Source organism: Ambystoma mexicanum, chromosome 10 (assembly GCF_040938575.1).
Source record: "Ambystoma mexicanum isolate Mex_15411 chromosome 10, UKY_AmexF1_1, whole genome shotgun sequence".
Lineage (NCBI taxonomy): Eukaryota > Metazoa > Chordata > Amphibia > Caudata > Ambystomatidae > Ambystoma > Ambystoma mexicanum.
In genome coordinates, this window is record NC_090932.1 from 93427538 (window position 1) to 93571716 (window position 144179).

At 46.2% G+C, this 144179-nt stretch overlaps 1 long non-coding RNA gene across 1 annotated transcript; it reads left to right on the top strand.

Annotated features, from left to right (window-relative positions):
* Positions 1 to 3948: 3948 nt before the first annotated feature.
* On the top strand, positions 3949 to 86070 carry LOC138491187 (uncharacterized). Its single transcript, XR_011275978.1, has 3 exons — positions 3949 to 4132; positions 16183 to 16403; positions 82388 to 86070. It is a non-coding gene; the product is annotated as an uncharacterized lncRNA (long non-coding RNA).
* The last annotated feature ends 58109 nt before the right edge of the window (positions 86071 to 144179 follow it).

The window sequence follows — 144179 nt, forward strand, 5'->3', positions numbered from 1 at the left end:
ATCCTGAACAGCATGCCAGGGAGGAAAGATAGACACATTACAACAAAGCATTCATTGTGGCACAATGAAATCAAGGCCCACTTTATGTGCTATAGTCAAACATTTCTACACTGTACACAAGTTTAAAGGCACAAGGATTTTGTCACGTGACTGAGGACACAGAGATGGAATGTCTTGTGATGATCGTAACAGAGACAATGGCAGAAAAAAACATGCTATAACTGCAACTTGCGAAAAGCCAAATACATAGTCCGAAATGGATGCTTATTCTACTTTAAATGCTTTTTGGAAATTGTCTGCATTGTAAATTTGAGGTGTTTAAGAACAGACTAAATCAGTGACTCACACCCCTGAAGTGTGCCTGAAACTAACCTCTAATGAGTCTAGCAATTATTGTGTAGAATTACAGACACATTATTTGTTATCCCTATCCTTTCTTATTTAGCGCCACTGCTCAATGTGTTACACTTGTGGAAGAGGCCTGAACAAGAAAGCCAGGCACTCCAGAAACAAAGAGCCACACGGTGCTGGCCACAGCCTAGGATCTTCCATTACAAAAAATAACTTTTTCTTTTTACATTAAATTTTTTAGGGGAATCAAGGGAGACCACAGGGGTAGCAGGCGACCCCTGGCAACCCCCAAATGATGTCCCATCCCCTGGTTTTGTCCAAAGCTCCTTTTAAATGACCTGGAGCCCTAATCACATTCTCATTCCAAATTGTACACTCTATATTCCACACATGCATTCTAAATAAGCAGAATGCTACACATCTCCCTTTTCTCCATAAAGCAACACAATTATATAGGGCACAAGATCCGGGTGACCAGATGGGTCCCTATATAACAGGTAACACAAAACATCTTAGAAGTAAACATGTTCTAATTAACTTATAGTAACAATTGAAGTAACTGTAACAATATTCATAACACCAGAGGATGAATGTAACACAAACTGGAAGATATATCACAGTATTATTACACCAAACATGAAATCTGAAAATAAGACATGAACATGTAAGCATGAAATTTGGATGTAGAGTAAAGCTACACCATTTTACAGAAAGATTATTCAACATAATCGTTTAAATAGTATGGTCCCTCATAGTTCCTAATTAAAAGTTCCCTTGTAATGGGAAGTTCCCTTTTATGAATCTTACATGTTTTTTTGCTCATAACTCGATCATTCACTACTCCTCTCTTCTGCAATTCTCGAGACTTCTTTAGGAATCTCCATACTCTATTAACGTTACACACTCATGCATCTGACACTTTCACAGCACTATGTAATCTCTTAATGACCCTCATAGGTTCCGATCACTTCAAACCTCCTTCTACCCTATCATTGGGAAACGTTATATGCACCCAATCTCCTTTTTTAACTATTCATTGTTTGGTCGCCTTATGTTAAAATTTGATTTGTTGCTCATTTGTCTGTTTCTTATTCTCTCTTTGATGGTATCAATATCAGTAGTTTTCTGACATGTTCTACCCAACCACCCTGGGCAAACTCTTGTGTTGGGTTTCCTTTCCCTTAACATTTCGAATGGAAATATATCAGTATCCTCTGCAGTCTGTTTCCAATCACCTCCTACTGAAATATCAACTCTTATACTGTCCTTGATTACTCTATTAAATCTTTCAACTATTCCATTGGTTTGTGGGTGATAAATGGCACTGACCTTATGTTCAATCTCATTCATCTTCAGATATTCCTTCATTTCATCTGCCACAAATTGTAAGCCATTATCAGTTGTGATGAAGGTGGGATATCCCTCACTCTTAAAAACTCTATCAAGAAATGTGATTACATCCTTGGTAAACACAAGTTGAACCCATGACAATTCCACCCAATGAGAAAGCATTTGAACCAAAACTATACCATATCTACTTATCCTTTGAAACCTCACTGGTCCTATTATGTCCAAACCTACTCTTCCCCAATTGGACAGATTGAATAGAAATAAGTGTCATGGGCTCTACTCTGGTGATGCAACCTTTGGCAGCACCCTCCATGTGGCACATTCCCTGATAATTCTTTCTATCTACAAGTCTATTCCTGGTCACCAATAATCTTGACTAACCAATTGTTTTGTTTTGGTCATTCCCTGGGGACCTTTATGTGCAACTTCGGGAATCTTTCTCCGTACACCTGTTGGAGGAAGTATTTTATCACCCCTTAAAATCATGTCATCTTTCACCAAATGTTCATCAAAGACATTCTTAATTGGATCAAATATAATCCCATTCCTAATTTCAGAGCTTTTCATACCACACTCCAATCTTTCTTTGACATCAATGAGAACAGAGTATACCAACATGGCTTCACACCATTTATTCTGTGTCACTACTGCTTGATCTATACTGAGGATTTGTTCATCTTTGTCCTCATCATTGATTTCATCCTCCACTACATTGGTTAGTCTGGATAAACAGTCCGCTGCCTTATTCTTAACCCCTGGTAGATATTCAATTTCCCAGTTGTAATCTTGTAAACTGACTACCCACTTGCGGATTCCGGATGACACTTTATCTAGTCCCTTTTTTGTGAGAATCTCTCTCAAAGGTTTATGATCGGATCTAATGGTAAGCTTTACACCCCAAAGAAAGGGTGACATTTCTCTATTGCCCATTTGATAGCTAGTTGTTCTTTCTCTATCGTGGAGTAATCCTTCTCTGCGGTTCTCAAAACTTTAGAGGCAAATGCAATCGTGTATTCCTCTCTCTCACCCTTCTGTGATAAAACCGCACCCAACAGATGGTTGCTGGCATCAGTGGTAATTATTGTGCTTCTTCTAGGGTCAAAATTTGTTAATCTGGGAGACTTTGTCAGAGCTAATTTAATCTCTTGGAATTCCCCTTCACACTGCTCACTCCAAAGGATTCTCACACCTTTCTTGACCAGGTTTCTCATGTGAATGGATTTACTTGCTAAACTTGGCACAAATTTGGAATAGTATTCCGCCATGCCTAGAAAAGATACTATTTTCTCTTTGTCAGAGGGACTGGGAAAACTCACAATATTGTCAACTAAATCAGCTTTTGGTTCAATATCCCGTTCAGATATAGTGTGTCCCAAATATTGGATGGAGGTTTTACTGAATTTACATTTGTCTTTGCTCAATGTTAAGCCTGATTCCATAAAGACGTTCAATCTCTTATCATGTTCTTCGTGATATTTCCCATATACTAACACATCATCTTGGAAGCACAGAGCACCATTCATGTCATGAAAAAGCTGATACATAATACATTTGAAAACCGCAGCAGCTCATGTTAGACCAAATGGCATGCGTTTGCATTGGAACAAACCTTCTGGCGTAATAAACGCTGTTATATTCCTCGAAGACGGGTGAAGTACAGTCTGGTGAGAAGCAGATTTTAAATCGAAAATGCTCATAACTTTAGCTTCATTAATGGTACCTAACATTTCGGTAATATTGGGTAAGGGGTGTCTGTCCTGTATTACACATCAATTTACAGACCATAAGTCAATACAACGCATGGGTTTCCCATTGGGCTTATGTAACACAACTAAAGGAGAGACCCATTCAGCTTCTACTATTCTTTCAATAACATCATGCTTTTCCATGGCTAACAATTCTTCTTTTACTGCATCCCTGATGGCTAATGGCCCACTATTAGGTTGTTGTACAACTGGAATAGAATCTGGTTTTATTCTAATTTTGTGCATAAAGTCTTTGAGACTGCTGAATTCATCTCGAAATACCGCATGGTGTGATAATGCATTAGTACCATCTATAGCATATACAGTTTATTCAATATTGGGATCTAGTGTTATCTTAACCCTTTTTTGATGTGACCAACTTAGTAGTGGATTGCTCCCTTTCTTAGAAACATTTACTTTGCCTTTAGCTGACCTGTCCTTGAATTTCAAAACAGCCCAGAACCATCCGTCTAAATCAATTCTCTTTCCTCCATAGGTAACTGGTTGGATGTCGATTGCATTAAGAGAAACAGACCCTTGCAATTTTTCCTCGAAAATATGTTTGGGCAACAAAGTGTATTTTGCCCCTGAGTCTATCATCGAGTTTCATTCCTACAAGCTCGATGGTGGACATGGGTTTCTCAGTGTCAGCATCATCATCCTGAACAGTGGCAACTTCATCAGAGGTAAAGTCAATGAGACAAGTTCAGTCTTCCATGTCCTCACATAGTTCATCTAAACAGGCTATGTATTCACTTTTGGTACTGCAACATGAGGTGAAATGCCCACGTCTGTTGCATCTTTTGCACAGAGCTTTGATTGCCGGGCATTTGTCACTGCTTGCAAAGTGAGAAGGACTGTCACAACGAAAACATCTTTTCTTATCGGATTCATCCCTTGTATCTCTGTTTTTATGTACTTCTTCCCATTTTACTCCCTAAAATTCTGTATCTTGTTGTCATATTTCTTTGTCTGTACAGTAGCTATCTCCATAACTTGTTCTTCTTCTGGTGTCTTCTCATCTTGTTTCATCCTTTTCTCCAATTCCTTGACACATTTAAGTGTATGTTCTACTTCCTTTGCTACCCTTATAACTTTGTCAATGGTGGATTGCTTTTGGCCCATAGTGCTTCTCTTACTTTTTCATTGCAACACTCAAGCATAAATTGATCTCGTAGCCTCTCATTTAACGTACAGCCAAATTCGCATGAAGCTGCTAGTCCTCTCAATGCAGTGACATACTGTTCCACAGAGTCATCCTTTGCCTGTTTTCTTTTTCCAAAGTGAAATCTTTCCAAGATGATGCTTATGCACGGTTCGTAGTGTTTATCTAGCATCTTGATGCATTTCTCATACTCTGATAGGCCACCAGATTCCTCTTCAGATAGTGGAGGTAGATTTTCAAATTGTTCTTGGCCGTAATTCACAAGACAGTGCATAAGAAGACATTTCTTCCTCTCTCCAGAAATGTGTACACCATGCATAGCCAATACATAATGATCAAACCTCTTCTTCCACCTCTTCCAGGCTATGCTTTATGATATGATATGAGAGGTTATTTATAACGCGCTTAATACCCAGAGGTTTCTAAGCGCAGACCCGGGGATCGAACCTGTGGTGCTCCGTGTCGTCTTGCTTCCAAGGCGAGCATGTTGCTGCTGAGCTGTCCTCCCTGCTTGGTTCCCCTTGTACTTCCAAAAAGTAATTCAACGGTGGTACACCTCATATGGCCATTTGTGATTGCAGGGATAATTTTATTCTAGTGTTTGTTCAAAAACCAATAGAAATGGTTGCAGGTGGTATATTCAGTACAATAATTTGTATTTGGAGATGAGAGTTTATTAGAGGCTTCAGTGTGTCTTTGTTGACATTTCTTCTTGCTTAAGTCACAGTATTTCTTTAATGTACACTTGTAATGTTTTGCACTGTCTTGATGTAAATCTGCAGTGCACTGTACAGTTATGGGTGATAAGCATAGAGTACTCTGATTGTTGCATAAGGTTTTCTGCTTAATACTGGTGTTCACACTGTTACACATTCATTCGGGTATCTGGCTGAAGACCCTTGCTTGGATACATTAATTATGTGCAATGCAGTGTTACGTGTATTGGATTGCAATAACTGTTACACATACATTCAGGTATCTGGCTGAAAAGCCTTGCTTTGATGTTTTGATTCTACGAGGTGCAGCGTTGAAATGCAATAAAATGCTCTCCTTCCATATTCTGTTCTTGTAAGGGGGCTGGCTTAAAGAGAACTGGTGCCGTTGCAGTTTGTTATGTGGGTTGCCTTAGCAGCCAAGATGGCGTCACGTAGTCTGATTTTGCTATGTGCTTTCCTCTAGCAGGTCGGGTAACTGAAGAAGCTGCCTAGAGCGTCACATGTCGTGATCTTTGTTCTTTCCTTTAAACACGCATGATGTCTTTCTTTGAGACAGTTGCCAGGGTAAGCATGCAATGCGCTCGTGCAGGGCCTTCTCGATGGCCTAACAGCAGCACTCGCGCTTAGTTTTAGGCGCAGGGAATCTCTGCTTCCTGTAAACAGCACAAAGGAGGATACTAATCTAAAATTTAGACTGCAGCAGCAGGAAAGGCGCTCTGACCTGTTTGGCTGTTTGCTCGCTGGGCCGTATGACAGAGCTTGGTCCGACGCCACAGTAACTCGGTGGGGCCACTGCGGTGTGAAATCCTCGTCGCCAGTGAAATGATCCTCTACACACTGGTAAGGTGTGTGACTTATTTATTGTGATAAGGCTGGATCACATGTACGCCCCACCGGTCTTGTCCAAAGCTCGTTCTAACTGACCTGGGGCACTACTCACATTCTCATTCAAAATTGTACACCCTACATTGCACATATGCATTCTAAATAAGCAGAATGCTACACTGTCCTCTCCCTGGGAGACTTTGCACACCTGTGCCTAAGGCAGGAGCACATCGGTACTCCCCAGCGGTAGGGGGTGTCAGGGCTTAAAGGGCACATGCCCTCACCTTGGCAAACTTGAAAGGTTCCCTATATGGTTATCTGAATCAAAGAAGTGGGTGCCCTTTTTTTAATACAAAACATAAATAACGCATGTCCTGAGCCTCTATGGTGTGCTGCTGAGGGTCTGAGTCTGTGTGTTCTGATCTGAATAATGACTCCAACAATATGTTCTGGTTTTACTGAAGCACAAAATACAAAAAATAAAATAAAAACAAAAGTAGACCTTATGTATTCTATACAAAGATTATTTTTATTTAATAGACTCAAAAGTGTAAAATTCTGAATCACTTTGTTTTGACGTTTCTAAAGAGATGCTTTCTATGTTCATTACCAATGTCCAAAAAACCCACAATTGGAACCCATTACATTAAAATGTCTGCCAAAAATCAGTGCTCTCTCTCACCACACTCACATCCTCCCTTCTCGCCTAAAGTGCAACCTACTATAATACAAGCAATACTATATTGATTTTTTATAAAACATTTTTTTCATAATTTCAGAAAAGACAACACCCTTTAATAACTTATTGCAGGGGTTCAATATCGGAACTTTGTTACACGCTTGCCCTACATGTTGCGTTAGACGACAAGAAAATCATCATAGAGATGTAATGCACATATATATCCACATATTGTTCTATAGAACAGGGAAAGCTACACATCTACCTCAAACAAATAACAAGGAGATAGAGATCCAAACAAAATGTCCGATATACTATACAAAGAGGTAAAAAATCACTTTTAATAATTCATATTTCAAATAAGACCACCTATTAAATCACAAAGACAACAAATGTACACAAAACCCTAAATACAGAACTGAATTACATAATTATAACAAAACACAAATAGTCATATATTGATTGGTGCATATCAATACATTTTAACATTCAGATAAAGCCAGTCACAATGGACATGACACAGTAAGGGTAGAAATACACCTATTTTTCATATATGTCAAAATTGGCCGGACTTATATAAGTTTGTGTCCCGTAAAGCTGACACTAGCTGGACATTCCTCAGGAGCAACGAGTGAAACCACAAATTGTGTCTTGTAGGTTGCGGATGAAACTCCTTCTAGTCATTCCTTATCTCATAACTCAACAGAACCCTGCTAATATCTGGATCTAATTGATCAGACACTCAAACCATTTAGATCCAGATATTAGCAGGGAATGTCCAGCTAGTGTCAGCTTTACACTATTTGTGTTTTGTTATAATTATGTGATTCAGTTCTGTATTTAGGGTTTTTTGTACATTTGTTGTCCTAGTGATTTAATAGGTCTTATTTGAAATATGAATTATTAAATGTGATTTTTTACCTGCTTGTATAATATATCAGACCTTTTGATTGGATCTCTATCTCCTTGTTATATGTTTTGAGGTAGATGTGTAGCTTTCCCTGTTCTATAGAACAATATGTGGATACATATGTGCATTACATCTCTATGATGATTTTCTTTTTGTTTAACGACATTTATCATATTCCCACTTAGCAGGAAAATCGTTCACCCTGCAGTGGGACATACCCGATTAGAATATTGTTCGTTCGACGTGAAACCACTATAACAATTCTTATGTCCTTCTTCTGGGGGTATCCAGAAAATAACATTGCAGAGATTATCCTGCGATAAGAAATGCCATATTTTTTTTTTAAAATGCACTTATTTCACATATATATGTGGGGATGGGTAATGCTAAGTATTTATATTATGAGGATTGTTGGTGGGGTGCGGGGGTCTCCCCCTGCATTTATATGGGAGTCCTATACTTTCACAATCCATAAGTCACACTGTTGAACCCAAACCTCTCTGGTAATTGCTTATGTGACCCCCAACCTCCCGTTATCAAGGATTGTCTGGTGTTGTACTCATTCTCACTACAGACTGATTAGACATTCTATTCTATGGGCCTCATTGCGAGTTGGGTGGTAAGGGGTTAACGGCGCCGGTAAAGGTGCCAGAGCCATTAACCCCTTACAACCCTATTACGAGGGCCGCTCGCGGGACCCGCTCTGGACGTCTGGTTTTACCAGACGTCCTTAGTGGGTCCTGCGAGCGGCCCAGCATGCTAACAACGGGCCTGCCATTAACAGGCCCATTGTTAGTATGTTCCCCATTCCTATTTGAGCCCTATAGTGGCTCAAATGGGAATGGGGATGGTCCGAGTCCGGGTTCCCTGAATGGGGAAATACCGGGCCCTCCAAGGTCAGAATGGGCCGGTATTTCCCCATTAAGGGACCACGGACCCAGACCCGAGTTTGGAGGCAGCCATGCCCCCCTGCTTGGTTGACTCACCGGTCGGAGCTCACACTGTCTTCCCAAGACCTCCTGCCACCACAAACCTTTTCTTGTGTGGCGCCTCATTCAGCCATCAAGTGGCTCTGTGGCTTTGCTCACTAAGCGATGCTTCTCCTGCAGCCTGGCCTTATGCGACCGCTTTTCATGGTCACGCCAGTGCTCCTCTGGTGTTCAGCCACCAGCCTCCAGCGTCTTTCAGCTTTGCTTCCCACTGCATACACTCTGCATTCTTCAAAGGGTCTTGAGCACTCCACTTGCCATGCCGCGATCCCGGAGGGGTCTGCTTTTGCCGAACAGTCCGCAGCCCTCCTTCCACAGCTGACTGCATTTGCACAATACTTTGGGCTTTTAAAGTTCCCGCCATTATAATTGATCCAAAAAGGACTAGACTGCTGACTGTTGAAACGAGAGTCCTTCATTACTCTTGTTAGCCTCCTCCTCATCCCAGTACACGACTGATGTCTCTATGTGTGTGTTAATAAAGTGGGTAACACCCAATTAGATTGAAAAAACAGACCATATGGCTGTTTTGATCTAATTGGGTGTTGACGTTTTGGTCTAATACAAAAATACTAAACACGAGGAGCGGGGGCTGTAGGAGTGTCTCTCACTCCCCATGTTCGGTATTTGGTGGGTTCGGGGCTCCTTACAATTTGTGGCGGGGGATAGAAACTGCTCCGGCCCCAATTTTAATGAACGCTCAAAACAGGGGCCCAAGCAGTTTCACTGCGGGCAGTCCATCCACGAACAAAACGTTAGCCGGCAGACAACCGTATTCCATAAAGTGAGGATGTCTTTCTCTAGTGGGTCTTTGCCTTGCAATCACCTCTAGAACATGGGTACATAATATTAGATTTTCAGCATTAATAGTTTCTGCGCAATTAGTCCTTTTTCATAACTTCAGTTACTTACGCAGTAAGAAATCCTACCTAGTCTTCATAAGTCTATCATAAATTCAAATTTCGATGTATGTACTTTTCATTCCTTTACTTATGTTTGCTGCCAAGTTAAATGTCACCAAATTAAGGCGTGACATCCATGAGAATCCTAACTATGCCCATCGCTCAATATCCCATTTCACTGCCGACCAAAGAGGGAGGAAATTACTGGCGAAGAGGTCCCCAGGGTTCTGTGTGACCTGAATCCAGAGGTAGCAAAACATGTCTTTTCATATTCTAAAGGGGAGCCTCTCCACATATTTCCCTTCGGTATCCAACAGGTTTCCTGCCATGAACGCCACTGACTTCCCAAGGTTAACCTTAAAACCCGACAGGTTTCCATACTGCTCCAAACTTCGCAACATCTGTGGTACCAACTGGGATGGTTTGGTAACATAAAGCAATGCGTTGTCCGCGAACATGCTAATCTTACAATGTGAGTCCCCCACCCTTACCCCACTAATCTCCCCATCCTTCCAGATAGACACGACCCAAGTTGCCATCACCAATGCATATATGAGTGGGGATAGAGGGCAGCGCTGTCGTGTGCCCCTCCCCAAAGGAAACAACCCCGATTCATTTCCATTCACAAAGACCCTTGCTGAGGGGCTGGAATACAAGGCTGAGATCCAACCCAGCTATCTCGCGCCCATCCCCAGGGATGCAAAGACTTTCCTCATGAAGGCCCAGCTCACCCTATTGAAGGCCTTTTCGGTGTCCAAAGATAACAGAAGAGCCCCCTCCTCCCGGCCCGCACTCGAGTTTAGCATTTGGAAGGTCTTTCGCATGCTGTCTGCTCCCTGCCTGTTCAGCACAAATCCCAGATCCGGGTGGATCAGTGAGGGAAGGTATCTCTCCAGACGCGTTCCCAGGATCCTGGCAAAGATCTTTGCATCCACATTTAGGAGGGAGATGGGCCTGTATGAACTGCATTCCACCGGGACTTTCCCTGGTTTTGGTATCAGGGCGATCAGGGCCTGTAGGAATGTCGGTGGTATTGTGTCCTGTCCCCTAATACGATTATACACTTTGGCCATTGGTTTCACCAGGATGGATTGGTATTGTTTAAAGAAGTCGGCCGTATAGACACCCCCTTCCCTGTCTTCAACCTTTTAATATAGCTCCCTTCACCTTCCCCTCTGATATCTCCCCCTCCAGGGCCTCTTATTCTGAGTCTGTAAATTTGGGAAGGGAGTGCCCAGCCAGATTACTTTGGATGTCCTCTACCGATTCCCCCTGCCGTTTAGTGTACAGCTCTTTTTAGAAATCCGCAAAGCATTCCGTCATCTTCTCCCCCTCTTTGCACATCCTCCCCCCTTTATCTCGGATACCTCCTACCCTTCTCTCCATCCTACAGCCTCTTCTATGTTCTATGTGCCAGTAGGGTCCCCACCTTGTCACCCCTTTCTTAATATCTCTGCCGCTTATACCTCATCTTCTTGACCACTTCCCCAATGAGAACCGTATGCAGCGTGTGCCTTTTATCCCTCATTTCTCCCAAGAGAGCCTCTCGATTCTCATCTTTACGAGTGAGTCGGGACCTCATAGCCCTCATTTCCTCACAAAGCCTACCCTCAATCAGTGTCCTTTCACGCTTCCTTCGTGACCCCTCTGCAATGAGGAGGCATTGGAAGGTGGCCTTCGCTGCTTCCCACACCATCATCATCTCAGTCTTCCCATTATCGTTAATTTCAAAGTAGGCCTCCATTTCTTTCCTCAGGTATTCTTTAAATACTTGGTCCCTCAATAGGGTATCATTACAACGCCACCTATAATTTCTCGTGGCCCTTGGCAGTTGCCAGTCCACCACCAGCAGCTCATGGTTCGACCAAGTGATGGCCTCCACACTCTGCACCCCCGATATCAGTAAAAGGTCAATTCTTGTGTATGTCTGATGTGGGGGGGAGAAGAAAGTATAACCCCCTGGGCCCGGCCACGATTTACGCCACACGTCTACCCAGTAATATTCCTGCAAGAGATCCCTCATGGCCAAGTTGTCCTTCGTAACCTCTTTTACCCCCATCCCCTTCGCCGACCACCAGTCTGGTCAAGGGTCAGCTATAAGGCTGAAGTCCCCCCCAGGACTGTGGCTCCTTCTGCCCACCCATCCATTACCTTCAACACCTGGCACAGGAACCTTATCTCGCCCACATTGGGCACGTAGAGGGTGGCCAATGTGATCTGCATATCATCGCACATACTCTTAATCGCCAAGAACCTCCCCCTGAAACCCCTCTTGGTCTCGACATCTGTGATGTGTAATGATTTGCCCAAGAGAATGCCCACCCCTTCCTTTTTACAGGATTTATGGGAAGCCCAAAAGTTCCTCCCAATTTCCCTCCCCTTTATTGTCGATTCTGCCCCTTGTCTATAATGTGTTTCCTGCAGAAAAAGGACTACTAATTTCTGTTTGCGGAACATATTGCTAGTAAGGGACCATTTATTTTTCAAATTCAGGCCCGTTACATTCAGTGCACCCATCTTTGCTTCAACCATTATCATTGTTTACCCTGTCCCCAAAAGCATCCATGTGTCCTTCTCGGCTCAGGGCCTTTCATAAACTGAAGATCCATGGCTTTACCCATCTAACCACCCCCTTTTCCCTCCCACCCCGCACCCCTCTTCCCCAAAACCCCTCCTCTCCCCTCTCCCTTCCTAGTACAGCGTCAGAAAACATTTTGGCTCATCCCACCAACAACAATAGGCACACACTTACAAGCTGTGCATCATCAACCCCAGCGGTGTCAGCACAAACACAGAAAAAGAGAACAAGCCAACTGTGGCAATTTGCCTGGGCTATGCATTCCCCCTCCACCCTCAGGGCCTCTCTGGGGAATATCAGAGAGCACGTAATGTGTAGATCACTTGTGAAGCAGTTTCATTTAATTTCAAGTGCCCCCCCAAAAGCGGAGGGGGGGGTTTCATTTTTTGAAATTTCTGGGTCCTTTTCACCCTATGTTCCCCCCTGGCTGAGACCGGCCCCTAGGACTCCAAGTGGGATCCTAGTCTCCATTGGCTCGCTCCATTGAGGGGCCCGCACGGCCTCCAAACAGATCCTCTGTGACTCTCTGGATGTCCTCCTCGGCCACAATGTGATGCCTCTCCCCCTGCCACTCAAAGGCCAAATAGAATGGGTGCCCCCAGCGGTATCTAACTCTTGTAGCCATTTGGTGAGGGCCCCACATTTTTTCCTCTTTAGCAGCGCGATCCTGGAAGATGGCCACTCCGGAATCTCCATATTGTATTTCCCGTAGGTTCTTCACCTTCTCCAGAATCCTGGCCATTCTCTATAATAATGCAGCCCCACCAGCACTGAGCGAGGGCCTCTCCGCCCCCTGCCCGATGGACTCTGTCTATCATGACCCCAGCTCCAGCATCTGCTCCAAGGATGATCCGCATTATGTCCTGCACCTTGACCTCCAGACCCAGTGGGGTCTCTCCTTCTGTTTCCACCGCGCCGAAGAAGCGCAGATTGTTTCTCCTCTCACGATTCTCCATGTCGTCCACTTTAAGGCTGAGTAGTTCCTCCCGGCACTGTACCTCCATGAATCTTGCCTCCATCTGTGTTTTCAGGACTTCAGTGGACGTCTGGTTGTTCTCACCCCCATCCATTCGGTCTTCCAACGTGGAAACCTTTGCCGTGAGGTCAGCCAGTTTAGCCACCATGTTCATTCTCATCCCCCTTATCTCCTGTAGGATCGTTTGGATGTTGTTTTGCATGGTGCCCAGGCCTGCCGTGGCCACGGGGGGTGGGCACGGCTTCCATCTCCACGCCTCCTGCCTAGAACTGATACCTTTCCAGGACCTCTTTCCAGCTCATAGGGCCCTTTCCTCAGTGCAGCTGTGCCCGCTAGGTGTTTGCAGTTCAGTCACACTGAGGTGCTAGTCTGATCCCAAGGGCCCAGTTAAGTGGTTGTAGGTGGTGGGGTCCGCCACCCAAGGGGAGGAGGATTGCCTCAATGTGGTTGGAAGTGACTCTATGCGCCAGCCTTCTTTCCCCCACTGTGTCTATTCCCCAGGGGTGGGTTCCCATCGACTCCTCGTCTCCACTACGAGTGTCGGTATTTTGTAGCATGTTTCCGGTGGGTCAGAGGCCCACCTCCAGAGGTGCTGGCAGGGGGGTGTAGGTGGTGGATCTGTCATTGAGCAGGCGCAAGGGGGTCCCAGTGTAGCCAGGACCCGCCCTCTGTGCAGGTAAGCCCTCCCCTGCACTATGAACATCGCCGGGGTATGATGCTACTGATGTCCTATTCCCAAGGTCCACTGAAGTGTCATCTTGCCCTATTGTTGGGGGGTGGGCACAATATGGGTGTTGTGGGAGGATCTTGCCAAGTGGTCAGCAACTCCTGGTGTGGCTGTGTATTTCCGCAGGGGATCTTGCCTCCTATAGGTGTACAGCCTGATCCCACCTTTGCTGTACCTCTCGAGCTGCCCAGCACCTGTCGCTCCGCAACACAACGCACAGGGTCTGGTTGATTCCTTGTGGATCAAGGGCTGGAGACTGGCATTCCACTTACCCCCTCTTCGAGTCTCTGCTTGCCCCCTTGTTGGGCCTTTCTGTTTTCCACGCTGGGTGTCCAAGTCCACCTCTCCATACACCACCGGCTACAGTGCGACTCTGTTCTCTGCCCGGGGGGTCGCATGCTGTCGGGTCCCCCGCCCCCTCTTTGTCCCCACCACCCGGTGCACGGCCCTCCTTGTCCAGCAGTATATCACAGCACAGGGGCTCTGGGCCTTGGAGCCCCCCCTAAATATATACAGTCACGCAGGCCTGTCACTCCTTGGGTGTTATATGGGCCCCGGAGTCACTAGTATTTATCCCTCCAGGGGGGTATGTGCATTCCCCGACAGTCTCTCTTCTTGTCTGCGCAGTTTCTAATAATTCCCTCTTATGTAGTGCCCTGGGCACGCTCCCACAACGGCCCGGGCTAGGTGAGACTCACTGGTGGCAGAAGACACTGTGTTGCCGAGGTTCGGCCTCTGAGAATCCCTTCAAGAATTTGGTACACTGAGTAGAGCATCTTTAGTGTGCCGTTGTACCTGAGGCGTGGCTCCCCGCCGTCTCCCCTCCTCAGGGCAGGGAGCTCGGCAGCTGCAAATAATCCTTCCTCTGTGCGCAGTGCTGCTGAGGAGGGAGGGGGCCCTCCGAGTCCGGGCTGCCCTCCCCGTCGCAGGGTACTGCTTGCTGCTATCTCCCCGGTGCGTGGCCTCCTAGCGGGGCGCTCCTCGGGTTTGTTCCTGTGACTGCCTGGGCCAGGAGAGACTTGCCGTAGAGGGTGGATCGCCCACCGCTGCTGCCGGTATCACCAATGCTCCTCCAGCCCGACGGGGCACAGCAAAGGTAGCGCCCGAGCGCCGCAGTGTGCTCAGCACAGCTCCCTGCTAAACACTGCTTTCGGGTCCAGGGTCCAGCCGGCAGATATCTTTCCTCTGTCGCCTGCAGTGCGGCCGCAGGGGGAGGGACAGCGTCTAGGTCTGGGTCGCCTTGCCTGCGGCTGGGTATTTTTCTCGGTTTCAGCGGCCTGTATGCCTGCTTCAGTCGCTCCATAACCTCAGCGGTGTGGCCCCCCATTGTGCTGCTCCCGCAGGCCAGGAAGTATGAGGCCAACTTCTTCCCCGATGCCGCATGCAACACAGATAGGGGAGGGGCACCCACGAGCCCAGAGCCTCTTATCTCAGCTCGGGGGGCACTGTGGAGCCTCAGGTTTGCACCACCAGTTGGGCTTTGGGTTCACACAGCGATGCCTCGACCTTTCGAACGAGGTGGATCCCAATCTTCTCAGAAACTCTGCATGTTTTCCCGGGGCTAGGGACGGAGCTAATAGCTCAGGCAGCCATCTTGCCTGCGCCCCCTGGTGGCCTCTGTAGGCTTGACTTTTAACAGAAGGTTGAGCAAATCAGATTCCGTTATCTCCAAAAACTCAAAAAGGTACAGCGCAACATCTGATTTTGTATTCCTGCCTTAAAGGGGTAAGCCCTTTAGGAAGCGCAGATTGTTAGTCGTGTCATCCTTGATCTTCTCAATCTTTTGCCTAATTAAATTCTGAATGTTCGTACACCAATCAATATCCTTCCCGGCTGTAGAGGTGGGAGAGCATGGCTCTTCTAGTTCCCCTAATACACTGTTTGATTCTTTTTCCATATGAACATTTCTTAGCATTTTTATGTGCCTTGACTGCTGCTGTGTAGATGGTTTTGTCATCCAAAGATAGGGTCTCAGTCAAGATCTTAAATGTTTGCTTTTTTGGCATTTAAAGTTCTGAATTTACGGTGTATACCACTTTTTTGATGGTATACATGCCTCCCACTAGCCCCGTTTTGTTTTTTACAAAACCAGCCAGGGAGGGACCACCACTTGAGCCCTGCAAAATCATGGCTGGGCCCAAAACTACATACACCTCTCTCACCTACATGTATGACATCAGACGCACTCAAGATCATAGCAGACCTAGGAGAGGAGTTTAGGGAATACCTTATGGTTTTAACAAAAATTGTTAAGCATCTATCTTCACAGGTTGTGTCTTCTCACCAAAAGACAACAGGACAAAACAGAGAGACTACCGACGATCAGCACAAGACACAGCTTCTCCCTGGGGAGCTCATCTATATCTGCACCTTTGTGCGTCGCTGGAACAAACAGCGTTTCCATGAGCCGCATAGAGCAATCTACGCAACTCCAACTGCTGTGAAGGTGGAGAGCAACAAGAGTTGGATCCACCCGAGGGATACTCAAAGGTATACCGGCAGCCCTCCACCTGCACAGGGGCAGGCATAGATATTAAGTACCCCATAATGATTCACCATTCATTTCAGTCTAAAAGGGGTGTGAATAGAGATCTGGAATTTAAATAATTTGTTTTATTGGGAAAAGAATGTCTAAGATTGTAAATTGTGTACAAATGAATGTTTTTGTGGTTTTCTTGGTGCTTGGGTCATCATGTCTGAAAATGTTTAAAAGGGGAAAATTTTAAATTGTCTAGCATTATGAAGTCGGAGGAGAAAATGCTGAGTGAAAAGAAATGTTGATAATAATCTTGTTGATAATGACAATGATGAATTAAATCCTACAATGAATGCACAAGGTTTTGCAGTGGATAACACATGGTATAGCTATATGAGGAAGGTGGAGAGAGAGATCCATGGGCTATTGCTACATCTGCTCTTTCATCTGCCCTGCTTCTGGCGTTGCTAGGGTGTTTATCCCGAGTAAGGTAGAGGTACAAGACTTGCTATGTCTAGTACACCTAGCCCTGTGCAGGGTACGACTGGAGTTTAAAGGGCAGTCAATTATGACATCAGTCATACGAAGTGACTATGATTGTTCACTTGCAGAGTGTGCTGAAAACAAACATATCAGGTGTGCTAAAAGAGCCCAATTCACCTTGGAAGAAGCAATTGTTCTTACAATCGATGGGAGCAAGGGGTGAAGAGTTGCAGAGCTGGAGGAATGAGGAGTTTCTCAGAAGAAGGGGTGGCACAAATAAACAAAGAGTTAGAGACAGTATGGAAAAATCATTTGCAGTATCTGGCGTGGCTCAAGGAGCCAGAAGTAATGGTAAAATACAGACACCCATGTTCCATTGTGTTCTAAGGGTGATGGCATGTTGTCCATTGGCACAAATGGGAACTGCAGTAACACACTTCGTATCACAAATCTGGCTGGAGGTACAGCTGCTCTTCTTGATCATTTTGGTCCTGTGGACAGAATGCATACAGACAGTTGCCTCCAGCCTGGCGAGGTGTGTGCAGTTTCTCTACCATTCATTTACCCGTCCTCGTGATCCCTGCAGAACACCTGATTTTAGCCCATTCTATGCCCCAAGTTACATCTGTGCCCGCTTTGTCCCCTGTGCCCCTTTCACCACCATAAATTAAAGACTATTTATGGGGGTCATTACGACCCTGGCGGTAGGGGGTTAATGGGGCCGGTAGAGCTACTGGCCCCGTTAACCCCCTACCGCCTCATTACGAGGTTTTACCAGGCGTCCTTAGCAGGTCCCACAAGCAGACCAGCATGCTAACAACGGGCCTGTCATTAACGGGCCCGTTGTTAGCATGCCCCCCATTCCCATTGAGCCCTATGGAGGCTCAAATGGGAATGGGGATGGGTTCCTGGAATGGGGAAATACTGGGCCCTCCAAGGTCGGAATGGCCCACTATTTCACCATTCCAGGAACCCAGACCAGGTACCCAGAATGGGGGTAGCCATGCCACAAATGGTGGCATGGCTACCTCCTGGGTCGTAATGACCCATGTGTGATGGTGAAAATCGCAAACAATTTCAGCAGAGGAGATGATCCAACAACCTTTCAGCAGCATCATCACAGCATCAACACAGTCTTTAGCAGACATTCCAGATCGATATTGGCGGTTTAGCCACGCCAAGGTTTTCTTTCAGGCACTCTGGCACCTGGTGCCCAAGCAGCGCCCAATGCCAAATGGCTCCAGGAGACCAGGTATGAACTCCTACTCTTTATGAACATGTCTGAGTCAGCATTCAGTTCCATTAGGGAAGAATTAAGGGCACTTAGGCTTATGACTCTGCAAAACCAGTATATACTCAACCTCCTAACAGAAATGGAGGGTGGAGTATCCCGGAAAATGGGGAATACCTGTTGCACGTTTGTGCCTCCCAATCATACTGAAAATTGAATGCTTACCAGAACTATTGCTGCCCTGCATAAACTGAAAGTGATCATGGAAACAGAGGCTGGGATCACCAATGAATCTTGGATCTCGTGGGTGCCTTCTTGGTTGAGCCTCATTGCAAAGATCATGTTGCCTATTTTTGTCTTTTTTTCATTCTTTTTTGATCTTGTCAATTGCTCCTACATTGTTGCTCTGCCCAGGTACCAACAGTTGCTTCCATGATGACTGTAAACCTGTCCAAGGTTAGGGCCACCACCACTTCATCCTATATGGGTACTCAAACTGAACGTGTCTTGTGTCCTCAACCAAATTGGCATGCTTGTGTGGAGCAGCGGGTAGATTGTGGGAATGGTGAGGGGATGAGTTGGGTTTGTTTGGTAGAGGAGTATGCCCATACTGAGACCAGTGTGAGAGATGTTCGTAGGGTTGTTCCCCAAGACGATGATTATGATTTGTTAGTCAACTTACTAACTAAAGGGGGAATGTTGGGGTGGTCGGTCAGGAAAGGTCCACATGATTACCAGGGGTTCATGTTGGATGCACCATATGACTAACTGGGGGGTGGGGGTTGACCTGTGTGCCATGTTGCAATTTCCTAAGTATCAAAGTATAGTTAATTATGGATGGGATATGTTACGTTAGTGTTCCTGCTGGTCAAGAAATTGATACATATTAGCTTGCATGCACACAGAAAAATAAAGTTTTAAACCCACCAAATGCAAAAACATACATATACAACAATACAAATACATGGGGCATTCATGAATCCCACAAATGAATCAGGAACACAGTAGTTGGGATCCCTTTTACAAAATGTACTTTGACTTTTAATCTAACTTTGGCAAGTTTTCAGAAGGCAGGTGAATGAGTAACTTCAACCTTTGCAGTCAGTAATACTGTAGAAAATAGCCATGAGTTTGTATGGTCTGATAAGTATCCTAGATAGTAGATGTAATCTCTGAATGCCTGAGAGTGTGACAGAAGGAGTTTCATTATTTATTTATGTCAGTAGTAAAACACAAAGTAAGCCAGTGCCTAAAGCTATTCAGGAGTTTCAATTGTTCAATGAATTGGGAGTTTTTGTTGATCGGAAAGTTTCAATGAAACGGCGACCTGAGGAATGAGATAGCATCACTAACTAAGAGAAATCATTCACCCAGCCTTCCTCATATCACGGGGAATATTCATGCGAGCCATGTGCAAATCAAGTTTTAGGGTTTACACAGCTTAGGGCAGCTATTGCTAGTAATTAATTATGTTTCAATTCCAATGTTTAACCATGTGCTGATGTCATGACCTACTATGCATAAATTCTAAAAAGAGGTGTGTTATGAATATGATCTGAAGATGACTACTATTATAAATGGCCATATTATAAAACTGGCCAATGAAAATGTGGGAATTGGAAAAAGATGGGATTTCTTTGAAGAAGGTTTTGTCCAATCATGTTTTTGCAGGTGGATTGCAATAAGGTATTTGGGAGTCTTTTAACTGTTGTAAAATTGTATAAAAGATTTCAACTGATGGGGTTTGTTGAGACGTGGGTTAATATTGTCCTTAGTTTAGTCCTGCAACACCATTTAACTGCTCCCCAGAGAATTGTACAATAAATGTACCACTGTGTACTCACTTCTTATGAGGTGGGCCTGTTTGGGTTAAAGTGATTAAAGGCTCATCTGCACACAGCTTGTTCAGGTGTGACTCAGGTCATTCTGAAATAAAGTTGTATGAAACCCCACGCCAAACACAAGTAAAGGATTGTATCCTTTGTTCATTAAACTATATCACAGTATTAACTGGCACCTTCCTGGCTGATAAAGGATTTCTGACCCCTCCACTGCCTGCAGGTACGCACCTGAAATCAATACTCCTGATGAGGTTGCATCACGACTGGAGAGAAGTAGGCCCTTATCCCTACATGAAAAGCACATTGGGTGGCTCGCCCCTTACAACCCTGACTTTGTCACTTAAGACAGTGTGCTGCCAAAATAATCCTTTGCATGTCCTGGGCCCCACTACAAAAACAATGCACCTGTGAAAGTGCACAGTTGAACTCTATTAGCACTAGTGCAAAAACCATTCTTTCAATTAATTTGCACCAGGGCAAAGATTGTTCTAGTGCTAAAATTATATGATAGGTTATTTTTAATGTGCTTAATACCCAGAGGTTTCTAAGTGCAGACCCGGGGATTGAACCGGTGTTGTTCCGTGTCATTTTGCCTCCACGACGAGCACGTTTCCCCTGAGCTATCCTCCCGAGACATGGACTGGTATTAGTGCTAAGGCATACTTTGCAATGGTGCAAAAATTAATTGGGAGAATATGATTTGCCAGAAAAAGACATTCGGAATCAGTACAAGTTTGGGAGTAATTTGACGGTAAATCTGCAGAATTACTGCCAAACTTGATTACCATTACTGCCACTTGATCCCACGGTTTTACTACAGAATTACAAGTGGTGGTAGGGTGTTGGTAATCCCCATAGGATTCCATGGGGATTTTGGCAGAATCAGCAGAATTACCACTGGTAGAATTACCGCTGGTGGTAATTCTGCTGATGTTGCTGATTTTTAGCAGTAAGGTAGAGGATTTACCTACAGCTTTTTTTCTGGAGGCAAATCCTTCAACTTACCATCAAACTTGTAGTATGGCCGTAATGCAGTGGTAACAAAACTATCACTGCATTATCACCATTTTTAACTGCACCTCAGTACTTGTAATGAGGCCCACAGCAAACAGAGCGAGCTTGCATGCACAATGGGGAGTATCTGGGGCCTTGGCTCCAAGCCCTAGAGAACAATTCTGAAAAGGCCAGTGCCCACAGAAGACGAACCTACTCATGTGGAGTTGAGATTGGATTTGTTAGTTCCCAGCGTAGACCCCTTGCCTTCAAGGGGGCAGCAAAGTTAACCCGAGATTGCTCCTTTAGGCTGTGAACAAGTGTTGTTGGGAGCCTTTACACTAAAAACTGAAGGGTTGTGGAGAAATAAGCTGGTCTGGCGGTGAAGTGACAAGTAGAAGTGTGTGTAAATAGTATTTATGTAGATAAAGAGGAGAGTGCTGTAGCCAAATGTACCCAAGACAAATAAAGACGCAGTGCGCCCATTTCTGGGCGATTTCCAAGCGATCAATGTAAAATGCTTTCTACATCAACCAGCGGAAGGAGCAGGAACCGAAAGCAAGTTGTCAGGTTCTCTTTCCCGCTACCCATGAGTGAAGGAGGCCATTGAGAGAATGTTGAGTGAGTGGTTGGAATGCGTACCTGTGAAGCTGGCTCCACTCCAGGCAGTTCAAGAATGTTGGCATAGCTGGCAGGTTTGGTGAATGTTTGGTTTCTTTTGAATTGTGACCTTGTTTAGATGATTGTTTAAGGGATAGTTTGAATGCAGGTTGATTTATCTTAGAGAGCAAAAATGCACGTCCACGTGCTTTGCACCCAACGAGTGGCGCTGCTCGTAGCATGACAGTATAACTCACGGAATGGTTCCCCATTTTCAAATGACATTGGTATAGTCTAACGCTTTGGGGATTTCCAGGAGTTAAGTCAAACTCTAGAAGGGCTTTCTAGAAATTACTTTAGATTATTATAGGAATGTTATTGTGTACTACTAAAGAATATAACCACATTAGTACACGTGCTGGTTATATACATGCGTTCACTGCTTGGAGCAGAGGGGCAAGTGTGTTGGCTAGATGGTTGATAAAATGTTTTGCCCGCGGGAGTGGTAAGGGCTATTTGCCTTGCAATTGTTTTCGAACGCGTCTGTTTTAGTAATTGGGATCCTTGTATGAAGTGTTGTTTTGTGTGAGTTGGAACGCCTCTCACACTCAAAGCTGTTTTGTTATGTCATTTTTTTCCAGCAGGTTGGCTTTATTTTCCGTCGGAAACCTGCGGAATGTTTTTCTGCCTTTTATGCTTCTAGTGCAGGAATGGTTTTGTCCTGCGTGCAGGTTTGCCCCTGCTTTTCATGGGCTGATCTGCAGTGGAGAAGTCAGAGCTCAAGTGAGTGTTCATTGGGTCAGCAGGACTGTGTGCTTCATTATAAACACTGACCATTGTATCGAGCCTGTTAGGGAGAATGTTCAGTTTAGTGCTAAATTCCTACCACCTTAGAGACCCCCAGCTCTTTTTGCTGAACTTTGGAACTTTGTACTTTTAATTCTATGTGTTTTCTTTTTTCTTTTGACTATTTAAGTCACCTGAGGGTGTAGGAAGTGCCTGTGCCCAACGGGTATCATCTGATTTAGAGAAACAGAGTGTGTTTTCCAGCATATTACAATTGTTGCATGTTTTGCTCCCTTCTGAAGAAGGCGTATATAACTGACTGGTAAATAAATGAACAATTGTTGTGTTTATTTGAATAACTGTCGCTGTGAAACTCCCTGTTACAACCCTAATGCTCACATTGACCCCTCTTGAGGTAAGCCTGGCTGCTCAGCCACACTACCAACCTGTGTAGTACAGATTATGGTATCCAGCCAAAGGATAAAAAAAAAGGATTGAATGCCATTTTTTTCAAAACCAAAAGTACCGAAAAAAAGGGTTGAATGCTTTTTTATTTATTTATTTATATATGTTTTAGTTTAGTATGCAAAAAAAATGTTTTTAAAAAGAAAACAGGGGGTTGGGAGGAACCCCCCATAAAAAAAAAAAATCGACCCTTTTTTTCGGTCCTTTTGGTGTAAAAAAAAAAGGCATTCGATCCTTTTGTTTTAGATCCTATCACCTATAACCCAGACTTATACCAAAGTTTGGGTTCCTATTGCCAGGAGGTCAAGGTTGCTGTAGTCTTCCAAAGGATAGTGCACACAATCTTGCCTAACAGAGCCCTGCCTGGAAAGATTCTTCTTAAACTTTGCTCGTTCCCAACCTTCCTACATTTTGGTGTCACTGTGTGTTCACTCGCAGCCTCCCCACAAACGGGATCCAACATCACCCTGCTCGACAATTCGGTAAGTTTAGCCTCCAGCAAAGCCTCCCTATCAAGGCTTTTTTTGCTCAGCCCACTTGATACACCAATCAAGTGGCCACGTATCGTACATTTCAAAGCCTCCCAGACAACACTGAGACACATCACGCCATCAAGATTACACTCCACAAAACAGTCCACCTCCTTCCTCAATGTCTCCAACACATCATCTTTCTGCAGCAATGAAACATTCATCCTCCAAAATGTATGCACATTCAGGGCATATCGCAGCCGCAATTGCAAAACCACATGAGCATGATCAGTTAAAAGTATGTTGCCAATCACACCTGTTTCACAACACTCCGTCATCCGACCAGCAGTCAAAAACATAACTATTCTAGAGTATACTGAATGTGCACCCGAGTAAAAACTGTACTCTCTATTCAAAGGATGTTCCAGCCTCCAACAGTCTTGCAAATTATGTTCCAACAGCAGACCAGCCAAGGCCAAATGTTGACGATCCGCACCACCCCTAGAACGACTCGCACTCCTATCCACTGACTCATCCAAACAATATTAAAATCTCCACCCAACACAACATTCCTGGAACCCAAATCCTGTAATACTTGTGCCACCTTTCTGAAGAAGGATCCATCATCCACCGAGGGCGCATAAATATTACACAGGGACACCTTAAGGCCCTGCACATCAAGCAGCAGAGCAATTATCCTCCCCTCTTTGTCAGACACTTCCCTCAGAACCCTGACCGGGACGTTTTTCCTTATCAAAACCACAACACCCCTTGATTTGGTATTAAATGAGGCACCATGGACCTGCCCCACCCAACCTTTCCTCAATTTCTCAATCTCATCTTTTGCCAAATGAGTCTCCTGCAGGAGACATACATCGCCTTTGAGATAATCTAAGAATCGCAAGATGTTCATTCTTTTTTTTGACATTATTCAATCCGTTAACATTCCAAGTCACCAAATTCAGCTCCTCACCCACCATGTTTGCTGTATGATTTTCCCACCCGACAACCAAAGCTACCATAAACAACTGCAAAGAACAATGCAAAATACACACACCCACACCACCAAACCCACCCCCGCTGAAACAGATGCAGTTTGCTAGCAGCAACCACAAACCCAAGTAATAATACACAAAACACATACTAAAGTCCCTAAGTCCCGACCCCCTCCCCATCCAACATGAACGCAAGCTCCACCCCATTGAACACAAACCTCATCATTTCTCACCCAGTTGCACCCCCATAGCTATAAAACACCACTAATTACACAGTTGAAACCTCATCCCACTCCACCCCTACACCTCCATATAGTTGGCCCTTAATCCCGATACAAACCATCCAAGCACAAACATTCCATCCATTCAGTACAATTTAAGTCCAACTGTACCACAACACCCATCGACCCCCCCCCCCCAAATACTGCGTACAATGGAGGAAATGGACACCTATATTACCCTAGGGGATCCCAAATCCAGACCATTACAAGAGCCTCACTGGCAATGATTGGATACCAAACCATCCCTCAAGAAAGTCCAACAAACATCCCTCCCCCACCTACACACCAGATAGCCGATCAGCTGGCCTTAATACTTAGTGACAGAGCATCAAGAATCCATCAGCACCACCCAGCCATACCTAAAAAGCCAGATCCTGTAGCTAGAAACAACATAGGCAATGCAAATGGCAAGTTCATGAGCAACAAAAACCAAAATACACGTATGGCTAGCACTCCCATGCAAGAATCTAATACACATGAAAGACACATGCCCAAACCCACACAGCAGAAACAATAAAAAACCCTCATTGCCACCTAAAAATTGTTTTTTTAAAAAAATAAGAATATTAGCCACATGTCACAGGCCTGCTGCCAAGTTCGTGGATGCATGTTCAATCTATAAAAACAAATAGGCCATCCAGGAGGCGCCCAGATGTCCCGGGACCAAGGCAATAACAGCAGTGACAAGGAAGCAAAGCATGCATCAGTACAGCCGGCCCCTAATCGTAGTAAGTTCTCAAGCTGGGTTCCTAAATTTCAACCGTAGACCTTCCGCAGAACGCCGATGTCCAATCAAGGGCTGGACAAATGAGACCAGGACCAACACCACCTGCACAAATAGGCCATGCCATGCCATACTCCCTTAGCCCGCCCACATTCAGCACGCCTTTGAAACTTTTGCACCCGCAGCATGTCAGTAATCCGTTTAGAAAAATCTGAGGTGTTGATCAGTTCATGTAAAGGGACAAACGAGCACCACGGGATGTGCCTGTCACCACTGTCATGCAACAATGCACCACAACGGAGCAGTGGAACAGGGCGGGCAAAGGTGGATCCTCCAACAACCTTGTGGCCCTGTGTTGCCTCATCATTGACATGCTCCGACTCGCACATTAACTGGATGGCTCTCTACATTGCCCCGACTTCTTTAATGCTGCATGTAATGCCAAATATGATCGGGCTCAGGGTACAGTTATCCAAAGCTACAAAGGGACACGGTTATAGCACAGCGTCACGTACAGAAACCCAAAATGGACAGTGACTGACCAATCGACACTACCCAAACTTGAAGATGGCGCTATCATGAACTGCAACCACATTCATTTTATCATATTGAGCAGTGGTGGCTCCGTGGCTTTTCAAATCGGAGCCGGGGATGGGCCGGAGGAAGAGAAGCTGGCAGATTCACAGAGAACATCCAATGATATCACAGAAGAAGGAATGGGTGAATGTCCGAGTGCACGACATCCAAAGTATGTTCCCCCTGCACTTACTTGCGGAGGGCCCCTCTTCTCCTGGACTCGCCGTCAGTCCACTTCCCGCTCTCCGTACATCGAGCGAGAAACACCGAGGTGCGTCCTTGAAAGCTACATAAACATCCGCCACTCTGATACGAAAGGCCGCGTATCAATACACAAGCCCCAGGAGACGTCACACGGACCGTGCGTCATGTCACGTGACGCCAAAGAACAGCAGGGTCCTTTTCTTGAATATCCTCCAGCAAAAGTCCACAGTAGAGCTGATGAGGTGCACGAGCAGAGTGAGATCATTTTATATATTTTCAAAACTAAAACGTTCAACTGTATTGAACCCGAGGCGCCATATTGACAAATCCAAACTAATTAAAAACCCAAGAATAAGGTACACTAAATATCTCCGTTCAGCAATGGCTCCAACCCACCTACTGCCTCCTTGTGGTCTGAAGTAGATTTATCTCCACCAGGCAGGGCAAGTGTCAACACATTTCCAATAGTAAACAAGTAAACACACTTCCAATGGACCTACTAGAACCTCCAACGCCAATCTACAAACAGTTCCCAGGTTCAATCGTGCCAAAATGGGTGGCAACAGCTTCCAGGTGAAAGCAGCCCAACATTGGAACTCCCTACCACCCTCTCTAAGGACACCCCAGACCTACACACACTTTAGACGCAACCTCATACATTGGATAAAGAACAACGACCGCTAATTCCATCCAACCCACCCCCGCTACCCACTATGTAAATATGTATACCTGTAAATCTGCAAACCTTTCTCTGTATCGTGACTGCTGTAACCATCTATGATCCTATTGCAATCATTGTAATGCATTGTACGTGTAACTAAGCTGTGAATAACCTTGCTGCTCCTGCGCCCACATACCCTCGGGTCTGGTGCACAATAAAAATGAAACATTATTCCTATACAGAAAAGCCTTCACCCCAGCGATTCAGGCCTTCTCCTTAACCTCCTTAAAGGATGTCCGTATGGCCAAAGTCTCTCTGGGAAAGTCACAATAGAGAAAAATCTGTTTCCCTTTATAGTAGGCTTTACCCTTCACCCATGCCACCATGAGCACCTCTTCTTTGATCCGTGTGTAAGTGAAGGAAATAAGGATCTGCATGGATTTAGGTCCGCTCTTTCTGCCAACCCTATAAGCATTATCCAGATCACCCAGTGCAGCTTGATCATAGTGAAAGGAAGTTTTTAAAATGTCCAAGACCAGCTTAAGCAAATCCTCTGAGACATCCTCCTCAACACCAACCAGCCTCAGATCCCTAGCTCTGACTTTCAAATCCAGTTCAAGATTTTTGTCCTTTCCTTTCTGAACTTCATCCTTCGGGATGTTATAAGCTCTGATACTGCCGGCCATTTCAGATTAAATGGATGCATATCCACTTTCCAAGGCTGATACCTGGCAATCCAACAGGGACACCTTCAAGGAAACATCCTCCATAGTAGATTTGACATCACTCATATCCTGTACAACTTTCCCAAGATCCTGGGCCATCTTCAGCAACAAGGAATATATATCATGTGTGCTAGGTGTTTCCTCCATCCCTGAAGCAGATTTTGGTTTCTTAGGTACAGGCTTTTCAGCTGAATCACTTTTCATTTTAGAGTTCATAATCACCAACAATCATAAAAAGGAGAGGGTCAGGAGCAACAGGATTATGCTGCTGCCTCTGCTGCCTGCATTCCGGAATCCCAGGAAGTTGGAATGTTATTCATGCATGCTGGTGTGGTCTGAGGTATTTTGTTGTTTGTTGAAAAGAGGGAGATGTGTCATATCTCCTTGTATGCATGAGTGAATGAGGTCATTGAGAGAATGTTCAGTGAGTGGTTGGAATGTGTACTTGTGAATCTGGTTCCACTCCAGGCAGTTGGAGAGTGTAAGCCTGGGTGGTTGGCACCCCTAGCTGATCTCCTATCCTTGTTACATCCTAGTTAAAGGAACTTGTACCAAACTACATGATGTCTGGAAAATCCATCATTGCAACACAAGAACATCACGAAGCAGGTCAACAAGGCACATTATCATTAGTTTCAGAATCCTATATACATTATTCTCTCAGGATGTATTTGCTTTAGGAACTGAGCTTGTGCACACCCATCTTACTCTGAGACCAGGCTAGAGAGCTTCCTAGGAAAAGCATTACTTAGCATAGCCTACCAAACATAACACCAATGCATAGGATTTCAAAGCAAGGCGTAGTGTAACAAACGTGACTCAGGGCAGCATAGAATAACCATTTAGACAAGCATAGCAAAATGCAAAAGGGCATAGCAACCCTGCAAAGGTGGCATTTCCTGTACGATATAGTAAAGTAGGTGATGGAAGGGGTGGGGACAAATAGGAGAAGCACTCTACGAAATAGAAAAATGGAAGGATAGACACAACCAAAACATTTGTGTCAAACTCTGTTACGCTGTCATATGCTCTCTCTCCTCTTCAAGAAGTACCTTCTTCATGCACTAGAGGCACTGCCAATCCAACCCACCAGCTGTCCCCACCTTACTCCTAATCACTGCTCCAGTTGCTTATCTGTAAAGTAGCACAGCCCTGCTGTAACTTGTGCCCCCTTATCTGTATAACTATTAGCTCACTGCTGTACAACGCTCCACTGCTCTTTGAAACTAGGTGCGCGCTGTCGAAAAAAACAGTATTATTCTTTTTATACGGTCCTGGCCATCCATGGGTCTTGGACCGTGCTGAGCCGCAGCCATATTTAGAGGTGACACAGCGAAGCGCAGTCATAAGGGAAGTGGAGCTTACAGAGAGTTGAATGGTTGACATACTTGCAAGAACCCATAGGGTAGTGCATGTTTTATGCCAGGCTCTGTCCGGGGCACAAGATCTGATAGAGGGGGTGTTCTGTATCACATGGGCCGGCTGAGCGGGATTGCGCAGGTCCCAAATGATGCTGTAAAATCATGCTCTCCAAGGTCAGAGGATGACTAGTTTGGAAGTTCACTGTTGATGGAATCGACTACTGAACTCAATATCACAGCTTGTGAAGGCTGCTAGTATATATTATCAGACCTATATAGAAGCCGACAATTCCAAAGAGAAGTCTCTTAAGGCAAACAATTTGGATTGGAAAATAATGGAATGAGTCATGCAATACTCAGTTTGATCAATGAAGGCTTGAAGGAGTTATTTATGTATAGCAGGGGTCTGAAACCTGTGGCTCTCCAGATGTTTTTGACTATGAGTCTCATGGTACCCCACCCTTGACTATGCCCGCTGCGGCTGATGGGAGATTTGGTCCAAAACATCTGGAGAGCCAAAGGCTGCAGACCCATGATATAAAGGTTCAAGAGGTCTGCATGGAAAGTATGAAGTTAGTGACTCTCTCCACAAGTGAAGGAATTTTTGGGAAGCTCACTTTTGATCTGGTTACTCACACAGAGTAGATGTGGTTCTGCATGTACAGATAAACAATCACTTTTATTGATAACTAGCAAAAGTACCCGTTCTCCAAACGGGTTCCGCCCGTAGACAAGATAACACTCTCATCAATGGATGAAAATCAGTGATCCTGTAGGTCGCTGCCAGATTTGCTTATCACTTGATGTGATTTGCACCCCTGAGTAAGCAGCATGTGGCTGGCTGACATACCCTAGAGCAGACGTTGGGGGGAGGCGAGAGGTGGTGTGCTGCTGCATACTGGGACCTTCTGTGCTCTCTCCCCACCTGTCGCCTCACCCTGACGTGGAGCAGATCGTTGTGGTGCATTGCGGTGCAAATATCTTGGAAACCGTGCATCCTTGGGCCTTGAAGCGTGGTTTTCGATGGCCCATAGGAACCTTGAGTTGTCTTCCTCGTGTCAGGACCGGTTCTTCTACAACGGCATTGATGTTTTCGCCAATTTCAGGCAACCGTCTCATGTGGGAAGGCTCTGAAATCCTGGGAGAGTGGTGGGGGTCCACATGTTATGTAGCCAGTCATGTCCGGAGGGTCCTAACAGGTAACTATGCAACATTTGGTGCAGATTGGTGAAACGGTGTGGAATTGGATAAGGAACAATGCTTCGCCAAGCCTCAAACTCAGAAAACAAATTTTGACTTGTGCTGAAATCCAGGGAAAGGGGTGGGGTGTCCACATGTCATGTAGCCAGAAATGCCCACAGGGTCCTAAAAGGTAACTATGCAAAATGTGGTGCAGATTGGTGAAGCGGTGTGGAATTGTATAAGTAACAAAGCTTTGCCAAACCACAAATTCACAAAGAAATGTTGACTCGTGCTGAAATCCGGAGAATGGGGTGGGGTGTCCAAATGTCAAAGGCAGTATTATCCAGAGGGTCCTAACAGGTAACTATGCAGCATTTGGTTCAGATTGGTGAAACGGTGGGGAATTGTTTAAGGAACAACGCTTTGCCACAAACTCAGCCACCCATAAATGATAACTTTTATAAATATAGAAGATGGATATAATATAAAATTGCTTATTTATAACACGCATAATACCCAGAGGTTTCTAAGCACGTACCCGGGGATAGAACCTGTGTTGCTCCGCGTCATCTTGCGTCCAAGGCAAGCATGTTGCCCCTGAGCTATCCTCCCGAGACTCTCCCCACTACTAGAGCATGATTCATTTTAAGTCCCTCGTGCAAATCAAATGACATTATTCGACATGAGTGATCACAAGTGAGGTGTGTGAGTTTTCAGTGGGAGGGGTAGGAATGCTTCCATGTCGTACTACCAGGACGCTTATTCATGGCAGTCGATCTATACATTGGTGCTTTGCTATCGTTTCACCTGCATCACCGGGCCTGTTATCACACACATGGCACCTTTGTCTGGTAGGGGGGTCTGCCCCCTTTTCACATCCTCTGACTTATCACAGTCCACCATTTCCCGTTTCCAGGCACTATGTCGAAGGCTTCACCCCAATTTTGGCACTCAAGGTCTTCTGTCTCACCTCAAGTCCGAATGATTCGCCAGCGAGGCGAAGTTTCATCAACCCACCACAATGCCGCGCTCATGTCCACCTTCCTTTCCTGCCACCCCTATACTGCACCACACTTTAGGCCATGTCTCCTGTGCTTGCAGCCGGGCAGCTCCTCCTGCCCACCTCCACAGTACCGTGCCCTTTCCAGCATTACACAGACACCTGCGTTGACAAGATGTTAGTGGCTTGGCAGACCATTACTGTTAATGAGATGAAAAGAAAAGTACCAAAGGATTCAGTATCAAACATAGGTCACTATAAACTCAGAGAATCCTATTAAAGGCAAAGCATACAGATTCAATAGGTCCTATGTCTATATAGACATATGTCTATATGCAAATTAGCATAGAGGGTCCTGGGAGTCTCTCTGCCAGACATTAGTCTGGGTTGCGAGAGCCTTACCCAGAGTCTTTAGCTCACTATCTTCACAGAGGAAAAATGTCCATAACATATCAGTCTTTGTCCTGCCCTGGGGCAGTCCAGCACCGAAATGCTAAGCAATTCTCCTCTGAACAAGAGTACCAACAGAAACCCCAGACACGTGTTTCGGTCTGGTTGGACCTCATCAGTAGGGTGGATCTGTGCCTCTCTAAGAACAGTGAGCAAGGGGTCCATGTCTGGATTCCCCTAGTAACTTAGGGTGAGACCCAAAGTTACTTAAATATGCAAATTGACAAAGGGGGTCCTGGGAGTCTCTCTGCCAGACATTAGTCCTGGTTATGAGAGCCTTACCCAGAGTCTTTAGCTCACTATCTTCACAGAGGAAAAATGTCCATAACATATCAGTCTTTGTCCTGCCCTGGGGCAGTCCAGCACCGAAATGCTAAGCAATTCTCCTCTGAACAAGAGTACCAACAGAAACCCCAGACACGTGTTTCGGTCTGGTTGGACCTCATCAGTAGGGTGGAGCTGTGCCTCTCTAAGAAAAGTGAGCAAGAGATCCGCGTCTGGATTACTCTAGTAACTAAGATATACAAGGTCAACATGTTTCAGCCCCACAATGCTTTTCAGCTGGTCCTTTTTCTGCAATATTGGCAGAAGGGTGCTGTACCAGACCCCTTACATTACCATGCATCACAAACTGCACTTTCCTGCTTAGTCATCAGACGCTTTCCCCTGAATTGCAGATATTGCCCCTTACGTGGTGGGGATTTATACAGCATAACTAACCCCCTAAATTTCAGATACTGCACGAGACATGATCGGGCATTTGTCAGCTGAGCTACCACCATAAATCATATGTCCTGCACCATACATGGTCAGCCCGTTTACAACAGACCTATCCCCCTAAATTGCATACACTGTAGCTTACATGCTCAATCTTTAGACAGCAGAGCTATCCCCCTAAATCCCATGTCCTGTACCCTGCATGGCCATGCTAGAGCACCTGCCCTGCGCCACACACTGTCAGACTTTAGACTTCAGAACTAGCCCTCGTAAATTGCATACACTGTAGCTTACATGCTCAATCTTTAGACAGCAGAGCTATCCCCCTAAATCCCATGTCCTGTACCCTGCATGGCCATGCTAGAGCACCTGCCCTGCGCCACACACTGTCAGACTTTAGACTTCAGAACTAGCCCTCGTAAATTGCATACACTGTAGCTTACATGCTCAATCTTTAGACAGCAGAGCTATCCCCCTAAATCCCATGTCCTGTACCCTGCATGGCCATGCTAGAGCACCTGCCCTGCGCCACACACTGTCAGACTTTAGACTTCAGAACTAGCCCTCGTAAATTGCATACACTGTAGCTTACATGCTCAATCTTTAGACAGCAGAGCTATCCCCCTAAATCCCATGTCCTGTACCCTGCATGGCCATGCTAGAGCACCTGCCCTGTGCCACACACTGTCAGACTTTAGACTTCAGAACTAGCCCTCGTAAATTGCATACACTGTAGCTTACATGCTCAATCTTTAGACAGCAGAGCTATCCCCCTAAATCCCATGTCCTATACCCTGCATGGCCATGCTAGAGCACCTGCCCTGCGCCACACACTGTCAGACTTTAGACTTCAGAACTAGCCCTCGTAAATTGCATACACTGTAGCTTACATGCTCAATCTTTAGACAGCAGAGCTATCCCCCTAAATCCCATGTCCTGTACCCTGCATGGCCATGCTAGAGCACCTGCCCTGTGCCACACACTGTCAGACTTTAGACTTCAGAACTATCCCTCGTAAATTGCATACACTGTAGCTTACATGCTCAATCTTTAGACAGCAGAGCTATCCCCCTAAATCCCATGTCCTGTACCCTGCATGGCCATGCTAGAGCACCTGCCCTGCGCCACACACTGTCAGACTTTAGACTTCAGAACTATCCCTCGTAAATTGCATACACTGTAGCTTACATGCTCAATCTTTAGACAGCAGAGCTATCCCCCTAAATCCCATGTCCTGTACCCTGCATGGCCATGCTAGAGCACCTGCCCTGTGCCACACACTGTCAGACTTTAGACTTCAGAACTAGCCCTCGTAAATTGCATAAACTGTAGCTTACATGCTCAATCTTTAGACAGCAGAGCTATCCCACTAAAGGCAGAGAGCAGGAACCACAACAAGTACAAAATGGCCAGGCAACCAGAGGGAGACCACATGGCTCAAACGTATGTCTTGTTGTGGCTTTTCAAACAAGTTCTTCCCCAGACATCATACCAACCTGTGTAGAGGTATAGTATAGTAATGGCAGCACCAGATAACTCACCGTAGGAAATTAGAGGGGGAAAAAGTCCTCAGAAAAACAGTGAAAGGAAAAAGCATATTTTCTGCGGTTATTTCTCCAAATCTGGGCACATTTTTAAGAAATATAGGGGTGGGAGCTAAGGGGTATAGTTAAGGTTTGGAGTAAAGAAGGGGGCACATGGGATCTCCCACCACGTTTTAACCCCCCAAAAAAGATACTGTCATTTCACGTTTCGAAATGTTTACGTAAATCCGGTGGGAACAACGTAGGTTTTCATAGCAGCAGTGCCAACATCCTAGAAAATGTTCGACTTCCACCTGAGACTCAGTAAAGCAGCATTTTGACACATCAGTTGTTGACCAGAACTAGGTTTGTGCTCAGCATCCACACGTGGTGTCTGACGGGTTCTACATTTTACCCCAGGCCGCGCCTGCCCGTTATCAGCCAGTATCCACTGATGACCCTCACCAGGCTGCCCTACCTGATGAGGAAAAGGTATCACGCCTAAGACTAGGTTCAGCAATGGAGTCCCTCTTAGAAGAGAAAGGTTACGGGGTCCAACCTCAAACCGTCCAATAGGGAGAGCCTGCCCAGCAGTGATTCGCGGTTCGCCTCAGTCACCTGACTCTTCTCGCTCCCTCTCAAGAGGCTACAAGCCTGTGTTGGGTTGAGCATCTCCCGCACAGGCTTGGGATAGAGATAGGACTGCGACTCTGCTCGCTCCCTCTCCAGAGGCTACAAACCTGTGTTAGGTTGAGCAGCTCCAGCACGTGGTTGGGATAGAGATAGGACTGCGACTCTTCTCGCTTACTCTCAAGAGGCTACAAGCCCGTGTTGGGTTGAGCAGCTCCGGCACAGGCTTGGGATAGAGATAGGACTGTGACTCTTCTCGCTTCCTCTCAAGAGGCTACAAGCCTGTGTTGAGTTGAGCAGCTCCGGCACAGGCTTAGAATAGAGGTAGGACTGCGACTCTTCTCGCTCCCTCTCCAGAGGCTACAAGCCCGTGTTGGGTTGAGCATCTCCCACACAGGCTTGGGATAGAGATAGGACTGTGACTCTTCTCGCTTCCTCTCAAGAGGCTACAAGCCTGTGTTGGGTTGAGCAGCTCCAGCACAGGCTTGGGATAGAGGTAGGACTGCGACTCTTCTCGCTCCCTCTCCAGAGGCTACAAGCCCGTGTTGGGTTTAGCAGCTCCGGCACAGGCTTGGGATAGAGATAGGACTGCGACTCTTCTCGCTTCCTCTCAAGAGGCTACAAGCCCGTGTTGGGTTGAGCATCTCCCACACTGGGCTTGGGATAGAGATAGGACTGTGACTCTTCTCGCTTCCTCTGAAGAGGCTACAAGCCTGCGTTGGGTTGAGCAGCTCTGGCACAGGCTTGGGATAGAGATAGGACTGCGACTCTTCTCGCTTCCTCTCAAGAGGCTACAAGCCTGTGTTGGGTTGAGCAGCTCCGGCACAGGCTTGGGATAGAGGTAGGACTGCGACTCTTCTCGCTCCCTCTCCAGAGGCTACAAGCCCGTGTTGGGTTGAGCAGCTCCAGCACAGGCTTGGGATAGAGATAGGACTGCGACTCTTCTCGCTTCCTCTAAAGAGGCTACAAGCCTGCGTTGGGTTGAGCAGCTCTGGCACAGGCTTGGGATAGAGATAGGACTGCGACTCTTCTCGCTTCCTCTGAAGAGGCTACAAGCCTGCGTTGGGTTGAGCAGCTCTGGCACAGGCTTGGGATAGAGATAGGACTGCGACTCTTCTCGCTTCCTCTGAAGAGGCTACAAGCCCGTGTTGGGTTGAGCAGCTCCGGCACAGGCTTGGGATAGAGATAGGACTGCGACTCTTCTCGCTTCCTCTGAAGAGGCTACAAGCCTGCGTTGGGTTGAGCAGCTCTGGCACAGGCTTGGGATAGAGATAGGACTGCGACTCTTCTCGCTTCCTCTGAAGATGCTACAAGCCTGTGTTGGGTTGAGCAGCTCTGGCACAGGCCTGGGATAGTGATAGGACTGCGACTCTTCTCGCTTCCTCTGAAGAGGCTACAAGCCCGTGTTGGGTTGAGCAGCTCCGGCACAGGCTTGGGATAGAGATAGGACTGCGACTCTTCTCGCTTCCTCTGAAGAGGCTACAAGCCCGTGTTGGGTTGAGCAGCTCCAGCACAGGCTTGGGATAGAGATAGGACTGCGACTCTTCTCGCTTCCTCTGAAGAGGCTACAAGCCTGCGTTGGGTTGAGCAGCTCTGGCACAGGCTTGGGATAGAGATAGGACTGCCCCTGTCACGCAGCGGATCTAAAACAGCTGCGAGCGCACCCTGGTCACCTTTTGCATAGAGTAATGCAACTACTTCTGCCAGGAGTCCACGTAATAACCAACCTGACTCCCTGCAGATGCGTAGAAAGGATCTCCACAGGTTAATGAAGGGTTTCACGCTTGGACAAATGCAGTGCCATTTTGAACGAATCATTGCGGCTCCTGCCAAGGGCCCTACGTCCATTGGGGCCCTTTTCATAGCTAGATCTGGAGTCTGCTCGTTCTGGACAGATTGGGGGCTTGCACCCTCCCGTCCCCGCTCCCTCAGTGATTGGTCTTCTGCCGCTCCCTACAATCATTTAGTAGGTGCCCATCCTCCTGATCCAGGTTATTTCACCTAAACCTTTGAGGTAGAGCTAAAAATAGGTGACGTTTCATCATGAAAATGTACCTCATTTATTACCTTGGAATACCGCCGGAGGTAAATTTACATACCTCCCAACCCTGAATGGGGCGGAAGGTAAAGCCAGAAATATTTAAATAAATACCTTCTGATTTACCATTGCCACCCCACTCTTTATGCCCCCCCGCCCCAAGTCTTTATAGAAGGGAATAAGTTAGGTGCAAGATACAGAGGTGTCCTACGCTCGAAAATGCATGGGAGTTAGAGTGAGTTAAAGAGGGTGAGTGTGAGTGTGAGCTTTCGCGCGGTAAATACCGCTGGCCGTACCTCAGCGTGATGATATGGACATTACGTGAGACCGTATCACCTGCTGATATTTAGACCCCAGATAGCAAGGCCTGGGCCAGATGTGCTGCAAAGGCTTACAGCACTAAATGTATTTATTTATTTATTTGCTTATTTATTTATTTATTAGCATTTTTAAAGCGCACAGCAGCCCCATGGCATCATGGTGCTGATACAAGAAAAAATCTGTTACATGTAACAGGAAGAGAATCAGATCTGGATACAGTGGAACATAGGAGGTGTTACAGGCATGAGAAAATAAATGCAGGTACAGTAACAACTGAGGGGCTGATTCATGGAATTATTTGCGCCAAAAAACGGGATTTGTGCGCCATTCTGCCCGCAAATCCCCTTTTGTTCAACAGGGATTTGCGCGCAGAATGGCGCACCAATCACCGTTTTTCGGCTCAAATAATTCCATGAATCAGCGTATATATATGCATACTTAGTTACAGTTGTCAGTATCATGGGAATACAGTTGGAGATCGGGTGGGTCACTTGAAAAAAGTGATTTTGAGGCCTTTGCGGAATGTGGCAAGGGAGGTTTCCGCTCGCAGGGCGTTGGGCAAGGCATTCCAGAGGTTGGGAGCTAGATGGGGGAAGAGTTGAGAGGAGTCAGTAGTTAGCCCTTGGCAACAAAGCATACATTTCCCTGCTCAGCAGCCATTGGTACCATTATGCCCGCCTGATAGGCACACCCTGAAAGCAACTAAGAACCATGCAAAGAGTTGCTCTTTACTTCTCTGCAAATATTCTTATCTTCAGCTTCTGCTGTTCAGAGACCTGCTTTGGCTCAGTGCACTGTGCATGTGCGTGTTGCACCATTGTCAATTAACCGAATCCCCGAACTACACTGTTATTTGAAGGTGCTGCCCGAAGGGTTGGATTTGGGGGCCGCTGGTGAACTAGAGAACATCACTGCGCTTCTGCATGTGAAACTTCCAGGACAGAGCACCCATAAAAGGTAATCCCATAGGACAGTTTGTGAGGTTCCTGTGAATTCATTGTGACCACATCTCTTCTTTCTGACCACATCCCTCCTTTCTGACCACATGCCTTCTTTCTGACCACATCCCTCCTTTCTGACCACACGCCTTCTTTCTGACCACACCCCTTCTTTCTGACCACATCCCTTCTTTCTGACCACATCCCTCCTTTCTGACCACATGCCTTCTTTCTGGCCACATCCCTCCTTTCTGACCACATGCCTTCTTCCTGACCACATCCTTTCTTTCTGACCACATGCCTTCTTTCTGACAACATGCCTTCTTTCTGACCACATCCTTTCTTTCTGACCACATGCCTTCTTCCTGACTACATCCTTTCTTTCTGACCACATGCCTTCTTTCTGACAACATGCCTTCTTTCTGACCACATCCTTTCTTTCTGACCACATGCCTTCTTCCTGATCACATCCTTTCTTTCTGACCACATGCCTTCTTTCTGACAACATGCCTTCTTTCTGACCACATGCCTTCTTTCTGACCACATCCCTTCTTTCTGACCGCATGCCTTCTTTCTGACCACATGCCTTCTTTCTGACCACATGCCTTCTTTCTGGCCACATGCCTTCTTTGAGACCCACCCTCTTCATTGTGAGCAAGTTGCTTCATTAAGACCATATCCCTTCATTGTGACCCACTCACTAAGGTGTGACCACATCCCCTCACAGTGGCCCACGTGCTTCACTGTGACTATATACATTCATTTTGACCCACTCACTGCATTGTGACCACATCCCTTCATTGTGGCCCACTCACTAAATTGTGACCATATCCCTTCACAGTGAACCACTTGCTTTATTGTGACCGTATCCCTTCATTGGGACCCACTCACTGCATTGTGACCACATCCCTTCTTTCTGGCCCACTCTCTACATGGTTGCCATATCCCTTCATTAAATTGCGACCTCATTCCTTCATTGTGGCCCACTCACTAAATTGTGCCCACATCCCTTCAGTGACCATAAACCTTCATTGTAGCCCACCCACTGCATTGTGACCACATCTCTTCATTGTGACCCACTCACTACATAGTCACCACATCCCTTCATTTTGAGCCACTCACTAAATTGTGACCACATCCCTTCATAGTGCCTGGTTTCCTTTATTGTGACCATATCCCTTCTTTATGACCCACTAAATTGTGACCACATCCCTTCAGTGACCCACATGCTTCATTGTGACCATAAACCTTCATTGTGACCCACTCACTGCATTGTAACCACACCCCTTCCTTGTGGCACACTCACTTTATTGTGACCCCTTTGCTTAATTGCTTCTTTGTGACCGTATACCTTCCTTATGACTCACTTATTTAATGGTGACCATATCCCTTCATTTTGACCCACTCACTTGATTGTGACCACGTTTCTTCATTTTGACACACTCTCTCGATTGTGTTCTCACGCTCCCACACGTGACTTCAATCTCTTTATTGTGACCCAATCACTTCATCGTGGCCCTTATCTCCTTGTCTCGATCCAATCAGTTAATTGTGACTTAATTTATTGAGGCTCAATCACTGGCCCAATCGGTTTATTGGGATTCCTATCTCTTCATTGTCACGCAACCTCTCAATTGTGACCCGTATTTCTCCAATTTGACCCAATCTGTTCATTGTGACTCAATTGCCGACCCAATATATTTACCGTGACCCCTATTTCTTAACTGAAACCATTCTAACCATTGTATCCTAAACCCTTCATTTTGACCCTGTATCATCAAAGTGAACTTATCTCTTCTTTGTAACCCAATCTCTTCTTTCTGACCCTATGTTTACTTTATAGTCCACCTCTTCAAGAGGACTTAATGTCTCCTTTGTGGCCCAAAGAAATTACTGTGATCTACTCTCTTTGCTGTGACCCATCTCTACATTGTTATCCAGTTTCTCTTTTAATTTAGGGCTAGAGTACATGTGTGCCACAGAAATGGCTTCTTGGCACTAGTGAGCCTGGGGAAGCAGGAAAGCACTGGGCACTAGAAACTGAAAGTGTTCTTAAATCTCCAGATCTTGTGTTTACGCCTAAAGGTCAAGTAGGAAGGATAGCTTTGTGTATCAAGCGGGGGGGGGGGGGGGAAGGGGAGAGTGTTCCAGAGTGAGGGGCTAGGACTGAGATTGAACAGCCACCTTTACAAGAGGAACAATGACTAGGAAGAGTGAGGAGCATCTGGGAGGAAGAATGAAGCGGGGAGATTCTTTTAGAAGAAAAGAGAGGGTCCGCTGCCAGACAGACCATGGAACACGATGCACAACATGTTGAATTGGGGAAGGAAAGCCAGTGGTTTTCTGTCAAGCGATGAGAGGTGGGTAAAAAGCTAAGACGCATGGAGATGTGGCACAGCAGAATTCTGAACAATTATCAATGACTGGAGGAGAAAAAAGGGAAGATCAAGATAGAGAGTAGAGTAGAGTAGAGTTGCATGACTTAATGGAGGCAGACGCCCCAGATATCCTTGCACGTGACGCAAAAGCCGTAAATGATACCAGCACAAGGAGGAGCTTTGGCTGAGCTGGGGGAGAAATAAAAATTTAGAGCCGATTTGTTTGATGAAAGGAACAGATGAAGAGCAGGTGCCTGGACAGACAACAACGGCCATTTTAACAGAGAAAAGCACTAGAGATTTGCGGCTCATCCAGATGGAAATGGCTGCCTTGTAGGATTGAAGCTGAGCAGAAGTGGCTCCCGCTCTCCACCGAAATGGACAAGGCGTTGGGTGTCATCAGCATACGTATAGAAAGTAGTACTCCCAAAGGAGGAAAATGAGAGCAGCAAGAGCCTGAACATAGCGATTAAAAAGAATGGGTGAGAGAGAAGAGCCCTGGGGGACACCACAAATGAAAGGACAGAAGGAAGAAAAGAAGGGAAGGAATGGAAGAGTTTGGGTGCAGTCTAGTAGGAAAGAGGAAATTCATGAGAGCACGGTTCCATGGATGCCCCGGGAGCCCTGCCTACAAAATAGGACTGTAATAGCCCACCAGACCAGTAACCCCTGCAGCATTTGCTGCCCATCAAATATCGCCCAAGGCAGCTAGGAGGGCAGTTCCACTACTGTGTCCCTGGCAAAACCCAGTTTGGAAAGGGTGAAGGATAGAGCGAGTCCTGATGAAAAACTGTATTTGGGTGGTAGCGGTGCTCCACGGAGCTAACAAGAGAATGAGGTGCTAATCGCATGATGGAAAGCTGCACAAATAGGAGGAGTCAGACAGGTTTGAAGAATAGTGACAGGGCAGGGGTGAAGATGCAATGCAGATTCAGTTTTAAAGAAAGAGAGTAGTAAGAGTAGGGAGGTCCTGTGGAGCGGAGGTAGTAAAGACTGGGGAGGGGGCTAGAGGGGGAGAGATAGAGGGCTTGGCTAAAGGCAAGAGAGGTGGTGGATCAGGAAAGTTAGTGGTGATATTAGAGCAAATACTGCTAACCTTTTCTTCAAAAAAAGAGGAGAGCTTTTCACAGATTCCTGGGGAGGGAGCGATAGTAGAGGCGGCAGCTAGCAGGAAGGTAAGTCCTGTAATGATCTGCAACAGTTCTTTATGGGTATCGCTGGCTGGTTTACTTAGGATAGCTTCTCATGACAGTCAAGTAGAGATACATTGAGTATTTTTGCAGATATCTCAATGGACCAAAATCTGGTTTGATCTGCACACTTAGGAGCAGTTTTGGGGCCGCCAGATCTGGGAATAACCATTTTAGGCGAGAGAAGTAGTTCACATGTATGCCCATTTTAAATGGAGTAAGGGCCTCCTGAGTGGAAGTGGTCCAGTCGCTAAAGGCAATGGAGCCAGACTCAAGGTCAGAAGCATGAGTTGGGAGTTAACCAAAAGGAGCAGATTGGAAAGAACAGGGAGTGAGACTTCTCAAAGGCCGATGGGTATAGAAAGAGAAGTAGGGAAGGTACCGGCAAACCGAGTGGAAAGCACGCAGTAAACAGAATGCAGAAATGGTCTGTCCAGGCTGGAGGAATGGCAGAAGTACCAGTAAAATGGTTTAGGTTAGTGACGGGGGCGAGAGGGGGGCAGTAAATAAGTACCAATCTCATCTTTGTGACCCACTCTCTTGAGTGTCCCCTAATCTCTTCTTTAAGACCCCCATCTCTTCTTTGCGATCCACCCTTTTCATTGTGGCACAGGGCCTCATTATTAGTTTGCCGGTCCGAAATTAACATGTCCGAGCCCTCCGAAGAGAGGAGCCTTGTGCTCAAATGTACCGGCATGCGCTGGTGCCAATGGACAAAAGAGGGCCTCTTCGAGGATATCAGGCAGTTCAGGAAGGTGAATGGAGCGATGCAGAACAAGTCCCCACTACTCAAGCAAGGCCTCCACTTGTGGGCAGAGGCAGGGTGAGAGTGCGGGATAGAGTCGCTATTTCGCAACAGCGGTAGAAAAGAAACGGGCTCCTGCGCGAGGGGCCACCGGTTAGGGTATGGACTACTCACCGGTCCCCGACGCAGGCAGACCCAGACTTCTCCAGTTCAGTTCACGTTGCTGGCAGGTTCAACTGCGATGATCAGGACATCTCGACACCGTGTAGATTCTGCACAGCAGGATGCAGGGTCGAGGGTGTCCCAAATGCAGCAGACGTGCATGGGTTGTTACCACAGCAGGGCAGCACGGTAACTGCGTTTACTCTGGTCCAGGCGCACTCGTCTCACTTCAGACCTGGGAATGCCAAGTGTCCAAAATTCGGAGTGAGGGTGCCGTAGACGCAGAGCAAGCAGTAGACCAAGTTTCGAGGGCTTCCCCGAAACGGCAGCGGTGACAGAGCAAAGTGTCCTGCATAAGCTGGTCAGCCCACTGGTTGGCCCAGGGACACTTCCAAAGAGGCTTACTTGCAAGGTTTGATAAAGGTGCCGGGAATAGTTTATCCCACTATTCCAATGGGTCGAAGCGCCTTCGCACACCTTCTAGGACGATCAGATGCAGAGGGGTCTCGCAGGACGACAGCAGTTCAGGGTGCCAAACCTTAAGCGGGTCACCAGCGGTTCCTCGACTCAGCTTCTTGTTGCAGGATACTTGGCTCCTTATCCCTTGTTCGGTGTGAACTCAGGAGATCGACATGGTAGTGGTGTTTTCAGCCTCCTCTTATCCAAAGTTCCCTTCACGCCAAAACGGAGAGGACCCAATGGGAGATCTGCTCACAAACACTCACACCATACGTGGGCCTATCACAGACCACAGTGGTCCCAGGCATTCAGGACACTCCAGACTCTGGCACCCAGGAAGTGTATAGGGAACAGACATCCCAACCCACATCCTGGAGGCACACACAAGGCATGCAGAAGCCCGCGAAAGCTTTGGGTTTCACGGGAAAGTGCATGACCAAATAAGGACTGACCCGGGTCGGGTCGGCTCGACCTGGGGAAGGTGAAGTGGCAAGACGGTCAGCGGACAGGACAAAGAACCTCGTGGCATGGCCATTTTGGAGCCAGGCCACTCATTTGTGCCAAACGCGGTTAGCACGGATAACATGGCGAAAAATGGTTCAAAACACAAGAGAAACGATAGCTGCCACCAGTCCTGTCCGTGACACACTTGCACAGTTAATAATAAGTCCAGCGAGAGTTGCTAGGGCCTTTGGAATGACTAGAGACCCAAGAGCGCTGGTAAAGTAAGTTACACTGCACTCTTGTTTTTTTATGTTGCACACAAGCTGCAACATGAGGTAAGGACTTAGGGAAACGAAGTCTCCCAGTACTGACTGTCTTAAGGGCATGTCAGTTTCCCCATAAGAATTGAGCGAAAGCCCAGAGGAGTGCGGCAGAAGGCTGCGCTTCTCTGGCAAAGTCTAGATCCGGGTGTAAAACAACAGCAAAAAGTTTGGGGGTTGCCACATGGAGGGAAAATTACATACAATATGAAATCTTTCCTAACACTCGCCCCTCCCAGACGAAGGACAGGGGGAACTAATCCACCCCTGGATGAGTCTCTTGTTCAGGCTGGTTAAACATTCTGGACAACCCATCAGCATTGCTATGTTGGACACCTGGACTATGCTCAATAGTGAAGTCGAAGCCTTGTAGACTTATGGACCACCTAAGCAACTTTGGATTCTCTCCCTTCATGTTCATTAGCCACTTTAAGGGTTTATGGTCAGTTTGCACAGTGAAGTGGGTCCCATAGAGGTAGGGCCTCAGCTTCCGTAGGGCCCACACAACAGAGAAACATTCTTTCTCTACTATGGACCATCTGAGCTCTCTGTCCCTAAACTGGCAACTAATGAAACCAATACGGTGTTCCTTACCCTTCTCATCTACTTGTGATAGTACAGCCCCTATCCCAGTGTCAGAGGCATCTGTCTGCACAATAAAATGTCTTTGGTAATCAGGGGCCCTGAGAACAGGGACCTGGCACAAGGATTCTTTTAAGCCTTTGAAGGCCTTCTCACACTCTTCAGTCCAAGTTACCTTCTTGGGTTTCTTCGGAGTGGTGAGAGCAGTCAGGTGGGCAGCTATGGTGCCATAGTCTGCCATGAAATTTCTGTAATACCCAGTGAGTCCTAAGAAGGCTCTCACTTGGGTCTGTGTAGTGGGGGTAGGCCAGTCTTGTACTGCTTGTACATTACTGGGTAGAGGCTGTATCCTCCCTCCACCTACTTCATGTCCAAGGTAATCCACTGAGCCTTGTCCAATCTGGCATTTACTGGCCTTTATGGTCAAGTGGGCTTTCTGAAGAGCCTGTAACACAATCCCAAGGTGTTTCACATGGTCTTCCTAGGTGGTACTGAAAACTGCTATATCATCCAGATATGCAAGACAGAATACATCCAACCCATTCAACACATGATTCACAAGCCTCTGGAAAGTAACAGGTGCATTCTTCAATCCAAAAGGCATTACCCTGAACTGGTAAAGACCTTCTGGAGTTGAGAACGCTGTCTTCTCCTTGGCATGTTCTGCGAGGGCTATTTGCCAATAGCCTGCAGTGAGGTCAAACGTGATGAGGTACTTGGAGGCACCCAAGGTATCCAACAGCTCATCTGTTCGAGGCAAGGGGTGGGCATCTGTCTTGGTGACAGCATTCAGAGCCCTGTAATCCACGCAGGACCTCAATTCGGAAGTACCTGCTTTTGGAACCAAAACCACAGGGCTGGACCAAGGACTACTAGAGGGTTCAATCACCCCAAGATCTAACATTTTGTTGACCTCCGTCTTAATGTAAGGCCGTACTTTGTCTGACATCCTGTATCCCCTACTTTTGGTAGGTACACTGTCTCCTGTGTCTATGTTATGTTTGCACCAAGGTGTCAAACCAGGGGACTGTGAAAACAGGGGGGAAAATTGCCTAAGCAAACTTTTCACCTCAGCCTGCTGATCAGAAGTCAGGTGTGGGGCCACTCCGACACCCTCAAAGGAGCTATCTGACGGACCGCTTTGGAACAGGTCGGAGAGAGGTTCAGACTCCTCTTCCTCAACATCGGAAGCCAATAGCAGTGCTGCAATTTCAACTCTTGGGATGAAAGCCTTCAACCTATTTATATTTTTTGGAGCCTGTCCAGGCCTTCCAAGGTCCACTAAATAGTTGACCTCACCCAGGGGCTCCGCCACTGTGTAAAGGTCTGACCATTTATCCTGTGATCAGGACTTGCTGACTAGGTGTGAAGTTGATGAGGGAAGCTGTTTGGTCATACCAATGTTTCACCAGGGCTTGTCCTGCCTTCAACTTATCACTAGCCAGACCCATCAGGAGTACCATCCTTTTTCTGAGCCCTAACACATAGTCTACTACGTTGGTAGTAATAGGGTTAGTGGGCATCTCCCACCCCTCCTTGACTATGGCTAAGGGTCCCCGTACAGGGTGACCAAACAGAAGTTCGAAGGGGCTGAAGCCAACACCCTCCTGTGGTACCTCTCTGTAGGCAAACAGTAAGCATGGTAAAAGAAGATCCCATTTTCTTCTCTGAGGTTCTTCCAGAGCCCCAATCATACTTTTTAAGGTACTGTCAAACCGTTCCACCAGACCATTGGATACACTTCTATCATTCTTTCCACATAGCCTGCATATACTTTGACATAAAGTTGCTGCCTCTGTCAGACACAACTTCTTTAGGGAAGCCAACCCTAGTCAAGATGCAGAGTAAAGCTTTTGCGACTGACTTGGCAGTCAGAGTTTTTAATGGGATGGCCTCAGGATATCTGGTGGCATGGTCGACCAATACCAGGATAAACCTATTGCCTGAGGATGTTTGTGGATCAAGGGGACCAACTATGTCGATCCCTACCCTCTCAAATGGTACTCTCACAACTGGGAGTGGTACCAATGGAGCTTGGATTGTTGAGCCATTCTTACCAGATAACTGGCAGGAGGCACAACTCCTGCAGTGACCTTCTACTTGCATCCCCATCTTGGGCCAGTAGAATTGCATGGATAACCTTTGCTTGGTCCTCTTAATACCAAGGTGACCAGCAAGGGGCACTTCATGTGCCAGCTGCTGGAGGAAGGGTCTTACAGCAGGGGAACCACCAACCCCCTATGGTCTCCTTCTGTAGACTCTGTGGGCTCACCATACAGGAGTCCACCTTCCCAATAAATCCAATGCTTCCCAGGAGGTTCACCCTCAAGCTGGGAGCAGGCCTGTCTCCTTAGGCCTTCCAGAGATGGGCACTCACATTGGCCTTTACTGAATTCTTCCCCGTCAAGACCACCTTCTACTAACAAATCGTTTAGTTCAGGATGGTCATTGGAGTCAAATACTTCAGGCATCACCACCTCCTCGTCAGGTCTGGGTGATTGACCAACTACCTCCACCGCAGTGGTAGGCGAGTTAGGGGGAATATTTTCTTTCCCTCTTTTTGGTTTCTTGACTCCTTTAGCCTTGGGTTTCCCCTTTGACTGGGGCAGGGCATTGGCCTTGGCCAATGCTGCCCTCGTTTGAGACCTTGTGCAGGGTCTGTCAGCAGTATCTCCCACAAGCTCTACAGCTCTGAGATCATTGCCCAACAAGACCTTTCCTGGGACACTCCTCTGAATGCTCACTGGAATCCTGACTGCTGTACCATTGATAGTAAGATTTACAGGTATTACTGGAAACATGAGAGCTGGGCCGTCAGCCAACTTAGTGGGCATCAGAGTAGCTCTGGCAACTTCCTCTGAGTCTACCAAGGTAGAATCCACTACATTTTTTTTTGCCTGCTGCAAAGCCTCCGGTGAGTGTTCTTGTTTTTCCAGGCCATTTTGTTTTTAAATACCTGCCCTAGCAGTACGAGTGCCTAAATTTCCTGATCCCACCCCCTGACTTCCCTCCCGCAACCCTATCTCCTTCCCTGCTTCCTGGTCTCCCACCTCCCGCCTCCCGACCCACCCACCCAGCCTCTATTGGCCAGTAGGCTGTGTTGTGTTCCATCTAGCGGCCCGTGCAAGCTCCAAGGCCCCATTTGCTTGCTGCAAAGCCTCCAGTGAGTGTTCTTGTGTTTCCAGGCCATTTTGTTTTTAAATACCTGCCCTAGCAGTACGAGTGCCTAAATTCCCTGATTCCACCCCTGACTTCCCTCCCGCAACCCTCTCTCCTTCCCTGCTTCCTGGTCTCCCACCTCCCACCTCCTGAGCCACCCACCGTGCCCCGATTGGCCCAGCTATCCACTACTGAGCTCATCTCTGACCCCCCCCCAGGGCAGCCCTCTGCCCGGCAGCCCCATCGGCTAAGGACCTTGAGGCAAAGGACGGCTCCACGACAACGGCTCCAGGTCGTATCAGCAGGTATCCACAGGAGAAGCAAGACGCCAACAATAAGTAAGTGCGGCAAGGGCGGGGACAGAAGCAATTACTTCTCGCCATACTACCCCACCACTCAACCTTCACCATTTCGGAGGTGTGCTCAATAGCCTCTTTATACAAAGCTGAATCTAGTAGTGTCCCATTTGCCTCTCTGTGAAAGCTGAATTTAGTAGATGAGTTTAAAAGTGTGCCCAATATCCTCTGTGAAAGTTGACTATAGAGGTGTGTCCAATAGACGCTCTGTGAAAGTTGCATTTAGAAGTGTGCCCTATAGCCTCTCTGTGAATTTAGAAGTGTGCCCAATAGCCTCCCTGTGAAAGTTGCATTTAGAAGTGTGCCCAATAGCCTCGCTGGGAAAGTTGCATTTAGAAGTGTGCCCAAGATCCTCTGTGAAAGCTGACCATAGAAGTGTGTCCAATAGAAACTCTGTGACAGTTCCATTTAGAAGTGTGCCCTATAACCTCTCCGTGAATTTAGAAGTGTGCCCAATAGCCTCCCTGTGAAAGTTGCATTTAGAAGTGTGCCCAATAGCCTCTCTGGTAAATTGAATTTAGAAGTGTTCCCAATAGCCTCGCTTGTGCCCAAGATCCTCTGTGAAAGTTGACCATAGAAGTGTGTCCAATAGCCTCTCTGTGGAAACTTGATTTTAGAACTGAGCCCTATAGCCTCTCTGTGAATTTAGTAGTGTTCCCAATAGTTACTCTGTGAAAGTTGCATTTAGATGTGTGCACAATAGACACTCTGGAAAGTTGCATTTAGAAGTGTGCCCAATAACCCCTCTGTGAAAGTTGCATTTGGAAGTGTGCCCAATAGACACTCTGGAAAGTTGCATTTAGAAGTGTGCCCAATAGCCTCTCTGGTAAATTGAATTTTAGAAGTGTGCCCAATAGCCTCGCTGTGAAAGTTGCATTTAGAAGTGTGCCCAAGAGCCTCACTCTGAAAGTTGCATTTAGAAGTGTGCCCAATCACATCTGTGAAAGTTGATTATAGAAGTGTATCCAATAGACACTGTGGAAAGTTGCATTTAGAAGTGTACCGAATAGCCTCTGTGAATGTTGCATTTAGAAGTGTGCCCAATCGCATCTGTGAAAGTTGATTATAGAAGTGTATAAAATAGACACTGTGGAAAGTTGCATTTAGAAGTGTACCGAATAGCCTCTGTGAATGTTGCATTTAGAAGTGTGCCCAATATCCTCTGTGAAAGTTGATTATAGAAGTGTATCCAATAGACACCCTGGAAAGTTGCATTTAGAAGTGTACCAAATAGCCTCTGTGAATGTTGCATTTAGAAGTGTGCCCAATACCCTCTGTGAAAGCTGATTATAGAAGTGTATCCAATAGACACTCTGGAAAGTTGCATTTAGAAGTGTGCCCAATCGCATCTGTGAAAGTTGATTATAGAAGTGTATCCAATAGACACTGTGGAAAGTTGCATTTAGAAGTGTACCGAATAGCCTCTGTGAATGTTGCATTTAGAAGTGTGCCCAATATCCTCTGTGAAAGTTGATTATAGAGGTGTGTCCAATAGACACTCTGGAAAGTTGCATTTAGAAGTGTGCCCAATAGCCTCGTTGCGAAAGTTGCATTTAGAAGTGTATCCAATAGACACTGTGGAAAGTTGCATTTAGAAGTGTACCGAATAGCCTCTGTGAATGTTGCATTTAGAAGTGTGCCCAATATCCTCTGTGAAAGTTGATTATAGAAGTGTATCCAATAGACACTCTGGAAAGTTGCATTTAGAAGTGTGCCCAATAGCCTCTGTGAATGTTGCATTTAGAAGTGTGCCCAATACCCTCTGTGAAAGCTGATTATAGAAGTGTATCCAATAGACACTCTGGAAAGTTGCATTTAGAAGTGTGCCCAATCACATCTGTGAAAGTTGATTATAGAAGTGTATCCAATAGACACTGTGGAAAGTTGCATTTAGAAGTGTACCGAATAGCCTCTGTCAATGTTGCATTTAGAAGTGTGCCCAATATCCTCTGTGAAAGTTGATTATAGAGGTGTATCCAATAGACACTCTGGAAAGTTGCATTTAGAAGTGTGCCCAATAGCCTCGTTGCGAAAGTTGCATTTAGAAGTTTATCCAATAGACACTGTGGAAAGTTGCATTTAAAAGTGTACCGAATAGCCTCTGTGAATGTTGCATTTAGAAGTGTGCCCAATCGCATCTGTGAAAGTTGATTATAGAAGTGTATCCAATAGACACTCTGAAAAGTTGCATTTAGAAGTGTACCAAATAGCCTCTGTGAATGTTGCATTTAGAAGTGTGCCCAATAGCCTCGTTGCGAAAGTTGCATTTAGAAGTGTGCCCAATAGCCTCTCTGGAAAATTAAATTTAGAAGTGTACCAAATAGACGCTCTGTGAAAACTGCACTTAGAAGTGTGCCCAATAGCATCTGTGAAAGTTGATTATAGAAGTGTATCCAATAGACGCTCTGTGAAAGTTGCAGTTAGAAGTGTGCTCAATAGACACTCTGGAAAGTTGCATTTAGAAGTGTGCCCAATAGCCTCTCTGGTAAATTGAATTTTAGAAGTGTGCCAAATAGCCTCGCTGTGAAAGTTGCATTTAGAAGTGTGCCCAATATCCTCTGTGAAAGTTGATTATAGAAGTGTATACAATGGACGCTCTGTGAAAGTTACATTTAGAAGTGTGCCCAATATCCTCTGTGAAAGTTGATTACAGAGGTGTATCCAATACACACTCTGGAAAGTTGCATTTAGAAGTGTGCCCAAAAGCCTCTCTGGAAAATTGAATTTAGAAGTGTGCCAAATAGACACTCTGTGAAAATTGCATTTAGAAGTGTACCCAAAAGCCTCTGTGAGATTTGCATTTAGAAGTGTGCCCAATACCCTCCCTGGTAAATTGAATTTAGAAGTGCGCCCAGTAGCCTCTCTGTGGAAAATTGAATTTAGAAATGGGCCCAATAGCCTCGCTGTGAAAGTTGCATTTAGAGGTGTGCCCAATACCCTCTGTGAAAGTTGATTATAGAAGTGTATCCAATAGACACTCTGTAAAAGTTGCATTTAGAAGTGTGCCCAATATCCTCTGTGAAAGTTGATTATAGAAGTGTATCCAATAGACACTCTGGAAAGTTGCATTTAGAAGTGCTCCCAATAGCCTCTCTGGAAAATTGATTTTAGAAGTAGGCCCAATAGCCTCTCTAGAAAATTGAATTTAGAAGTGCTCCCAATAGCCTCTCTGGAAAATTGATTTTAGAAGTAGGCCCAATAGCCTCTCTGTGGAAAATTGAATTTAGAAGTGTGCCCAATGGCCTCACTGTGAAAGTTGCATTTAGAAGTGTGCCCAATATCCTCTGTGAAAGTTGATTATAGAAGTGTGTCCAATAGACGCTCTGTGAAAATTGCATTTAGAAGTGTGCCCAATAGCCTCTCTGGAAAATTGATTTTAGAAGTAGGCCCAATAGCCTCTCTGTGGAAAATTGAATTTAGAAGTGTGCCCAATGGCCTCGCTGTGAAAGTTGCATTTAGAAGTGTGCCCAATATCCTCTGTGAAAGTTGATTATAGAAGTGTGCCCAATAGACGCTCTGTGAAAATTGCATTTAGAAGTGTACCCAATAGCCCTCTGCCCAATAGCCTCTCTGGTAAATTGGTAATTGAAACTCTTTAATGCGACTCTATCGCGTCACTGTGGCCCCGTCTCTTCATTGTCAACACTACCTCTGCATTGTGACCTATTGGCCGGGTAGCTCATGGGAAGGAAATGTTTTGCCAGGTGATTCAGAAAGGAATCTGATACTGTTAACTTCTGCGGTATCGGTATCGCTGAACAGTAATAAAATTGACCTTAGTACTCTGATAGAAGGTTTGGGTAACACACAATCTCCGTTGGTATGAGGAACAAGACCTTGGCTAATTTGTTGCATCCTGTGATAGGTTTCACAAGCACTGCTGAAGGCGAGGGTGGTGGCCTGAGCAAGATTAAGGGCCTACGTGCTCGTGTTTTTCTTTTTACAGCTTTGATTCTGTTCCTTAGTGACTCACCTAAGAAGAACTTTAGGTTTAGGGAGCACCTCCCATGATCATTGCATTCACGGCCGCCAGATGCTGCAGACTATGTTTCTTGAGCCTCAAGACTCAGCTGAGGATGATCCGGGGAGGTCAGGACTGAGGAGCATTCGCAGAGCTGCGTGCCCTGCTTTTATAATCATGTCAGTATTCATGGTCAAGGCAAAGATTACCATATTTAATTTAAACAGGATACTTGCCCTGATTTTTCTCAGGTGTTGGGGCAGAGCAGGGACCTATGCAGGGGAGCTAGGGTGCCCCCCACCCCTTGATCCTGCATCCAGGCCTAAACTGGCATGAAAGGGATTCCGAGCCTGAGGCTCCTGCTTCTTTGCTGTAGAAGAAATGCCAAGGGCACCAGTGACAGTTCACAATGGCTCTCTTGCTCATCATTTAGAATGGTCTGCAGGCAGTGCCAGGAGTTTACAAGTAGGCTGCAGGGTGTGGGTGTTGCTTTGTGGCTCTTTCAGTGCTTGGCCAGAAGCAGTCCCTGTTAAAATGGATTTCTGAACTCGGACCTGGAGGGGCAGACGTTCAGAAGGCCAGCCTGGTTTCTTGGAACAGGGTAACCTCTGGACAAGCCAGACCAATCAGGGTAGCGATGGCGGCGGTCAAGACTAAGTCTCAAGAGGGGTGAGGGTGACTGAAAGCCCGCAATGAGCACACAAAGCAAGGACACTTACAAATTACTCCAGACAGTTGTTATATTAAAAATATAGACACATTTATTACAAGGCCTTTGTAACATCGACCATAGCAAAGAATCACAATAATACGAGAGTAAAGCAACACATCACAATCAATACAATATATATACAAGACCGAGGGGTCTAAGGAGTTAGGAGCACGTAATATGTAGACCACCTAGATGGGGAGGAAAACAGGCATTGCAAGTAATCATTAGACCCAGTTCGACATCTGAAATACACCTAACTAGGAGGAAGTCCGAGCCCTCCGAAGAGAGGAGCCTTGTGCTCAAATGTACCGGCATGCGCTGGTGCCAATGGACAAAAGAGGGCCTCTTCGAGGATATCAGGCAGTTCAGGAAGGTGAATGGAGCAATGCAGAACAAGTCCCCACTACTCAAGCAAGGCCTCCACTTGTGGGCAGAGGCAGGGTGAGAGTGCGGGATAGAGTCGCTATTTCGCAACAGTGGTAGAAAAGAAACGGACTCCTGCGCGAGGGGCCACCGGTTAGGGTATGGACTACTCACCGGTCCCCGACGCAGGCAGACCCAGACTTCTCCAGTTCAGTTCACGTTGCTGGCAGGTTCAACTGCGATGATCAGGACATCTCGACACCGTGCAGATTCTGCGCAGCAGGATGCAGGGTCGAGGGTGTCCCAAATGCAGCAGACGTGCACGGGTTGTTACCACAGCAGGGCAACACGGTAACTGCGTTTACTCTGGTCCAGGCGCACTCCTCTCACTTCAGACCTGGGAATGCCAAGTGTACAAAATTCGGAGTGAGGGTGCCGTAGACGCAGAGCAAGCAGTAGACCAAGTTTTGAGGGCTTCCCCGAAACGGCGGCGGTGACAGAGCAAAGCGTCCTGCATAAGCTGGTCAGCCCACTGGTTGGCCCCAGGACACTTCCAAAGAGGCTTACTTGCAAGGTTTGATGAAGGTGCCGGGAATAGTTTATCCCACTATTCCAATGGGTCGAAGCGCCTTCGCAGACCTTCTAGGATGATCAGATGCAGAGGGGTATCGCAGGACGACAGCAGTTCAGGGTGCCAAACCTTAAGCGGGTCACCAGCGGTTCCTTGACTCAGCTTCCTGTTGCAGGATACTTGGCTCCTTATCCCTTGTTCGGTGTGAACTCAGGAGATCGACATGGTAGTGGTGTTTTCAGCCTCCTCTTATCCAAAGTTCCCTTCACGCCAAAACGGAGAGGACCCAATGGGAGATCTGCTCACAAACACTCACACCATACGTGGATCTATCACGGACCACAGTGATCCCAGGCATTCAGGACACTCCAGACTCTCTGGCACCCAGGAAGTGTATTGGGAACAGACATCCCAACCCACATCCTGGAGGCACACACAAGGCATGCAGAAGCCCGCGAAAGCTTTGGGTTTCACGGGAAAGTGCATGACCAAATAAGGACTGACCCGGGTCGGCTCGACCTGGGGAAGGTGAAGTGGCAAGACGGTCAGCGGACAGGACAAAGAACCTCGTGGCATGGCCATTTTGGAGCCAGGCCACTCATTTGTGCCAAACGTGGTAAGCGCGGATAACATGACGAAAAATGATTCAAAACACAAGAGAAACGATAGCTGCCACCAGTCCTGTCCGTGACACACTTGCACAGTTCATAATAAGTCCAGCGAGAGTTGCTAGGGCCTTTGGAATGACTAGAGACCCAAGAACGCTGGTAAAGTAAGTTACACTGCACTCTTGTTTTTTTATGTTGCACACAAGCTGCAACATGAGGAAAGGACTTAGGGAAACAAAGTCTCCCAGTACTGACTGTCTTAAGGGCATGTCAGTTTCCCCATAAGAATTGAGCGAAAGCCCAGAGGAGTGCGGCAGAAGGCTGCGCTTCTCTGGCAAAGTCTAGATCCGGGTGTAAAACAACTGCAAAAAGTTTGGGGGTTGCCACATGGAGGGAAAATTACATACAATATGAAATCTTTCCTAATACTCGCCCCTCCCGGACTAAGGACAGGGGGAACTAATCCACCCCTGGATGAGTTTCTTGTTCAGGCTGTTTAAACATTCTGGACAACCCATCAGCATTGCTATGTTGGACACCTGGACTATGCTCAATAGTGAAGTCGAAGCCTTGAAGACTTATGGACCACCTAAGCAACTTTGGATTCTCTCCCTTCATGTTCATTAGCCACTTTAAGGGTTTATGGTCAGTTTGCACAGTGAAGTGCGTCCCATAGAGGTAGGGCCTCAGCTTCCGTAGGGCCCACACAACAGAGAAACATTCTTTCTCTACTATGGACCATCTGAGCTCTCTGTCCCTAAACTGGCAACTTATGAAACCAATACGGTGTTCCTTACCCTTCTCATCTACTTGTGATAGTACAGCCCCTATCCCAGTGTCAGAGGCATCTGCCTGCACAATAAAAGGTCTTTGGTAATCAGGGGCCCTGAGAACAGGGACCTGGCACAAGGATTCTTTTAAGCCTTTGAAGGCCTTCTCACACTCTTCAGTCCAAGTTACCTTCTTGGGTTTCTTCGGAGTGGTGAGAGCAGTCAGAGGGGCAGCTATAGTGCCATAGTCTGCCATGAAATTTCTGTAATACCCAGTGAGTCATAAGAAGGCTCTCACTTGGGTCTGTGTAGTGGGGGTAGGCCAGTCTTGTACTGCTTGTACTTTACTGGGTAGAGGCTGTATCCTCCCTCCACCTACTTCATGTCCAAGGTAATCCACTGAGCCTTGTCCAATCTGGCATTTACTGGCCTTTATGGTCAAGTGGGCTTTCTGAAGAGCCTGTAACACAATCCCAAGGTGTTTCACATGGTCTTCCTAGGTGGCACTGAAAACTGCTATATCATCCAGATATGCAAGACAGAATACATCCAACCCATTCAACACATGATTGACAAGCCTCTGGAAAGTAACAGGTGCATTCTTCAATCCAAAAGGCATTACCCTGAACTGGTAAAGACCTTCTGGAGTTGAGAACGCTGTCTTCTCCTTGGCATGTTCTGAGAGGGCTATTTGCCAATAGCCTGCAGTGAGGTCAAACGTGATGAGGTACTTGGAGGCACCCAAGGTATCCAACAGCTCATCTGTTCGAGGCAAGGGGTGGGCATCTGTCTTGGTGACAGCATTCAGAGCCCTGTAATCCACGCAGGACCTCAATTCGGAAGTACCTGCTTTTGGAACCAAAACCACAGGGCTGGACCAAGGACTACTAGAGGGTTCAATCACCCCAAGATCTAACATTTTGTTGACCTCCGTCTTAATGTAAGGCCGTACTTTGTCTGACATCCTGTATCCCCTACATTTGGTAGGTACACTGTCTCCTGTGTCTATGTTATGTTTGCACCAAGGTGTCAAACCAGGGGACTGTGAAAACAGGGGGGAAAATTGCCTAAGCAAACTTTTCACCTCAGCCTGCTGATCAGAAGTCAGGTGAGGGGCCACTCCGACACCCTCAAAGGAGCTATCTGAAGGACCGCTTTGGAACAGGTCGGGGAGAGGTTGAGACTCCTCTTCCTCAACATCGGAAGCCAATAGCAGTGCTGCGATTTCAACTCTTGGGATGAAAGCCTTCAACCTATTTATTTTTTTTAAGGTCCACTAAATAGTTGACCTCACCCAGGGGCTCCACCACTGTGTAAAGGTCTGACCATTTATCCTGTGATCAGGACTTGCTGACTAGGTGTGAAGTTGATGAGGGAAGCTTTCTGGTCATACCAATGTTTCACCAGGGCTTGTCCTGCCTTCAACTTATCACTAGCCAGACCCATCAGGAGTACCATCCTTTTTCTGAGCCCTAACACATAGTCTACTACGTTGGTAGTAATAGGGTTAGTGGGCATCTCCCACCCCTCCTTGACTATGGCTAAGGGTCCCCGTAGAGGGTGACCAAACAGAAGTTCGAAGGGGCTGAAGCCAACACCCTCCTGTGGTACCTCTCTGTAGGCAAACAGTAAGCATGGTAAAAGAAGATCCCATTTTCTTCTCTGAGGTTCTTCCAGATCCCCAATCATACTTTTTAAGGTACTGTCAAACCGTTGCACCAGACCATTGGATACACTTCTATCAATCTTTCCACATAGCCTGCATATACTTTGACATAAAGTTGCTGCCTCTGTCAGACACAACTTCTTTAGGGAAGCCAACCCTAGTCAAGATGCAGAGTAAAGCTTTTGCCACTGACTTGGCAGTCAGAGTTTTTAATGGGATGGCCTCAGGATATCTGGTGGCATGGTCGACAAATACCAGGATAAACCTATTGCCTGAGGATGTTTGGGGATCAAGGGGACCAACTATGTCGATCCCTACCCTCTGAAATGGTACTCCCACAACTGGGAGTGGTACCAATGGAGCTTGGATTGTTGAGCCACTCTTACCATATAACTGGCAGGAGGCACAACTCCTGCAGTGACTTTCTACTTGCATCCCCATCTTGGGCCAGTAGAATTGCATGGATAACCTTTGCTTGGTCCTCTTAATACCAAGGTGACCAGCAAGGGGCACTTCATGTGCCAGCTGCCGGAGGAAGGGTCTGACACCAGGGGAACCACCAACCCCCTATGGTCTCCTTCTGTAGACTCTGTGGGCTCACCATACAGGAGTCCACCTTCCCAATAAATCCAATGCTTCCCAGGAGGTTCACCCTCAAGCTGGGAGCAGGCCTGTCTCCTTAGGCCTTCCAGAGATGGGCACTCACATTGGCCTTTACTGAATTCTTCCCTGTCAAGACCACCTTCTACTAACAAATCGTTTAGTTCAGGATGGTCATTGGAGTCAAATACTTCAGGCATCACCAACTCCTCGTCAGGTCTGGGTGATTGACCAACTACCTCCACCGCAGTGGTAGGCGAGTTAGGGGGAATATTTTCTTTCCCTCTTTTTGGTTTCTTGACTCCTTTAGCCTTGGGTTTCCCCTTTGACTGGGGCAGGGCATTGGCCTTGGCCAATGCTGCCCTCGTTTGAGACCTTGTGCAGGGTCTGTCAGCAGTATCTCCCACAAGCTCTAAAGCTCTGAGATCATTGCCCAGCAAGACCTTTCCTGGGACACTCCTCTGAATGCTCACTGGAATCCTGGCTGCTGTACCATTGATAGTAAGATTTACAGGTATTACTGGGAACATGAGAGCTGGGCCGTCAGCCAACTTAGTGGGCATCAGAGTAGCTCTGGCAACTTCCTCTGAGTCTACCAAGGTAGAATCCACTACATTTATTTTTGCCTGCTGCAAAGCCTCCGGTGAGTGTTCTTGTTTTTCCAGGCCATTTTGTTTTTAAATACCTGCCCTAGCAGTACGAGTGCCTAAATTTCCTGATCCCACCCCCTGACTTCCCTCCCGCAACCCTATCTCCTTCCCTGCTTCCTGGTCTCCCACCTCCCGCCTCCCGACCCGCCCACCCAGCCTCTATTGGCCAGTAGGCTGTGTTGTGTTCCATCTAGCGGCCCGTGCAAGCTCCAAGGCCCCATTTGCTTGCTGCAAAGCCTCCGGTGACTGTTCTTGTGTTTCCAGGCCATTTTGTTTTTCAAATACCTGCCCTAGCAGTACGAGTGCCTAAATTCCCTGATTCCACCCCTGACTTCCCTACCGCAACCCTCTCTCCTTCCCTGCTTCCTGGTCTCCCACCTCCCACCTCCCGAGCCGCCCACCGTGCCCCGATTGGCCCAGCTATCCACTACTCAGCTCATCTCTGACCCCCCCCAGGGCAGCCCTCTGCCCGGCAGCCCCATCGGCTAAGAACCGTGAGGCAAAGGACGGCTCCACGACGACGGCTCCAGGTCGTATCAGCAGGTATCCGCAGGAGAAACAAGACGCCAACAATAAGTAAGTGCGGCAAGGGCGGGGACAGAAGCAATTACTTCTCGCCATACTACCCCACCACTCAACCTTCACCATTTCGGAGGTGTGCTCAATAGCCTCTTTATACAAAGCTGAATCTAGTAGTGTCCCATTTGCCTCTCTGTGAAAGCTGAATTTAGTAGATGAGTTTAAAAGTGTGGCCAATATCCTCTGTGAAAGTTGACTATAGAGGTGTGTCCAATAGACGCTCTGTGAAAGTTGCATTTAGAAGTGTGCCCTATAGCCTCTCTGTGAATTTAGAAGTGTGCCCAATAGCCTCGCTGGGAAAGTTGCATTTAGAAGTGTGCCCAAGATCCTCTGTAAAAAGCTGACCATAGAAGTGTGTCCAATAGAAACTCTGTGACAGTTCCATTTAGAAGTGTGCCCTATAACCTCTCTGTGAATTTAGAAGTGTGCCCAATAGCCTCCCGGTGAAAGTTGCATTTAGAAGTGTGCCCAATAGCCTCTCTGGTAAATTGAATTTAGAAGTGTTCCCAATAGCCTCGCTTGTGCCCAAGATCCTCTGTGAAAGTTGACCATAGAAGTGTGTCCAATAGCCTCTCTGTGGAAACTTGATTTTAGAACTGAGCCCTATAGCCTCTCTGTGAATTTAGTAGTGTTCCCAATAGTCACTCTGTGAAAGTTGCATTTAGATGTGTGCACAATAGACACTCTGGAAAGTTGCATTTAGAAGTGTGCCCAATAACCCCTCTGTGAAAGTTGCATTTGGAAGTGTGCCCAATAGACACTCTGGAAAGTTGCATTTAGAAGTGTGCCCAATAGCCTCTCTGGTAAATTGAATTTTAGAAGTGTGCCCAATAGCCTCGCTGTGAAAGTTGCATTTAGAAGTGTGCCCAAGAGCCTCGCTGTGAAAGTTGCATTTAGAAGTGTGCCCAATCGCATCTGTGAAAGTTGATTATAGAAGTGTATCCAATAGACACTGTGGAAAGTTGCATTTAGAAGTGTACCGAATAGCCTCTGTGAATGTTGCATTTAGAAGTGTGCCCAATATCCTCTGTGAAAGTTGATTATAGAAGTGTATCCAATAGACACTCTGGAAAGTTGCATTTAGAAGTGTACCAAATAGCCTCTGTGAATGTTGCATTTAGAAGTGTGCCCAATACCCTCTGTGAAAGCTGATTATAGAAGTGTATCCAATAAACACTGTGGAAAGTTGCATTTAGAAGTGTGCCCAATAGCCTCTGTGAATGTTGCATTTAGAAGTGTGCCCAATATCCTCTGTGAAAGTTGATTATAGAGGTGTATCCAATAGACACTCTGGAAAGTTGCATTTAGAAGTGTGCCCAATAGCCTCGTTGCGAAAGTTGCATTTAGAAGTGTATCCAATAGACACTGTGGAAAGTTGCATTTAGAAGTGTACCGAATAGCCTCTGTGAATGTTGCATTTAGAAGTGTGCCCAATCGCATCTGTGAAAGTTGATTATAGAGGCGTATCCAATAGACACTCTGGAAAGTTGCATTTAGAAGTGTGCCCAATAGCCTCGTTGCGAAAGTTGCATTTAGAAGTGGATCCAATAGACACTGTGGAAAGTTGCATTTAGAAGTGTACCGAATAGCCTCTGTGAATGTTGCATTTAGAAGTGTGCCCAATCGCATCTGTGAAAGTTGATTATAGAAGTGTATCCAATAGACACTCTGAAAAGTTGCATTTAGAAGTGTACCAAATAGCCTCTGTGAATGTTGCATTTAGAAGTGTGCCCAATAGCCTCGTTGCGAAAGTTGCATTTAGAAGTGTGCCCAATAGCCTCTGTGAAAGTTGATTATAGAAGTGTATCCAATAGACGCTCTGTGAAAGTTGCAGTTAGAAGTGTGCTCAATAGACACTCTGGAAAGTTGCATTTAGAAGTGTGCCCAATAGCCTCTCTGGAAAATTAAATTTAGAAGTGTACCAAATAGGCGCTCTGTGAAAACTGCACTTAGAAGTGTGCCCAATAGCATCTGTGAAAGTTGATTATAGAAGTGTATCCAATAGACGCTCTGTGAAAGTTGCAGTTAGAAGTGTGCTCAATAGACACTCTGGAAAGTTGCATTTAGAAGTGTGCCCAATAGCCTCTCTGGTAAATTGAATTTTAGAAGTGTGCCAAATAGCCTCGTTGTGAAAGTTGCATTTAGAAGTGTGCCCAATATCCTCTGTGAAAGTTGATTACAGAGGTGTATCCAATACACACTCTGGAAAGTTGCATTTAGAAGTGTGCCCAAAAGCCTCTCTGGAAAATTGAATTTAGAAGTGTGCCAAATAGACACTCTGTGAAAATTGCATTTAGAAGTGTACCCAAAAGCCTCTGTGAGATTTGCATTTAGAAGTGTGCCCAATACCCTCCCTGGTAAATTGAATTTAGAAGTGCGCCCAGTAGCCTCTCTGTGGAAAATTGAATTTAGAAATGTGCCCAATAGCCTCGCTGTGAAAGTTGCATTTAGAGGTGTGCCCAATACCCTCTGTGAAAGTTGATTATAGAAGTGTATCCAATAGACACTCTGTAAAAGTTGCATTTAGAAGTGTGCCCAATATCCTCTGTGAAAGTTGATTATAGAAGTGTATCCAATAGACACTCTGGAAAGTTGCATTTAGAAGTGCTCCCAATAGCCTCTCTGGAAAATTGATTTTCGAAGTAGGCCCAATAGCCTCTCTAGAAAATTGAATTTAGAAGTGCTCCCAATAGCCTCTCTGGAAAATTGATTTTAGAAGTAGGCCCAATAGCCTCTCTGTGGAAAATTGAATTTAGAAGTGTGCCCAATGGCCTCGCTGTGAAAGTTGCATTTAGAAGTGTGCCCAATATCCTCTGTGAAAGTTGATTATAGAAGTGTTTCCAATAGACGCTCTGTGAAAGTAGCATTTAGAAGTGTGCCCAATAGCCTTTCTGGAAAATTGAATTTAGAAGTGTGCCCAGTAGACGCTCTGTGAAAATTGCATTTAGAAGTGTACCCAATAGCCCTCTGCCCAATAGGCTCTCTGGTAAATTGAATTTAGAAGTGTGCCCAATAGCCTCTCTGGAAAATTAAAATTAGAAGTGCGCCCAGTAGCCTCTCTGTGGAAAATTGTATTTAGAAGTGCGCCCAGTGGCCTCTCTGTGGAAAATTGAATTTAGAAGTTCGCCCAGTACCCTCTCTGGGAAAGGTACATTTAGAAGTGTGCCCAATAGCCTTCCTGTGAAAGTTGCATTTAGAAGTGTGCCCAATAAACTCTCTGTGAAAGTTGCATTTAGAAGTGTGCCCAATATCCTCGGTGAAAGTTGACTATAGAAGCGTGTCCAATTGACTCTCTGTGAAATTGACTATAGAAGTGTGCCCAATAGTCTCCCGGTGAAAATTGCATTTAGAAGTGTGCCCAATAACCTCCCTGTTAAAGTTTCACTTAGAAGTGTGCACAATTGCACCTCTGGAAAGTTGCAATCGGAGGTGTGCCCAATAGCCCCCCTGTGACAGTTGAATTTTGAAGTGTGACCAATAACCTTCCTGTGAAAGTCCAATAAACTATAAGTCACACTTGAAACTAACCCAAAACGAACTAACACCTACTAAGCATGAGTGCACCCTCGCCACCAGAGTTTGTTGGAAACGACCACCACAGACCGCCCCCACTCCCCGATCTGCCTTCCCTCCCGCCCCGCCCTCCCCCTTAACAAATCATCGCTCCCTCCTGCGCATTCCCTTCCATTCCCCTCTCCAAACACCATGCCAGAGGGGATCGATGGTGAGCCAACCACCCTAAGACCACTCCTCCCCTGAATCCTACCACCGACCAGCCAAGGATAACCATGCCCGCTCCCCTCACTATCACACCAGGGACATCCTGCCCTGCAACCATCCACCCCCCGCCTTACCCACAAACCCCGGCCACCTTCCACCACTGACCACACCCCTCCCCCCCTAAAAACTGCACGCCTAGCCCTAGCAAGAACTGAAGCCGCATCCCCCTCTGACCCCCCCTACCCTCTCCCACACTCCAATCGCAACAAGGAAACTAAAGAGGAAACGTACTTGGTCCCCCTCAATCTCTCGACTCTCTTCGCCTCCCCTGTCTCGACCCACCTCCGCTTTTCCCAAATCACCTCCTTCTCCCATGGCTTCACCCTTCCTCAAACCCCTCTCCCTCAACTTCTCATCAAACTCCTAACCGCCCACAACCCACCTTCAAACCCACCGAGCCAAACCCGATCATCCTAACACACGCAACCACCCAATCCTGCCCAAAGCGCTCCAATTTTTCGGCGTGCCCACTATTCCCAACAACCATCCCTCACACTACCACGCTCCCTCTCCAGCTCCCACTCTCTCCGCCACTATGCCCTTCCACTCCAGCTCTGAGGCCAACCTTGCCTGCCGATGTGAACTGCATCCTATTTAATGCCCAATCCGTAGCAAAAAACAGACACTGCATCTTTGACCTCCTCGCCTCTGACAAACCAGACCTGGTCTTCATCACCGAAACTTGGTTCTCTGACGACTTCGCCCCAATCGCCAATGAAGCCTTTCCCCCTGAGTACTCCCTCATCCCACTGAACCGTCCATCAAGAGGACGGGGAGTAGCATTTGTCTTCAAGTCTCTCTTCCGCGCCTCAATCATCGACAACCAACCTTCCATTCCTTCCTGCAAATCTCTCCTCGTTAAACTATCCCTCTCCCCGTCACTCTCACATAGCTTCCTAATAATCTACAGACCCCCTGGCTACGATAGACAATTCGCAAACAACCTCTGCGACTAAATCACCATCCTTCAACTAAACCATCCCAACCTCACCCTTCTTGGAGACTTCAACATATGGCTCGACATTCCCACCAATCCTATGACACACTCTCTGGTTGACGGTTTTGACGCGATTAACCTCCAACCCCACATAAATGGCCCGACGCACTATAAAGGACACACTCTTGATGCCGTCTTTAGCTCCAACACCCGGATTCATTTAAACCCACCCTCCCCTATCATCTGGTCTGATCACTTCATTCTCTCTTTCACCATTCGCTCTCCCGACCCCCTTCCCGTACTCGAAACTCAACCTCCGAATCTACACAAATGCTGGAAAAAACTAATAATCGTGCCGGACCTAGCCGACGCACTCCTCCAGTCTCCACCTGCCAACTCAATAAACAACTAACCACTGACGCCTTTGACTCATGGCTCAACGCATCTCTGATGCGGCTCACCCCCCCTTGCAAACTATCAACCCGCCGTGGCCCTTTCCCCAGATGGTTCACTCCGAAGTTGAAGACCACTAAACAACTATATAAATACCTTGAACGCAAATGGCAGAAAGACAAAACCGAGGAGAGCAGGGCCACCTTGGCCCGACACCTCTTTCAATACAAGGCCGAAATCCGGAAAGCAAAAAAAGCCCACTACAACGCCCGAATCCTAAACTGCAAAAATCCAAGCAAAAAACTCCACAAACTCATTGCCGAATTTACCAAACCGGCTTGCACCACGACCATCCCGACCCCCTCACAATCACTGTGCGACTCACTCTCCCTCCACCTTTACACCACGGCTCTCAAAGAACAAATACTCTAGCCACCAAACTAGCTCTCTTACATCCACCAGACAATACTCCCCCCTCACCGTCCAGTCCATCGGCTGATACCAATACACAACCAACGTTCGAATCCTTTAATCCAATTTCTCCAGTGTAATTTCTCAAACTTCTATCTGCCCGCAAAACATCCGGCTCTCTACTAGACCCTTGCCCAGCCACAACCCTCAAAGAAAGTTTCGTCTCCACCTGCGCAGGAGAACACGCAAGATCCATAAATGCCTCCCTATCCTCTGGTATCTTTCCCGATGCATTCAAAACGGTTCACGACAAACCTCTAATTAAAAAACCTTTGCTCGACCCTCTCGAGCCCAAAAGCTACCGCTCCATCTCAAACACCAGATTCCTTGCCAAACTCATTGACCGAACCGCCTACTCCCAACTAAATGCCTTTGTCGAAGCCAACAACCTCCTCGATCCTGCACAATCAGGTTTCAGAGCCTGTCACAGAACTGAAACCACCCTAACCTCAATCTGGGATGACCTTAAAATGACAGCAGACTCCGCGGGATGCGCCGCTCTAATCCTTCTTGACCTATCCGCCGTCCTTTGACACAATCAATCACTCAATCCTCCTAGACCGCCTCCATTCCCTAGAATTCGTGGAACCGCTCTTGAATGGATAGCCTCATTACTCAAAGATAGGTACCAAATAACGATACTCTCCACCTATTCCTCCCAAGCCCGACCAGCCGACACGGGAGTCCCACAAGGAGCATGCGTATCCGCCCTCCTATTCAATCTCTACTTGATCACCCTCCCACCAATAATTTGTTCACACATCATCCTGTGCTACAACTATGCCGACGACAAACAACTAATTCTAAAACTCCTGAACTCAAAACCCAACTCCCGACCTGACCTGGCATCCTGCCTCCTTGACATTGAACTCTGGATGTCCCAAAGCCACCTCTTGTTAAACCCCTCCAAAACGGAAATCATGATATGTGGCAACTCAGAACTTCTTCTGCACCCGCTTCCCTGGCCATCCGCCATGGGCAACTCGCCGACCCCCTCCAACTCGGTGAAGAATCTTGGATGCACCCTTGACTCTGACCTAACACTCTCGCGCCAAGTCAACAACGTCTCAAAGTCCTGTCACTACCATCTTAAAACCCTTAGGCGCATCTTTCCATATCTCTCCTTTCCCAACAGACTCTCCGCGGTCCAATCAATCGTTATATCAAGACTCGACTACGCAAACCCCCTAAACCTCGGAATCCATGTGTACCAACTGAATAAACTCCAAAGGGCACAAAACGCGGCAGCCAACTTACTACTTGCGCTCGGCCCAAGAGACCACATCTCCCCGGCCCTTAAAACACTGCACTGGCTTCCAGTAGCCCGAAGGGTGACCTTCAAAACCTTATGCATCTCACATCGAGCACTGCATAAAACTGGACCTCAATATCTTCAAGACAAGCTAAAACCCGATCACCCCCCACGCACCCTGAGATCAAGCTCAGCCGGCCTCCTAGTCATACCGAAGACAAACGCAGTCAGGTTAGGCGGATCATCATTCTCCGCCTTGCCCCCCACGCTATGGAACTCACTCCCACCCCACATCCGCCTAACTGAGGACTTAACGTCTTTCCGCAAACTGTTGAAAACCTGGCTCTTCCCCTAAAACCTACCCGTCCCAAACTAACCCAAACAGACTAACAGCAACTCAACGACACCAATCCAACAAACTACCTGATGCAAGAAATTGGCAGCTAATAACCCCTAATATAAACTAGAAGGACAAACAGAATTAAACAAACAAACTAGATCAAAGCAATAAAAATGGTTAATGAGAAGTATACCATACGGAAACAGTAACGAGATTTAAACTCCTGAAATGGACAGAACGCATGAGGAATGAACTAAGTGAATGGCGTGGACCAAATTGTTAGAATGAATGAAGCAGATGGAACAGATAATTGCGCTGAGTGGAAGAATGAATGAGTTGAAGAACAGATAACTATATAGTTTGAATGAGTGTGGAAATCGAATGAATATCTAGATCGGATGAGTGTATAGAATGGAAGAACATGTCAAGTGGATGACTGTGTAGAGCGGCCGGTGTATAGAGCGGATGAGCGTGTAGCGCGAATGAGTGCATAAATACGGAGAAGCGAGTAGAACACAGGACTGCGTAAACCAGATGATAGTGCAGAACGGATGAGCGTAAACCAGATGAGTGTGTAGAACAGACTAGTATGTGGAACGGATGAGTATGTAGAGCGCATGAGTGTGGCTAACGAATGAAAACGGAAGTGCGGTGAATGTGTAGATCGCCGGAGCAGATGAATGTACAGACCTGGTGAATGTATAGAGCGGATGTGTGTATAGAGCGGATGAGTGTATAGAGCGGATGAGTGTATGAAGCAGATGAGTGTATGGAGCGAGTGAGTCTATGGAGCGGGTGAGTTTATGGAGCGGATGAATGTATGGAGCAGGTGAATGTATGGAGTGGGTGAGTGTATAGAGCGGGTGAGTGTATGGAGCGGGTGAGTGTATGGAGCGGATGAGTGTATGGAGCGGATGAGTGTATGGAGCGGATGAATGTATGGAGCAGATGAGTGTATGGAGCGTTTGAGTATATGGAGATAATGAATGTACAGAACAGATGAAGGTATAGAACAGATAATTGTAGAGACAAATATATAGAACACGATATTGCTGTTGATTGCGTGAACGCACAAGTGCTTAAAGCAGATGAGTTCGAAGAGGGGATGAGTGCATAGAGGGGATGAGTGTGTGGAGCAGGAGTGCGTGGAGCGGTTGAGTGCGTGGAGCAGATGAGTGCGTAGAGGGGATGAGCACATAGAGGGAGACGAGCACGTAGAGGGGGATGAGTGCGTAGAGGGGGATGAGTGCGTAGAGGACGATGAGTGCGCAGAGGGGGATGAGTGCATAGAGGGGATGAGTGGATGAGTGCATAGAGGGGGTGAGTGCTTAGAGAGGGTGAGTGAGTAGAGGGGGAAAGGCATGGACCAAATAGTTAGAATGAATGAAGCAGATGGAACAGATGAATGCGCTGAGTGGAAGAATGAATGAGTGGAAGAACAGATAACTATATAATTCGAATGAGTATGGAAATCAAATGACTATCTAGATCGGACGAGTGTATAGAATGGACGAACATGTTAAGCGGATGAGTGTGTAGAGCGGCTGGTGTATAGAGTGGACGCGCGTGTAGCGCGAATGAGTGCATAAATACGGAGAAGCGGATGAGTATGTAGAGCGCATGAGCGTGGCTAGCGAATTAATACGGAAGTGTGGTGAATGTGTAGATCGCCGGAGCAGATGATTGTAGAGACCTGGCGAATGTATAGAGCGGATGAGTGCATAGAGCGGATGAGTGTATGAAGCGGATGAGTGTATGAAGCGGATGAGTGTATGGAGCGGGTGAGTGTACGGAGCGGGTGAGTGTATGGAGCGGGTGAGTGTATGGAGCGGATGAGTGTATGGAGCGGATGAATGTATGGAGCGGATGAGTGTATGGAGCGCTTGAGTATATGCAGATAATGAATGTACAGAACAGATGAAGGTATAGAACAGATGAGCGTAGAGATGAATATATAGAACACGATATTGCTGTTGATTGCGTGAACGCACAAGTGCTTAAAGCGGATGAGTGCTTAAAGCGGATGAGTGCGTGGAGCAGTTGAGTGCATGGAACGGATGAGTGCGTGGAGCGGATGAGTGCGTGGAGCGGATGAGTGCGTAGAAGGGATGAGTGCGTAGAGGGATGAGTGCGTAGAGGGATGAGCGCATAGAGGGTGACGAGTACGTAGAGGGAGATGAGTGTGTTGAGGGGGATGAGTGTGTTGAGGAGGATGAGTGCGTAGAGGGGGATGAGTGCGTAGAGGGGGATGAGTGCGTAGAGGGGGGTGAGTGCGTAGAGGGGATGAGTGCGTAGAGGACGATGAGCGTGCAGAGGGGGATGAGTGCATAGAGGGGATGAGTGGATGAGTGCATAGAGGGGGTGAGTGCTTAGAGAGGGTGAGTGAGTAGGGGGGGAAAGGCATGGACCAAATAGTTAGAATGAATGAAGCAGATGGAACAGATGAATGAGCTGAGTGGAAGAATGAATGAGTGGAAGAACAGATAACTATATAATTCGAATGAGTATGGAAATCGAATGAATATCTAGATCGGACGAGTGTATAGAATGGACGAACATGTTAAGCGGATGAGTGTGTAGAGCAGCTGGTGTATAGAGCGGATGAGCGTGCAGCGCGAATGAGTGCATAAATACGGAGAAGCGGATGAGTATGTAGAGCTCATGAGCGTGGCTAGCGAATGAATACGGAAGTGTGGTGAATGTGTAGATCGCCGGAGCAGATGATTGTAGAGACCTGGCGAATGTATAGAGCGGATGAGTGTATAGAGCGGATGAGTGTATGAAGCGGATGAGTGTATGAAGCGGATGAGTGTATGGAGCGGGTGAGTGTATGGAGCGCTTGAGTATATGAAGATAATGAATGTACAGAACAGATGAAGGTATAGAACAGATGAGCGTAGAGATGAATATATAGAACACGATATTGCTGTTGATTGCGTGAACGCACGAGTGCTTAAAGCGGATGAGTGCTTAAAGCGGATGAGTGCGTGGAGCAGTTGAGTGCATGGAGCGGATGAGTGCGTGGAGCGGATGAGTGCATGGAGCGGATGAGTGCGTAGAAGGGATGAGTGCGTAGAGGGATGAGTGCGTAGAGGGATGAGCGCATAGAGAGTGATGAGTACGTAGAGGGAGATGAGTGTGTTGAGGGGGATGAGTGCGTTGAGGAGGATGAGTACGTAGAGGGGGATGAGTGCGTAGAGGGGGATGAGTGCATAGAGGGGGATGAGTGCGTAGAGGGGGGTGAGTGCATAGAGGGGGATGAGTGCGTAGAGGGGATGAGTGCGTAGAGGGGATGAGCACATAGAGGGGATGAGAACGTAGAGGGGACGAGTGCATAGAGGGGACGAGTGCGAAGATGGGGTGAGTGCGCAGAGGTGGTGAGTGCGCAGAGGTGGTGAGTGCGCAGAGGTGGTAAGTGTGCAGAGGTGGTGAGTGTGCAGAGGGGGTGAGTTCGCAGAGGAGGTGAGTGTGCAGAGGAGGTTAGTGTGCAGAGGGTGTGAGTGCACAGAGGGAGTGAGTGCGTAGAGGGGGTGAGTGCGTAGAGGGGGTGAGTGCGTAAAACAGATGAATGCATAGTACGCGTGTGGGCATAAAGCAGACGAGTACCTGGAGCGAATGAGTGCCTGGAGCGCATAGAATTGCATGACGTATATAGTCCGGTTTGGAATGCAGAGAACGTTTGAAAGAGCATATAACCCATCATATCACACCACCACACTTACTCTCTCCTGTACATCACCACTCAACTAGAACACAGAAATATTATGACACCATTCGGTATAACTGTTCTCATACCAACATCCACCGCTTACTCCACATCATTCTATGTAAACACTGATGGTTTCACACCCCCAGCCAGGCGTTCTCCTCAGGCCTAACGCAGCCACATCCGTTCCGGATAAATACTGCCAGACCGAACACATTCTCCTGATCTCTCAACCACCACACCTACCGCTAAGAAGCAGCTATTGCACGAATACCGCACGAGCTGCACACATACCCGGTGCTCACATGCACCTTTTGACTCTCCCTACTCTCTCTACTGATCTGAACTTTGGTTCCCAAGGACGTTCAACCTACCAGTGCTTTCAGACTATACCAATGGTATATAAGGCGCTATATAAGTGCAAAATAACATAACATAACATCGACCATAGCAAAGAATCACAATAATACGAGAGTAAACCAACACATCACAATCAATACAATATATATACAAGACCGAGGGGTCTAAGGAGTTAGGAGCACGTAATATGTAGACCACCTAGATGGGGAGGAAAACAGGATTGCAAGTAATCATTAGACCCAGTTCGACATCTGAAATACACCTAACTAGGAGGAAGTCCGAGCCCTCCGAAGAGAGGAGCCTTGTGCTCAAAAGTACCTGCACGCGCTGTGCCAATGGACAAAAGAGGGCCTCTTCGAGGATATCAGGCAGTTCAGGAAGGTGAATGGAGCGATGCAGAACAAGTCCCCAATACTCAAGCAAGGCCTCCACTTGTGGGCAGAGGCAGGGTGAGAGTGCGGGATAGAGTCGCTATTTCACAACAGCGGTAGAAAAGAAACGGGCTCTTGTGCGAGGGGCCACCGGTTGGGGTATGGACTACTCACCGGTCCCCGACGCAGGCAGACCCAGACTTCTCCAGTTCAGTTCACGTTGCTGGCAGGTTCAACTGCGATGATTAGGACGTCTCGACACCGTTTAGATTCTGCGTAGCAGGATGCAGGGTCGAGGGTGTCCCAAATGCAGCGGATGTGCACGGGTTGTTACCACAGCAGGGCAACACGGTAACCATGTTTACTCTGGTCCAGGCGCCCTCGTCTCACTTCAGACCTGGGAATGCCAAGTGTACAAAATTCGGTGTGAGGGTGCCGTAGACGCAGAGCAAGCAGTAGACCAAGTTTCGAGGGCTTCACCGAAACGGCGGTGGTGACAGAGCAAAGCGTCCTGCGTAAGCTGGTCAGCCCACTGGTTGGCCCAGGGATACTTCCAAAGAGGCTTACTTGCAGGGTTGGATGAAGGTGCCGGGAATAGTTTATCCCACTATTCCAATGTGTTGAAGCGCCTTCGCAGACCTTCTAGGACGATCAGATGCAGAGGGGTCTCGCATGACGACAGCAGTTCAGGGTGCCAAACCTTCAGCGGGTCGCCAGGGGTTCCTCAACTCAGCTTCTTGTTGCAGGATACTTGGCTCCTTATCCCTTGTTCGGTGTGAACTCATGAGATCGACATGGTAGTGGTGTTTTCAGCCTCCACTTATCCAAAGTTCCCTTCGCGCCAAAACGGAGAGGACTCAATGGGAGATCTGATCACAAACACTCACACCATACGTGGACCTATCACGGACCATGGTGGTCCCAGGCATTCAGGACACTCCAGACTCTCTGGCACCCAGGATGTGTATTGGGAACAGACATCCCAACCCACGTCCTGGAGGCACACACAAGGCATGCAGAAGCCCGCGAAAGCTTTGGGTTTCACGGGAAAGTGAATGACCAAATAAGGACTGACCCGGGTCGGCTCGACCTGGGGAAGGTAAAGGGGCAAGACGGTCAGCAGACAGGACAAAGAACCTCGTGGCATGGCCATTTTGGAGCCAAGACACTCATTTTTGCCAAACGCGGTAAGCGCGGATAACATGGTGAAAAAGGGTTCAAAACACAAGAGAAACGATAGCTGCCACCAGTCCTGTCCGTGACACACTTGCACAGTTCATAATAAGTCCGGCGAGATTTTCTAGGGCCTTTGGAATGACTAGAGACCCAAGAGCGCTGTAAAGTAAGTTACACTGCACTCTTGTTTCATGTTGCACACAAGCTGCAACATGAGGAAAGGACTAAGGGAAACGAAGTCTCCCAGTACTGACTGTCTTAAGGGCATGTCAGTTTCCCCATAAGAATTGAGCGAAAGCCCAGAGGAGTGCGGCAGAAGGCTGCGCTTCTCTGGCAAAGTCTAGATCCGGGTGTAAAACAAAAGCAAAAGGTTTGGGGGTTGCCAATTGGAGGGAAAATTACATACAATATGAAATCTTTCCTAACAGTCACGCTCACACCCACACTAAAATGTTGAATGTTAAATGTTAAAGGTATTTATGTAGCGCACCGTCACCAACAGAGTTGGTCCCCAGGCGCTCAGGTGGATCTGTAAAACCAAGAGGTGGGGGGGTTGGGTGAGTGGGCGAAGAGGGCGTAGGAAAGTGAGAGGTTGGTGTACTGTTGGCAGCTTCAGATCGGTATTATATATGCTCTGAGCTTGGGGTGTGAGTATAGGATTGAAGCGGGTCCTCGTGTGCTGTTGTTGCAATATATGTGTTGATTGTTTGTGTTGCAGTGTGGTGAAGTGCATGCGGTTTGCTGTGAGAGAGGCGGTTGTGTGGGCTTTTCTGTGAATTAAGTATGCAGAAATTTGAGGTTTTGGTTAGTGGGTGATATTTCTCTTAATCTGTGTGGTTTTCGTTTATGTATCCGGTTGCTAACGTTTACAGTCCGTTCTGGATGCGACGCAGGCCGATGTCCACAATTATATCCAAGTGCTGCTCAAACTAGTATTCACAGTTCTGAGTGTGGGATTTGCTAGCATTCACAATTCCATCCAAGTGCAATATTTGCCAACCGCCAGAGTTACATCCAGATGCGACGCAGGCTAATTTGTACAATTCTATCTAAGTGTGGCAAATGCTAATATTCACAAATCCATCTAGATGCGATGCAGGTTAAAATTAGCAATTCTATCTAAGTGTGGCACATGCTAACATTCACAATTCTATCTAAGTGTGGCACATGCTAAAATGTGCGATTCTATCTAAGTGTGGCACATGCTAAAATGTGCAATTATATCTAAGTGTGGCACATGCCAAGATTCACAAATCGATCTAAGTGTGGCACATGCTAACATTCACAATTCTATCCTAGTGTGGCACATGCTAAAATTCACAATTCTATCTATGCAGGGCACATGCTAAAATGTGCGATTCTATCTAAGTGTGGCAAATGCTAAAATGTGCGATTCTATCTATGTGTGGCATATGCTAACATTCACAGTTCTATCTGAGTATGGCAACTGCTAATACTCCCATTTCTAAGTGTGGTACATGCTAAAATTCACAGTTTCGTGGTGGGATAATGTAGAGTGGCAGGAGTTTTCTGGACTAGAGTAATTGCTCCACTCCCAAACTATGCCACACTTACTTTGGTGGTTGTTGCTGGTTGACGGCTGGCCACTGGCTTTCCCTGCTGACATCTGCAGACACAGTCTGGTGCCCCCAATGTAGGAGCCGCCCTTTGCCTTGTGGGCCCTTAGCTGCAGGGGCTGCCGGGCAGGGTGCGGCACTAGGGCTAAGGTATTTATGGATCCTTTTGGCCATTGCCGGTGTTGGTGAGTGGCGGGCGGACGGATATTGGAGGGCGGGTGCCTGACCTACCAAATGCCAGTGTAATCTATGAGGCAGCCAATCAGGGTCGGGGGCCAGCTATGTGTTTGGACCATCTGGGAAGCAGGAAGGGGAGATGCGAGAGACAAGAGGAGCGTGCACGGCACAATTGGGGCATTTTTTAAAAGCACAAGCCGTTAGTGGCTCCAGATAGGGTCTTCCACCTTACCTGCTGCCAGGACAATAGAAATTGCAGCGGTAGGCTCCGGTGCTTAGGCGTTAGCCCCTCAATGTTTCCACAGCATGCATCAGCCAATCAGGGCCAGGGAGCCGGCTATGTGGGTTGGACCAGCTGGGAAGCAGGAAGGGGAGAAGCGAGAGACAGGAGGGGCGCGCATGGTGCAATTGGGGCATTTTTTTAAAGCACAAGACGTTACTGGCTCCAGATGGGGGTCTTCCACCTTACCTGCAGCCAAGACATTAGAAAGTGCAGTGGTAGGCTCTGGTGCGTAGGGGGTTAGGCCCTCGCTGTTTCCACACCGTGCATCTGCCAATCAGTGCACGGGGGCCAGCTATGTGGGTTTTGACCAGCTGGTAAGCATGAAGTGGAGAAGCGAGAGACACGAGGAGCGCGCATGGCACAGTTGGGGCATTTTTTAAAAGCACAAGGCGTTAGTGGCTCCCAATGGTTGTCTTCCACCTTACCTGCTGCCAGAACATTAGAAAGCATCTAGATGCAATGCAGGCTGAAATGTGCGATTCTATATAAGTGTGGCACATGCTAACATTCACAATTCTATTTAAGTGTGGTACATGCTAAAATTCATAAATCTATCTAAGTGTGGCACATGCTAACATCCACAATTCTATTTAAGTGTGGCACATGCTAAAATTCATAAATCTATCTAAGTGTGGCACATGCTAAAATTTCGCCATTCTATCTAAGAGTGGCACATGCTAAGATTCACAAATCTATCTAAGTATCTCAACCATTGGTTCTCTAATCACCTTAAAACTCTTAGATTAGAAAAATGCAAAAAGGAACAAGCCTGGAGACAATCTACCACAGACCACAACAAAATATTGCTCAATAAAATAACGTCCAACTACAAAAAAGAAATCATAGCTGCCAAACAAGAGTATTACAACCGGAGGATTGCACAATCCAACTCCAGCACCAAAGAGCTGTTTACGATCATTAAAGAACTGAAAACGCCTGCGCTAACTCCAGATACTTGCGTGAAGGACAAACAATGGTGCACCAGCGTCCAAAATGCCCTAAACAATAAAGTCACAGGCCTTCAAACTAAAATTAAAAACAAGAAAGATTCCATAGCCAAACCAACCAACCCCACTAACATGACCCCGCGCCCCACACACCAACACCCTTTGCCCAACCCCTCTCGCTTTAGCTTTTCCAAAGTCTCCACTCTTGAAGTGGAAAAAAACATTCTCAGCCTAAAACCATCTAACTGCCAGGGCGACCTTTGCCCCCCACAAATTATTAAAGATGCAGCAAGAGACCTCTCGCCATTCATCACAAGACTCATCAATGCCTCCTTCTCCTCAGGTACCGTGCCCAGCAACCTCAAAGAGTCCTGGGTCCTCCCCCTTCTCAAAAGGCCCTCTCTTGACCCCTCCATTCCCACCAACTACAGACCCATTACCACCGTCCCCTTCCTGCTCAAGATATTAGACAAGACAGCCTACCAACAAATCCAGAAATTCCTTGAAATAAACCATCTCCTCGGTATCTGGCAATCAGGCTTCAGACCCCAACACGGGACAGAAACTGCCCTTATCGACCTGAAGGCTCAAACTGACACTCTGAGAGACAATGGGAAAACTGCTTTATTGTTCCTCCTTGACCTTTCCACTGCATTTGATCTAGTTGATCACAAAATCTTATGCAATCACCTGGACTCAGCTGCCCACTTTTCCCAAGAAGCCATTGGCTGGATCAAGTCATTCCTCAGCAACAGATCCATGCGTGTATTCTCCACCACAGCTGCCGCCGACCCCATTCCCATCACTTGCGGAGTCCCCCAGGGTTCATGCATCTCCCCTACTCTGTACAACGTGTTCACGAAGCCCCTGTTTGATGATCTAGATGGTATGGGTATCATCTACGCTAATTATGCCGATGATACCCAGATCCTCATCCCATTGACGGGAGATTACAACCATGATTTGGCCTTGGTGAACAAGGTGTACCTCATCATCCAGGCATGGATGGCATTTCACAGTCTATGCCTGAATGATGAAAAGACTGAACTCATCATACTTGGTTCCACTGCAAACCTAACCAAATTGGACCACAACTACTCCAGCTTCACACTTCCCACTCAATAACAGCCAAACACTTACCATACACCTAATTTACCGTCCGCCAGGACCCATCAGTACCTTCGATGAAGACCTCAACGCCATCCTAACTAATAATCTTAAAACCTCATCTCAAGTCCTCACCATGGGGGACTTCAACCTAGGCTACAACGACCCAGCAGACCCTATATCTAATTCTATCGCCACCACCCTTGCTGAACTAGGCTTCGCGCAAAGAAGCATGGCCCCCACTCACTCGAAAGGTAGAATACTTGATTGGGTGGCCGATTACAACTGTGTAGCAAACATCACCAATATCTCACCGTTAATCTGGTCCGACCATCACCTAGTCTCGTTCTGGCTAACTACCGATAGACCGACACCTACGCCTACCACAACAGCCCCACCTATCCTCACCAGAAACAAGAAAAACATTACCGCAGAAAGACTCATCCCGAACCTTCTCCCCATCCTTGATTCACTTCCGGACAACACAGATCCAGAGATCCTAGTTGAGGAATATAATAAAGCCATGGCCACAGCACTGGACCTCATCGCCCCTCTCAAACTCAGACCCAGCAAACAGAAATCACACCTCAACAAATGGTATACACCATTCCTCAAAAATTTGAGGCAACAAAAGAGAAATTGCGAGACTACATGGAAAAAATGTCCCTCAGCTGCTAATAAACTCAATCTATCTAAAATAACTGCACTCTACAAAAAAGAAATATACATGGCCAAATGAACTTCCTTTGACTCTCGCATATCATCTGCCAAGTCCAATATGAAAGAACTCTTTTCCATTCTCAAAGAAGTCGAAACCCCCATACTACCCCTTGATACCTGCACCAAAGATAAAAACTGGTGCTCAGAAATTCAGAATGCCCTGGCCAATAAGATCAAGACCCTCCAAACTAAAATCTCTAGCAAAAAAGCGACCTTAAAAGACTTGCCCCCCTCCAGAAGACCAGACAAGTGCGTAACCACAGACCCCACCCGTTTCAAATTTTCAAAAGTCAATACTCTCGACGTAGAAAAAATTATCTTGTCCTTGAAACCCTCTAACTGCCAGGGAGACCTTTGCCCAGCACAGCTTATCAAAGACGCTGCTCGCGATCTTTCACCCTTCATTACGAAACTGATCAACGCCTCTTTCACCACTGGCTCCATCCCCACGAATCTAAAACAATCCTGGGTACTTCCATTACTAAAAAAACCTACTCTTGACCCAGCCATACCTACCAATTACCGACCTATAACAACTGTTCCCTTTTTACTAAAAATCCTAGACAAGGTCGCCTACGTTCAAATACAGAGGCACCTGGAAGAACACCACCTCCTAGGATCCAGACAATCAGGATTCCGCCCTCAACATGGGACTGAGACTGCACTCATCGACCTGAAAGCTCAGATTGACACACTCAGGGACAAAGGACAAGTTGCCTTGCTCCTCCTGCTTGACCTTTCTGCTGCTTTCGATCTGGTCGACCACTCTGTCCTATGCTCACATCTCCACACAGCAGCACACTTCTCGCCTGAGGCCATCTCTTGGATCACCTCATTCCTTAACGGTAGAACTATGAGGGTCTTCTCGCCCACAGCTGCAGCAGATCCCATACCCATCACCTGTGGTGTACCACAGGGCTCCTGCGTATCCCCTACAATGTACAACATATTTACCAAGCCCCTTTTCGATGATTTGGATCATCTTGGTATCACCTACACTAATTATGCAGATGATACTCAGATCCTCCTTCCGCTTTCTGGAGATTATGGAAAGGATTTGGCCTTGCTAAATAGGGTGTACATCATCATCCAGGCATGGATGGCCACTCACGGACTATGCCTGAGTGATGAGAAAACAGAGCTTATCATCATGGGCACAACACACAGTCTAAGGAAACTCAGCCCGGCCTACAACTCTTTCAAGATAGATGGGAACAACATTAAAGTTGGTCAGGAGGTTAAAACTTTGGGCTTCTACTTAGACTCTAACCTCTCCTTCAAAAGACAACTGAGCTCACTGGCATCCTCATCTGCATACACGTGCAAACTTATCCGCTCAGCTAAACCATTTCTGTCAGATACCAGCTGTCTTACAATCGCTAGAGCCCTTATACTATCCCGCCTTCACTATTGTAATGCCCTTTACCTGGGATCCTCCAAGGCTACCACTAGCAAGATACAAACTCTCCAGAATAACGCCCTGAGAGCAGCCCTAGGGATCCCCAGAAGAGAGCATATATCAGGACTCAGTGAACTGAACAATTGGCTCTCCACCAGAGATAAAATTCTCCTAAAAACGGCTTCACTCACCTACAAATCCCTTAACAATGCCGCCCCGATCTACCTGATTAACAGGTTCCATAGACAAGTTTCCGCGAGACCCCTCAGAACGGCTTACAAAGACCGCCTCTCTGTCCCAAATTATAAACTCGCCACCATAGGAGGTAACAGCTTCCCGGTAAAAGCAGCCAAACTTTGGAACTCCTTGCCCCCTAACCTTAGAGCAGACATGCCCTACCTGTACTTCCGCTCTAAGGTCATCTCATGGCTGAAACTGAAGGACCTCCCAGACAATTAAATGCCAAGGTTATTCCTCATGTGATCCGTACTGGTATGCATGCCACTTCTATTGTGTATATATTGTATATATTGCTTGATTTCTCTGCTGTTCTGTACATTCTCCCCACTCCAATTCGTACTTTTACACCTTGTAACCAAGTTTCGCATATTCTTGTACATGCTGCGCCCTGATACCCCTGGGTATAACTGCGCAATATAAATAATAAACTAAACTAAACTAGATGGGAACCCGATTAAAGTAGCTAAGGAAGTGAAAACCTTAGGAATATACATTTACTCCTCCCTCTCCTTCCATAAACAGGTTAGCTCCATGGCATCCTCCATGACCTACACATGTAAGCTTATAAGAGCAGCCAAACGCTTCTTATCCACCCAGAGCTGCATTACATTAGCAAGAGCCCTTGTATTATCAAAACTGGACTATTGTAATGCCCTTTACGTAGGAGCTAGCAAACAGGTTACTAACAAAATACAGACGCTACAAAACAACGCTCTCAGAGCAGCGCTCAGCATCCCCAAGAGAGAACACATCTCTAACATTAGGAGAGCCCATAACTGTCTCAACACTACTGATAAAATCCTGCTAAAAGTAGCCTCACTAACACACAAATGCCTCAACAACGCTGCCCCCCGCTACTTAGTCGACAGAATAAGTAAACACACTTCCAATAGACCTACTAGAACCTCTAACGCCAATCTGCTCACAGTTCCTCGGTTCAATCGCACCAAAATGGGTGGCAACAGCTTCCAGGTGAAAGCAGCCCAACATTGGAACTCCCTACCGCCCTCCCTAAGGACACCCCAAACCTACACACACTTTAGACGCAACTACATACATTGGATAAAGAACAAAGACCGCTAATACCATCCAACCCTCCACCGACACCCACTATGTAAATATGTATACTTGTAAATCTGCAAACCTTTGTCTTTATCGTGACTGCTGTAACCATCTATGATCCTATTGCAATCATTGTAATGCATTGTAACATGTAACTAAGCTGTGAATAACCTTGCTGCTCCTGTACCCTCATACCCTCGGGTCTGGTGCGCAATACAAATGAATAAACTAAACTAAACTAAGTGTGGCACATGCTAAAATGTGCAATTCTATCTATGTGTGGCACATGCTAACATTCACAGTTCTAAGTATGGCAACTGCTAATACTCACATTTCTAAGTGTGGTACATACTAAAATTCACAGTTTCGAGGTGGGATAATGTAGAGTGGCAGGAGTTTTCTGGACTAGAGTAATTGCTCTACTCCCAACCTATGCTACGCTTACTTTGGTGGTTGTTGCTGGTTGACGGATGGCCACTGGCTTTCCCTGCTGACATCTACAGACACAGTCTGGTACCGCCAATTTTGGAGCCGCCCTTTGCCTTGTGGGCCCTTATCTGCAGGGGCTGCCGGGCAGGGTGCTGCCCTAGGGCTAAGGTATTTATGGGTCCTTTTGGCCATTGCCGGTGCTGGTGAGTGGCGAGCAGCAAGGTATTGTAGGGTGGGTGCCTGGCCTACCAAATGCCAGTGTATCCTATGAGACAGCCAATCAAGGTCCGGGGGCCAGCTATGTGGGTTGGACCAACTGGGAAGCAGGAAGGGGAGAAGCGAGAGACACAAGGGGGGCATGGTGCAATTGGGGCATTTTTTAAAAGCACAAGCCGTTAGTGGCTCCAGATAGGGGTCTTCCACCTTACCTGCTGCCAGGACAATAGAAATTGCAGCGGGAGGCTCCGGTGCATAGGGGTTAGGCCCTCAATGTTTCCACAACATGCATCAGCCAATCAGGGCCTGGGAGCCGGCTATGTGGGTTGGACCAGCTGGGAAGCAGGAAGGGGAGAAGCGGGAAACACGAGGGGGGGGGGCATGGCGCAATTGGGGCATTTTTTAAAAGCACAAGCCATTACTGGCTCCAGGTGGGGGTCTTCCACCTCACCTGCTGCCAGGACATTAGAAAGTGCAGTGGTAGGCTCTGGTGCGTAGGGGGTTAGGCCATCGATGTTTCCACACCGTGCATGTGCCAATCAGTGCACGGGGGCCGGCTATGTGGGTTTGACCAGCTGGTAAGCAGGAAGGGGAGAAGCGAGAAACACGAGGAGCACGCAGGGCACAATTGGGGCATTTTTTAAAAGCACAAGGCGTTAGTGGCTCCTGATGGTGGTCTTCCACCTTACCCGCTGCAAGAACATTAGAAAACATCTAGATGCAATGCAGGCTAAAATTCACGATTCTATTTAAGTGTGGCACATGCTAACATTCATAAATCTATCTAAGTGTGGCACATGCTAAAATTTCGATTCTATCTAAGTGTGGCACATGCTAAAAATGTGCAGTTCTATCTAAGTGTGGAACATACTAACATTCACAATTCTATCTAAGTGTGGCGCACGATAACATTCACAATTCTAAGTGTGGCACATGCTAACATTCACAAATCTATCTAAGTGTGCACATGCTAAAATGTGTGATTCTATCTAAGTGTGTGTGACACATGCTAAAATATGTGATTCTATCTAAGTGTTGCACATGCTAACATTCACAGTTCTATCTAAGTGTGGCAACTACTAATACTCACATTTCTAAGTGTGGCACATGCTAACATTCACAGTTTCGAGGTGGGATAATGTAGAGTGGCAGGAGTTTTCTGGAGTAGAGTAATTGCCATGCCACACTTACTTTGGTGGCTGTTGCTGGTTGACGGCTGGCCACTGGCTTCCCCTGCTGACACCTGTGGACACAGTCTGGCGCCACCAATTTAGGAGCTGCCCTTTGCCTTGGGGGCCCTTAGCTGCAGGGGCTGCCGGGCAGGTTACTGCCCTAGGGCTAAGGTATTTATGGGTCCTTTTATCCATTGCCGGTGCTGGTGAGTGGCGGGGGGCAGGGTATTGGAGGGTGGGCTCCTGGCCTAACAAATGCCAGTGTACCCTATGAGACAGCCAATCAAGGCCCAGGGGCCGGCTATGTGGGTTGGACCAGCCGGGAAGCAGGAAGGGGAGACGCGAGTGACACGAGGGGCACGCATGGCGTAATTGGGGCATTTTTTTAAAGCACAAGGCGTTAGTGGCTCCAGGTGAGGGTCTTCCACCTTACCAGCTGCCAGGACATAAGAAAGTCCTGGCAAAACAAATAGATCTCACAGTCACACACTATTTTGTTGTACCATATTCTTTAAGGGTCATTAGCTCTATGTGGATGCAGGGCCAGTCCCAGCTCAGAGAGGTGGGTGGCATTGAAGCCTAGCGGGCGTCGGCGTGCCACCTGATGAATTAATATGATGCCGTTTGAACCATGGGCCCCCAGGCCCTACGTCGAACCCGTTTAATGTCCCGTGCTCATGCAGACAGCCAAAGTCCTGCAATGCACCTGAAGGAGGGGTTGTGCACATCCAAGTCGCTAGACTCAGTGCAGGTAGGCAGGGCTAGAGTCTGTGCGGTGCCTCTCGGCCTGAGTGGTTGCCCTGTGCCTATGGAAGACGAGGCTATCCCACTGCCCATTTGAGAGGACTGGCGGCCGCTGCACCTGCTGGGCCGGAGCGAGTGCTACTGGCAGCTTCTGCCATCCGTGTGGGCCACTCAATGTGAGCTAGATTGGTAGACGTCTGGGTGAGGGGGGACCTTGCAGTTCTCTCTCTCTCTCTCTCTCTCTCTCTCTCTCTCTCTCTCTCTCTCTCTCTCTCTCTCTCTCTCTCTCTCTCTCTCTCTCTCTCTCTCTCTCTCTCTCTCTCTCTCTCTCTCTCTCTCTCTCTCCCTCTCTCATGTAAACGCTCATATAAGTTCTGAGTCATCCCATGTCCTCCCCTCTCCTCTTTGTGAACTATAATATTGTCACTTTCATTAAAGAACCTCTTGCCACAGGCTCAGGAATCTTTCTGGATATAAACGGTTCTGTCTGCGAGACATTCTAGACTGAACAAGTTCCTGGTGGACTAAAGTTCAAAATGAATTCTTGAATTATTCTAGGGCACAATCAATGTGTGCATGGTTGCCTCGAAATCAGAATATAGAGGAGCCGTGAATGGTTTAAAGTCGCATGTATTCTAGAAGATGGATATGCTGTGCAAAACAAGTGTTATTGCCAAGACATTAAAAACAGTGGTATATATACACATGTGATAAAAGACATAAGGAGCCTGTCTTTACTTAAACCTATTCATAGAAATATAATTCACTTCATAACACACAGAATGCACAAGCTTCAGGAAGCATGGTTGCAACACATTGGAGAAGCTACTGAACAAACATGATTGGTTGCACGTGTAGGACATTTGTAATCAGTCAGTCGTTAGCTATTTGTGACACAATCACTTAGTCATTCGTAAATGTCAGATCATAACATCTTTCTAAGACTCTATCTATCACTATTGCCCTTATTTCCTAGAATGAAAGTGTCAGAAATGCGAGGTCGGGCATCTATCATGTATATGTATAAGCTATTCATTTGTATGCATGTCCCATTGACACCTATTGTGGTTGTATATGATTTTATGTTTACGTTTTATAGATTGTATGTAATTGTTGCAGTGATGCTTATATTTGAAAAGTATTATACTAAATCACATTTAAATATTAAATTAAGTCAAAAAATGAATGATCGAAGTCAGAGAAAAGTCTTTAAATACGTCCAAAAGTTAATTACTGAAGACAGGTTCTACATGTATCGCGTTTCGGCGCCTCTTGTTTGTTTGCCTTCCTCAGGACCTGCATGTGATATTGGCAGTGACCCTGTTCAAGTAAAAAGAAAGACATGTCGAAGTGCCAGTTACTAATGAGATTTTTAAAAGACTCAAAGTTACCAAACAAGGGTCGATGGAGAGAACCAACCACTGTTCTGTCCCGGGAGCAATGTGTTCCTTAGAAGGAAGGTAGTCGCTAAACTGACACTCACAGCTAAGTTATAGGTAGCATATTCAGGTTTATGTACTGCATCTGGGAGAAACAAGCACAAAGTAGTTATAAAGATGTGTAACCAGATGGCCTAAGAGAGATGGAATGCATAGCCATTGCATCAAACTTTATATTAAATACTTTATATTGTCACTTTCATAAAAGAAAACCTCTCCTCTTTCCACAGGCCCATGGATCTTTCTGGATATAAACTGACAGACAGAAATCTGCAACACATTCCAGACTGAACAAAGAGATGTGTTCCCTGGTGGACTAAAGTTCAAAAATGAATTCTTGAATTATTCTAGAACACAATCAATGTGTGTGTGGTAGCCTCGAGATCAGAATATAGAGGATTCATGGAATGCATGTACTCTAGAAAGTGAATATGCTCTGCAAAACAAGTGGTATTTCTAAGACATTAAAAGCAGTGGTATATAATACACACATGTGATAACAAACATAAGGAGCGTGTCTTTACTTAAACATATACATAGAAATATGGTTACAGGTATTGAGCCATTTTGAAAACAATTCCAAGCTGTCAATTCCAAATGAAGATGACAGCAGTGCTGTACGCCTTCCACATTTTAATGTGGTTAATATGCAAGGAATTCCCATACCCTTATAGCAAAATACTGATGATGATATGCATTACACTGTGTGTGAATCATCACATGCCCTTTATGTTTACTTGTACATCAGGCTATTCTCTGTACAAACACTGCGTGCCTTGTAACTTTCAACCATTGCAAGGTGGGCTGTACTATGCAAGACTTTTTTCTATTTTGCTTTTTTTATTTTAAGCTCCCTGAATCTTTAGTTTTGTTCAGTGGCACCTCCAGTAATCCTTCCTTCAATGTTAGTGTAAAGGACCTAACAAAATGTAGAATAAAACCTATAATTGTCTCTCTTTCTCTCTCTGTCTCTGCCTCACTCTATGTCTTTGTCTCGTCTCTCTCTCGCTCACTCTCGGCGTTAGTCACGTTTTCTGGTGCACGCTTGCATGCGCTATCCCAACCGTACTATCCCAACCATACAGGAAGAGGAGCTTCTGGGTTTTCGAACAGTGACAGGTTCGAGGAGAGCATCATTGACAGAGTCATTTGAAAAGGTGAGAGGTGAGGTCCGGCCTGGTATTTGGAGACATACATGTTCATTGTGTGTGTCCTACAGGGATGTTGCCATCACACTGAGGGCCCGATGCCTATACCAACAAGCATGCAAAGGACTGTATAGGATTGCGGTGGGTGCTGAGGGTCTGACAGCCCTTGCAATGGATAAGAGGACCACGCTTCATGGTGTTCTGTTCAGGGTATTTTTTTCTATTTTGTGTTAATTATTAGTGTTCCTGCATACTGTAGGAAATGTACATGCTCTGCAGCACTAACAGCCAATCAGTGGCCAGCAAGCAAAATTACACATTGCCTTAGTGTTAACAGAAGAAGCAGCTCACAGGTTTAAATCTGAGTGGGTGACTTTCGCAGGAAGGTAGAGAGGGCACTTTGAGAAACAGAATGCTGTGTATTCTCATCAAAACAAGTTATTGAAAATATGTATGTATATTCTATCATACTAATATTGCAAACAGCCGCTTTTCAACATTTTACAATGTTCATATCTAGTAATCACTTGCACCATTTTGTAGATATAGAACCAAACATGACACTTGTTTACTGAGCAAAGCACACTATCAAAACGTAGACTAACCATATACATTATTTTCTGATAGAAGGTTATACTTCCAAGATGTGCAGCCTGGTACACTACTGTTGTACTTATTCAAAATACCAATATTAGAAAGGGGAAGGGGACAAACTGCACTAATTTGAATTTTTGGCTGCTTTGCATAATGTCAAAGAGCATTTGAGGGAAGATGGGAATGACCACATAGCTATTATTTTAATTGACAACTATGTCTGTGATCAAAGGCCTAAATGCCTGATTCACTAAGTACATAACAAACTGGGTTTGGCGCTCATTTCATTTTTCTAATCACTCACCGTAACGTTAAACGTTAACGTTGGACATAAGTATTTGGAGAGCCTCTGAATTTGGATATGAGGATAAAATGGCTGCAGCATCTGTCACTTTGTTGTGGTCTGCCTCCTTCATTTCCAAACCTGGGCCAGGGGTTCCATCATAGAGTGACCAATGGAGCCAGAATATTAGAAGGGTAGCAGGTCAGAGGGGAAGCCAGCTCTCAGGTTAATGATGGGTGCATGTATAGAACTATATGCATGCCCAGTCCCTAATACACAGACATGTTCAGAGAATTATATATACATGATCATTGTCTTACTCCAAGGAATTGCTCGAAAACTCCAAGCGCTACAGCAAGTTAAACCTTGGAAAGGTGGGAGATCTTTGTGGATTTCTGAAATGGCTTTGCTGCTTTAAAGGCTGCGAACAATAGTAACTACTGGGAGGGCCACATTGCTTTACGTGCTGGGGCAACTGTGTGGGGTGGGATGCTGATGGAGCTTTATATGCTGGGGGACCATGTGTTCACTGGCATCATGGCAGTAGCTATGCATTGGTGGAATCCCCCCAATCTAAATCCTGCACTAGTAACATCAGTACCCTGTGGGCAATGATAAGTAACCTGCCAATCCGAGCAGCCTCTTTTCGAAGTGAGCAGCCCTGTCCTGTTTCAGCATGAGTCATCACTCCTGACAGGCTTTCACTGAGCACAATATTTGCACATTTGAGTAGCTCTACTGGCTGGTTGACCATTTGAGTAGCTCTACTGGCTGGTTGCCCATTAGAGCAGCTCTACTGGCTGCTTGCCCATTTGAGTAGCTCTACTGGCTGGTTGGCCATTTGAGCAGCTCTACTGGCTGGTTGGCCATTTGAGTAGCTCTACTGGCTGGTTGCCCATTTGAGCAGCTCTACTGGCTGCTTGCCCATTTGAGCAGCTCTACTGGCTGGTTGGCCATTTGAGTAGCTCTACTGGCTGGTTGCCCATTTGAGCAGCTCTACTGGCTGCTTGCCCATTTGAGCAGCTCTACTGGCTGGTTGGCAATTTGAGCATCACCAATATAGCAGCATTTTGGAATATATGAGGAACACCCAGACGAAGTCCCTGTTCAATCTGCTGTGGCAGCGACCATCTTGGTGTTTTTCCGGTGAAAAAGAAAAAATGGTTGCACTCTAAAGGAGCACTGGGGTGCAGATAGTTATCACCACCACTTCAGGGGGAATACCAGGTCAGTAACTAGGCTGGGGTTGGTGGGACATTACTGGCCCGGTACACACACCCTAACCTCACCTGAAGTTAGGTAATAGCTAGATTATTGGCTTCAAAGGGATCTGGTTGATGAATTCAGAGGGAAGGAAGTGGGCCATTCCGTTCAATGTTCTCAGTACGCATGTACAGTGTGCTGATATCCATCGTCCTTTTTTAGTTTTGGCTATTAGGTGGCGCTGGAAGCACTACCTTTAAGCCAAACCTATGGTCATTAAAATAAGAGCTTTAACATAAGAGCTTCAAAAAGGGCTTTGAATGAGGGTCCCATGCATTTCAATGCAGATCACATATGAGGATGCATTTGTGGTGTTTAGCTATGTGTACCGCCCATTTAACACCCACCTCCAGGTCAAATTGTTATGGCTTTCCTCTCATTCCCACCCATCTTCCCTCAAGCCACACCCTTTTTTGCACTCTTTTACCTGCATCTGTATTGTGTGCTGAATTTGTCAGCCATTTTTACTTCCAAAATGGCGGCTGCTATATGTTAATGTTAATAAAAAGTAATCATTGATGCTTTAAAAAATATTCGCTACAACTTTGAAGTTATGTTACACATTTTAATGTATTTTGTATTTAAAATAAACAAGTTACTGTAACAGTTATGTTTTGATCTAAAATGGCTATGAAAATGTTTATATACTGATTTGTGGAGGATTGGTGAAGTGTTTTGATGTAAGCAGAACCTGATTGGCTGTGTAGTTGGTGATGTCAGTATGATGTGATTGGCTCTCCAGTCTGAGTTTGTTTACCCAGGCAGCCATTTTCTTTCAGCATTCTATGATAGCTAACACTGTTTATTTTGTTACATTGTGGGTGCACTCACTCTCACTGTGCTGTGCGTGAGGATGGAATTCTGAAGAAATGTTAATTTAATTTATCCAGCCCAAGCATGCCACATATTGTGCTCCATTTATGGAGTGCTTTAGAAAAACCAAAATGACTGTCAGAGTTACTAGTCAGAGTAAGCGTTGCACATTGCGCCATTGTAGATCGGGTTTGACGTGTACTGGGCCGCCATTTTGATGCCAATTTAACTACCTTTATTTTATTTGTTTACTCTTGCAAATTCTTTAACATTAGTCATGTCAATGTTAGTCGTAGTTTATTTTGTATCTCAGAAACAATGGCGTTAAGAGGAGAGAGAATTGTAAGGCTAGTTGGGAAACTATTTCCCTCGTATTCAGCACTTGAAATGTCCTATTGAAGCCAACTGCGACACACACCGACATCTGGAGCGGCTTTGCCACGAGCGTAATGAACGTTGCTTAGACAAAAACTGCCATGGGAATGAATGCCCAACCTTGTTTGCTTGATCTTCCAATGAGCTTTAACAAATCTCCAGAATCGTTTTCTGAACGGACCCAGTCGGACTTTCACCATGAGAAACATGACTGTACACAATTGCACATTTGGAATGTGCACTCCAACCCCACTCTTCTATTTCTTAGGTGCATGTTATTGCTATTGTGTTGAAGCATAACGCGCTTTGTAAGCATGTTTTTTAAAAATGTTATTCGTGTGCGTTCTCTTGTACCGCTAAGGGTGGATTGGCCTGTTTACTAAACTATTCATGCAAACAGCTGAAATGTCAAAGGGCTAATGTACAGTGTGATCAGGCTATCCAGTTAAGACTGCCAGCATATTTATGTCATCACCCTTACAAATTGGATAACGAGAGCTTGCATGATTAATGAGTGCTTGGTTTATGTATTTCAAGTATGGTTTCTTTTTAAGATTGATAGTTGACATATAACCTTTTGGTTCTTCTCCACGATGGCAGTTGCTGTTTTACACAGAAAACGAAGACTAAATTTGGAGTGTGTCACGCCGGGCTTGTCTCTTTAAGAGACAGGGACTGTGTCACGTGAGCCCGACACGTGACGCGTGACGCGAGGGGGAGGGAGTCCGATGGTGGATTTGAGATTTTGTAAAGGAATAAAGAAGACGTGTTACAGATCCTCGGCGTGCCTGTCCTTATTGTAAAGGCCCATCCGGGCCTAACAACTGGCGACGAAGCATCTCCTCAGGCCGCCGAGTCCTCCTCCCCCTCCTCCTCGCCTCCGGCGCCCATCCTGCTCCGCAGCGCACGTCGGGCACCGCCAGCCCGCCAGCGCCCGCTTCCTCCTCCACATCCGCTGCCTCATGCCGATCCCGGCCCTGCTCGCAGCACGCTCCCCCGCACCCCTGCGACACGCAGGAAGGACGCGTGCATCATTCCTGAAGAATCCTCCTCCTCTGCTGCAAAATGGAAAAAAAAAAAAATAATACAAATGAAACCAACACGTGTGCTCCATCAACAAGCCTGATCCCAGGCCCCGATTCCAGCAGCAGGCCTGAGCAGCCCAAGCAGCGCAGCAGCAGGCCTAGGCCCAGGCAAGCTTGAGCCCAGGCCCTGATCCCGGGCCCAGATCCCAGCAGCAGGCCTGATCCCAAGCATCCGCCTGCACGCCTGACCCGGGCCCAGCCACCGCCAGCAACTCATCGATTTCGGGGTGCATGACCACCTGCCAGCCACACCATCCAGGCTCCAGAGACTGCCAACGGGACCCCGGTGAAAGGTGGGTGTCACCCTGCGTCGCCTGCTAGCCCACATTGCCTGCCACCAAAGCAACGGACCCCCAGATACAGTCGCCCACAGGTGAACCACACCGCTCACCGCCACAATGAGCGTGCCCCAAGATCAGCAGGCCCCGGCCCCCCCGCCCCAGCGGGGAATACAGCAACCACGGCATGGCGCATGCCCCCCCCCTTCTCCATGATGCCACAGGCAGACAAAGGCCCAAGGTGGGTCGAGTGGTTGGAAGACTTCAACACCTTCATTGACGCCCCGGGAGAAGAGAAATCCCCGAGACTGCGCAGCATGTTTCTAAACCTTGCGGGGAATGACATTAAAATACTGTTGAAAACCATTCCACCAACAGAACAAGCTGACTTCCCAGCCCTTATCGCAGCACTGAACAGACGGTTGGTGATTGAACCCAACAGGGACTATGAAAGATACATTTTCAATCAGTGCACGCAGAGGGTAGACGAAACGGTCGACGAGTTCATCACCCGCCTACGAATAAAAGGCGCAAACTGCCAGTTCCACGCTTTCTCCCTAGATAAGGCCATAAGGTTGAGAGTGATTGAAGGGTGTGTATCCCAAACACTAAAGAAGCAACTTTTTAAAAAACCCATCACGATTGATGAAGTTAGCCAGATGGCAAGGATTCTGGAGAGAGTCGAAAAGCAAGTGACGCAGATAACTGGCACCGCCTCCTCCAAACATGACAAAAACGAGACAATCGCAGCAATGCAGGCCAATAATGCCAGAACTACAGAGAGAGCACCCAATCTCAACTACTCAATGACCCCAAGAACACAACGCCAGTGCTACCGCTGTGGAATGCCGTATCCCCATGCAGGGATATGCCCCGCATTGTCCCAGAAATGCGGCAACTGCGGGAGAGAGGGACATTTCCAATCGGTCTGCAGAGAGGGCAAACCATTCCCGACCCAAAGACCACCAGTCGCCCCGCAGTTCAAAATATCCTACAGGAATCCACAAGGCCAAGGCTACCAGTCGCGCCCTTTTCAACAAAACCCGAGAAGATACGTCAGAGTAGTTGAAGACGTCTACCCATCGGAAGAACCCCAAGGCAATGAAGAATATGAACAAATATCCCGCATAAGAGATGAGTACGACGGACCCCCAGCTTCCATCTCTCAATACGAGGCAGACCAACAGCGCCTCGAAGATGAAGGCTATCAATACGATCACTATCGGCAAGATGAGTACGTCAACCTCATCATGGACGAAGGACAAGCACGTGAAGCACCCAAGATACCAATGGAAATAGGAGGCCACCAGTTCTGTTTCCTGGTTGACCCAGGAGCTACGGTCAACATAATGGGCGAAAAGGAGTTCCACCAAATTCCCAAGAAACCAGTCTTAGTGCCGTCTGAATCCAAAATATACCAATGGGGTGCCAACACTCCACTACAATCAATTGGTTTCTTCGCCCATCACCTCATCCACGGCAACCGTGCCATAACGACAAGCATACATGTAATTCGCAGTCCAACGAAAGGAAGGTGCCTCCTCAGCTACAGGACGGTCTCCTCCCTGGGACTCATAGACATACACGTCCGAGACGGTGACAAGATCTATTCGTCAGAGCCAACTCAAGCAGCGAAAAAGAGCGTGTCAAACGTCCAAGCGGAACCCAGGGAGATGGACATGATATCAAAAGACACCATCGTGGAAGAATTCCCCCTCATCTGTAAAGGCCTAGGAAAGTTGAAAGGACCCTCAGTGAGATTACATATTGACCCCACAGTTCGGCCCGTCCCCCAACACCCGAGGAGAGTTGGGTTCCATCTCCAAGCGGCAGTGTCAGCCGAACTCGGACAACTCCTAGAAAACAATATAATCGAACCAGCGACGGGTCCGACCCCGTGGGTCTCCCCACTGGTCATCGTGCCAAAAGAGGGGGGACAGCTCAGACTCTGCGTTGACATGCGTGTCGCCAACACCGCAATCCAGCGTGAGCCACACCCCGGACCCTGAATTGAGGACATGATCGTTCAGATAAACAAGTCCACCCTCTTCTCAAAACTGGACCTTAATCAGGGTTACCACCAGTTGGTTCTCCATCCAGAATCCAGAGGTATAACCACGTTTGCCACGCATGATGGGCTATTCCGGTATAAGCGCCTCAACTTTGGCATTTCGTCGGCCGCAGAGATCTTTCATGAAACCATCAGACAAATCATTCGCCCAATCAGAGGGGCACTTAACTACAGCGACGACATCCTAGTATTCGGGAAGTCGAAGGAGGAACACGATATAGCTCTCCGCGCCACCTGCAAAGCCATTCAAGACGCTGGTCTCACCCTCAACGTCGACAAGTGTCGATTCAGCAAGACCAAGCTGAAGTTCTTTGGCCACATATTCTCTGCGGAAGGTATGACACCAGATCCCGACAAAGTGGCGACCATCTTCAGCCTACAAGAACCAAGGCAAATAGCTGACGTGCGATCATTCCTGGGGATGGCAGGATACTGCGCGAGATATATACCACATTATGCCACAATCACGGAACCGCTCAGGAAACTCCTTCAGAAAGACATGCTCTTCGCCTGGACGGCAGAATGCCAAGATGCATTCGACTCTATCAAGCAATATCTAGCGGAAGCCAGAAAACTTGCCTACTTTGACCCCAACTGGCACACTGAAATCGTAGTCGATGCAAGTCCAGTCGGGCTGGGTGCCATCCTTGCCCAAACAAATGGAGCAGACACCCACCCGAGACATGTGGTGGCCTATGCCAGCAGAGATCTCTCAAAACCTGAGTCCGCATACTCGAAGGCGGAAAAAGAAAGTCTAGTAGCAGTCTGGGCATGTGAACACTTTCACAATTTCGTCATAGGAAAAAAATGTACCCTAATAACGGACCACCAAGCCCTGCTCTCACTGTTCGGCAACCCACAAACCAAGATGCCGCCAAGAATTGAACGGTGCGGCATCCGCCTGCAAGAATATGACTATCAGATAATACATCGTCCGGGGGGGAAGACAACCCAGCGGATTACCTGTCGAGGCACCCCACAGGAGAAGACACGCCGAGGAAGGGAGATGTGGATTAGTTACGTTACCACGAACGCACTACCTCCTGCTATATCACTAGAGACTGTCGCAGAGGCGTCAGCTGCCGATCCGTCCATAGCACTGGCTATCAACCTCACAGAGCACAACAGATGGAAGACATACAGGAGATTTCTGACGGAACATCCAGACGCAAATCGAGATGAACTGGAAAGGCTGGCAAAAGTTCATACGGAGCTGGCCGTCAAGGACAAGTCCATACTCCTCCGAGGGTGCAGAATAATAATCCCAGCGGCCCTGCGGTCAGACATTATAAAGACTGCCCATGAAGGCCACCGCGGGGCGGACAACACCAAATGGCAACTTTGGTGCCACGTATGGTTCCCATTCCTTGATGCGCTAGTAGACCGTTGGGTACGAAATTTCATGGCGGTTCAGGTACCTGTCTCATTTAACGTAATTGGTTATTTATAATGCCTTAATAAGGTTTCAAAACGCGGACTCACGAATCGAACCTGTGTCATCTTGCTTCCAAGGGAACGTTGTTGCCCCTGCGCTATCCTCCCGGCCTGGGAAGGTGGAGGGGCAGTCAGATTTTCTAGCAGGGCCATCCCTTCATTAACTGTAGTTCGACACTGGTGCACGCGAGATCCGCCGTTCCGCCAGCATGCAGATTTTAAGTGAGACACGCTCATGTTACCTTTCCTCGACGCCACTGCGTAATCTGACTCTGCAGAGCCGTCTATTGCTCTGTTCATTTGGCGCTGATAGCAATGCATTTTCGTCTGCCTTGTGCCACACAGCTTTTTAAATTTCTCCCTGCCCCACTTGCGGACTGTGCTTTACGACTCACTTTAATCTCTGGCCTGGTGCCTGGTCATCACGTAGAACATGCTCTAGCTGACTTGGCATGAAGGGGTGACCAGACGTCCTGGTTTTGTCGGACTGTCCTGGTATTTGGTGCTCTGTCCCCCTTTCTCAAGATTATGTTCCCATTGGAAACTGCAGTGGCCCTGGTTTTTTGTAGTCGGTCTTCATTGCTGGCAGGCAGGAATGCACAATCTCGCAGAGAAGAAACCCTGCATTTTACAATTTAAGAGAGTGTTCGTTTGTGATGAATTCATTATTGTACGTGTTTCTTTGAACAGTAACACTTAAACCCCCTTCTCCTTCAAACGCTACTGAAGCGTAGTGCCTTGACAGCCACTTTCAAGAGTTAGTCCTACTTTTATGTCAGTTGCCCTGTCTCGGTTTTGTACTTTTTAATTCTGGTCACCCTATGATAACCTAACGGGCAGGGCACCACTAGTTGGGAAACCATCTGGCCCGGTGTTGGTCAGGGTGGCGGGGCCCTCTTTAGGTACACAGTGATCAGCAAATGATTGCCCGTGCACCATAAAGACAAGTGTAGTGCATGCTAAAGGTACTTGATAATTAAGGTGCGAAAATACCACTACAGTATAGGTGAAGCCTTGACGGCTTGCAGAGTAACCTCTCAAAGAACCCTCACGTGCCCACCACCCTTTCTCAATCGCTGGGTCATTGGAATGGGCGCCGGGACGTCTGCTCATGTTGCATCCTTGCACCACGGAGAACCAAGCACAAGTTGGCATCCGTAATCCTTTATTTAAAAAAAAATATTGAAATGGCACAGTATTGCACACAACTTGGTGCAGCTTTTTTTCGCATTGCACATGTGCGTTATTTATATAGCTGTAACCGCTTGCACGGGGTGGAGGGCAGGTGGAGGGCAAAGTTTAGCAGCACTTGTCAAAAAATCCTGTGCGAATAATGCATTTTGCGTCATTAGTTTGGCCTGTTTAGGTATTTTCAGGTGAATAACTAATTAGTTGTTCCCATCTGGGGAACATTGTCAAATGTGTATCCGGTAAGCTCTTTTCGAGCTGTATGTGATTGTGCAGTACAGAATATTAAAGCCTGACCACTTGAACCACATATAAATAAAGTGAGTTCTGACTGTCTGGCCGCCATCCCTTTCTCTTGTCATAGAAGTGGGTGATTTAGGATGCTGGCTCCTTTTACGAGGAACCTTCATTTCCGCTTGGTTTTCATGTCCCGTGTTCTGCGGAGTAGCTCAGGTATGGGTATCGGTGCCCGAAAACTTTGGCACGCAATCGTTTAACCATTTTTCTCTTGGTTGATTCCAACAGCTTTGAAAACCCTAAAACATGCCAGCGATCAGATCTTAACAAAGGCATAGACAGGGTAGGGCCCGAGTGGGCAAGGCCCACCAAAAATCTCTAAATGCCCAGTCAGCAGCACTGCATAGGCATTTACAGATGTTAATGTCGCTGCGCTGGGCCCAACTACATTAGCTTCAGGCTCCACCTGTCAGACAATCCTGGCTACGCCTCTGGATCTTAATCTGAAAACAGTGAAGAAACTATAAGGTTATTTAAGTACAATCCCATTGGCTGGATTGAGGCGTTCGTCTTGGGAGGTGGTCCGAGCCTTGATGTGGAGGAAATGAGGTGAACTAGATTCTCGTTGGGCCCTTGGGTTGTCTTTTACCAGTCTGAGTAGTCAGTGGGCAACCTGTCGTACAGGAAATTGTGCACGCACGTTAGTTACTCAGGTGGGTTTCAGTGCAGGAACTCAGTAGTTTGGTTTGCTAATCAATGAACGTCATGCCATGTATACGCATGAACACGCTGTGGCTAAATTGGAGTGGGTGGGGTGTGTAAAACATTCTAGTGATACACTTATAATGTTTTCCACCTGAGAGCCTTTTTCAGTGCCTAATTAGTTTTGGCTATTAGATGGGCTCAAGGCACTACCTTTAAGCCGAACCTATTGTCATTAAAATAAGAGCTTTAACACAAGAGCTTCAAAAAGGGACTTTGAATGAGGGTCTCTAAGGCATTTCAATGCAGATGACATATGAGGACGGATATGCGTTGTTGGGCTATGTGTCGCACTCATTTAGCACCCATCTCTAAGTCAAGTTTATATGATTTTCCTCCCATTTCTACCAATCTTCCCTCAAACCACACACACTCTTTTACCTGGAATGACAATGGGTTGTGGTTTTGTGTAGGCATGGTAAAGGTGCTTACCAGGCACTGCTGTAGGGATATTAACTGGCCATCAATAGTAGCAGCTGTAGAAAGGTGTGAGTACCTGGGCCTCTAATAGCAGTGCCTGGGAAATGCCGAATACTTATACACAAGCCAAAACTGTTGGCTTTGCCAATGCTTGTTTAGTAATACAATGTTTTACTCTTAATAAATGAGTTGTGTAGCGTGTGCTCATAGTATCTACTCAGAGCATCTCTCTCCAAACAGGAAGAACCCCCAGCCTGGTCTGCTCTTAATTTGGAGATGTTCTCAAATCTCTACAAGTTCAGAGCGTCTTCGATCAGTGCTTTTGGTAATATCCAAAATGACCAAGAACTCTGCACTTAAAAATGCTCTGCTCTGCTACTGATAACACTCTCTCAGACTTTTCCCCTGAAAGTAGAAACAAGCTAGCAAACGTGTCTAGGCCTTAATACTCCCAGGAAAAGGTAGCCCACGTGAGAAGGTGCTTAAGAGCACATGGTTGCAAAGTCCTGCACAGGCAGCAATGCGCTGCTCTGCTACTGATAGCACTCTCTCAGGCTGTGCCCCTGACAGTAAGAGCAAGCTAGCAAACATGTCTAGATGTTAGTGCCCACAGGAAAAGGTAGCGCACGAGAGCAGATGCTTAAGAGCACATGGTTGCAAAGTCCTGCACAGGCAGCAATGCTCTGCTCTGCTACTGATAACAATCTCTCAGGCTGTGCCCCTGACAGTAAGAGCAAGCTAGCAAACGTGTCTAGACCTTAATACTCCCAGGAAAAGGTAGCCCATGAGAGAAGGTGCTTCAGAGCACCTGGTTGCAAAGTCCTGCAAAGGCAGCAATGCTCTGCTACTGACAGCACCCAGACTCTCTGAGACTGTGCTCCTGACAGTAAGTGCAAGATGCAAACGTGCCTAGGCCTTAATACTCCCAGGAAAAGGTAACGCACAAGAGCAGATGCTTAAGAGCACATGGTTGTAAAGTCCTGCACAGGAAGTAATGCTCTGCTCTGCTACTGACAGCACCCAGACTCTCTCAGACTGTGCTCCTGGCAGTAAGCACAAGCTAGCAAATGTGTCTAGGCCTTAATACTCCCAGGAAAAGGTAGCCCGCGAGAGAAGGTGCTTAAGAGCACACAGTTGCAAGGTCCTGCACAGGCAGCAATGCTTGGCTCTGTTACTGACAGCACCCACACCCTCTCAGACTCTGCCCCTGACAGTAAGAGCAAGCTAACAAATGTTTCTAGGCCTTACAACTCACAATAAAAGGTAACGCATGAGAGCAGATGGTTAAGAGCACATGGTTGCAAAGTTCTGCACAGGCAGCAATGCTCTGCTCTGCTACAGACAGCAACCAAACTCTCTCAGACTGTTTGCCCATCTACATGAGGCATTGAAAAGTTTACTGTAAGAATATGAGGGGGAAACCCTATAAAAAATTAAAATAAAGCTGTTTCTCTAGAAGCATTAAAAAAATAAAATAAAAAAGGCTCTTTTCAGAGCCACCACTAACGACGAAATCCCCTACCCTGGTTGCAATTTATTCCTGCACGCTTGCACACAGCACGAAAGCCACATCTGGGGCTTTTGAGGATGCAGGCATGGAAATGGGACTGTGGAGGCTAAGGGAATGTGGGTGTGGTGTCTATGCAGAGGAATGTTGTACAGAACTGATAGTGTTACATGGAGAGCTCTTTAATGTGATTGGTGGATGTGTGTGTGACTATTTACCAGTACCGAATAAGGGGGTGCTGGAAAAAAGATATTGGAAAGGGAAGAAGGACTGTTACTGCTTTACGGGGCGCGGTCCTCGCAGTACTTGGGGAAGCGCACGTGCCACATACTACCGTTTTCAGCATGCTACCCATGGCAATGGGCCAGTGGTGATTATCAGTGCTGAGGGTGTGGTTCACAGGAAGGGGCGTTAATACTTTTCTCCATTACTGTGCCTAGTGAGCTGGGCTGAAATGGTTGCCATTACTTGCAAAGGTAATGTAGCATAGCCGAAATTGTTCCAAAATTAATTACAGCTCAAAGTTATGTGGCCGCTACTCTGTTCTGGAAAAGCTACAAGCACAATGTGGCACAGTTCTGGGGTGTAACCTTTTGTAGGGCTGCTGCGCAGACCTTGCAACCAGCAAAGAGGCCTACATCGTTGAAACAAATACATACATGTGCAATGGCACAGCGTGGGGTGATTGTAAGCATGTAAATTCCCAATAACTCCCGTAGATTGAAAAACATTGCACTTTTCCAGTGTCCGAGGGTCCAGATCGTGTCTGCGACATAAGGGACCACACAGTGGATGCAGTCACATGGTGATGTCGCAAATGTTCTCGATTGGGACAGCTGTCTGAAGGATGTGCTTTGGGTGGAATACTTTGTGCGCATGTGCCTAGGTGTCCTATACACACTGTTGGGATCTCTGGACTGAGTAATATTGCAACACACGTTCCCTGACCATTTTGGGACATGCTTGGTGTTTGTAGGGTATAGCAGGGGGGATGTTTATGTGTACAGCTACCTGTAACACGTGGGTGGGCACCTCAAACTACTTACAGTTTGTCACAAGTTTCTTCACATATGCTGGACAGGGGCAGTGTTACCAGGAGACAGAGGAAAAGATACACTTGCGCGTACTTGTGCAACAGACAAACGTCCGCTCCCACAATTAGTTATATTTGGTTCGCAAGATGCGGACATGCAGTTCGTACTGGTGTAGTACGGATGCCTCCATTGTGATTGTGGATAGGCCGAGCAGATGCGGTGTCCATAGGGCGCCTCCCTTTTGCTTAACTGCGGTCATTCCCACCAGTACTCTGCGCCACCGAGTTATAAGGGGATTTTAAAAATAAAGGAAAAGCCACCTGTACACTCGGGAACAATTTACATATCAACCTTCATTTGCACACATTCATGAATGCTATTAGGAAAGGGAAGGGGTAGCAGAAGTGGATCAATATTGTGCAGAATTGGGGATTTGTACACGTTGGTCGTGAGGGGAGGAAGGGATTGAGGTATCTTTGTAACGTCTTTGATCACACAGATTTTGAGGGGATGGCGGGCTATGAAATGGGGAAGGGGTACACGTGCAGGTCGGGCAGTGGTATTTTATTTTGTCCATAATATGTCCTTGTATGTAAAATTTTAAGGCGGCAAAATTGTTCACCAATTCTTCCATTTTGTCTTCCAGACTGTCGAGTTTGCTATTTACAGAGTTTCTTTCCTTTCCTGTGTCTGCATGTTGTTGTGGAAGGGGTGCCGCTTGTATTATATTGCATTCCTTCCCAATATGTTCTCTTAAAGAAAAACAAATCTGTTAGGTGTACATGAAGCAATATATATTAAATGTTTCACATTTCAGACTGCAGTGCGTACCAATGGGGTTACCATCGTAAGTGATTTCATCATGAGGGAAATTCTTTTCCAGCCACTCTAAGGTGCCTGCCATTGCTGTGTACAAAAAGAAACGTTATGCTTATCTACCATTGTATACTGCACCACCTGTGCAATTATCAGATAAAGTTTAGTGTGCTTACTACGTTGTAGTGAGGTTCTGGTCTTAGTACTTTCCAGTCCTTTATGTGGCTATTCGTTCTTTGTTCCTATGTAAAGCAGCGGAGCAGTAAGATTGTCGAAGGCACACGTCACTTCTCTTATTGGTGCATTACATTATGGTGCACTCCTGATGCCTTTGTTCTGTTTCTTTCATAAGTACACAGTTTCCAGACCTACTCTATTTCCCCTTGCAATTCACGTACATGGTGCTGTTTGTATATTTTCCTTGTGTTTGCTGAATGGTACCACTATGTACGCAAACCGTTGACTTTCTAAGCAGGTTGGATACCAACCGATGTCTGCGACCAGATGCATACTCTGCAACATGGTGCCAGCGGGTTCAGTATGTTGTACGTTACATGTTTACAACCATCTTTCATGTCATGGGTGTTAGTCTTAGCAGTGCACAGTGGTGGCGTGAGTTATGGTTGCTTAGCTTGCAATAACTAGCAAATTTGTGGGGTTTTTCGGTTTTACATGTAACCATAATATGAATAGGTTGGTATTACTACAGAGTAATTGCAATGTCTCTTTAAAAAACTTTTGGACAAAATTTGTAAGGTTTTTCTTAGGGCAACTTAACCATAACATCCTTTTAACAACATTTTTTCACTGATATATTACACAGCCACAGTAGTGGCTGTTAGTTATGGTTAAGTTGCTACTCCCATAGGAAGAGCACTTTTTGTGCGGCTTATAACTTTGCTCTCCCTGGACGAATCCTCACCAAACTTTGCAAAAAGAAGTATATGGCCCACTCTGAATGTTTTTGCAAAGTCTGGTGAGGTTTGGTCCGGGGGGAAAAGTTATAAGGGGGTGTCCCGAAATTTTTTTTTTTCACATAGACTGAATGGGGGGAAAACTTTGCGCACGCCTACAGCCCAAACCGCTGGACGGATTTTCACCAAATTTGCAGCAGGAGCAGCGGCTTGGTCCCAAAAGCATGCTTTTGGAAATTTGGTGAAAATCCATCCAGTATTTTTTTTTTAAATGATCAAAAAGTAGGTCTAAAAAAATTAGTGATATCTATGTCTGCTCAGCGGACACGATTTCCTGTTCGCTCGGCGGGCAAGATAACGATTGGCCAATCGGTCGTGTCATGTCCGCGGACATGTGACGCATTCGCTCATTGGATGGTGAAGAGCGTGAAGTGCGTCAGATTGTTCCGATGCGCCCGCCATCTTGGATCCGTGTTTTGGTGTCCGCGGATATCGTCGCAAAAACATATTAAAAAACACAACACTGCACTTGTTAAACTTATCAAATACTGTATGGGAAGGTGAGGGTTGATGAGGATGGGATGGGATATGGCAGCAAGAAGAAAAAAAGTGGTGTTTTTTTTGTCACGAAAGTCATATGGTACATTTGGAGGTGTTCCACAATATAATGTGCGTAAAGTACAGGCGAAGGACTAATGTGTCTGTGTTAAAATGCATTTAAAATAATAATGGAGTCAGACTGCCGCCCCCTAGAGTCTGGCATCTGAGGCAGCCACCTGCAGTGTTTGAAGGAAACAGCGGCCCTGCACATGTATGAGAATGCAAGTTCTCATGGATGCGTTGAGCCATATTGTTGCAAAGTGAGAATGTATTTAGATTCTGAATGAAGGTAACCAGCTTTGATTTTTTGGTTGCGAGCTAAGGAAGCCCGCGCATGGGACACAAAGTATAAGGTTCAATTGTTTTTTGACCTTGAGAGGAAGGGAATATTCCGTAAGGAATGCAGTGAGAGGAGGTTTGTAATAATGAACATTTGATAAGGTTATGCATTCCAAAAGTGTGTAAGGAACATGTAAATTCAGTTCATGAAGAATCTTTGGTGCGAGCGCAGTGAGCGTTACGGTCTGACTTACGCCAAGAGAATGGAAATGGTGAATATAATGTAAGTTTGATTTTGACGACTGTATTCCGGAACAAGCATTAACTCATTATTAACTGAAGATTAATTTTGGCAATATAACGCAAGTACTATCTTTCTGTGTGGTTGTCTTTTTTATGTGGTTATGGGGAGTGCAGGATCTAGGTGCATGTATATTATCACTAGGTTCACCCAGGTTCAACGCTAATATTTCATTAAAATGTCATGAATGACCATATTGAATTGTGTATCAGTTTCCACGTTGTCTTTGTCTTTGTTGAGATTGTTTGATGTGTGTGCTAATTGTTAGTTTAAACTCTATGCCAAATTAAAAAGTCAATAGATATATTGTAATAAAGTTCGGGTATTGATACACATTTTCTGTTATGTTTTCCAAATAGCTACATCCTGCCTTTCTGCAATTGCCATAGATTCCAGATGCTAACTGATGGCTTCTTCAATCGGCAGGTGCACGTAGTTGTCAACGGCTCGATCACAGTGACTGCTTTTTGGGACGATCGCCTAGGGCCAATGTGCCCGTACGCTGCACTAGCGATTAGGAGTAACATAACATCCTTTATGGTGGTCTAGGCCCAAGTTGATGCAGAAGCCCTGGAAATCACTGTGCGACCCAAGCGGCTCCTTTATCGAAAACGAACACTTTGTGTATGGAAAAAGAACAACGTGTGCCTCACGATTAACATTTTGGATCACGAGCGAAGAAACAAATGTGCAATTTGATTGAATATGGGAATAGTCGGATGTTCTCGGAGAGTTTATTGTGAAATAAAAGTACTTTACAAATTGTACAGTGTTATTGTTTTCTTTTAAAGAACGGTTTAATATTCTAAATTGTGACGTGCTGTGTTGTTAGCCGATGTGTGTGGATTTTCGGGTTCTGCGTCACGTCACGTCGGTGATTATGGGCGCGTTTGGCTACGCTGAAGAGGAACGTCACCGAGAAAGGTGTAGAATATCACTACGGTTGGTGATGTGAGGGTCAGGGGCGGGGCATATGATTTAGTGACATCAGGGCAGTTCAGCTTAGACAGATGCAGCAATGGATAAGAATAGCACAAGATGGACGCGCCCTGCTGCCAGATTTCGTATGTTTTTAAAAGAGGAAAAATGAGGTAAGGTGAATTGGAAATGTTTGCGATAGATCAACGTATGTATAAAAATACATGGTCGAACCCTCGGGACAATAATATTTTCTGAGCTGAAATAATGTTAGGGGAGGTTAAGGGTGATGATGATGGGTGGGATATTTCTGACATTATTTCAAATGAGTTTACAAAGTTTGTTGGGATTTTGGCAAGAGCTTATATGACGATTGTATGTGCATTCATTTGACAGTTTTGAAAAAATAAAACCTGGGTGGATTACCAACCAATTTGCATAAGGCTCATTGGCAAGGATCGAAGAAAAGCATGGTTTTTCTTATTTGACAAATGTAGTTAACAAAAATAGCGGTATAGCTTTAGTGACTGAGGGGTAGGCTGTAGCCATGGGCAGTGGTCAGAATGTCGGGGTCATGGTATAAGGTCATGATCCGGACAATGTGGCAACTGGCCATGACCAGAAGGGACAAAACATAGGATTAAAGTGGCCATGTCCACCTGGGACTAGCTTTGTGGTAAAGTTATTCGAAATTAGGATAGATTTGAAAGGGAAGAAAAATGTGCTCGTGGTAATATGGTCACAGGGTTTTCTTTTTGCCTTTTGCAGGCTGCCATGGAAAGCGAAGAGGGGCCTTCCCTTTCCATGGTGGCCATCTTGGGAAAGGATTTTCCTTCCTAAACTGAACAAAAAATCCTCTTTTTTAGTAGCACGGGTTACCGCTTTGGGAACCTAGGGTGCTAATGGCCTTCATCCCCCATTTAAGGGGCTGAAATGGGGGGTAATGGTCCAGAGACCTCGTTATCCACCCTCGCTTCGCTTGGGTTGATAACTTGGGCTGCTGGGCCGGTATCCACCGTTCCAGTCCGTGGAACGGAGGATGAACGTCTCAATGTTTCCATTAGCATAATACAAAATGTAAATGGAAATGTTGGAAAATCTTATTGAGTCTATGTACTTTACTGAGAAATATAAAGTAGATGGAGTCTATGTGTGTTTTTTTTAGTTCTATTTTTTAACTGTGAAAGGTGGTTCCTAAAGGAACATTTATTTTGTTTTTGGATGGATTTTTGTTTTTGGCAGGGGAGCTAAGAATGAAAGGTGGGGAGGGAAATGAGGAAGAGGCACCAAACACTAACATGGAGGGGCAGGTGGACAGGGGAAAATATTGCAGATGTGTTATTTCTAAGGTAGGGGCAGTGTTTCTCATGCTCCTTGATTACAGCAGTGGTGGTGTCCCTTAGGGAGGAGGGATGGCCTTAGCTGATGCCATTTTAAGATAAATATCAGTTTTGCTAAAAGTATGTACTGTTTACTAGATTGTTAATGAATGAGTACGAATAGGTGTTGGAGCTGTGCAAGGGAAATGTTGAAGTTGAAAGTTCCTAGATCAATAGAAAATGTAATTCCAAACTGTCCACGAAGCACAGATCTTATTGTGAAATGCGTACGGGTTCTCGGACACGTCATCATGCTGTGCGCCAGCATATGGTCATGTGGCATTCTCTGGAAGGTCTGCAATGAAATCAGATGTTCGTAGACATTATGGTTAAGTTGCGCTAATAAAAACCTACGAAATTCAGTAAATAATCTTTGTTAAAGGGACGTTATGGTTCCAAGTAAAACCGGAAAACCTCTGAAATTCGCCAGTTATGGTAAGCTAAGCACCCATAACTCGCGCCACCACCCTGCACTGCTAAGACTAACACCCAGGACATCAAAAATGACATTACAAATGTCATTGATGACATCACTGATGACATAACACGTCTAGCTCCCTCTTTTTTGTTCACTGACATATCTAAGCCAGGTGGCTTTCTTCACTGTCAGTCAGGGATTAAACAAGTAAAAAGTGATATATTTGTAGTCCTTACCCTTCTCATATGTTCTTACAATACTTTCCTTAGGGTACAGTTACATCATATGATACATATACATAGGGGAAGAAGGAACCCTGAAACACAGGAATCTTTTCTGTGCATGAAGTTAATTAGTTCGGTTATGAACACTTTCTGGTAATATTGCATTTTATTTTTGCTTACTTTACGTTCCCTGTATATGCTTGTATTTGTATGCATTGTGGTCTCTTTATGTTGTGTGTGTAATAGTACAATTATGCAGTAAGGGAAGCATTCGTAGATACTTATGTTTCAAAGTATGCAAAATTCTGTAATGGAAGCATTTATCAATTTAGTATCCAACATGGGAAGATTTGGAATATTGCACCTCTATAGCGCACGCTGCAGACAATGCCTACGTTTCTTCATGGGTTCGTTCATGTACTGAAAGAACTCAGTAATGCAATGGATTTTTTTAGCAATGCGTTGCTTAATGAACTATTTGGCATATGATAGTTCTTCAATTATCTCTGATACTTTTCTGCCAATATTATAATGACAATACCTTGTGGAGGCTCTGCATGAAAAGTAAATGCACATGTGATGTCATCAGTGATGTCATCAATGACATTTGTGATGTCATCTTTGACGTCCTGGATGTTAGTCTTAGCAGTGCAGGGTGGTGGCGCGAGTTATGGGTGCTTAGCTTACCATGACTGGTGAATTTCAGGGTTTTTTTCGGTTTTACGTCCCTTTAACAAAGTTTTTTCAGTGAATATATATATATATACATATACATATATATATTTTTTTTTTACTTTTGTTTTTTAAAGGAAACACATAACAAAACCCAGTGTGCTTTAGGTATTTAGTGATTCAGTCATCCAACTCTCACAGACATATGACCGATATATAAAGCTCTTTGGTCATTCTTATCGTCCCAAAATGCTCTTTAATATGCAAAACAATCAAAACCTCATTGGTTTTATTAGTGCAACCTCACATTATTTTTGGAGTTCTTTCTAATCAATACACACATAAACTGTGTTAAGCAATCAATTTTATATTCAAATACACGACATGCATTTTTTATGCCATTGCAAACATGAGTTTTTTTTTCCCTCAGAAAAGTAAAGGTTACAAATGATTTAACAATATTAAATGAAAAATGATGCATCATTTTACAATATTAAATACAGGCCTTTGCTTAAGCCAAGCACAGATTTCTTACAGGTGACACTGAAAGATGTTCCAAAGCAAGCACTCATTTCCCTCCCCGGACCCACATTTCAGAGGTCTGCGGCCGTCCAAAATGTGCCAGCATGAAATAGATCATAGAGAAGTTAAAATGGCAAAGAGTAAACCCGAATGCATAAGTGCATGAAGAAACCTGTGAAAGGATACCCGGAGCCATGAAAAGGGCGAGAAGAAAAGCTGTGTGCCAAAGGTACCCACTTCCCAGCTGTAAAGAAAGTGCCCCACGGAGATACTCATTCAGCCATGTGTCTTTGATGACATTCTGCTGCACGCTCAGTACTACCAGGAGAACCAGCTGCAAAGTATGTCACACAATGCATAACTGTGATGCTTATAAGTAACCTTTACATTAATTATATCTTAAATACAAGGTAGGACTTTTTACTGTGAAACAGTACTTCAAACGACAGCAGGACATCTATATCTATACCCACAAATCTCACAATGTTACTTTGTATTGTACAGTTCAACCAGAACTGAGTTAAAAAGATTTTAAATTACCTTAAACGCAAGCTGGCAAGACCCATAGCCTAAGCCACACCCACAAAGGTAATGTTGCGCTGGAACGCCAGATCCATTGCTCAATTTTACTCTTGGAATGTTGGGTATTTTGGACAATGACACAAACAGCAATGATGTAACAGTATGCACCACTTCATTTGTTATAAAAGATGCCTGCATTGTGCAGGTACAAGGAATGCTGTTGATTCCCACACATGAATGTTCAGGGTCGCCATTATCCATTAGCACCCTGGGTAGGGGAGCCAGCCAATCAGGTGGCTAGGAACACAGGCTGACACTACCAGTGAAAGCCTGCGTTCTATGCCCCCTGATGGCAGGCTCCCAGCCCACCATATTCCCCTCACCGAAACAAGCTTTTTAAAAAGAATCCCACCCCCCAATCCCACTTACCTTTTCACTGCAACAGCGAGCCCTGCAGCTGCTGCTGCTCCCATGCCCGCTGTGGCCGCCATGGAAATGAACGAGGGGCTCCATACAGAGACTCAAGTTCCTAATCCAGGGCGGCTATGATGGTAGAGTATTTTCTCTCAGTGAAAGGAACAACGTGAGTCATCCCGTGCATGGAATGAACATACTTTCAACTTCTTTTTTTTTTTTTAACCATTAGCACCCGCGTAGTTCGGGCCAATTAACTTGGGTGGTGGGCCGTTACCCACAGGGTGGACCTGTCACCCCGGGGCATATTGCCTCATTATTACACCATGAGAATGCACAGCCATAGATTCCAAAAACCTTCTCCAACTGTCTTTACTCTACCAACGTGTTTATGTCGAGGCAGAGTTTACAAACTTCACTAGTGATTTTGCCATATTTTAATGTTTTTTTACTGCCCAAGTGATTGGCGGTACATCGACTAAAGCAGGTAACTTGCCTTTTTTCCATTTTTCCTTCTGATAACACCAGAGCTGTAACCATGACAAGAGGCTTGAGTTATATTTATTCAACATTTTTATAAGATATGGCAGTACCACTGTAGACATTGAGTTATGTTGCATTAATATTACAGACCAGTCTAGGTGCTTCTCAGAGTGACAGCAGGAAAAGTGTGAGAGAAACCAGATATTAGCATTGAAACCAAAATTCCTTGTTCCAATCTTCCCTCACTTGTATCCAGTTGGCAGACAGCTTATGTTCTATCACTTCCTCTACAAGATTGTTTTCTGACGTAATCGAAAGTAGACAATTGACCGTAACAAGTACCTCTAATGCACTCAACTGTAGAACACACTGCCTTCCTCCAAACCTTGGGCAGCAGAGATCTGAAAACACAGTTTCAACTAACATAACATAGAAGATGACAGGCTTGAATTAATGGAGAGGAAGCAATAACTTTCTAATCCCTGCAACATTAAAAAGGGCCTTATGGTGTTATGGTGTCAAAATAGGGGACAAAATGGGGTGGAGGAGCATAGTTTGCACAACATGGACATAGTTTGTTGAAGGGGCAGAATCTGGTGAAGGTGCAGAGTCTGGCAGAGGCGGAGTAAAGTGGGGCAGGGGGCGCACGCACTTATTTGGACCTAGGGCAGCAGAAAGCCTAAATATGCCACTGCTGACAGCACCCAGACTCTCTCAGACTGTGACCCTGACAGTAAGCGCAAGCTATCAAACGTGCCTAGGCCTTAGTGCTCACAGGAAAAGGAAGTGTGTGAGAGCAGAGGCTTAAGTGAACATGGTTGCAAAATCCTGCCCAGGCAGTAATGCTCTGCTCTGCTACTGACAGCACCCAGGCTCTCTCAGACTGTGCTCCTGACAGTAAAAGCAAGCTAGCAAACTTGTCCAGGTCTTAGCACTCCCAGTAAAAGGTAGTGCATGAGAGAAAATGCTTAAGAGCACATGGTTCCAAAGTCCTGCACAGGCAGCATTGGTCCGATCTGCTACTGATAACACCCAGACTCTCTCAGACTGCCTTCCTGATAGTAAGCACAAGCTAGCAAACGTGCATAGGCCTTAGCACTCATAGGAAAAGGTAGCGCGCTAGAGCAGGTGCTTAAGAGAACATGGTTGCAAAGTCCTGCACAGGTGGTAAATATGGTAACCCTTAAATGTGGAGGTAACGCTATTACAGCCGCATTTATGTGACCGCCAAATCACGCGCTTGGCAGGATTTACCCCCAGCTCTGAGCTGGGGGCAAATCGGCCAGCGGTATAGCACCGGCAATTCACCATTGGGCCCAATGGAGAATTCCCGAATGGGCCCAATGGGGAATGGGGACTTACCGTTCCGCCAAACCCGTGATCCGGCGCTAATAGCGCTGGGGGGTTTGGCAGTAACGCTAATAGCCCAGGCGGTAATACCGTCAGGGATACCGCCCAACTCGTGATGAGGCCCATGTGACATAAGGCTATGAATTACAGCATGGCTATGTCTGCTCCGCTGCATTTGTCCCAGTTACTCTCACATGCACTCCATTGAGGAGAAATGCCCCACTTGGCCTGACCAGCCATACGTCACTGAGGGGGGAGAGAGAGGCTCATGCTCTGTCGAACATAGCTGCCTCCCCATCACAGCCATTACTATGAGCAAGGGAAAGTACGCCATGCAGCAGCAGGCAGCACATAAAACTAGAACTGCCATAAGTCACTAGGAGGAAACTAGCAGAGGCCATCTTGGGCGTGTCAGCATAAGAGCAGACTGTTTCCGGAACCACCACTCACAGTGGTAGAGAGCAGCCGACTCTGCCTTGGCTTCTGCATTTTTCGGTTCCAACACTCCAGTCCCGCACAGGTGACTCACTGCCTTCCTAATACCTGATATGTGTTGTTGGCCGGATGCACATTGTCCACTCAACCGGACCGAAGTACTTGATTGGTTCGGGAAAATAAATAGTGCTTATAGGCATGCACCCACATGCTGGGTGTGACGAGAGACAAGTATTTCTGCTTATTTATAGAACAAAACGAAAACAAAGCAGAAAGAGGAAAATCATAACAAACAATACAGTCTAACCTTTGAAGCAAAGACTGGAGCACACATGTGAATGGCTAAACTAGGTCTTACCATATTGTGCGCGCATAAGGAATTACTGTTCAACTAACGATGTCGCGCAACTGCGCAAAGGTTTAATGGTTGAATGACTAAACATGTTAAGCCTGAATAAGAGGTTGAATGTATCAGAAGAGCAACGCAAAAGTACAGGGGCCCAGCACAGACATGCAAGTGGCATATACTTCCCTAATACTCATCCCGGTGTTGTACCCACCCCGTGAAACCAACGCGTCCCTAACCTCACCACCCCTTCGGTGACCTGGCTGCGCAGTTATTCTACCTGCTTGGATGGTTCTACTCTGGAAGGGATGGCCAGTGAATTCTACCCCTGCAAAATGAGAATGGTATCCAGTGATAATAGAGAATACAATTACAGAGAAACAAAAACGGACAAAAAAACATCGAAAAATGTTTAAAAATAGATCTGGGGTGGGGTAAGGGGGTAAAACGGGTTGGAACGGGGATAGTTTAAGCACATAGAGAAATGGGGAGTTTGGGGGGTATAACATGGAACCAGTGAGAATGTCCTGAGAAGCACCAGTATTTATTGGAGTTTTACCGGGTCCTGATCTTTAATAGGATCGGTCATTCACATCTAGGAATGGGTACTCAGCCAAAAATATGGCTGGAAAAGCAGATAGAAAAGTCTGCCTGTGTTCCACCTGCCACCCGTGGCCCTTCCCCGGGAGCTGCCATTATTTTCTCTGCACTTCCCAATTCCCTCCCCCAGACCTATTCCCAGACCCACCCCAGCACCCACATTACCTCCAACACCACTCCCTACTTACCTGGGCCCAGCTCCAGTTCCCAGCTCCTTCCCCTTTATGCAAGGCCAACACAATAGAAGTAGGGGTGCGCTCTTGTTTTTCGTTTTTTCTAAAGCCGATTGGGTGCGTGCAAGCCCATTATCTGGGCTAAAAGTGCATGTACTTTGCTCCCTGGATGAAGGCCCTGGGTGCCAACAGCTATCAGCCCCTTGTCGTGGTCATACAGGTATGGTGATGCCCCTGATCCCTCCCTCGGGCCCTTGCTATGCTCTGGCGTACCCAGGCTCGCGCTGCCAGGCTGTTACCGGCCCTTTACGTCGCCAGATGCGGGGGTAATTGCCATAGTGATAACCTGTGTGTATCACAGGAATAGCATATCTGCAAGAGGCACAGGCCTGGCAGCAACATCCATATTTCACACTGTTTTCTCTCTGTGTTCAGAGTATAGGCACATGGTGCCTTCAGCAGTGTGGGATGTGAATATAGTTCTCTGTTTGAGTACCATTTCATGACACCAACAGCAGCGGCGCACTGTAACATTATAAGATATTCCACACACTGGGACCCTATCTTCTAAATATGAGTCATGGGAGGGAGGGAGATGTTGTCAGATGTGTGCAGAGTGCACCAGGTAATGTTGATCGTAGCTGCTCACAGTGGGAAGGGGGAGATTACCCTCAACCTCCCATCATGCAGGGGTGTTGCTAGGTCTGGAAAAGATCTGGGGCTACGCTACTGTCGGCACTCTAGGCTAGCTAGCCTTTTGATTGTAACCCTTGAGCTTCTATCCTGGGCTACAAACAAAAGACCCGGTTATATGGCCCCCTCAGCCCACCCCAAAGAATGCCTCAACCTCCCATGTAATCACTGATCTCGAGACTGAAAGCAACTTCGAGTGCAGCGCTATTGCGTGTGAGCAGCAATGTTGAGAGGTCCTGGGTGAGTTCCTTCATCGTGTCCAGGATAGACTATGCCAACAGTGTATACCTCAGAATGCCGGACTACTTACTGAGGACACTGCAGCGAATACAGAACTCTCACGAAGGGACCACATGTCACCAACACTAAGGATGCTACATTGGCTCCCAGTCAAAAAGCTAATCATCTTCTAAACAATGTGCATAACACACAGAGCAATCCGTATCCAAAGAGTGGAATTCAGGCAAAAGAAAATCACCATCTAAAAGCCGACTAGAACACATACATCCAGCGACGACATCCGATTACAACCTAAACCATAGACAAAGAAAAAACTTGGTGGATCCACATACTCTTGCTTTGCCGTAAAACTTCGGAGCGCCTTCCCCAGAGATATACATACCACGAAGGACCATCTAAAATTCAGAAAACTTCTAAAGACCTGGCTCTTCAGCTCCGAGCGGGGCGGAAATGACGGAACAATATCCATGCACTATGAAATTAACACACAACTGAAAAGGAGTGGGGAGTAAGCCGGACCACAGTGGGAGGCAGAGGATAAAAGAGGCGTCTGAATGGGAAGGGTGGTTTTGAAATCGGAAATGTACCCATCCCGATATGATGGCCAAAAGTGGAAAAAGAGGAGGGAGAGGTGTCCGATGTAATCTGAACTTTGATAGCGAGCCTACGGTTGAAACAGGGGAGGGAGCAGTGACCGACTTAATCAAACTGCAAAGGGTGTGGAACACATCACACATAAAGGAATATGGCTAGACGCAAAATCCAGGCAGCCGACGGGCTGACCCCAGGGCACAGGGAACCCACTTCCCCTGGAGGAAATCGTGGGGGCAGTAATTGCTATACTCTAATATGATGGACAGGGAAAGGGATAGGAATTGCACTCAGTAAGACCAGTGGGGGTACAAAATGTACTGCCACTAGCATAATCGTACTAAAAACTGACCCTTCTGCAAACACCTCTCAAACTCTGAACTAAACAACAATCATACCTCTACAGCACCACACACGGCACGTACTTCACTACACCACAACAACTCCACAAACCACACCTAATCTCGCCCAACACCACATGGCAGCCACCAACCGAAAATCACACCTATGCTCAGTGAACAGTGAACAGTGTATCCGAACTGAAGCTGCCAACAGCACGTCACAGCTCCATTGCTCAGGTCAATCCTAATCCACCCCCTGCCCTCCTTGCCTTACAGATCCGCCAGAGCACCAAGACACCACGCAGGTGACAACAGTGCGCGATATAAGAACCTTTAACATAACATAGGATAGCATTACAGTAGGGTGTCCGGTCAATTGGTCGAAAACAAACTGGTCGACTGCAATTTGGTCGACAACATTTGGTCGAATGCCAAATGGTCGAATTTTTTTTTTTTTTTATATATATATATATGTGTTTTGTGGGTTTTCGTGTGGGGAAAAAAAAAAGAAAAAAAAGGGGGCTGGGGGGGGACCCCCCCAAAAAAAAACAAAAAAGGGGTAAAAAAAAAAAAAAAAAATTCGACCATTTGGCATTCGACCAAATGGTGTCGACCAAATGTTTTCGACCAATTGACTGGTAACCTTACAGTAGCCATGATCACAATACAGCTATTTTTATTTGTTCTATTTATTTGGTTATTTCTAACGCTCACCAGGCAGACCAAACTGCGTTCGGGCGCAGTTGTTAACTAAAGATCGGCATTTAGCTGTGAGGAACTGTACTTGCCCTTATTGTTGGATTACTTAAATAGGAAGGTTTTCAATTCTTTCCTGAAACCTTCTAGTGACATGCATGATCGTATGGCAATTGGTAACTGGTTCCATAACTTTGGGCCAAACACAGAGAACCTCCTGTCACCCTTTGAGGTGCATTTGTTCTGTAGAATATCCACCAAAGGTTTATCTCCTCTGGTTGGTTGATAATGGTGGATTCTAGTGGTCAGGTATCTGGGTGCAATTTTTTAGTAGCATTTGTACATAAGGCACGCCACTTTGAATTTTACTCGGTCCTCCACCATGAGCCAGTGGAGTGCTCTCCGGGATGTTGAGACATGATCGCTTTTCTTTAAGTGAGCAATAAGCCTGACTGCTGCATTCTGCGCCCTCTGTAGTCTCAGCATCTGTTTCGCTCACATCCGCAAAAATATACAGCAACTCTGCATACAATTCCCATTGCTGTTCCATAATGGACTGTTAACCACTCTCAGACGCTGTGCCGGCGCAGCCTTGGTAAAGTAGTGCAGGCCTTCTGATAAGTGCTGGAATTGCCATATTTAATGTAGTGCAGCTTTTCTAAAATGTGTGGGTACAGTGTGGTGAATGTGTGACGAGGCAGCTTTAAGCAACATATACAACAAAGTAAACTAAACCACATATGCAGGACACCTATAGTACTTGAGAAGCGTAGGTTCTGTCCCAAGTAAAATATGTTGTCCCCACAGAGAATTATAGTATACGTTTATACAGCCTGGCTGAGTAGTGGACATGTAGTGCAGTCAAACTCAACCAGTAATTTAGAGGTTACATATGCATCTCTGCTCAGAGAGATATTTCAGAGGGTTGGATTCTGGGACTTTTGAGGTGAAACACTGATTTCTGCAGCAGGTGCATTAACCAACTGAGCTACATTCCCATCAAGCCAGTCCTCTGGAACACCGGAAGGGCTGGGGTAGACTTACTAGTGTAGGTAAGGATGGACTTGGGGGGAGGAGGTGCGAACCCCCAAAATTTAAATGAAGAAAACATTGAGTTTTTTCGAAGTCATTTGTTCGTAGAAACTTACTTCAAAATAAATGTGGGTCGGCAAAGGGGCATGAAACCTTTTCGGATGGCCATAAGTATGTGCCATGCAGGCCAGAAGGGCATCCAGCAACAATGCACATGCAGCCCTCTGACCACTGCTGAGAGAGCCAACAGGCAGTCGCATGGGTTCATTAAAAGCACTGGACAGCATTTCTTCTGAGACTGTGCACGTATTGTCACAATAACGTGTCACTCCTACTGAGACATTCTGGCACCGTGCCAGTACATCTTTCGCATTCCTTCTGGGAAATGATGAGAATGTCCGGCCCAGTACATGATTGGCTGATAGCTGATGTTATGGGCTATTAAGAAACATGCAGACTGCTACCAAAGGCCGGCCTTGAATGTTTCAAGATACCACAACAGCTTCAGTCTCAACATTCAAAAACTTCTCACAATAAAAAACATAACATGCTGTTGTTAATAGGTTAATAGCTGTTACATAGGTTTGTGTAAAGAAACATTTGACATAGCCTTCTCCTGGGCTCCTGAAAGAGTGGCACTATGCCCAAGCTACAGAATTCCGTCACTTTCGTGGCACTACATCCGAGCTACAGAATGCTGTCACTTTTGTGGCACAATGTCCAGGCTACAGAAATCCATCACCTTCGTGGCACTATATTCGAACTGCAAAATTGCATCACTTTCATGTGACTATATCCAAGATACACATTTCTATCACTTTCGTGGTGCTATATCCAAGACACCGAAATCCATCACTTGTGTGGCACTATATCCAAGACACAGCAATCCATCAATATCGTGGCACTATATCCAACTCAAAATCCCATCACTTTCATGGCACTATATCCAAGCTACAGAATTCTATCACTTTCGCTGTGCTATATCCAAGGCACAGAAACTCCATCACTTTTGTGGCACTATATCCAAGACACAGAAATCCATCACTTTCGTGACACTATATCCAAGACACAGAATTTTATCACTTTCGTGGTGCTATATCCAAGACACAGAAATCCATCACTTTCGTGACACTATATCCAAGACACAGAATTCTATCACTTTCGTGGTGCTATATCCAAGACACAGAAAGCCATCACTTTCGTGGCATTATATCCAAGCTACAGAATTCGATCACTTTCGTGGTGCTATATCCAAGACACCGAAATCCATCACTTGTGTGGCACTATATCCAAGACGCGGCAATCCATCAATATCGTGGCACTATATCCAACTCACAATCCCATCACTTTCATGGCACTATATCCAAGCTACAGAATTCTATCACTTTCGCTGTGCTATATCTAAGGCACAGAAATTCATTGCTTTCATGGCACTATATCCAAGACACAGAAATCCATCACTTTCGTGGCACTATATCCAAGCTACAGAATTCTATCACTTTCGTGGTGCCATATCCAAGACACAGCAATCCATCACTATCGTTGCACTATATCCAACTCACAATCCCATCACTTTCGTGGTACTATATCCAAGCTACAGTATTCTATCACTTTCATGGCGCTATATCCAAAGCACAGAAATCCATCACTTCCGTGGCACTATATCCAAGACACAGAAATACATCACTTTTGTGGCACTATATACAACTCACAATCCCTTCACTTTCATGGGACTATATCCAATCTACAGAATTCTATAACGTTTGTGGCGCTATATCCAAGGCAGAGAAATCCATCACTATTGTGGCACTACATCCAAGACACAGAAATACATCACTTTCGTGGCACTGTATCCAAGCTACAGAGTTCTATTACTTTCATGGCACTATATCCAAGATACAGAATTCTATCACTTTCGTGGCGCTATATCCAAGGCACAGAAATCCATCACTATTGTGGCGCTATATCCAAGACACAGAAATCCATCACTTTCGTGGCACTATATCCAAGCTACAGAATTCTATCACTTTCATGGCACCATATCCAAGACACAGCAATCCATCACTATTGTGGCACTATATCCAACTCACAATCCCATCACTTTCGTGGCACTATATCCAAGCTACAGAATTCTATCACTTTTGTGGCGCTATATCCAAGGCACATAAATCCATCACTATTGTGGCACTATATGCAAGACACAGAAATCCATCACTTTCGTGGCACTATATCCAAGCTACAGAATTCTATCACTTTCATGGCACCATATCCAAGACACAGCAATCTATCACTATCGTGGCACTATATCCAACTCACAATCCAATCACTTTCGTGGCACTATATCCAAGCTACAGAAGTCTATCACTTTCATGGTGCTATATCTAAGGCACAGAAATTCATTACTTTCATGGCCCTATATCCAAGACACAGAAATCCATCACTTTCGTGGCACTATATCCAACTCACAATCCCATCACTTTCGTGGCACTATATCCAACTCACAATCCCATCACTTTCGTGGCACTATATCCAACTCACAATCCCATCACTTTCTAACCAGTATAATAAACAAAGCTCGGAAAGGTAAGCAGGGCAGCAGCTTCATCACGCCTAGCATCTGACCGCTTTTCAAAGCTACAAATATTTCAAGAAAAAAATACTGAGATTAACTCAGTCCAGGAGGTCAGTGGGTGCTGTGGCCTCCCCAGCCCCCATGGTTCCAGCACTAGCAGGTACTTGGCCACCTCTCATATCTTAAGCACTAGCCGATATGCACACACACATGCTAGCACCTCCTTGAATTTCTTCCAAAACCCAACTCCGGTCCCCCGAGGGCGTTCAACCTACAGTGCGTTGTGTCTTTCTAGTATGCTGAAAGGTGCTATACAAATGACATACTACTACTAGTGACAGCGCTTAGAAAGAGTCAGCACATGGAGCGGCGCTAAGGATTAGGGTGGCAGTTCCCGATCAATGGAGTGACCTTATTCTAAAAGTTACAAACTACTGAAGTTAGGTGAGAAAAAGGAGACTCAATATCTGCCTGGATGCTGAGGGGGAGCGCACTTCCACGCGCAGCGTGTCCCACAGTTCAGTAATTCAGACCGTCGGATACAGACAGCGCGGCTGCGTGTGATGTGTTCAATAGCGTCAACACGCGTAGGCGCTTCAGCATTCACGATATGTACCTGACGAAGGCTCATGGATCCTCCCAAGGCATAGACTGGCATAGAGGCCAGCGTGCTGGCTACGCTTTGATGTGGCAAACACCTGGTCAAAGTAGCAAGGAAATGTTATGTTATGTTATGTTAAAGGATATTTATACCGCGCACTATCACCACCGTAATGGTCCCCTGGTGCTCAATGTGAGAAGATGCATACACCAATGTTACGAGGACTCCCAAATCCCAAACTGTTTTGCATGGTGGGATGGTAATCATCAGGGGAGGGGGGGCACAGATCTGAGACTACAGAGCCATACGTTGGTACTTCAGAAAGTCTTTATGGCGTTAGCTGGCGCTGTCTAGGCAGACATTACGAACATTTGAAAAGTGTTCTACTACCCCTGGAGGGAAAAAGCTTCATCTTTGGTCCAATGTGGTTTCTGTCTGAACAATGTGTTACCTATCTTGGATTTAAAGGGGGCATCACCTCATTCCTTTGACTTTTATTTCAGCTACAAGATGGTGAGCAGGGCCTGTCCTCAGACTGCACTTTGAAGAATCCGTCCGTTCACCTTTTTTCTCAATGAGAACACGACTTCCTCTTTGCAGAACATAATGGATCCTCTCCCCCAGTTCCACCCGCTTCTGTCGCCTTTTATGGTGTTCTGTATGGGCGATATCACTCCTCCACCCATCACAGTGGACGATCCAACTACATGTCACTGAATCTGGGACTATTTCACCCTCTGATAAGAGTGTCTTGCCTTGAGAAAGTGTTCACGAGGAGAGGAATTCACTGACGGGCCCATTGGTCAGCACTCACCCTCTAGAACTTGTAAGACAAGATAGCTGCACCATGTGAGGACAGGGGGTGCAGGATTCACTTACTCCGACACGACTCAATAACGAGGACTCAGTAGTTTGGCAAAGGGAAGTCCGTTTAATGATACATACATCAAATAAAGAAACAAAAGGGAATCAGCTGTAGTGCGATCACCGGGCTCGCTCTGACTTCCTCGGACTTCAGCTGAACAACAATTTTTATAGGCACAAATCGTCATCACTGACGTCTAATTTCTAAAATACCCATCATGCAATATAATTGGTTAGGAAAGGTAACTTAAATATAGGTTTTATATCTGTATATGATAATGGAGCATGTGGATTGGATAACTCTTATCGGGTGGGCGTCCATGTCCATCCCTCTATATCACACGTGATTGACTTCGCTACAAGTACGACGTCTCAATGGCTACAGTGTCTATAGGACCCTAGATTACATGATCCATTGTGATTGGGCAAGTTTCACCCCTAAACATAAATAGCCACTTTAATTAGCAGCATGCAGAATAGACACCCGTGTGCCTGGTGTCCCACGTTTCACCCTGCCTCCCTTCCATCAATCAGTGTTTTAGGGCGACGTGTCAATTAGTTGGCTAAGGATGGCCTTGAAACTGTAGTCTCTTATCGTGAAAAGTTATGGCATCCTTGGGTCCCGCATGACATCAGGCGATGGTACTTCTTTGCGCCTGTCTGGTCACGTGTTAGTTCACTATGAATCTGCTTCGGTTTCCAGCTTTTAGTGCATTTATTTCTATGTCGGCCTAGCCACCTGCATGGGCCCCCCTTATCTTGACCTTCATGAGGCAAGCTGGTATGCTCTGAAGTTGGAGTCTTGTGAGCTGACGCTCTCCTCCCCTTCTCCGGTTGACCTCGATTTCCTAGGCATGAGCCGCTCTTTGTTGAGTTTCAATTTTGCTCCTTCTCTTGCCTTAGGCTGGGTTTCGAAACTTGGCCTTGCAGGACCCTGATTGCCTGGGTACCTTTTCTGCTTTTACAAAATAGAGTCACACTTGTATAATGTGCCTTATTGAGGTAGATATCCGGTTGCTTGCCGCTCTATCTTCTACTAAGCATTGCAAGCAATATCGATTTCTTAGCATCTTGTGTTTCAAGCCTATTTACACAGTTTTAACAGGACGGTTGCTTCTATCTTGTCTCGTAATACTGTTTCCTGGCGTTGTAACATTGTCTCCTCTCTGTGCCTATTCCATTCAATTTCGTAGTTACTCGCACTGGCGTGTTATCTTCGATAGCTGCTCTTGTTCATTCTCGAATCTGTTCAGGCCTTTATGTCATTTCCACGGGCCTTCCATTAAGGCTTTTGGGGTCTCTTCGTGGACCGTGTGTAGGTACTCCTCATTTCGTATCAACGACTGGTATGGCTGCCTGATAGGGTACCGTGCTGCCCAGGGTTGCCTGGTTATGGGTGCTTCAACCGATATGGATCTTCTGATGTATACTGGGCAGAGTCCCACTGCAGCTATTTGTAGGTTCATTTGCTCTTCATACGTCACATTCCTTCGCGTTCCCGGTGCCTCGAAATGAGGGGGAGGGGTGCATGCCATGTCTGAGACCTCCTCTACACTCCCCCTTCTGGTCGGTTTATCGACCACTTCTGCAATCTCCTTTGCATTCATTTCTTATGTTTCCTCAGTGTCATGCTCAGTGTCCTCTGCGTTGGTACATGATGGTGTGAATGTGTCAGCCTTTGGAGTCCATATTTTTATCACTCCTTTCAAACTCCCTGCTGTCTTCACATGTTCGTCTTTGTTCCACGTCATTAGCTGACATTGACCATTTGGGCTGCAGTAGATCCATTTTCCCTCATACCTTCTTCGTTTCTTAGGGTATGTGAACTTTGTTCCTTCTGGTGCAAATTTGCTGGCTTTCACAAAGTCTCTTATTTCTTCTTCAGTCAGGTCTCTGGGCTTCCATCCTGGTTCGACATCAATCATTATTTTCATCCCTATGGCCTTCTTCGCAGTTTTCTGGCACTGTGTAATGATTATCTTGATTTACACAGAATCCTAGCAACACTATTGCTAGTAGAGATCCCAGAAACTTGAATATATCTGCCATCCATTGTGGGACCCACGTGAATAGGTCTCCAAACCAGCTGTCATTGTCTACTTTGTCACTTTTATCGATCATCTGGTTTTTTAGGCTTGTCAGCATGCTTATAGCCTCTGTTAGGGTTCCGTTTTCTTCATCATGTGATGGAACGAATGTGCAACATGATTCTCCTATTTTTGCACAAACACCTCCATCCATTGCTGTGATCATGTCAAGCACATATCTGTTCTGGAGGGTCATAAGTCTGATTGCTCTCAGCTCTTCTTTGATCACGTTGAATCCCTTTACAGTGGTATTGATGGTCTGCAATAAATCCCATCTGGTTATCTGCAACAATTTAGCATTCACTCCAACTTGGATGTGGGGCAGGAGCAGTGTCGTGAATACTGTTGATGTGAGGCTGAACAGCCTGTGTTCGTACGGGATTGCATGGAATGCCTCTTCTGATTTGGGAGAAAAGTAATTTCCCCCTTCATCCTGGATATCAGTTCCACAGATCTTCTTCTTCTTCTTAGATGAGCATCTGCTTTCGGGAAACTGTCCAGCTTCAGGTCATTTTTAGGGATCACTAGTGCGGGAACGTGGACGTTCACTAGTGTGCATATGCCTCCCCAGTTTTTTGGCAGTCTTATGTATGCCTTGGATCCACACGCCCAGTAATGGTCCATAATAACTGCGGTTCCTTGTGTCATTCCTGGAGCTTCAAAGATTCCTCCGCAGTTTTGATTCTCCCCCATCTCCTTGTGCCATTGTTTCTGAAGCATAATTTCAGGCTCTCCAGTGGCACTATCTGCAGGGGCCCCCCTCTATCTTCGACCCATGTTAGTAACTTTACTAGCTTTGGCCACAGGGGTTTGCATAACTTCTGTGAATTCTCTATGGCTTCCTTGCAGACTCCAAGGACCATCCACGCTCGGCAGATTACTACTCCGTCTTCCCATCCGTCTGGGGAGACCACTGACCCCCAGATCTGCATTTGGCCTCTGTTCTTCCAGATTTGGGCATCTTTTGTAGTCTTCCCTCGAACGTTCAGTCTCAGGTTAACTTCCCATCTTATCCCTGATCCTTTGACGCCAGGGTTCTCGTACCTGATCAAAGGATTTCTGGTGAGCGCTTGGTTTCATGTTTTGATGTCCTGGACGTAGCCATCTTCATCCGGGTAATCCTTTTCGTTGGCCCATATCAATTAGGCGTCTCTTCCCATAAATTGTCCTCTGGTGTTACACATTGCTACGTGTGACATACAGTGTGCTGTAGAGACGTCAATTTCTAGAGCCACAAAGATCTTGGACTTTCCCATACTGTATGGCAGGAGTGCACAGACGAAGCATTCTCCTTCTGACTGCCTTTGTCCTACTTCTTTCATGTGCTGGTAACATATGTTGTTTCCAAGATGGGCTGTGCTATCCAGGTAGTCATTAAGTTCATTGTTATCTTCATGAGGGCTTTCTTCTGTAGTTTGCTATGACTACGTCTCTGAATGCATCTTTGCTGCTTTTCCACTTCGGGTATCTCGATGGAGCAGGCTGCTTTGACTGCATCGCTTTGGTAGGAGGAGGATTTGTGCTTCCTTTCCTTCCCTTTTGCAGTCTGCCATAACCTTCCCGTAACCACCATTGGTTCATCAACCTCCCAACTTGTGGCTGTGTTGTAGGCCTGCGGCTTGTTCCTTGCGTTGGGGCAGGTGTGCTTGCAGTTACAGTTTCTATAGTTCTGTTTTTCAGCTCCTCGTGTAGTTTCTTTGCTTGGACTATGAATGGGAACAAATACTCTATTAGCATGTGGGTCTTCTCTATGAGTTCTTTTGTGGCCACTTCTGTTCTTTCAAGGGATCTTACTATTCCCTCCTTCTTTAGCATTTCACTTGGATTTTCTTAGTTATCTCCACTATTCTCTGGAATTGAAAGTTCGGCAGGCAGACTCTCCTTCTCTGCTGTCTTCGTTGGAGGTCTTGAGCCATTGACACTTGCCCTTGTTTGTGTGCATTCTGAGTGTGGGTCCGTGCCGTGGCCAGTGCTACATTATCATTCATACCATGCTGACCCTGTCTCCAGCCTTTTCTCTCATTCATCACCTCGTGTGTATATGTATCACTGCTATATTCAATTTTAAATCATTTGCTTCATTAGCTTTTCTTGGAACTGGAATCACTATGTAGGGTCTGGGTGCTTTTGTAGGCCCCTGACGTTCATTATCTGGTGGGTGCACTGATAGGGGGACACTTTGTGCACCAATAAAGAAAGCAGTTCTGATTGTTAATAATAGAAAAACAATTATGATTACTGTACATATGCACATAATCGTTCTGAGTGAAAGTTTGCAGCATTTTCTTCCAGGAAAGCGGGGGCGCCCTTCTGTTGGGGGTAAAACCAAGTTACTTTTCTGGGTCCCCATTTCGAATGAGTTCATGGTCAGTTATTTATTCCTTCTTTTGCTCTGGTCTCACAGTTTGAAAGTTTATTACTACCAAAGTGTTGAGTGCTTTCAGTGTCCCCCCTCTTGTGGGTGATGATGGCAGTCTCTGGGTATGCAGCATGGTTCTGTTCGCTAGGCTATGGGAAAAGGTTAGGCTATCAACTCTGGTACATCACGTCCATCTAAGCATATTGACACTAGGTGAAGTCCCGGTACACACCTCGAATTTGCTTTGGTCCTGAGGACGTGCTGGAAACAGTTCAAATGTGAAAAATAAAACGATGGAACTGCTACAAAATCACACAAAATGAAATGTTGTAAAAATAAAAGTAAATATAAAAACAAAAGCAAACATGAAAAATAAAAATAAATATAAAGTAAAAATAAAAAATAAAATAAAAACTGAACGTGTGGCTAAAATAGGAAAGGATGAGCTAATCGTACAAAAATAAGTTGTAAAAATAGGAACAAAAACAAAAAATAAAAATATGGAAAAATAGAAAACAAGTCAAAATCACAAAAATAAGATGTTGTACCAGGAACAAAATAAAAGCAGAAGTCATTATGTGAAAAAATAGAAAAAAATGAGAAGGATGCAGAGTAGGAAAAATACGATGGCGAAGTTCTTGTGTCTGCGCCTTTTGTTCGGTCTATCGGCGACAAGTTGAAGTCTATCTGCTCCACAGTGAAATGATGACGACAAAGTTCTATTTTGGATTTCCTCCTTCTAAGGCTCTCCTTAGGAGTGGATGTCCATAATTGCTTCTTAGTTGCGCTGCAATAGCCCTCAGGAGCCGGTTCAGTTGTGCGTTTTTTGCTGGATTACTGAGGAATGTCAACATTGCAGGGTCTACCCATTAGTTCTGGAAAGTTTTCAATGAGGTGGAAGAAGACCCGGAATACCTATCTGATGTCTTCTGGTGTCAACAACATTTGCTCTTGTTTTCTAGTCTCTGGATCACAGGCCTTTTTGCTGTGTTAACAGTTTTTGTCTCCTCGATCTGTCCCTCGGCGAAAGGTCTCACTGGAATCTCCTTAGGAATTCTCGCTGGAAGTTGGACACCTCCACCTGGGGCATTATGCCTTGGAGGAGTGTGCTCATGTGTGGGGCGTTGTCCGGATCTCTAAGAAAGGTGATGACATCAACATCTGCAGGCCTCCCCACCATTTCCAGATAGTCTGTGACTAATCTAAACAGGACATTGTGCGCCAGCCGGGTGTCCTCGGGGGATAGGGACATTTGCCCTGTTTGGTTGTGTCCTGATCACAAGCTTTTCTTTTGATTCGGACAGTTTTTACACTTTCCTGCCACGTGGATTGCGACCACGTAGTTCAATTTGTACCATACTTGGTTGAGAAAGTCATTGTTTCTTGGGTCTCTGATAAAGGTTAGGGTATCTGCGGTTCTCCCGATGAGTCCTGGGCATTCATCTATGATGCGGAAAAATAGGACATATGTAAGTTCATCAATGATCGCTTGAGGTTGGAGCATTAGTGTCCTCTTCGCTGTGCTCGGGCAGTTTGATGAAGGCTTCCGTTATGACAGTCAGCAGTTACCAGATTACCTTCTTGTTTGCAGGATCTCGAATAAAGTCTGTGACACTGACTCCTCTCCCTATGAGTGATGGGCATGATAACACCACAAGTTGAAAGTAGGTTAGCACATCCCACTTGAGATTTCTGCTGGAATGTACCATGAATTCTGTGATTAAAGTCTCGATACTGGTTGCTTCAGGATACTGTGTTGCACTCTTAGGCAAGGTTTTGGTTACAGTCTATCAGGGTCTTGATTCTTGTATCACTTTAGGCATTTTGTGCTTTCAACAGTTCATTTTATCAATGTTGTTGTGGCTCTGGTTTTGCTTCCCTTTACCCTGCAAATGGGATGGACAGAGCGTTTGTTATGTCCTTATCCCCCTTTGCTTGGGGAACCTGTCCAGTTTTATGCCACACTTGCATTCGAGTTCTTTGTCTTGGTTTTCTGCTCATGCGTCCTTCTTCTTCGCCATGGATCTTGTCTGCAAGTGCTGAGGTTCTTCCCTGTTGTCAGTTGCTTCTTTGCAGTTGGATGTAGCAGGAGGGCTCTCTCCTATGTAGGGTTTAATGTCATTTAGGAAGATCCATGCCCTTCTGCCCTGGAGCTTGACAGAGGAGGGGGTGCAGTCCTCTACGATAAACGGGCCATTGAAACATGGTTTGTCCCACCTTGTCCTGGTGAAGTTCTTCACCAAAACGCTGTCACCAGGGAAGACGAGGGGCGCATGTACACCTTGTTCGGTGTCTGCTTCAGCACTTCCTGCTGTGTTTTGTGCTGCCCTACCCCCTTTTCGCCGTCGCTGCAGTTGGCCTGAAATGATAGAGGTACTGGATGTCAAACAGTCCAGATAGGCTTTCATCTCTTCTCCTAGTACCTCCCTAGTCAGCTGGGCATCACAACTAGCTCTATCTCTGTGGGTAAGAGGGGCCCTCATCCTTCTGCCTGTAACTATCTCGTGCGGCGTGAGTTGATGGTCGGAGCCTGGTTGGTTCCGAAGTGCATACAATGCCAGTGGTAGGCAGTACAGCCATCCCTTTTTTAATGTGAGCTTCAATTTGGCTATCCTCTCTTTAAGCAAGCCATTGATCCGTTCACATATCCCATTCTCCTCTGGATGATACACCGATGATAACTTGTGCTTTATACCAAGCAATTAACTAATCTGTTCGAACACTGAATTTACAAAGTGGGCCCCATTATCTGATCGCATTACCTCGCACACCCCCCATCTAGGGAATACTTCCCTCACCAGGGACTTAGCAGCACAGGCAGCGTCGGGGTGTGTACAGGGGCCTGCTTCTATCCATATAGAGAAGGGACACACCACCACAATTAAATACCTGTACCCATTGCACACTTGAATCATGTCGACGTAGTCGATATGTAAGTGCTGGAATGGTTCATTTGGTCTCACTACTTTTAATGTGTGCCCAGCGGTGAATTGCTGGCAGATATTGCAGTTCGCCATAAAAAATGCAACATGCTCTGCTAAATTCGGCGTGAAACAGTCTTCTGCGAGCGTTGCGGCAAGATTTTCTTTTGTCATGTGGATAGGATAGTGCAGTTCTTCTAAAGTTACCTTCAGGAGGGTGACAGGCATTACTGGTTTACCAGTGCTGTCTTGCCTCCACACCCCGTCAGAGGGGTTTAAAGAACACCCTTTACGCTTCCATAAATTCTTCTCCTCTTGTGGTGCCTCCCCTTGGAGCTCCATTAGCTGGGTCTGCCCCATATTGCTATAGGCCTCTGGAGTGGCTCGTGCTACCATCATTCTTTCATGGGTACGTGCCACCTCCACGTCCATGATTGTTTCAGTTTTGGATGCCATGTGCTTGGCTTCCGTGTCCGCTTCATGATTTCCGCAAGACACGAAATCTGTCCCCTTGGTATGAGCGGCGCATTTCACGACCGGTATGCCCACTGGGAGCTGTAGTGCTTTTATCAGCCTGTCCAACAAGGCTGCATGTTGCACTGGCGTGCCGTCTGCTCGGAGGTAGCCCCTTCTTTTCCAGCACGCTAGTCCTGCGTGAACTGTGGACGTCACATAGGCGGAGTCACTATACACTGTTACTTCCTGGTCTGCATGGTTCTCAATGGAGAGTATCAATGCCAATAGCTCTGCAGCCTGTGCCGAATAGTGAGATGGTATTCGTGCACTAACGAGTACTTGAAACTCTCCATTTGCTATGTGTTTTACCACAGCCACGCCTGTATAACTTTGTCCGTCTTCTTGGTCATTTCTTGAAGACCCGTCAATAAAGACGATCTCCCCACTTGCCAGGGCATTTTCTTTTACCCTGGGGATCTCATCATAGAATTCCTCATAGTTCGCACAGTCGTGAACAGGTTCTCCCTCAGGGACTGGCTCAGCTATGAACGTAGCAGGGTTCACGGTTTTAAATCGCACTATTTTGATCGATGGGTTGGAGATAATTACCTCATAGGCGGATGCTCTTTGAGATGTCAGTGTGCCCTTTGGCTTTTCTAGTTTGGCAAACATTGAGTGCTCAACATACAATGCCATGGAGCATCCCATCAGCAGCAGCTAGGTTTTGTTTGCATGTGAAGTGGCCCTTCATGACTGGGTCCAGATTCCCGCTGTAATATGCTAGGGGCTTGTACCCCAGAGAGGTTCGCTGTGCGAGCACTGCCGTCAGCCATCATAAAACTGCCATCGGTATGTGAGAACAAATAGAATTCCTCCGCACAATTAGGAATCCCGAGCACTGGGGCCTTACAAATTGCCCCCTTGAGCTCTGTAAACCCTTTCTCCATTGCTTCATTCCATTCAATTTCTTCTCTTGTTGCCTGGGCCTTTTTAAGGGCCTGTAGCAAGGGCTTGGTATATGAGCTGTAGTTAAAGACCCATGCTCGGACATAATTGCACAGTCCTAAGAAGCTTTGCATTTGTTTTATCGTGCGCGGCCTGGCCGTGTTCATGATAGCTTCAGCCCTTTCTGGGGTTACCTTCTTCCCCTCATGTGAGATCAGTTGCCCTATGTACAACACCTCCTGTTGGCAGTACTGCAACTTTTCCTTGTCAACTTTGTATACCTTCTCAGCCATTATAATCAATAGCTGGACAGAATCGCGCCTGCATTGCTCTTCAGTGGTGCTGCAGATCAGAATGTCATCTACATACTGCAAAACAGCACTGTCCACCGCGATATTGCTTAGGTCAATTTGCAGGACCCTGTTGAAGACTGACAGGGACTCACAGTACCCCTGTGGCAACCTCATACTTTTCAGGCACATTTGTCTGAAGGTAAATGACGTCAGGTCTTGTGAGTCACGGTGCAATGGAATCGAGAAAAACACTTTTTTCAAATCGATCACCGTAAAATATTTTGCTTCAGTTGGTATATTGCATAGTATTGTGGACGGATTAGGGATTAGAGGGAACTCGGCTTCGACTATATCGTTTAATGCTCGTAAATCCTGGATTAAACGCCAGGACCCTCCCTTTGATTTCTTGACAGGATAAATCACTGTGTTGCAAGGTGATTCTGACGTCACTAAGATGCTCTGTTCATCATGGCGGAAATCGTCTTTGCGATCCCTTCATCCGCTTCTCTGGACATGGGATATTGTCGCGCTCACGGCAAAATAGCTCCTGGCTTCAGCTTAATCTTTACTTCACCTGCCCCTTTCAGGAGACCTACGTCATAGGGCCCTGTAGTCCAAACTGCGGCAGGCACTTGGGCCATGTCGTTATCAAAGTACTCTGGGCATATTAGTGCCCACACCATTTTCTGTGGCACCTCCCGTTTGAACATTTTGACCCAAAATATGAGACTCACTTCCACCCTTGTGTCTTCTAGGTCGGGGTGTTCTTCGAACAGATCGTCATCGGTGACATCAGTCACTCGATACCCTTCTTCAATGGCAACGATTGCACACCATTGTCTGCCTTCATCGTCATATCCTTCAACCAATATCACTCTCCCTCGCACTGCGGCAGATTGTATCATTAGGGGGAATACTTGTCCCTCCTCTTTGTGCATGGGTATTCTTGGTCTGAATAGAAATTCATCAGGGGTTCTCATAGTTCAGTCTGAGAGGCCCAGCAATCCCACCATAAGCACTCACATGCCATATGCGAAGACTTCTGGCTCCAGCGGGATAGCCCTCATGGCTGCACGTCCAGAATATGCTCTGATCATTTCGCACACGTTTGAGTAGTGCATTGCTGGGGTGGAGCACACTATACTATTCTTGGTAAATGAGATGGCAATGTTTAGTTTAGTCATCAGGTCCCGACCCAGAATATTTACTGGGGTCTGACGCAAATACAATAGAGGTACATTCATTTTGCGCTCTCCCACTGAGACTGGGAGTGCGTCTGTAAAGGGAACTTTACTATTAACTCGAGTGAAACTCTGGGTATCTATGGCCCCACCGGACAAGGAAAATTTGCCTTCTCGTATGCCCGAACGCGTTGCACCCATGTCAACTAGGAAGGAATATTCATTACCCCCTATGGTGACATTCACCCTAGGTTCCCTATTAGGGTCTGGTGTCACTGATAGGATAGAACAAATCAGGGTCTCCCGTGACCTGTCCTATTTTATATATAGGTTCGGTCCACTGTACACTTGTGGGTTTCCCCCATTTCCAGGGTTAAAGGAATGGTTTGGTCAAAAAATTTTATTGGCCCTATGGGTCGGCCATGTGTTTTTAAGCCTAAGTCGCTCGATTTTAGAAAAATTTCCTATGGACCTTACCTGAGTTTTCGTCCATTAAACACATGCGAAAACAGGCAGTAAGGCGCCGCCATTTTGTGATAATCCTATCACTTGCCGCATCGCCCTGGCTGACCTGCTTTTTCGGCACTAAATCATATACCCCGCCCCTGACCCTGACATTATCAAAACATTCATATTCCCCGACTCTCTCCGTGATGTTACTGTGCTGCGTAGGCAAACGCGCCCAGTCGTCTTCTACGCGACTTCACACAGAACCCAGAAACCAACACAGATCAACTCACAACACAGCACGCTACAATTCGGAATATGAAACTGTACTTTCAAATCAAACAGCAACACGGTACATTTGGTAAAGTACATTTATATAACATGAAATGTTTATAGAATAAACTCGCTTGGCGCGTTCTGAGGCCCCCAATTTTGTCCTCGTTGTCCGCGAGCTTTGCAGCCCTAGAGAACCATGGAGACAATGACTTTTGGGTTGAAGGTCAGGGAAAGTATAACGTACCCGAGGAGTTGAGTTGAAAGTGAGATTTATTGTTTGTTTGTTTTATTATTTGCAATACGCATGCCTCCCCTCGGTTAACAGTGCGCAGCATTTACATGAGATTGCGAAACTTAGTTACAGCAACAAAAATATATACATACACATATTGACAAGGTCAGCAATATGAGGTGAATAGAGAGAGAAGTCAAAGTTGACACCCAGGTTGTTCGCCACCCAGGATGGTGAAGGGAGGGGTTAGGGTTAGCATACTTTTTTATGTACACTGTACAATAACATTTATTTACAAAAAGACAATCATATTACAATTATTTAAACAGGGATTTGTACTTCACAACCAGCTCTACTTTGGGTGGACATGGCACAGTGGCAATGTTTGGTGGCAGTGCATCAGTGCTCTGCACAGAAACGTTCAAAATTCCATATCTGTGCTTCTCGAGTACAGCAACAATAAGGCTTTTTACAAAGTCGAACTTCATTTCCTCATAGACTGGTTTGATCACCCATTGCTTACTTCTTTTAGAAAACACCTTAGTGTAGCGAGGCATCCTTACATTACCCGTAGTCCTAGATTGTTCACGGCAGAGATTCTCGTTATGGGCCAAGACCGCAAGTAGAGTCTTATGTTTCATGCCCTGTATGCTGAAATGCAAGCGCTTTGGCCTGTACTTTAGGCACATATTGTGGAACACCTCCAAACCTCCTGTGAGACAGAATTCTGTCAGTCCCCTCAAATCTCTTGATAGAGTTTTATCGAAAACAATTTTCTCAATGGCTTTGTGTGTCGGTGAAGATGGGATCAACCACTTCTTCTTCCTTGCCTCCTCTGGGGACAAAGGGCCACGTTCACATTGGTGGAAATGTAGGTTTTCTGACCAGCGGTGCACGTTGGTACAGTGGTGCATTAGTGACCGCCATTTTTCAAGTAGTATTTCCACTGACCCTTCACAAGTTTTGGAGCTCCACCAAAGATGGTTGCTGATAGACTGGGACCACTGTGAAATACTTTCCAAACCTTTTTTTTCCTGCAGCCGAGATTTTCTTATTGATTGATTTAGCAAGATCCCATACATCAAATTGATGTTTAATATGTGGGAACTGCTCTCTCATTGTCTTGGCAATTGAAACGTGTCTGTCCGTGGCTAGAAGGTCGATGTGCATTCCCCTCGATTGTAGATATTCCACTGATTTTATAAATCCTGGTTTCTCCATGGCCACTGAGGATGTACATTGTGTTACCTGCACGACCACCGAACTCAATTTTCTTACTATCCATGTCCTGAAAGTGGTAGGTGCAGTACTTGGCAGAAAATCCAGGGCTGTTGCACTGTCCATCCCCGGCTAGCCTGAATCGTTTCCCTTCGAATGTACTTGCTAGAGACAATTGTTCAATTTTCCAAGCATCACTAATGTCCGGAAACAGATAATCATGTTGGTATTTGTAGTACTGCGTTTTAGAAATGAAATGAAGTCCCACAAACTGAAAGAAAGACTACCTTTTTAAAACTGGAGCCACTAAAAAGTGATGCAGCTGCACACTTTAGATTGCCTGCTGGCAGTTTCCCCAGCATCGGTTGTGCAGACCATGAGAACGTATGATTTAATCTACAGGAGGCATGTATTTTGACGTTACTGCCTTGTTTTTGACGAGTCACATGAATCAATGGCTTCCCACATACTTTCCCTCTGACGGAATGCCCACATTTCAGCATACTTATAATATCCATCAAACAACTGTCAAACACTATGTATTTGCCATCTTTCATTAGACTGTCATCCGGCATCACACTTGTTTCGGACTGCATCGTTGAGGACATATCAGCAGCATTGAAAGAAATATCGCCGATATCAGGTTCTGGTGCGTCAGGGAATGCTGCTGCTAATTCATTCTCTGTCATTTCAACATTTGTTACTTCAACATTGATGGGAGAACACAACATTATCGACAGCTTTTTGGGTGGCATTTTTATGGCAGGTGTAGATTTTGTGAATTGATCTGCGACTACTTCAGAGCCATCTTCAATACATTCAGTATCATCTTCTTGTGGTGTTGCAGTCGCACTGTAGCAATGGTCCATTACAACTTTACTGGATTCTCCGTACACATTCAATTCATGTTCTGGCCATTGGACATGAGCATCTCTAGTCTCAACATGCGGCGTCTGAATTAATAGTTCCTCCATTGTGTAAATGGTCTGGCAAGCAACATCTCTCATTCGCTTCACTGTCTGAGTATGTATAGTTCGTACACCCACGGGTAACTAGAGGACAGATTGGAAAAGGGATGTTCAGTGTAAACACAAGATAAAGTATAGTACAATTGACTGGAAAAAAACAAGAATAGTCCCCAGCACAAAAAAATGTCTAAAGTTAAGAACTGATTGTAACTAACCTTATTTTTGTTTCTTTTCTTTGCAACTTTCTTGACTTGACCTTCAACATCTGCACGCTGTAGCTCCGATTTGTTTCCGCGTCTCTTCCCTTCCACTTGCGCTGCAACGACTATATTTTCTGTATCCGCATAGACAGCACGGAATGAGGCTCCATCGGCTCCCTGAAACATAGTACTTTCGTTACTATGTATCACAATATTGATAACATAAAACACACGCGAGGACGAACACACAGGTACATCTTAATGGCTCAACACAAATTAAACACTGTGTAGAACAATCAAACGACAAGTATTCGAGCTCTGATGACCTAGTTCCATGGAACTGTCAGTATCCATACCTCTGGTTCTGCATGGACTGCCATGAATGATTGTATTGGAGAGGAGGCATCAGCAACTCCCTGAAACACAGTACGTGCGTTAGTATGGTTTTCAATATTGTAAACATAACACATACTTGGGGTCGACGGCACAGGTACATATAAAGAGATAACCTCAAATGATGCATTGTCTAAAAGAATCAAGGAAAATTTAAATTTAAATATGATCAGATTTAATCGACTTATTTCTCTGATTTCTTTACATCTGCATCATCTAAATGGGATCTTGTGATTGTAGTGGAAGCTCCATCGTCTCCCTGAAACACAGTACTTGCGTTAATAGGGAAGAAAGTATAGCAAATGGAATCACGTTATATGATCACGCTCGATGGAGCTGGCAGTATCCATACCTCGTGCTGCTACAGAATATCTATGGATGTTGTAAATGTTGTGCGCGCTTCCGAAAGCTGTTGCTACGATTCGTATCTGCATGGTCCCGCTTCCACTTCCCCTGGAATTACTTGAATGTCAGGGTCTGCATCAAGTGCGTGGGTTGACGCTTTAACAACTGCCTTAAACATAGTATTTGCATTAGTAAGGATTACAATATTGAAAACAAAACACACACTTGGGTCGACCGCACAGGTACATATCAATGGCTAACCACAAATGAAACATGGTGTAGAACAATCAAACGACAAGTGTTCCAGTCCTGATGATCACGGTCGATGGAGCTGTCAGTATCCATACCTCGTGCTGCTGAAGAACATCTAGGGCTGTTGTCAATGTGGTGGACGCTTCAGCATCTCCCTGAAAGACAGTACTTGCATTAGTATGGATAACACTAATTATAACTGAAAACAAACACCACGGGACGACAACTAAAGTGTATATCAATTGGAAAACACTAACCAAACAATTGGTAAAATAAGCACACGATACATAAAAACTATTACTTGACATGCATAAAACAAGTCTGTAGCGGAATAGCCAAGTATGATTACCTGATACGCGCTAGAAGTGGTTGATAACTGCGGGCACGTCACGGATGTAGAATGTTCTTGCTTCAGATTCAGTGGATAGTCAAGCAGTTGTAAAGGTAAATTATTGTTTGATAATGAAATGCAAATATTAAAAAAGTGCCATGTAAATCGACAGAATACTTGAGAATAATGCTATTGAAAATGCGCAATATAGCACAGTTCCCTGGGCCCATAAATAGATTTCCTTTGGGGGTTATAAAATAGAAAACAAATTTATTGATAAATGTCATTATTCAAAAAGCTATACACTCATATCAATATCGAAAGTATTACAAGGGATACAACACCTAAAATATCAATTAATCCATTTGGCTACCTGCACACTACCGCAAGGCCTAATTCTAAATCTGGACACTTGACTCACCAGTGGTGGAATGTGGACGAATAGAGTTGGAATAGCGTTTGCGAGCAATTTTCCTGTCGTTCGCCGTTTATTCTTCTTTGTTACCCAAGATGTGGCGTACATGTTCGAGGAAAAGTGCCGGCTGCAGATCCAGTATCGATCACCCCTCTTGTCCTCAAAGACTTGCTGGACTCTACTTTCAAGCTCTTCCGGTGGATAGCCGCAATGTCTGACCCATTCTCTTATTCGATCAACAGTTTTAGGGAATACATGCATTGTAGTGCCTTCAGATTTAGCATGGGTCTTCGTAGGGCAACCGCTAATCGAACAGGCAGGCATTGTTGAAAATTCTGAAAAGTAAATATCTGAAAAGTAAAAATAGATTATTATAAAACCTTGATGAATAAAAATGTCATAAAAAAGTAAATGAACCATACCATGTTCAATGCAAGGTTTGTTTTAGTCGCCGGGACTATACCAGTTCTTCATGTGCGGCTTAGTATTTGCATAAGTTACAGACATTTTTTTAATGATGTGACTAAACTCTGAACATGTGACTCGACCCTTGGATGTTCTGTCTAGCACGAGAAGGAAACATGCTTGCATTATAGACTGGACCCCCGAAGGATGCAATTCGACGACAATTGACACAGATGAAAATAAATAGATCTATTGATAGTATAACAATTGAAACTCAAGTCAATAGCAATGAGACCAATGACCATAGCACTATTGGGTACTGTAATCGCAAATAGATAGAAATGTAAAAATGACCGAAATATGATTAGGATGCATGGCCTTACCTTGACCAACAAACAGTTGGATTCAGCAGGCCGAGCAGTATGTTGCAGGAGAACAGGTAGATCACAGGTAGCACACTGACGAGTTTGCTCGAAGCGGTCACAGATAGCACGGCGACGAGCAGATTAGCATAGATCTCAGTGCTTCTCAGGTAGAAGGTTCAGGGGTTGACTTGCAAAGCACAAAGATGTTCTCATGAGGCATATCAAGTGGTTTATAAAGTATTAGAAACAGGGGTGTGTTTGTGAATGAATGACGTGTGTATGTCATGGTATTATGTGGTTTGCAGGGGGGTGGCCTGCCTCACGGGAGGCCTGCCTGGAGACACGGGGTCTGAGGAGGCCATGTGAGCGATGGTCCCTGGGCGTAGGATACCTTTTGTAGTGTACATGCTGTTTGGCACCTTGGCCGTTTGCGCCCGTGACAGCCCCCCATGCCAGCGCTCATTCCCGGGTGCGAACCGCCTTTGATAGAGGGGGGTGGATGGATGGGCCTGGGGCATGCAGATAAGGCACAGGAAGACTGCTGAATGGAAACACACTTATGTGGATTGCAGGGGGGCGGCCTGCCTCAGGAGAGGCCTGCCGGGAGACACGGGGTCTGAGGAGGCCATGTGAGCGATGGCCCCTGGCCGTGGGATACCTTTTGAAGTGTACATGCTGTTTGGCACTTTGGCCATTTGCGCCTGTGACAGCCCCCCATGCCAGCGCTCATCCCCGGGTGCGAACCGCCTTTGATAGAGGGGGGTGGGATGGATGGGACTGGGGCGTGCAGATAAGGCACAGGAAGACTGCTGAATGGAGACACACTTATGGAGATTGCAGGGGGCGGCCTGCCTCAGGGGAGGCCTGCCGGGAGACACGGGGTCTGAGGAGGCCATGTGAGCGATGACCCCTGGGCGTGGGATACCTTTTGAGGTGTACATGCTGTTTGGCACCTTGGCCGTTTGCGCCTGTGACAGCCCCCCATGCCAGCGCTCATCCCCGGGTGCGAACCGCCTTTGATAGAGGGGAGTGAGATGGATGGGCCTGGGGCGTGCAGGCAAGTGTGTGGGAGCGAGGGGCCATCAGGCCCCTCTCATCTTTTACTTCTCAGTAGAAACTCGGACCAAGTGCCTCCAGTAGTGGGTTCGCCCCTTGCCCTTATGTGATGTTAACTTTGGTTGACATTTGCATAGATGGGACCACTGAGCAGGACAGGGGGCATCCATTTTTGTACCCCCTTTCCACTACATCTTGGTGACCAGGCCTCACCCTCGTTCCCACTCTGACTGGAAAACTCCAGAGGTATTTGCAACAGCTAATAAATGTAACACATCACTGTTCCTCTGAGATCACTGTCCTGCATGTGAACCAGCCTGAACTAAGCACATAGCTCGTTCATCTCCACAAACGTGTCCTGGCCCACGCACCCTCGCCAGTGGAAACTTACTACGATTCTGACCCTGTGTCCCTGCAAGGTATTCTCTTCATGTGCCAGACCACTAACCATGCCATGATGTCCACCTAGCAGATCCCCAACTAACATTAGACCCCTACTGCAGTATATCGTTGCCTATCAATAACAAATGCCACATACCGGAGATTCTTGTGAGCACAGACCCACACTTCAAACAGTGTATTATAGTGGTCAAGACCGTTAACCTAAGGCCTGTATAATCCAATGTTAATTGATAGTATAGATATATGTGTGACTTTTATAGAGACATAACTGACTGAAAGACTTTGAACAAGTATTATTTAGTGCATGCATTATTGAGAATATATTATGTTAGCTTAGATAGTGACCACCCTGCTTCACAGCGACCTGACCTTCACCCATTCAGAGCACAGATGTCTGACGTCCATCCTTGAATGGAGACACACTTGATTCATTTAAAAAATCGAAATAACCGTTGTTAAAATATATGTGGTGTTTTATTTTGTATCTTATTTTGATGACACAAAAATACAAGACTTTACACATTGTACAGTTCAGGTTGCAGCACAGCGAGAGAAAATCCCCGGTACTGACGGCTGTCACTTGGGAAAGTTTTTCTTATGGCACGAACGGCACAGGCGGGTATCACTCTTCGAACGCTGTGTCCAAGCCTCCCGTGAAGCCACCATGTAAAGGAACGATAGGCCACCAGCCTGTACCACCTATGAAAAGGAATGAAACAAACTGTTTTTAAATGACCAAGATAAGTTTAATAAACGTTTGTTGTCAATGACAATTCTTGTAACTAATGGCATTCTGCTCGGACAAATGCTATCTAGACACTGCACACTATTGAACGACTTTCATGCGTTACAATGATATGTATATGTAATTTTGTATATAGTAGAAGATCATGAAATAGGAGTGGCATGACAAGCAGAGTATACTTACTCGTTACTCGGATTACGAGGACGAACAGTTGCGCGAAGTTCGTGCACAAGCACCATCATTATCCTCAACAAGGACCCTGTGAGACAGGCTGCCCTGAAGTCTGGCAGCTCGGTGATGCATTGCTGTCGTGGCTCACCTTCCGAAATGTAGGCCACGCATCCCGAGTTTTCACAGCAGCAGCAGTTCTCCTCCTCGGTTGGCATTAGCTCGCACCGATTGCATGTGCACCAGGTGGAAACACCGTCCATGCGACTAGGTCCAGGCTCTTCAGCTGTTGAATCGTCCTCCCAACTGCCGTCTGAAGACCCATCGTTTTTGCATGTTTCCCTTTCCAGTAGTTCCTCCTCGGTATACTCGGGCTCGTACATGTAGGGCATTATTGTAGCCATTGTGTGTTAAACAAACTAAAATAATTTATAGCGGTGGTACTGGTATCTGTTCACGCGGGCTACAAGCAACGAAGGTAGCTGACCAGAGCACAGAAACGAGTCACAGAATACTCAAAGTAACACAGAGAGAGGAATGGAATCGAAAATCTGCTGCTGTGTGTTGTGAAACGGTCTGTTTATACTTATTGTGGAAAGAGGCGTCCTGCCATTTCCATGGCAACACGTCATTAGCTGAAGCGTAGCGAATGTTGACACAAGACGTGCTTTGGCGTTGTGAAATGGGCGGTACGCGTCTACTGATGACAGGCTCAGGGGCGGGGGATATGATTTAGTGCCGCAAAAGCAGGTCAGCCAGGGCAATGCGGCAAGTGATAGGATTATCACAAAATGCAGCGCCCTACTGCCTGTTTTCACGTGTGTTTAATGGACGAAAACTCTGGTAAGGTCCATAGGACATTTTTCTAAAATCGAGCGACTTAGGCTTAAAAACACAGGGCCGACCCGTAGGGCCAATAACATTTTTTGACCGAACCATTCCTTTAATTCCTCCTCCAGGATTATTGCCCTGAGCCATCTACAGAGGTGCCTGCTAGTGTTGTCCTTGTGGCATACTCCCCATGTTCAGTGGTTGAACCGCTTGCTGTGCACCTTGCTGCAAGCCTGCCACCTGCTGCTGCACCGTGCAATTTTGGGCACTACCCTGTTGCGGGATGGCAGGTTGATTCGCCATGCGTGCCCCCATCCCTTGGTTATTTTGCCACATGCCAAGGCTTCTGCACATGCGCGCCATGTGTCCAGTCATTCCACACAGCCAACATACTGGCGGTGGTCGGGCCATCTGTCCATCTGCCATAGTTGGATTGCTCATCTGTGTGTTCTGGAAGCCACCTTGAACATTCTGAAACCCTCCTTGGTTATCTCGAAACCCTCCCTGATTACTCTGCCATCCTTTATTTCCAAACCCTCTTCCCCTCGGGTAAAATCCTGTGCTACCTTGATTATTTTGCGAGGGGTTAGTCGCTTGCTGTATGCTTGGTTCGGCCGGGCTGGTGAGCATTGCTCCCTCGAGAGCATACTTTGAGAGCTTCTTTTGCACCAGCTTTGCCTCCTCCCCCTTACGCGTTGCCTCCTTTTTCCGATTCTTTTCCTGTAACAATCTACAATAATATGCAATTGTCAACTGGATTACGGCTCATGGTTTAGCTTCTATTCCTATCAATTTCTTGAGCTGTTTTTGCACCGGTTCTGGTAACCCTTGGCCCAATTTATGATACAATACAGGGATGGATTTCGTCCAAGATTCATGCGTTTCGAGCACCCACGCGTCTTGAAAATTCTGGATATAAAGCAACGGATCCTCTGACTCTTTCCTTTTTCAAGTCATTATCACTCCCATATCAGACGTGTCTGGATATAACGTACGCAGCGCTTTCCATACTGCTGCCCTACAGTTATTAAATGGCGCTCCATCATGGAAGGTGTCAGTTAGGGTTACCCTAGGGTAGCCTGCCCGTTTCCATACATCATCGGCTCTTTCACCCGGTATGGCAATTAGGAGGCCCTTAATGTCCCCTATAGCTAAGGTGACACCCCCCGTCATTTTCTCTAACTCATGTATCCACTTTCCGGCTCCCGATGTCAGCATTGGAAGCTTATTTTATAGGTTTTCTCGGTCCATGTGTGGCCATGGAATATATTGTGGTCTTGCTCCCCCCTTTTCTAGCAACGGGAATTGGAAAGCACAGTCCTCCTTTTCTTTTCCTATAGTTCTCCGGTCTACCGCCGGGGCTACGTTCCCACCTTGCCGTCTGCCTGGCAATGCCCTTAACTTGTCTGCATAGGCAGGCGCCAACGCCCCCCTCTGACCGTGGGGTGTTTCTTCATATCGGCTGGATTGTCCAGCGGACTTCGGTATCCTACTCGCGGACCCGCTAGCGTCTGACCAGCGTACCTCTCGGTCCCTTGGGAGCCATTTTTCGCACCATCTCTCTTCGTCATATGCCACTTCCTCCGTTTCCCCACCAGAGTCAGACCCTGAATACTCCCAGTTTATGCAACTTCTTGCATCTTCTTCGTTCTGCCCAATCTCTAGTCTGTCTAGGGACAGTCCCCTGCTCCCACTACTTCGGGTGACATCCTCAGTGTCATATAACTGAGTGCTTTCTAAGCGCTCATCCTCCCTTCACCCTTGGGAAATTAGTTCCAGCCCCATCTCATCATAAATTTTATCAATCGTTTCCCCGATGCTTCTGGTGTCGAAGTCATCTTCAATATTTGTCCCGCTTGTACCTGGTACCGCATCGCTTGCAGGAAAGAATTCTTCTATGTCTTTCCATTCTACAACAGGATTGGGTTTTTTAACTTCCTGTTGTAAATATTATAAATCTCGTGCCCTCTGTCTGTACTTACGTTCCGCTTCCTCATCTATTTCCTTTTGCTTCTTTGCTTCTTCTCTAGCCGTATCTACTTCCCTCATCCGTTCATTTCTATATTCTTTTGCCCTTCTACTTTCCTCATCTTCTCGCTTCTTTACTTTCCTTTCTTGCACTCTCCTTTCTTCCTCTAACTTTAGCATATTCTGCCTGTACTTCTCATAGGCTGCGCATTGTGTGCGACTGAGCGGTATTCCTTGCTCTTCGTGATATAGTTGTTCTCGCCTCAACCTATTCTTCTTTCTTATCCTCTCGTCTCATATCCTTTTCTTTCTCCTTTTCCTTTCTCAGCACCTCCTCAGACTATTCCCTTGGTCTTATGTCATCACTCCCTTTACCATCAAGTTTTAGCAATATCTGACCTCCCATCCACTCGTCCTTTGCAAATGCTAACTCTCTACTACCTTTCTGCTTCTTTCCCACTCTCAAGAGAGATGTACTACTCTGTGCTTGATCCTTTCCTTCATCACTGCGTCTCTCCTTGTCCCTCGGGACTACGGAGGCAAGGTTACTTTCCTGCTCTTTTTCTTTGATGTCGTCACCACTGCATGCAGGCGACTCATATGCCGGTTTGTTGTACCCCGTGGCTGCCTTAAGTTCTCTTAGCGGCTAAAGACCCTCTGACTTACTCCCTTCGATTACTGGTTCAGGTGGGGCAGGTGGCGCGGTAGGCGTCTCACCCCCCTCTGTACATACATTTAATATCCAATCTGCGGGTGGTTCTTCCACCTTCGTTTATTCAAACATTTTCCACAGTTCCAGCACAGCAAGACGTTTCTCTAACTTTTTCCCAGTATATGTGGCATGTAGGAAGGTGGTCATGTGCTGTTAAACAGCCTTCGATAGTGACCCGTTCTGGGGCCACAGCATAAACATCTTATTTGCGGTGCCCTTAACCCACTCCTGGCTATATTTCTTCAGCTTTGTTGCATGCTTGGGCAATTGCTTGCATAAATGCGCAAGCGGGGTAACTTCTTCCATTCTTAATTCCGTCACCAATCAATAACTATACAGTTTTTGTACTCTTTTAATAGTATGAGCGAGCACCGAATACGCAAGCTCCAATCCAATCTTTTCCCGCCAAATTTTATACCAACAATTTACTCAAAACTCATCAATTCAGTGGCGATTCCCTCTCGGTTACAGAATCGCGTACATCCAAAATGCATTTTAAACTATCACCAATATAATTATTTTACATTCGACATAAAACAGAACATATATAACCGACGTTTGACAGACTAGACAGACACCAGCTGCTCATACGTATACCTGCCTTCTAATTAATACCCCATCATGGGATTTGAATGAACCCCCTTATGACGTCTTTAAACGTCATTGTAGCCTAAATTGTCCCCCCACTGTGGGCTCTGGGTTCACGTTCCTTCTGACCACTCTTTAAAGTGCAGGAACAAGGTGAATCTTTACGCTTTTACTTCAGGTGCCCCCCTGATTTACGTTTTTACTTCAGGTGCCCCCCTGATTTACCTCACGTTTTATTTCTTATGCTCGAGTCATTAACCCCTATATATATACAGTCTTCTCTACTTCTAACTATTTTATTGTTTCTCCACCACCCTCTGTTATCTTTCCCTTGATGGCTCTAATGCCTACACGACATTTGCCAAAGTAACAAGTTTACTGCTTCACTCACCGATCACAACGTTTCCTCTCTGGAACTTCGGGATCACCGCCCCTTCCTCTTCCTGCTTTTAAGGTTTTCGTCTGATCCGCTCCCCGTGGGAATGAGAAGGGTTATGCTTGGAAAGGCGGGTTCCTTCAGACCCACTGCAGATTTTTTGAAATGTTTACTCTATCATTGTCCACGGGAAGCTTCTCAGTCTACTCAGCCGGAATGGCGAAAGGACTTGTGATCTTACCGAAGGCCTAGAGTTACTTTGTACCTTCGGTCTAAGGGTGTCTTATGACTATATCAATCGATAATCTATAATCGATGGCCATAACCATCCTCACGCTACCAAGTGTTCACGAGGAGAGGAATGCACTGACGGGCCCATTGGTCAGCACTCACCCTCTAGAACTTGTAAGACAAGATAGCTGCACCTTGTGAGGACAGGGGGTGCAGGATTCACTTACTTCGACACGACTCAATAACGAGGACTCAGTAGTTTGGCAAAGGGAAGTCTGTTTAATGATACATACATCAAACAGGGAAACAAATGGGAATCAGCTGTAGTGCGATCACCGGTCTCGCTCTGAGTTCCTCGAACTTCAGTTGAACAACAATTTTTTATAGGCACAAATCGTCATCACTGACGTCTAATTTCTAAAAAAAACCATCATGCAATATAATTAGTTAGGAAAGGTAACTTAAATATAGGTGTTATATCTGTATATGATAATGAGCATGTGGATTGGATAACTCTTATCGGGTGGGCGTCTATGCCCATCCCTCTATATCACACGTGATTGATGTCACTACAAGTACAACGTCTCATTGGCTACAGTGTCTATAAGACCCTATATTACATGGTCCATTGTGATTGAGCAAGTTACACCCCTAAACATAAATCTCCACTTTAATTAGCAGCATGCAGAATAGACACCCCTGTGCCTGGTGTCCCACGTTTCACCCTGCCTCCCTTCCATCAATCAGTGTTTTATGGCGACGTGTTAATTAGTTGGCTAAGGATGGCCTCGAAACTGTAGTCTCATATCGGGAAAAGTTATGGCATCCTCGGGTCCCGGATGACATCAGGCGATGGTACTTCTTCGCGCCTGGCTGGTCACGTGTTAGTTCACCATGAATCTGCTTCAGTTTCCAGCTTTTAGTGCATTTAATTATGTGTTGGCCTAGCCACCTGCATGGGCCCCCCTTACCTTGACCTTGAGGCAGTCTGGTATGCTTTGAAGTTGGAGTCTTGTGAGCTGACGCTCTCCTCCCCTTCTCCGGTTCACCTCGATTTCCTAGGCATGAGCCGCTCTTTGTCGAGTTTTGATTCTGCTCCTTCTCTTGCCTTAGGCTGGGTTTCGAAACTTGGCCTGGCAGGCCTCTGGTCGCCTGGGTATCTTTTATGCTTTTACAAAATTGAGTCACACTTGTAAAATGTACCCTATTGAAGCAGATATACAGTTGGCGCTTGACGCTCTATCTTCTACTAAGCATTGCAAGCAATATCGATTTCTTAGCATCTTGCGTTTCAAGCCTATTTACACACGTTTTAACAGGACGTTTGCTTCTATCTTGTCTCGTAATACTGTTTCCTGGTGTTGTAACATTGTCTCCTCTCTATGCCTATTCCATTCAGTTTCGTAGTTACTCGCACTGGCGTGTTATCTTCGATAGCTGCTCTTGTTCATTCTCGAATCTGTTCAGGCCTTTGTGTCATTTTCACGGGCCTTCCATTAAGGCTTTTGGGGTCTCTTCGTGGACCGTGTGTAGGTACTCCTCATTTCGTATCAACGGCTGGTATGGCTGTCTGATAGGGTACCGTGCTGCCCAGGGTTGCCTGGTTATGGGTGCTTCAACCGGTATGGATCTTCTGATGTATACTGGGCAGAGTACCACTGCAGCTCTTTGTAGGTTCATTTGCTCTTCATACGTCACATACCTTGGCGAGCGCGTTCCTAGTGCCTCGAAATGAGGGGAAGGGGTGCAGGCCATGTCTGGGACCTCCTCTACAAAAGCACCAGAAGGCGTGAAACGTGGGTTGGCTTCCTCTTGTCCTACAATCACCGAAAGAAATAAAATCCACCAAATGAGCAGCATGCGAGATGTTCGCGTTGGAGAAATCACTTAGCTAAACTGGCACACGGCCGCAGTGCCTCCTGAAGGCAAACTCAAATGGATAGCGCACCTTGCTCACTTTGCCTAGAGGGGCTCTGCAGCATCTCGCTGATGAGGCCCGAATTGGCCAAAACACGTGTCGGCGGTTGCTGGGGTACTCTTGTTCAGAGGAGATTTGCGTAGGATTTCACTGCTAGACTGCCCTTGTGGGTGGGACCAGATGACATGCAAATGTCTATTCCTCGTCTGAAAAAAGTACAGCCAGTTAAAACGTGGGTGTAGACCCTCCCGAGTGGGAAATATCCCACAGAACAGGTCATTGGGGTCATGCCAGCCCCCAGCACAAGGGCCCCGACATTTTTGTAACTTACTGACATGGAATGTAACTGGTTGTAATTGGTAAAGGCACGTGGCATGTTATTTATTACACGCCCCTGCCCTTTCTAGATTGTCCAAATGGACCAGAAATGAAAGGGTATATATGGTCCTTGTGGAATACAGTGTTTATATCAAAATATTTTATAATCAAAGGACATATATCGAATATTTTATATTGAAAACCTTTATAGTGAATGCATTTAGGGGTGCAGTAAATGGTTCCATTTTTGGGAAACGGTTGGGGTGGGTTATTAGGCATTGGAAACAGGGGTTTAGGAGGGAACCCCCCAAATGGTTTTCAAAATAAAATATTTGAGATATGTTCATTCAATATAAAATGTTTTGATATAAAGACATGTAACCAGTCGATATATTTCACACAGCTGCATTTTTATGTCCAGGCCCTCCGCACGCCTTACCGTAGCACCCACTCACACACTTAAGGGAAAGTCTTGCCTTGGCTTCCCTCAGGCAGATGCTGGGAGTTGGCCCCTCGTGGTTCTCGATGGGCTTTCAGCTGGGCCTTGACTGCCAGAGTCAGTCATACGTCTAGCTCAAAGATCTTTCCCTCCCCAGGGAATGCCTTGTTTCAGTCACCAGAAATCCTGCATAGCGTCACCACACTGACCCGTGAAATGCATCTGTAAGTAAACGGTTTGTACTAATATACACAAGGTAACTATATATTGTCATCCTTTGCAGAGTGCACATGCTGTTGCAGCCACTTCTAGACACTTGTACATGATCTTGTAGATGGCGTCATTGTGATAATCCAAGCCCTGTGTTGATTGGCTGCCATGGTTGTCTGATTGGCTAATGGATTAATCCATCTGGAGTAGATGAAATGTTCTCCTTTTTGGTGTGGCCCAGTCCCTCAGGAGAAGTGTGGTGGTCCTGGTCTGGTCTGATGTAGCCAAAAGCCTTGGCTTCCCTTCCTCTGGTTCTCTGTCTGTCTTCTTCTTGCTGATAGATTTTATCCCTCAGCAGTGATTATTGGATACCGAGGCTTGAGCCTCATTACTCCATCTTCTCGGGTTGAGTATGTAGTTGTGGGTTAAGATTATTCTTGGTCTGTGGGGACTTGTCACAGTAGGGCTGGTTTCCCAAGGTCTTGGCCATGATGTGCTGCGGGCAGCGGTCCAAGAGATTTGCAGTGGTGGCAGTGGGTCTTCTGATCAGAGGGTTTGGGTTCTGTCCCAGTCCTTGGCAGAAGTTCTTACTCAGCTTTGCTAGATGCTCGTCCAACATCTCGATGTCTAGTTCTCTGTGAATGTCAGCTATCCTTGTGAAGATTGGCGCTCCAGACGATATCCGCAGGGCCTTGTTCTGGACCATCTGAACAAGCTTCCGGTGATGATCGCCTTGTAGATGTTGATCTTTGTCCGGAGGGGCATGGACATGGTCTCCAGGAGTGGGTACAGCGCTACCATCTTTCCTGTTGCCTTCTGCTGTGTATTCTCGATATGGCTTCTCCAGTTGAGTTTGCTGTCCAGGGTCACACGAGATAACGGCTGCTGCTCTCCCACGTTTCCCTTCCTGATAAAACTAGGAACATTTATACAGTGGGGCGGGGGGGTTAGTAGTTCAATCAAAGCAGCAATGTGGAGCCTCTCCTCCAGCGATGTCATTTCACGAAAATGCTTGGGGTAGTGGAAGTATCATCACATGACCCTTGACCTCTGATGATATCACAGGAAGTGATGTCATTTGACCCCACCCCAAAGTGACATCATGGGAAGCGATAGAACATGACCTTTCACCCCTTTAATGAGTCTAGCAATTATTGCATAACATTCCAGAAAGACAAATAATGTGTCATTCCTATTCTTTCTTATTTAGGGTCACTGCTCAAAGTGTTACACTTGTGGAAACCCCTGTTTTTTGAGAGGCCTCAACATAAATTCCAGCCTCTCCAGAAACAAAGACCCACATGGCACTGGCCACAGCCCAGGAGCTTCAATGTAAAAAAAATAAATCATTTTTTATTTTTAGGAGTATTAGGGCTAGCAAGGGCAACCTCAGGGGTCGCAGTTGCGACCCCTGGCCACCGCAAATGACTTCCCTGCTCTCCTCCTGCTCTCATTGTGTGCTCTGTAACTCTCAACTACTAGGATAGTATAATGTATAAGAAACAAAGCCGCATAGCATACCAATAAACATCGCCTATCATAACGTAGTATAACAGCATAGCATAACCTAGCATGGACTGGGCTCAAGCAGAGGATACATCTAGGTGCCAGAGTCCCCCCACTTTTTTCAGGAGTCCCCCCACTTTTTTCAGAGGGCACCTTGCTATGCTAATTTCTGGTGATTCCACATTCAATTGGTATGTCAATGAGTCACCCCACTTTTATTTTAGACTCCCCCCTTGGGAATAGCAAGATGAGCACATTGTACCATAATGTAACTTCACACATAACGACATAGCAAAACATAGAATCCACAGCCCCCCTATTTGGTGCTTGTCCCGATCATATGGGCCTACTCACGTACTCTCAGGGTGACGTTACTTCAGTTTCCTGTCACCACACATGCGTACGCCGTTAAAGGAGCCATGCCTAAATTGTGCACGCCATAAAACCAAAACTGCCTCGCAACCTTGGCTTGAAATAAACCCGGTTCACGCGCCAGCAGTGCATTTTCTGCCTACTGTGACATTCAACGCATCGACCCAATGAGTGAGCGGCATACGTATGATATAATATTTATAAACAATCATTGGTAATGTAATATGTTCAAGATGATCAAGAAATGTACACTACAGTCAAAGGCGGATTTAAAGGTCACCAGGCAGTCAAACAGCGAGCAGGCCCCTGTGCCCTGCGCCACCCCTTTCCTTCCCAGTCTGTCTCTGAGACACAGGCCACAAGGCCCTTTCTGCTGTGACTGCAGCCAGTGGCATCCATTCCCATAAAATAAATGTCAGTGAGGAAGGAACACAAAGGACACATTCTGCCGCAGCATTCGCTCTGTTAAAAGAACCACATTCGTGTAGTGGTTAAGTGCATTCATTGAGTCATGGGAGGCCTGTGGGCCATGTTCGGATTCCGTCTGCGACACATACCTGTAAAGGGATGGTAAGGAAATCCCCCCCCCCTTTGGTATTTCAATA